Source organism: Motacilla alba, chromosome 1 (assembly GCF_015832195.1).
Source record: "Motacilla alba alba isolate MOTALB_02 chromosome 1, Motacilla_alba_V1.0_pri, whole genome shotgun sequence".
NCBI classification, from domain to species: Eukaryota; Metazoa; Chordata; class Aves; order Passeriformes; family Motacillidae; genus Motacilla; species Motacilla alba.
In genome coordinates, this window is record NC_052016.1 from 27,294,926 (window position 1) to 27,416,821 (window position 121,896).

Sequence of the window (121,896 nt, forward strand, 5' to 3'; positions counted from 1 at the left end):
TGTGTAGAACTGGGTAGCACAAGCCTAGATTTGGAAGCTGGGGCTGATTACGACAGAGCTGACCTTGCAATAGTCAAGCCTCAGCCACAAGTGACATCAAGAGAACAGATGGGCAACTGCTTTCAGGTGAGGCGGGTGCCAACACCAACTGCACTCCACTCATTTGTGAACAGCCCTCGGGAAAGGTTCCTCAGCCCAAGAAGAAACTTCACAAGCCAGGAGTTGGCTGAGCTCCTCCGAGAACTATGTTCTGCATCACTTGAGACTCAGGAAAGTCTGTCCTGCACACAGGCAGGCCAGCTGTGGGTAAGTGTAAAGAGTTCATCCAGCAGGGCAGAGAAGCTCAGTGACATCCTAATAAATCACACAACACTCTGCTCTTTCTTGCTCCTTCACAGCACGCCAACATTGCAAACCAGGTGTTGTAGAACTGCTTGCAGGATATTTCTGGCAGAATGCAACGTGTCTTGTCAAGGATGCTCCTTAGTACAGGAGGCCTATCAGATCCTATATCATTGAGGTATTTTCCTGATACATTCAGGGACTGTCAAGGACTAGAAAGCACAGAAAGTCAAAGAATTTGGTTTCATGGACACTGAGAAAAGGGGAAACAGTCTATTTTAGCAATGCTAATAATCTCATTCTTCCTATTATAGCTATTTTACTTCTCCAATATATTATCAGTGCTACTCTTCACAATTGTGTATCCCACTGGATACCCACAAAAAAATAATTCTTTGCCCTCATAAGTGGCTTTTGTAATGAAAAAAAAGAGACCTGAAAACTGCTTACTTTTACCCACCTCAAACCTTTATGGAAAAGGCAGAGGAAAAGGTCATTGAGCCTTCAGAAAAGCCAAGTAGGTGGCCAGGAAAGTTGATATATACTGGTCCCTAAAGAACTGGATTGCTTTTTCTCTTTATGCACTTCTCAGTCATCATCGTCTAATGTGACTCTTGTCTATTTTGTGCATCAAACCTGCTTATAGTCTAAACATTTTATTTTCTTCATGTTTGTTTTTAAGGCAGATCACAAACTTTTAAAGACAACCAGATATTCTACAAACTCCTTATTCTCATATTCCACTTTTATTTTATGAAAATTTCATCTCAGCTGAAAGCATTCTGGGTATTTTGTATATAATACAAACGTAATGTTATTTTAATAAATGTTTGTACAGTGCTGGTCCTTTAGTTAAATTATGTAAAAAACAGGTGCAGTGGACATGGGCAATAGGAAGATAAGTTTGTTTCAGGAGCCTAATTGCTATGCTGATTACTGTAATAACAACACTGGCAGGCATTTGCTAATGTTCATGAGTAGTATGATTTTTGCAGTGAAGAAATAGTAAAAATGTTGATTCCAGGTATTCTTACTGTAATTTGTCAGGGGTTTTTTATTTATTCCAAATATATGGGCCTTGTTTACTTAGGTCAAAGACAGACAAATTTGCAGATGCCTGAAGAAACCCCAATTAAGAAGGCTTTCTTCTTTGCTACTATTGGTCACAGCTGAATTTTGTGCCAGCTCTGGTTTTTGACCATTTTATATGTGTCCTGCATGTTCTGTTTGAAATACTTTATGACCTAGAGTTTACTTGACCATGTGCAGCTGATTGACTTCAGAAAGACTTCACTGCCAGTTATCCTCACATGCCAGTACTGAGCAATGCAAAACAATTCCTGACAGACGTGAGTATTCAGCTACCACAGCTTCTAGTGCAATCAAGCAAAATTAGTGAAAGACTCTGCTTGACTTCAGCATGCTTTGGCCCAGATTTGCAGAGCCTGGTGTTTAAAGGTATTCAAGGCACCTAAGGGGCCCGCAAACACCTTGTGGATTTCTCAAGAGTCATAAAACATGAGCCAAGTCCCAGCTGATTCACTAAAAATTCCTGTGTCTGTGTTGTAACCAGCAGTATGGATTACATATATGCTTAACCCTTAGCGTTAGATAATACTGAATCATGTTTTAACACAAATGACAATAATCTAAACCCATGCAAGTCTCTTCTGAATTGACACCTTCACCTCAGCAGCACCCAGCCAAACTAACAGAATCAGATTTGCGGAAATGCAAGGCTGGACATTGCATTCAGTGATTGTCTTACAATTCAAGGGCAGTCTCAACAACAGGTGTCCTCTTCACAGACTGTATTTTGAGTGCTGAGCCAAACCAGCCCTCAAAGTTTCCTTGAAACTATATTAACCGTCATCCACTCATTATTAACAACAGATTAAATTATCAGGAGCATTGTGCTCTATTAAACACTATTTTCTACTATTCTTACTAGAAATTGGCTTCCAAAGTGTTTTATGCACCTGTTGTAAAAGGGAAATGATGTCTCAGCTTAACAAAACTCTTTGTTATTATGCACAACCATTATTAATGGATTACACTTTCAATCCACTTTGTCACATAAATAGAAAATCTATGGTTTGATAGGATTAAGCATTTAACAATGTATTATTGTTATTGCTTTTCAAAAACAGTTATTTTCTACAGATTTTTTTTTGTACTAGCAAGTGTTTTAACTTCTTCAAAATAAATATTTATTTTGGTCTTTAAAGCCAGGCAGTTGCTGTTTTTCCAACAGATCAGTGCCTCACTCATGCTCCCATTAACTTCAATAGGAAGAGGGGCATGGCCCAAGAAAATAATCTGTAGAAAAAAAAAAATCTATGTTCTATCAACCTAATAGACATTAAAAGAATTAATTAAAAGTCTCAGAACTGAGGACAGCCAAGATGACATAGCATATAAATATATCTTTAATAATTATCTTAACAATTTCTAATCACATTTAAAATCCTGTAAAGTTATCAAAACACTTAAGCAATTTGAGCTTGAGATGTTTTCTATTTACTCTGAATTCAAAGAGCTCCTTTCATGTGAAAGGTAGAAACAGCTTTGAAGATAAATGACAAAGGAGTGAGGGAAACCCTAAAAAAATCATACTTCTGATTAAAGCATTATGTCCTTAATGTAATCTCTCACATTTCTCATATTCCTTACAGACTTTAGGCAACACATTCAGAGCAAAATAGTCCTCAAATAATTTTTCACAATACTATCTTAAGCATAAATTTTAAAATTACCCTGGATGTTTTGCCTGCCTGAAATGTATAGTTCTATAGCTTGCCTTTTAGTCTCTGCACCATGCCATTGAAAATTATTTACAGTATTCAGAAAGACTTCTTTATCCCTTTTCCCAGTGAGAGCGAACATATACTATTCATTATGTTGATGCAAATGAGGCAGCAGTTAATCATCTATTTTGAAAACAAGGTACTTGGGCATTATTTAATTCCCTAAACCAGCAAACCATGTGTTTGCATTTATACAAATTGATCTTGCTATTGCCATGATGAAAAAAAAAAGGCAAACAGGTACTAAACGCAGAGTGAATTCTGGCCTATAAGCCTTTTCTTATGTTTATTTGCACTCAGAGCATTTTTAGAGTTGGCCTTTTCTGCCTTTTTTTGCCAGCCACAATTTTACTCACTTCAACAAGCTTGCCCATATCAATGCAGGAGAAAGGATTAGGCCCTTAATTTGTGATGAAGCCCAAGTTGTTGCAAAATCAGCACATACTATTAAAAGCTCTAAACATTAAAAAAAAAACCAAAAACAAAGTAGGAATAAAAGCTTGAACTCTGTTAGATGGAACAAAAGCTTGAACTCTGATCTCAGTGCAATTCCATCGAGCATCTTTCTCAAGATTTTGAGGTCTCCGGTTTGACAGCAAGAGAAATTAAATTTCCCTACTAATGATTACCCCTACAACTTCTAAATATGCAAGAAAAAAACAAACAACAAACCAACAAAATTCCAAAACACTGAATGCGAAACACTAATTTGCTTCAACAGGAGAACAAAAAGTTTATTGATCTTAAAAGTAGTATTTTTTTAAATCTGCTTAGTAATACACCCATAAAGAGAAATCTGCTGAGAAAACAAAGGACAACAGAGCTCTGCTGAGCAGTAAGCCTGCTGTAAAGTATTTTTAAAACTGATTGCATGGTGTGCCATACACAATATGAAAGATAATAATAATGTGGACGAACAGAAGGACTTTTTGAAGTGAAAACAATAGTTTAAAGTTCTAAAAGCCAAATATTCCTTACCCCTCTTTACAAAAAACAAGTATGATAGTCAAAAAAGTACACAGGCTGTGTTTTTCTAAACTTACTCTGTATCACTGTAATGTTTAAGTATTTTTAGTTGTTTGACTTAAAGAAAATTGTTTTGAGAACAGCACAACAGACTGGCTTTGTCTTTCATTTTCCGGAGTTTTGGGGAAGTTCCCATCTAAGAATTCAAATCATCACATGGTGAAGCGAGATAGAGCACCTGACACTTCGGATTTCACTACTAGAAAGTCCCACTGGAAAGACCAAACTATGTGCAATATTCATATTTCAGATTTTGGATATCAGGTTTACTTCACATGACTGCGTGGGCTACATGTCGATCATGCAGAACTGTTAGCTGAGAAACTTGCTGGGCGGCTTCAGCGTGCTTATTTCCCTCTCAGTGAAACAGCACTGCTTACTCAGACTGAAACCGGAGGAGAATAGAGCACTGTGCATGAAAGCGCTGCTTCTGGGTTACATTACTTTGATGAGGAATCTTTTTGACCTTTAGGGCAGCCGACTTCCACAAGTGACGAAAGATCCCTCTTCACCCTGCAGTGCATTTCTTCATGCAACGAGTGTTGTGAGCTCCCCTCCTTTTATCCGATCCTCTTATATATCAATTAAATCTGATTAAGCTGATCGTTATTATCTGTGCTTTTTTGATTCCCCCCCCCCTTTTTTTTTTTTGTTGTTTATTTTGGCTCAGAGGAGGTACCATCACGTTTCTATACACTCAACGGAGCGGGCATTGTCATTATTATTTCATTATTTTTTAGCTTTGGATTTGCAGTACTCGTAACCAACACGCATACTGAACACAGCAACAGAAAACAGCCCATGCACCGAGCAGAAGCAAAGCAGGAGTAGGTGAAGGGGGGGATCGGCTTGTCCCGCATGCCCGCCAGCTCCGGCCCCCTCGCCTTCACAACACCCTCCCGGAGGCAGCAGCACACCCCCAGGATGGGGGTCCCGCACATTCCGGGTGACCGGGAAGGCTGCACCGGGCGGGGCAGCGGCGGGGCTGCCCGCGGGGCTCCCCCCGCCTGCGCACCGTGCTCTGGGAGGGGCGGGGGCTCGGGGGCCGGGCCAGCCCCGCCGCTGCCGCCACCCGGCTCCGCCTCTCCCGGCGCAGCGCTCAGTCCTGGAGCGCCGCTCGGCTGCCAGAAGGGAGCTGCCACCTGCTCCGGTGCGGGTGCGGAGTCGTTCCTCGCTGCGCGCCGAGAGGGAGAGCAGCCGCCCCGCCGCCCGCGCCCGGGAAGTTACTGCTGCTCCCGCCGCCGGGGGAGAGCCGCCGCTGCTTCTTCCCGGCCTCGACGAGGGAGAAGTCGCTGCCGCGCTCCGGTGCGAGAGGGAAGAACCCCCGCGGGCGCGCCGCCCCGTTCCGCCGCTGCCTCCCGGTCCCGCCGCGGGCAGGCGGGATGATGGAGCCCCCCGCCGCCGCCGCCTGCGCCTCCTGCCGCCGCCGCCCACTGCCGCCCCTGCTCTGCCTCCTGCTCGCAGCTCTCTGCCTGCCCCCAGGTGAGCGCCCGCCCGCGGGAAGCGGTGGCCACGGCCGCGCGTAACTTGGCGGAGGGGAGGCCGAGGCGCCGGTGGCGGTGCCTGCCCGCCGCTCCGGGGAGCGCCCCGGCACCTACCGCGGACTCCCTGCTCGCCGGGGGTCGCTCCTCACCGGTGGTGCCCGCCGCATCCCGCTGCTCTTCTGGAGGAGAGCGGTCCTCTCCTACCCTCCGAGGGTGCGCCGGCAGATGCCGTCTCTCCTGTGGGAAAGGCAGGAGCTGCCCCAGCGGTGAGAGGGATCGAGACGCGCTGGTCTCATCTTTCCCTGTGGGAAGCGGCGGTGGGGTCCCTCCAGGGCGTTGTCAGCGGTCGCCGGGCAGCGCTGCCCCCGCGGGAGCGACAGCTGAGCCCCGGTGCGGTGCCGCTTTCACTTCCAGGCTGAGCGGCACGTCTGTGCAGCGAGCCGCCTGCAACTTCGGCACTCAGCCGCTTCTCCCCTCCGCGCCTTCAGTGCCGCCCGAGGCCGTGCCGGCAGCCCGGGGGACCGGCGGCCTCCCGCCGCTTTCCGCTGCCGGTGGGAGTCCGGGAAGCGCGGCCGTCACTTGCCGCTCGCAGGCAGCCGGTCGCGGCGGGGACAGCCCCGCTGTCGGTGCCCTCTGCTCGGGCAGCCCGCTGGGGCAGCGCGGGCGCCGCGCCTGGGGGCAGCGCTGCGTGCCTGAGGCTGCTCCGGCGGATCGGGATCGCGGGAGTAACTTCGCTTCCCCTCTCCGCCCGTAAAACACTCCTGAGAGAGGCGCTAGGGAAGTAGGAAGGCGCAGAGAGTGCTAAATATCCTAATTGTTCTGGGAATATTTTGGCTATGAGGTGTTTGTAGGCTTTGTTTTGTAAATATTGAGCGTGAAAGTGAAGTCTGAGGGAAAAGCTGTGAAGTGAGGAGTTCTGCATTCAGCGCGGGGACCGTCTCATTATTCTTGTAGAAAGAGCGTCAGCCTGTGGTAAAATTTTGTATTGCTTTAGAAAATGGCTTTGCCTCTATGTGCCTTTGCAACAACGGACGGTTTGCAGAAGTGTTGGAGCTGCTGGTGGTTTTTCTTTCCTGTCTTCTTCCTGGTTGTTACGTGCTCTCCAGTTAACCATTTACGGCCAGTATGATTTTGGCGAAATGAAAGAGAAGAGCTGACCTTTTTCACTAGGTGTATTTATACTTGTGTTTTACAAGCTCCAACTAGAAAACTGAAAACTAGCTACAACAGTAGCCTGCTGAATCTGTAATTTCAAATAGAATAGTAAAATCTGTAATTTCAAATAGAATAGTAAAAAAGCTCCAGACCGAATCAACAGTAATATTGGAACCGTAAGCTGTGTGTCAGGCGGTGCTGCTTGGCTTTTGCTTTGGCAAATACAGTGTATAATCACTGTCGGACATAATAAATACCAGTCCCGGTGGCAGAGCTTACAAAGAATACTGGTTGCTGTGATGCAGAGAAAGTCTTCAGGAAAGATTGTTCATTTTAGGAAATCTTGAAGGCATGTGGATTATCAGAGGGATAAGCACCTCAGCTTCTAAGAAGCAAGACTTTTCCTCTGTGGAGAGATTTAGCCGAGTAAATACAAAACGATCTTGGTGATTGTGTGTCTGTCTACATTTTCCATTTGAAGAAAATGTGAAACCATAAAATATCTTATCTCAAAGGTTGTGTTGATGGAGCTCTATAAAAAAATGTCACTTGACTACCTGTGATCTTAATAGGCTGTCAGCAAAACCATTTAACTTGTTCTTTCTGCTCTTCATTCCCTCCTTGCCCCGTCAAGGAGAAGCTCAGGCTAACTCTTAGGAAATATGTTTGGGGAGAAACCAGCCTCACCTCAGCTTACAAACTTTCCCTGCAGTACTGAAAATGCATGGAAAGCCCAGTAGTAGATTTAAACCTCTAGTTCTCTGTTTAGTCTGAGGAATATAAAAGATACTTACATACAAAAATACCTATATAAAGGTCTTAATATTGCTGTAGTTTTACTGGTTCTTCCCCTTTGCTATCTCATCTATTTTAGATGATAGGTAGTTTGCTGTCATCTAAACAAATTATGGATGTATTACTCCATCATGGTGCTCAGCTTTTGGGAGTTCCATTTGAGCTTTGGGTATGGAAAGCAATAGATGAGGTATTAAAAGTTTATGTGCCTCAGTTGTAAATATCTCTGGCAATATTTAAGGTGGACTGGTATGATGGAGATCCTTATGAGAAAACTTGGTTCTGTTTCTTCACAGAATAAACTGCCTAGGAAGATACCCATCTTAAAAAGAGAGAGGGGGTCCAAGTACACATTTGGCACTAAGAGACTGACTCTAGGTCGGACTAAGTGAGAAAATGGATTATAATCTCATACGTCTCTAGAGGAATGGCTGTATGTGAAAAGAAAGTAAACTCTGAATCAGGAGCTAATTATGACCTTTCCCCCTCCCACTGCTTTCTGGTGGATTACAACAAGGAAGCTCTTAGTCTCTCCTTTTACTACTTGACTTGTTACATATTGCCAATATTGCCTAAGCCTAGTGAGACTGAAACATGTACTTTTATTCATGGCACTCATTGTGTTCTCACTTCCGACTATGTTTTTTCCCTGGTATATCTGGTGTGACTTTGAGCTAGAGAAACTGGATTTTTATATTAAGATCTGGAGTTCACATGGGTTTTCTGAAACTGCCGTCAGAAAACATCTGCACCACATGTATATGTTTGAGTGTGCCATGTATTTGTGGCCTAACATACAGGTAACCAGACTCATTCCTAAGTGAGTTTTAATTGTTAGATCAATAGCTTTGGGAAGCATTTGATATATTTAAGGTTTTTTTAATTTTCTTTTTTGATGTTAAAGTCTTCCAACATAAACTATTTTTATTGCTCTCTCCCCTCTACCCTTGGGTTTGTAGCACTGAGAAGGCAGAGGGCAACAACGGAAATCACCCAGGTCTGTAAATCCTTGAAATTTCAGCCAGGTGATTTTTATTGAAGAAAATATATGTTGTTATGTTCATGAAATAAATATGTGTCACAAGTCATATTTAATTTTAGGATATTTTATTTTCAGTCTCTAGCCTGTGTAAGAGTAATGCCCTTTCTTACAATACTATCCATTCTCCTTCCTGAAAGTAACTTGGGTTGTTAAAATTATTTACCCTGGGTTTATGTATTATCTTCTTTGTACTAGAATTCATTTGTTGACTTACTTCCAGCAGAAATTTTTGGGGAACAGAATCTCTAAATATTTATGCAAGATGATACATAAAAGGGAAAATGAAATAGGAGAAGTGTTTTACATAATGCAAATTACATCTGTATGATTAGGCTAAAACTGTGTTCTATATTTTCTTGCAAGTATCTTACTTAGCAGTGGGGTTTATAGTCTTAAGAGGTAAGAGTGCTCACTGCAGATTTTCATGGTATCATACCTGATTCCATATGACATCCTTGTAAGCCATTTGAAAACAAGCATTTCTGTAGCAGCAATAGCTTTAATACATTGGCTCATACGTGACACCATCGTGGGCTTTTTTAGATTCCTACCAGAGGACTTTCTGGAGAGTATTTTTTGGTCAAAGTGGTTTTGGACTTCTTGGGTGAAATAAGAGCAGGCTGCTAGTAGGAAACTCATTACAGAGGAGCTCCACCTCTCTGTATGCACTTTAAACCTAGTAACACTGGAGAGACTGAATGGGCTTATAATCTAGGAGCTCTAATTTGTAATTGGATCTCCTTACACTAGATGATCAATATTCAGTCTTACTAACACTAGATTGTCAATATTCAGTCTTCCCTTCTTGTGATCTGTGCTCTATGACCATAACATGATGATCACAAATAAGCTGGCTTGAGGTCTGATCTCCTGTGGTTATTCTGTTGCTGTTTCACACATGGGAGTTTTGTGGTTTTTAATACTGCCATGCTGATTGTTGAAACTGTTTCTACACATCTCTAATAGTATGGTGTCGTATTATGGTCTTGGTTAGTTCTGCCAGCTCTGATAGGAGGCTAGACTTTATATATTGATTTTTACCATATCTAAAACCCCATAATCTTCAGGCTCTCTCTTCAGTGCTACTCAAGGTTCATCTGAGTTGGCTGGTGTGCAGCTTTTTCCTCTGCTAATACAATAATTTTTTATTAAAAAGTGTGTAAACTGCAAGGCCACATTTGTAAGAGAATTGAGGACCTGTTTCTGATTTCTCTCAAGTTCTGTCTTCAAGAAAAATGGTTAGTTATGCTTCCATTCACTGATGCTCAAATGAGAGACTCTTAAAGAACTGTAAATGCTGTAGGGTGATAATTAGAAATTACTTAAGCAGAACGTGCTTTTTCCAGGAAAACCTGAATATTAAAAACTCCCCTTGATATGAAATGGTTGAGTGTTATCTTCCCAGAAGACAAGGTTTTGACCTACATGTTCTTTATCTCGGTATATTTTCTTTAATGGGAACAGGATGAATATTAAAGGAGGCTGTACATTTCTGCCTTTAATACACTAGAAAATGAATCTCGTCATTTAGAGAGGAGATTACAATGCACCTTGTATTCTGACAATCCACTACTAGCAGTGATCAGATCAAGTTTCCGCCTTTTTTTTTTTTTCTTTTCTGGTTTTGCTTCCTTTGTCTTTCCCAGTGTGTTTTATTGAGGATGGCTTGAATCACAATCATTCCAACACCAGTGTATGTTAATCTACTGCTCCACAGTGTTGGCTCTTTTGAGGAATTTTTGCCTAGCTTAAGATCAAATTGCCTTTTTTATCATGGATATAGGTCTCTGGAAAGGCAAATAAATATATGCTTATTAAAACACTGCTGCTTCTTCTGAACTAGTATTTTTATTGTTGATAATAAGTGTGCTTCTTTTGGGAGGTAAAAAATGGGAGAAAGTGATAAAAGAGTGTAGAGAGCAAGACAGAGCACCTGCAGGGTATGATTTTTAGAGGTTATCAGGGGTAACGTTTGGGTAGAAAGCATTCAAAGTGCTTTCAACAGCAATGGAAGCTAAGCCGTTCCCTTGATAAGAATTAAAAAGTGCAGTTGGTGATTTAATAAGTGTTTCAGCAGTCTGTATATCCATGTATTTTGTTTAGGGGGTACTCTGTACAGTTAACCCCTGTTGTGAAGAAAAACTTCAAAAGCTTAAACTGATCGTGTTGTGTTTGGTGCTGTGGTATTACCATCTGTAGTATGCCCTGGCATCGTTAATCGTGGGCATTGGGCACAGCAGTTTGGGACCTGATGGAAAACTCTTAAACAGCAGCCAAGGATAGCAGAAGTCCCGAGGGCTGGAGCCCAGACAGGCAGTGACATTTTGGCATGTGTCATGGGCTCTGTGTGGTGGCTGTCTCCTTCCCTTAGCTGTCTCTTGCATACAGTGTACATGATGGGTCCCAGCTGCCCAAGCTGGAAGGTTTTAGGTTTTTATTAGAACGTCAATTCTGACCACAGTTGGCATCCTTAAAGCTTTCAAGAGATATTGGCAGCTAATTCAATAGAGGGAGCTCCACTACCTTACTGTTAGAAGCAGTGTGTCTCAGCTTTTCCCAGACTTCTGGCTTCAGACAGAAAGTTATATTAAAAGTCTTTGTTTCTTCACAGTGTTTTGTCATGCTAGGCTTTGTTACTGAAAGTATCTAACTTTCATCATAGGCTTCCTGTTGCATGAAGGAGAAGGAAGGACAAATCCAAATCACCTAGTAGGCAAACCCCAAAAGATGACTCAATTAGAGAGAGTTCTCTTTTGCTGCAAGGCTTTGGGTGTTTCAGATGGATACACTACAGGATCAGGTTTTTAAGTGACACTTTCTTGTCTAGGGAAGCAGCTGGTAGGAATCATAGAGAAGCCCAAAAAGAATTAGAATAAATTGAGGATGTTTCCAGGGATCAAATGGGCCAAGACGGGTGTGGCATTAAATAGGCTACAAACAGGATAAGGAAATGATTTTACCAGACTTACTGCTGGGGTGAGAGAAAGGTAGAACTTCCAGTAAAATGTTAGGTAGGGCATTTGTTTTAAAAAGTCTGTTTTTTCAGTAAGTTCTTCCAGGATTTTTTATTTTAAGGAAAAGTGGAATATGTATGTCATTCTGTAAACGTGGTCATTGTAAAAGAAGCCAGCTTAGGCGTAGCTTTTAACCCCTTCCATGTCTCTAACACAGAAAAGCATACATACAGAAAGCATACATACATATAAAGTCCTCTGCAAACTTAGGACTTTATATTTTTCTTGAATACTTTCATTTAAATAGTATTTCTGATCAGATGGTTTTGAAACTAACTATGAAGTACCAAAAAAGAACAGGACTTCTAAAAAAAAATTCTTTGAGTCACCTTCAAGTAAGCTTGTAATGAACTCAGCATTATTCTTCGATCAGATGAACCCTAGACAAATGCCCTTTATCATTTCGCATGCTGCAGAAGTTGCATTTTTTTAATCCATTTTTCTCCAATTTAACTAAAGAAATATCCATAGATATTGGAGAGTAAAATAGATGTAGTTTGTGTACAGCTTGATTTAAGTGTGGCATTTTGTATACAGCTGACTTTTTTCACGGTTTTGTTAGTTTGCCTTTTTCATGTGAATTTTTAATGGAGTAGATTCTGAGTATGTTTGGGGTTTTTTTTGTTTGCTTGTTACTTTTAGAAAATGTAACAATTTGTTTTTTGAGAGTTCACTGTTGAGCTGAGTGAATTTTTCATGCTGACCAGGAAGAACTCCTAAGGCCCCTGTTTTAGAGGGTTGGCACACTTTATCTATGAGGTGGAATGGTAAGTGTTCACTTAATTGTGTGTAACTGGATACCTTACAGAGAATACATGGGTTGAAGTATGCTTAAAAATGGGCAATTCAAGGCAACTATGAGATCTCAAAATTATTTGTGAGATGCTGTTTCTTTTAATTGCAGCTTCTGAATTATTTTTCAGTTGATGAGATAGCTAGAGTATTAATCTATGCATTTTTCCCTTTTGGCATGTAATTTTATTTCGTGAAACATACAAAGCAGCATGTGTTTAGCAAAGTGGATTCTGTGACTCATCCAGATAAAATCATGGTTTGTTGATTTATTCTAGTTGTTCTGGAGAGTAGAGATGAACTCAGTGGCCTTTACCTACAAAACCACACATGGAACCGGGAAAGGACAAATTGAATATTCAGGCAGGATTTGGGAAACTGCAGTGTAGCCCTGTAACTTCAGAAGAGAGAAGAATGCTGAATCAATTTCTTCATTCTTGATACAGCACATCAAATACTTGCATATGGAGAGGATGATAATGCATGTATTATTTTAAAATCCACACAGGGACACCCCAGTATGAGTTTTGCTTTCTAAAACTGGGGAAGGTGGAAATTTCTGACACTTGACAGCAAAGTAGTGCCCTGACAACTGGTGATATAAATCCAGAAAACATTTGCGTCTTACACTTGACAGCTTTAAAGGTTAGCAAGGGGATAATTTTTCCAAATATAATTCATGACTGAGATTTTTGTCAAGTATTTTTAATATTACTCTTCAGTTTTCAAACTGCTGCGCAACTTGCTGCTAATCTTGAACCCTGCCTACACACAGAAGCAATAAGAAAATCAGTGTTATGAGTGTCCCAGCAGCTTCCAGTTTGAGTGAATTATGTTTCTTACTGTTGTTTTTCTGCAAGAACTTAGTAATACAGAGCTTTACGGTTAGTAAAGTAATTCTGGTAATTACAATTAATAATGGAGTCCTGTGATTTGAAACAGTCACCAATGTATGAGTAAATAATGACAGCTGCTTTGCATTGCATGGATTTGTATTTTGCACTTTTTATTCCCTGATATTTTTTGCTTTGTTAAATATTTAAAGCTTTCAGAAAATGGTTTGCTCCAGTAGTTTAGCTCTTGACGTGGTTTCTGTAACAGGACTTTTGGAGAGACGACTGTTCTGTAGTTCTGTTTGACCTGGCACATCACGCTGCTGTATGATGCAACATGTTCTGTTTCAGCTTTGAAGTTTAAGTCCTTTACCTTCAAGATTTAATCCCAGTTAATGTGAGGTGCCCAACAGCAGCAAATTCCAAAGTGTCTATATGAATCTTGGAGTGTGCTTTCTGGAAGTTCACCTGCAGACTTGGTAAGGGTCAGGTTTCTGGTATTTTGTCCAGACTCCCTTTTGTCTGTGAGTCATTTTTTGTCACTTTAGGTACCCTGAGGTGTTAAATTCAAAACTTCTGCGCAGCTTCTGGGGGCACCAGGGGGAGTGGTCTAAAACTTTTGAGATAGTGGGAAATAAGTGGTATATTGCAAAGGTGACTACTGTGGATATAGAGGCAGGTTAACCATTCCTTAGTAGATTCACAGAATATTTTGGCATCTTCTGTGCATCCTAACATAATGTGTTGCCTTCTCTGTAAGAAAGTTCTTTCCTTTTCTCAGAAGAGCTTTAAGCCCTGGGTATCTGCAGCCAGAAGGAAGGCAAACTTTCTGGTCTGTGTGTAAAACTGTTGGTGTATCAGTGGGGCAAAAGAGATGCTTTGTGTATGTCTGAGAGCCAAAGGGATAGGAGCAGGAAAATGAGACTTGTGGCTTTTTTGGAGGTCTTGTGGGAGTGGGAATGTAGCTGGGTATTGGGGCATGCTGACCGTGTTAGGCTCTGCAGAGCCTGCTGGCTGTCATTATCCTGCAAATGGTGCCTTGGAGGGCTGCTGCAGCCCACAGGGCAGCACAGCTCAGTGTAGGGAGCTTGGGAGTTCCTCTTGGACAGTATGCAGCTCAAGAGCCAGCTGGCAAGAACTCCCTGTAGTGGTTGTCACATTTAGGTCTGTGGTAGCTGTTTCATTTCTGCTGTGTAAGAGGGGAAAGATCTCTATTCCTCCCAAGCATGAGAAATTTCCACCTTTTGCTGGGGGCGTGCTTACTCTCTGACCTATTGCAGAGATGTGTCTGCTTACTTTAAAAACACTTTTCTTCTGCTCTGAATGGTGCATGAAGCCCTCTGTGGCTCACTTTTTCATCATTATGTCCATCTGCAAGTACAGCAGTGATAAGGAAAGATGGGCTTCAGCACACACTGTATGCTCACAATCTTTGGCTCTCTTTCCGTTGCATCAGTGGCACAGGGCACAGAGGAATGAATAACACAGTGTGTTTCTGTAGTGAATGCTGAATGGCTGAGTGTGAGCTGCCAGCAGCTTTATCCAGAAAGAAGTGGGTGTTGGGAGGAGCGATGTTTGCCTCCAGTGGAGGAGAGGCAGGTGAATAATTTCTAGCTGGAATGCTCAGTCCAGTTTTTTTAAATGTGGGAGTAGTTTTGAAGACTAACATTGATGGCTCAATCCAAGAGGTTGCTAATTTTTCTGGGCAGAAGAAATGCTTTCAAACTGTTTCTCAAAATTATTTATTCTTATAGTTTTATTTATGGTTGCTCCTGAAGGCCACATATGAGCTTCACACTGGAAGATATGTGTGAGTATGTATGAAAACTTAGCCCTCTTGGTATGGTAGGATAGGATGCCTTGTTTTAGGTGTGGATTCTAATTCACAAAAGTAACATCCATAGCTTGCTTTTACTTTTGTTTCAAAGGATTTCTAGTCTTCCTGTGAGGCCTCATCATCTGTAAACAGCAACAATTTTTCTGGAAGGCTTTTCATCTAAGTGTGAGAGAGAAGAGCACTGAGCATGTGGGGACCTTGACTCCTTTTGAGGAGGCTCTCTTCATGCAATAGAGAATTCATGCTTTTTTTTTTTTTTTTTTGACATAATGTACAGTACAGATTTTCATGTAAAAATTTCATGAAGATACAGAAATCTTCATGCTGTTTTTGGACATACTATACAGTGCAGATTTTTTTTTTCATAACCACAGAAGGAAGTTGGTGATTCATTGACTACAAGTTCTGTGACAGTGTGATAAACTCTACATAAAACTTGAGGGACCTTGTTATTTAAAAATGGAAACTTAAAAGGGACTATTTCAATGAAAACCTTTGTCTTTTTGCTAAAATTGTTCATGATGTTTGAAAGGGGTCTTTAGCTGGCCTTTAAGTCACTTCTAGTTATGTTTTTTGTGTTTTCTTTTCCTTCTTTAGAGTTGAACTATTACTCTGTCCTTAGGGAGGGACAGCTACTACAAAACCAAAAGTTTTATTGGGGCTTAATTCCAGGTGTGAGGTTATGACTGAAATCTTCCATCTGCTAATAAAATGCTAAGCTCTGCACTTTTCCGTTATCTTCCTCAAGAGCAACTTGAAAGTTTAAAAAAAAAAAGTCTTTTTCTTTAATTATGCTTTATTATGCTATAATTAAGAGTTTCTTTAATTCCCTGTGATCAGGGAACACTGAGGACAGGATGTGGATTCAGGGTTGGATGGGGGTTTTTTGGTTTTTTTTTTTGGTTGGTTGTTTTGTTGTGTTGGGGTTTTTTTTTTGTTTTGTTTTTTAAATATAATTTAATGGAAGAGGAAATTTATTAGTATTCTCTGAAAAAAGTTGCACCGTATGCCAGGCTTTTCAAACAGTGATAGTTGTAGAAGCTGTTGTGAACTGGATCTGACAGTGACTTAGGATAACCACTTTCCCCTTGGACATGTCAGCACTCTTGGATTGTTAAGTCAGGGCGGAAGTACTACAGCATGCATTTCGTCTGAAAGGATTTGAATGATCTCTGGTACTTTAGTGGTGAAAAAATTAGTTATGTTTCTTATGGCATTTGCTTGAGCTATATTTCAAACATAATGGATGCTTCATGTCACGGCCTTTGGCTGCTTGGTAATGCTTTAGTTGCTACTGCAAGGCTGGATAATTTTGTACGGTCTGCTTCTGCAATGGATGCACATCATTGGTAATTTTTATTGGCAACAAGCTGTTGGTGAGTCTGGAATGCTTAACCTTGTGCAAATGATATTTGCAGATATAGCAGGTGAATTGCATGTTGAAGAGCTCTCCCGGTGTCAGGGTGGCCGAACTTTGCCATGCAAGGCTTGGAACATGGAGATTGTCTTGTGATCAGATCTGGAATAGCACATGTCCAGGTCAGAAAGCTCAGGGAGGTCACCATTTGCATCTGGATTAGCAATTCCTGTGAGACCCTGTTTCTTCCCTCTGTTGCAGGAGGGACTAGACTGAGTGTTTTGTGACTCTGGAGGGAGCCTGACAGTGTCAGCCTGTACCACCAGCTAATGCTGGAACTGAGGAGCATCCATGTCTGTGATTTAGCCTTGGATTGTACCCTTGTGTGGCTTCAACTATGCCTTCTATGTGCTGTATTTTGTATATTGCCACATGTGATCTCTTCTACTGATGACACATGAGTGGAGGTTTAAAATTTTGTGTAGTGAGTTGGAAGCTAAAGCTGTTCTTTACTGCCATTTTATTTTGAGGGGAGTCTGAAAAAAAGAGGAGTCTTTGAGTCTTCTCAAAATCATAGGAAAGGGAAAAAGATGCAAAGATTACCTAAATTCTTATTCACCAATTTTTATTCTTTTGGCAGCTGAAATATAAGAGGAAAGGTTCGGATTTCTTGTATAAAGAAAGCAAAATAACATAATAGAGGTGTTTTGGATTTAAAAATACCAGTTGAACATCAAAAGATATTTGAGAACATTTCAGGCTGAGAAATAGAAAATACTTTTTTTTGCTAGCGTATTGTTTGCTTAACTTCACTGTGTCATTGACATAGTATGCCTCTATGTTTTGAAGGCTTTCAATGTGAGAACAATTAAAGCTGTAGTACTAGGATTGCAACAGCAGCACTTTGTATCTTTGACAGGATGTATTAATGTGCATACTTAAAAGTTCACTTTTCTGCCACTGTTCTGTAAGCAAATATTTGTGACTGGAGCTTTTACAGACTGTAGAGAGAAGACTGCTGTCAGTAGTGGTGATCGGGCCAAAGATCAGCATCTTTGCAGAGTGGCAGACCCAAATTATAGGCAAAGAACTTACCTCCAGCATGCTCAACCAGGTATATCCCTAAAGCCTGTGTAAAGAAATGTTATGGCAAAATCACATAAAGGTCTGCAGCAGAGACTGGGAAGGATACAATGTCATTTGGGAAGCTGGGACAGAAGGGACAGACAGCATGGGCACAGGAGGAGCTGTAGCTGGCCTGTGTGGGGCTATTGTGTCATGTGGGTGGGTTTTTGGAGGACAGTCGGCTGAGTCTGAGGGGAGCCCAGCTTTTGGTTTTGGCTTGGCACAGTCCCGGCTGCTGCAGAGACAGTGGGAAGGGCTGTTGGTGGTGGAGAGCAGGCCATGCCAGGAGGAAGGAAGCAGAGGGCCCTGGCACAGCCAACGTGTGCTGCCTCTTCCCCTTGCGTGGGTGGGGGAGGAAGCCCTCTGCACAGAAAGGGCAGCTGGATTTGGGCTTGCGAGTGAAACAAGTTGTGATAGGAGAGCAGAAAGCATTCTGGAAAGTGGTGGGGTTGAGGAGAGCCCCTGAGCAGGGTATTTTGAGGGAGAGGAGCAGGGGACAACCCAATTTCAAGATAGGCAGTGCCTGGCCTCCCCTGTCTGTATCTCCACGTGCTCCCCTGGGTTTGACAGTCACAGCCTTTCCTTTCACCTGCCGTAATTCAGCAGGATGTCCCCCTTGGTAAAGATCCTGTTACTGCCACGTCACCCTGTTGTTCTTCTTTTGTCAGCCACACAGTTCAGTGTTATTTCCTGTCTCAGGAACCCGTCTCTGCTTCCCACAGGGACTTGGCAAAGCTGACACACACTGGGCATACGTGGCCTGTGCTCATAGGGCAACCACCTGGACTAACTCACCCTTTCTAGGCAGCCTCCCTTCTCCATCTAGGGGTCAGGATGGATAAACTGAAAAGCTCTTCATACTGACAGTGTTTTTGAGTGGAGGAAAAAACCCTGAATGTTTTCTTCTAGGCATTGTAAGAGATTTGGTGTGTGACATAACGTGCCAGAGAAAGGGTGTCATGTGCTGAGCGTAATTGCTGAGAGACCTAAATGTCTGTGTCTGTCCTGTTGGGCCATCAGATGTTCTGTGGAATCTGTTACATCTGTAACACCTTGCACTGTGGGCATTCGAGATGGTCAAGAAATTTACACTCCTGGAAATAAGCAGCCCGTGTTCTTGCAGTGCATTGTTACCAATTCTGAAGAAATGTAACATTAGTTGTTTAATAAGGGTGTTGTAATAAATACAGATGTATGACCCACTGCTGCTGAAATTGCAAGTCAGCCATTTTTCTGGTCTAAGCCTGTTCATGCTGTATCTGGACTGAGGTGGGGAGAAGTAGCTTGTGGTAGTTGACAGGCTCCGTAAACCTATATAACAGCAGCTTTGCTTAGTCACCAAATACAGAAATTAAGCTAAGACAATAGTTTTGGGCTGTGATCCACCACGTGTTTGAACACCCAGTTTTGAAATTATTTGAGTACTTAAACAGATTCTTAAGGACCTAATTTTTAGAATAGAAATATCAAAGGGGGCTTGGGAGGATACAGTAATCTGAAAGTTGTGGTGTAGAGGCTGTTAGGATGCTGGATACTGTCTGTGAGTCACAGTATCTATCTGCTCCTTGCAGGGCATGTTGAGCTATCATGACTTGCAGAGAAGTAGTTCAGGTAGAGGATTGGTCTAGCTCGGTCTTCCCAAGCCTGCTGTAAGTTCACCTCTTTGACTGACTTTTTAAAGCCTCTGTTTTTAAATTGCACACACATGGTTTTCCCATCTATAAAATAGATTATATAAGAATGGATAAATTTTTTTGTGCCTGTCAGCAGGGAATAGGCAGCTTACTAAGCTTTCTTGAGCATAATTTTAAATGGAGAAAATGCTTCTATATAAACTGAGATTATCTCATCACAATATTTTTATGATAGTTAATTAAAATGTGAGAAAATCCTTTAGAGCAGATTTGTAGTTTTGTGACTTTTATGAGACTCTATATGAGAGATCTATTTTTATAGTTATGCTTTCTTATTAGTTTCGGGATTAAGATATGTTTAAATGCATGGCTATCAAATCCTGTGATGATTACTTGTTTATTTTGCAGTGTAGACTAATTCAGTTATGGTCCCATTCATGTGTTGTTTTTGTCCCACTTTTCAACGAGATATTGTAGTGCTTTATTGTTATTGCTATTTAAAATAAACTCCCAGAGTAGTTTTAATTTCAGCTTGTATTTTTTAAATATTAAGTTTCAGTTAAGCGTATTTTATTAGATAGTTGTGAATAATGATCATTTAGGTTGTTCCAGCTCCTGGACATCCATTTTCATTATGCTGGAAGATTGTAAAATGTGAGTGAAGGAAGGATCACTGTGACTAGCTGTAAGAGACTTAAATACTTAAAAAGTTGTCTAAACATAAATAAAATCCTGTAAAATCTTGGCTCTTGGTGCATACAAATGTGATAGGAAGTAAGACCTATAGAAAATTTACTCAGATAATGTGGGAGTTATTGAAGACCAGCATATGCTCTGTTCCCTTTGCAGTGGACAGGCACGTCAGTGGAAGATTGATCTCTAGGCATAGTGCTTTCTACTTGGACTTGTGCTCAGTCTAAAGAAAGAATGGGCTTAAACAAATATTTTTTTGTCTTTCTTTTACTATGCCTATGATAGCGTGACACCATGATTCTTAATCACAGGCTCATCTGTCGTCTCAAATAACACCTCGGAGTTCTATGCAGAATTTCACAGTCTAGGAACCATTCAGTCAGAAGTGAATGTAATGAGGATTCAAAGTCCTTTGCTTTGACCTGTTTGTGTGAGTGACTGTGGGGAGAGACTTGTACTCTAGGCCAGCAGGTGATTATGCAGAGGAGTAAAGAATGCTGCTCTTTTCTCCCTGTGGGTCATTAAACACAAGCTTTAGGGGTTTTGGGACAGAGACAAAGCACATCAGATAAGTGTTAGGTAGAGTTCTCAGGGCTAACTGTCCAACAGACTTTGCTCAAAAAATATAATGCATGTTTCCCCAATGATTCTACAGCAGCCCAGGTGTGAGCATAGATGTGCTTATGTGAGCATACTGCACTGTCAAAAGCGAAGCAAGGGAGAGGAGGAAGGGAGAATTGTTATGCTGCCAGTAATACACATGCTGATGAGAGCTATGTTTATATTAGCAGACTATTCTGATACAGCTAATTAATCAGAATTTGTCTACCAAACTATGCCTTGGAGATACAGAAACACAGGATTATGAGATTTGCCTGATTTCTGTGACAGATCTTCTTGGGAGACTTGTGGAACGATAACTAATGATTGCTTCTGACTCCTAGATTTCCTCCCAGAAAAGTAGTAACTTAAGATAACCTTGCATCTCATTTTGTCTCAGGTCATTTACCCAGTAATAACATTAAATACACTGAAGTAGTCCACATCATGTTTTTATGGCAATTTGAGTTCAGTCTTTATTCATTGAGGGGAAAGTAGGCAGTGAGACAAACTGTTAAATAAAATACCAACGTTTCACATACAGGCTTTCATACCAGTGCAATTGGTTGCATACTGAAAGGGAGAATCAATTATATAGCTGCTGCTTATCAGAAGTTAGCAAATAGTAAATGCAGTTTTATTTTTATAATCAATTACCTAGCCCTGAAATTTGTTAGCAAAGGTTAGGAGCTGTAATAATTTTCATTGAATGCCTACACATTATCTCATTGTGTTTCTACATGCGGCATTTTAGGGAGATGAGGGAGAAATGTTTATTTCCTGAAGTCTTTTAAACTGGCTTCCAAAAGATGAGGGTCAAGCCCTTCAATTTCCAAGTTCAATTTACATTCATCCCACAACAAAGATGATGGTGTGCACTTTCTCATTAGTCAAACACCTTTTTTTTCACTTGTAAGCATAGGTTACTTTACTTTCAGCTTTGTGAGTTTAAAGAATGCTTGCATCCCTGTGCGGTTAGTTCAGCCACATCATTGTTCAGAATTTACAGGTAAGTGGGAGAGTAACAAAGGATAACTTTCCTTTTTTTCATGATTTTATTTTCCTCCAATGTTCTCAACAAGGATCTGAAATTCTTTGTGTGCAGAACTTGTTTGTTGCTGGCAACAGGCTGTGTGTGCATTATACCATAAAATTTTCAGTCTTTCAGAACAGTGTTTGCTGTTTGTATGCAATCTTTCATGTTCTTATTTTTGAGGTACCTCCTTTGTTCAAATATTCCATAATTGGTGTTTGATTATTGACTCTTCTATGATGGTGTTTCTGGAGGCTCATGCAGGCTTTGATTCTGTTTTTTTGCTGGATGGCAGCATATCCTTTCAGAGTTGCATATCTCTGCTTAACTTACTTCACTGAAATCTTTCAAAGAAATCTTTTGTCCAATATAATCCTTGGGTTTTTTTGTTTAAGTTCCTAGTATCTGAAACTGCAGTTATCAAAAATGAGTGGATCAAGTTGCTCCCCTAGCCAGATTATGCCCAGTAAGATATTTGACTTATTTGTATTTCTTGGTTATTTTGCTCAAGATGAAGTTAATTTTGGTGTAACTGGGTGTGTTGTACCTTTTCTTTGTTTATTTCTCCATGAGTGTGGTAAAATCTTCTGAAATTGCTAAGCGCTACCAGTTGAATTTTTGCTCATTTTTAATTTAAGAAATAACATTCTTGGTCTGTGTTAATTTTATAGTTATTTAACACAAAAATTTGTTATTTCTTGTTCAAGGCTAGCTTATGTAGACCTGTTAGTTTCCGATTCATAATGTATCACAGGCTTCCTCTTTTTTCAAGGAGCATTTAATTGGCATTAGTCAGGCTCTCATTAAATGCATTTTCTGTTTCAGTATTATCTTTTTGTTAATTGACTTAGTGTCCTGACTGCACCTCTGTTTTTAAACGTGGATTTGAATATCTGGCAATGTCCAGTCATTTTAAGTTTGTGGAATTTTCTTGTCTTCTTCCTGGGATATCACTGAGAAGCTCAACTGCCAACTGCAAATTTCAGAAGCAGTGAAAATGAAAGAATTTCTTAGGTACACTTGATATCTTTGTTTAACTCAGAAATCTTTATTTAACTGGAAGCAATGCTAAGAATAGCAACCTCCTCTGGCCTGATTGGCACGATTCTCTGTCAAGCCTTTATCTGTGTTTTGTGGGGCTATTTTTCTGTTCTCCAAGATCATGCATCTTCTCAAGTTGCCTCACATTTTGCACAAATTAGGGAATCCAGATCATAGAGATGGTTTAACCAACTCTTTCATGAGCAGGGGGTTGATTGCAGGGCAGGTGTCTTCTGGCAGTGGTTTTCTGGGGTGCTAAGTGTGCCTGGGGCTGTGCAAGGATCCTGGAATGAGCACAGCACTCTGATGTGGAAGGACGTCGCTGTGGTGATGTGCTAGGAGTTGATTTATGGTGGTGCTGCTCAGTTGCATTGTCAGCAAGGCAGTTTTCCTTCTAGTTTTGTTGCTACCTTGAGGAACATCAGCTCAGAGGTACCTGAGCCATACAAAAGGGGTTGGAGAACTGCAAGACTCTTTCTCAAGTCCTGTGTAGACAGGAAAGGGACGTAAGTGTGAGCTCTGCCCTTTGCAGAAATGAAGGGAGGGTGTTTGAGTGAAACTCTCTTTGTTACCGTCACCAACTCATCCTGGCCAGGTGGGGTTGTCCCTCTAGCAAATGCTGCTGTGGCTACCCCTGAGGCAGTGCTGCTGCAGGGTGCTTGGGGGAGCAGCAGCTTTCTGGGTTGCTTCTGGCCAGGATTGGTCAGTGGAACTCATTCCTGTCATCGTCTAAAATGGCAGAATGAAAGAATTGAAGTAGCCTGACAAGGACTCTGTTACTGCATGAAAGGAGAAATAAGATGGAGATGGAAAAGCTAAGTGAAAGGTAAAGGAAAAGAAAAGGAGAGAGAATGAGGGCTGTTGTGGAATTTTTTTTTTAATTAAAAACCCAACAACAACAAAAACAATACAACCCCGCCCCCAAACAAACAAAAAAAACCCCACCAAAAAAACCCCCTCTTACTAACATGAAATAATAAAGCCCAGGAATGGTTTCTTTGGTTTTTATTTTGCACAGCTTATAAAAATGATATAACTGTACTTCATTTATGTCTATCAATAATTGAGTCTGTAATTAAGGCCTTTATTACCAATAAACCCTTGTGATTCTGTGTGTAGTGAATATTATTAAAGCACATTTTTCATTATAAATTTCTCATGTTGATCATTTATTAAAGTGGTATTTTTTAATTCTAAAATAAGGGCATAAAGCATTTAGTTGGCAATTTTTTTCTTTTTTTTTTTTTTTTTTTTTGAGAACACAGAGTAGAAGAGAGAAGTGCAGCAGAGATGATGATCCAAACCTTGGGCAGGGCTAACTGAATGTGTTTCAAATTCTCTTACTACATTCCAGTTCTTTGTTTTGCTTTATTCCTCAAAACTGTTTGAGTTCAAATGCAAGGAAAATAAGCTGTAGCAGAGCTTATCACAAGCTGGTGCCTGCACATTAACATGTACTTCTACAGATGCCTTTTTTCTTTGTGCTTTGTGTCCAGTTATTGCCCTGTAGAAACATCCTACAAAAGGAATTGATAGTGGTGCGAGTGGATCAGTATATTCTCATATAATGTGACTGATTTCCTTAAAATAAGGAAATGAAGATACTGCTTGATTATTTGATGTTACTGATGGCATTTTAATATTGGAAATAGAAGTTAGATAGTGTTTTGTATTGAAACTTGATGAAGGAGAGCATACTGTGCTGTTCAGCAATGGTTTCTGCACTAGCATGGGCTGTTTGTTTCTCAACATCCTGAATATTTTTCCTCCTGCCAAGTGACTTGTTTCTGAAGCTGCAGCTGCTGTTTTGAAAACTCTTGTCTTTACAGCAGATCTGTACTTCAGAGTTTTTGCTCTTTTCCACAGTTTGAGGAAACTGGTGCCTGACTGGTTTTTTCATTTTCCTCTCCTTTCTTCCTTTTCTCCTGTCCCAGTCCCTGACAGTTTTGGCTGTTTTATTCCTGCTTCAGTACAGCTCTCATATTCCCTTGCCTCATCAGCCAGGGTAATGAAGAAGCACACCAGCTACTCTCAGGATGCAGTTTCCAGCTAATTGTGCGCTCTTGAATTGTCCTCTTAAGAGAATTACTTCCAAGATGGACTATGTGTCCCTTTGTAGCCAGTTTCAATAACACCTTTGGGTGTTGAAGCACTAAGACAGTTGTCCAGTACCTTCTCTGGCTTTAATTCATTTACATGCTGTGAAAGTGGAGCACCCTGATTACACCTCATTACTTGGAAGGTCACTTTAGCAGCTCTTCCAATCAAATTGTTTGTATGAGTAGAACAGAATTTTTTTCCCCCAGATTTTTATTTTACAGCATTTTATTTTATTTTTTTTTTTATTTTAATGCTGAAGTCTCTCATGTCCCTTGGGCAGTTGCTGTAAAATGTCAGGAAGTGAAGAAGAAGAGTGATTTCAGCAAGTAATGTACTATTCTTTCAAAACTCCTTTGATGTCACATTGCAGGGCTTGTTTAGTGTAGCAGTGGTGTCCTTAGTGGATGTTAGCTGATGTGTAGCTTCTGTCAGCTGAAATCAAATCCTCTATCCTGCTGAGGTTTTGCTTGCTTTGTCTTAATTTCTTTTGCTCATCTTAGAAAGCATTAAGATTTTTTCAGCAGTGTGAATTTTCAAGGTGTAATAACTCATACATATGGGTTGGTTAAGTTTCACCATTGCAAATACCCAGATTTCTTTGTTTTTACTATTATAAATAACCAAACAGGGAAGACCCTGATTATTCCTAATGCTGACAGACTAATTCTGTGCTGTTACAAGGTGGCAGTTCTGCCAGAAATCCCTGTGGCCCAGTATCCACTGTGTGTGTATGTAACTTCTTTATTAAAACATTAAACTTGTGAAGTTCTGTCCTGGTGTATTTTAAACACAAAATTACTTTAAAATATACATTTTTGCTCTCTTCTAGTCTGGCATGAAGACTCTTCCCTCTAGGATTTTTAGTGCTTAGAGCAGAAAGCAGAACAGCCTATCTGCTCTAATACATGCAAGAACATGTCTTGGTGGCTGTGAAAGCTTGGTGTGTTTGTGTAAGATTGATTGCTGTACTTCACTTTTGAGTTCCTGTTTTAGTTTTGTCCTTCAGAAGTTTTACTAGGATAGTTTGTAAGTGCCACTATTGTGCCTTAAGTAGGTGTGTTAGATAGTCTTAGGTGCCATGTTCTTTATTGATGTTTGCAAGTTGCACTAAATATTGTTGGGGAGAAAATATAAAGCTAAGCACAGGAGATCTTTATGAGTCATTGTGTGCTTTCAGATGTGTTATGCTTAGCTTAATGCACACTTTAATTCTCTAGAAAGCACCCAAGCGAAAGACACAATGCAACAAACTAAATCACTTTCTCCTCTCCTCTTCAAATTTCATCTGTCACAGCACTGCAATTGTTTCTGCTGCTTTTTTAATGCCAAAAAGGTGGGACCAGATCATGGAGCTATGGGAAAATTGCAAATTATTTTACAGGAAGTTTTGTGATAAAAGGACAGAAGTAAAGAGGAGGAAGTTGATGCAAATAAATGAAGTATGGAGAGCAGGAGAAGATAGCTAAAAAAAGTACATTCTTGAAACCGCTACTTCCATAAATAAAATTTTTTATGATAAAGTATATCTAACTATTCAACAGGAAATCTGGACCATATAAAACTCTTCCATCAGAGTACAATTTATTAAAACTTGTATTTAGTATGGAATTGAGTTTATTTGTATTCAATTTGGAGTTGATGGCGATGGGCTAAATGGAAGGTTGTGCTTACCTGTTTAATCTTTACCCAGGTCTATGGATAGATTTTTAGACAACGTAAAGCTAAACTTAGGCTCATGGTGGATCATCAGATATGATCCATTTCAATTCTGTAATGAGCTCTATCTCTGCTTTTCTGGTTTAGGTATAACCTTTGACCCTGAAATTTAGCCAAACTGTAACATTAGGCTACAGGTCAGCTGAAACCACAAAGTCCTTTAAATTCAGTGTCTGAGTAATGCTGTAAACAGGAGTAAGGTGAGTATGTGTGTGTGATGGGAAGAGGTGTATCTATTTTGGTTGTGATCTGGGTGCCCTTTCTGAAACAAAATGACCTGATACCTGCTTCCAACACAAGATCAAAGCATCTTTTTGGGGATCGTGTGACACATACTAACCTCTGAGCACATGGCAGTGAACAAGTCACAGATTTTTATGAGGGCAAAAATGGATTACTTTAGCTGCTTCATTAGCAAGACTTATTACTGTCAAGACACACAATCCTGGCTCTGATGTCAGTCGCTGGGTTTACAGACAGATTGGATCTGTAGTGCTGAGCCACACATCTGTAAGATGTGGCTTGAGGAGGATGAGAAGTATTCCCTGCAGAAGGCTGGCTTTCACTGAACCAGTATGTTGGGTTTGCAGGGCTAGCTTTTGGTATTGATGGAGCTAAAGGGTGACTTCTGTGAGAAGATGCCAGAAACCTCCCCCATGTCCCATACAGCCATGGAACACATCAGTGATGGTGGCAGTACCTCTGGAATAATGTATTTAAGGAGGGGCCAGAATCTGCACAGTGGAGATTGAGCAGGAGAGAGGAGTGAGAGTGTGTGACAGAAAAAGCTCTGCAGACAGCAAGGGCAGAGAAGGGGAGGGGCAGGAGGTGCTCCAGACACTGGAGCTGAGGTTCCTCTGGCATCCGTGGTGAGACAGCTGTGCCTCTGCAGCCCAAGGAGGTCCATGATGAAGCAGAGATCCACCTGCAGTCTGTGGAGATCCCCATAGCAGAGCAGAGCCCAAAGGAGGCTGGGACGCTGTGGGAAGACCACACTGGAGCAAGTTTGCTGGCAGGACATGTTACCTTGTGGGGGGGTCACACTGGAGCAATCTGTTTCTGAAGGACTGCACCCCATGGAAGGGACCCACCCTGGAGGTGTTTCTGAAGAACCTGTGTAAAGGTCTCACATGCAGATGTTCATGAAGAACTGTCTCCTGTGGGATGGAGCCGGGGAAGAGTGTGCAGAGTCCTTCCCCTAAAGAGGAAGGAGCAGCAGGAACAACATGTGATGAACTGACCATTTCCCATCCCCCTGTGCCACTGTGAGGATAGATAGAGAATTCACGAGTAAAGTTAAGGCCAAAAAGAAGGGAAGGGTAGGGGCAAGGTGTTTTAAGATTTGTTCTTATTTTCTTATTATCCTACTCTGATTTAACTTGCAATACATTAGATTAATTTTCCTCAAATCAAATCTGTTTTACCTGTAGAGACAACTGGTGAGGGATTTCTCCCTGTCCTCATTTCAACCATTGACCCTTCAGTTGTATTTTTCTCTCTCCAGCTGGGTTGGGGAGTGACCTGGTATCCAGGGAAGGTGAGCCTACCACAACCAGCCACCTGTGGGAAGGAACTGCCTGGTCTTGAGCTGTGGGCATCTACCACAAAAACTGGGAGATGTGGGTTGCACTTCTGAGTGGTTGGAGCCCTTGAGTGTGGTATTTACCTGCCAGGGTGGGTCAGTGTGTATTTTGCTGGAAGCTGCTCAGTCCTCTCCATGGAACAAAGTCTTTTGACTTGGGTGTCTGCAAGAGTAATTATTCAAAGATCCTCAACTCTTAATTAGTTCAAATTTGAAAGGTTTATTTGAAAGGTTTTAGCACTTAAAAGCTAAAGTGCTTTTAAGTTGAGAAAAAGGTGTCGTGGTTCAGATGAGCAATCTCTTCTATCCTTTAATCTGCCTGTGGTCATGCCAGGAATACCAGTCTGAGATCATATCTCTGGGTTGGTGTCTGTGGTTACGGTTCTTTCACTCAGAGGAAAAGTCTTCACAAAAAGTGATAAAAATTGTCATATCTATTTCTTAAAGTTGAAAAAAAACACCAGAGCTCCTATTAGTCTATTTTATTTGGCTTGTTTTAATATGTCATATACCTAACCATGAAGTTTAATCTGCATATACCTCACCAGGGTTGTTCTTTCTTCTGTCTAGATTAAAATGTAAATATAAGTACAGGAAAGCATCTATATTAAGAATTCAGTGATTGACTTGTTATAATTTAATTTGTGTCTCAGACTAGGCATTTGTGCTTTAGCTAGTTTGATTTGCATTTGAATGAGTAAATAGAAACTTTGAATTGGATGCTCAATTACAAAATGGTATGCAGGTACATTCTTCCTTACTGTAGCCTCCAGACACATTTAAAACCCCAGGTTTTAGGTTTCTTATTAAAAATTAGGTTTGAATTTAAAAAATATTGTTGGGGTGTGTTAGCTTTTCTCTGTACCAAAATCAAATCTAGAATTACCAGACTTTAATTAGGACTTTGTTTCAGGAGTGTTGGAGATGTCCAGTACTCTTTGCACTGAAGAGTAACAGTTTTGATATGCTGGTGGTCTTGAAAAACAGTAGTATCTGGTAAGAGATGTGATTTATACAGACTTGATGCACTGACAAGCCTAAATCTGCACAATCAAATTAGTTTAAATTTACTCCAGCTGAGCAAAAGAAGTATTTCTGTATATATTTAGAACACGTAGGAGAAGATCTGTAATTTAGAAGTTCGTTTAATACCACTTTTATGGGGAGGAACCTTAGAACTTGGCAAAATGAGCATTAGTGCTAAGAAATTGCAGGTGGGAGATGCAGGCAAATAAGTACTTGCTATTAAACCAGCTTATTAAATGCTGGAAAAGCTGTGGCGTGTCACTCCTAAAACATCACTTCAGAAACATTACTGAAAGAAATGTATTGGAGGATGAAAAACGAAGGACAGGAGAGGGGGAGGAGAAGGCAGAGTGTGAAATATGACCAAAGATGTAGCTGCACATTCCCGGGCTGGTGGTGCATCCCTGGTGCTGAATGGAGAAGCATGAGGATACCAAGCATGTCTGGTGCTCCTGGAGCCTTCTAAGGCTTCCACCTCAAGTGCTGGGCGTACAGCTTGTTGTTATAGGCCAGTAACTTCATCAGGGACAAATTGATACTTTAAGCAAGAAAATGGTACAAACACAAGGAGAACAGGGGGTATGCACAGGATAAGAGGAAATCTTTGGGAGATCTATATTAAATGTATAAGGGGTTAGGCAGCTAGAAGCTTATTATAGGGGAATTTGTTTAAAAATTCAGCAGACTGGAAAATTGAGGTAGGCTCAGAGGACTCTGGCACTTCCAGTTCAGGTGTTAACTGCTAATTTCAGGCTGAAGGGCATGGCATATTGGGGTGAAGAAAGTGTTTTATGCCCACACTGGAATTTCGTTTGGGAAGATCTATAGTGATGTTACAAAGACAGAGGTGCACATTTAAGACTGGGAGGGGCATTTTGGATCACTGAGTCCATGACCCACGTGCTTGCAGATGATAATATAAATTCCATTTATGAATTGACTGACTTCCTTTAAAATTGTTTTCTGTCATTTCTTCCCTTCTGAATGGAAGAAGCAAAGTTCAGCTTGTCAGAATGCAGTAATAATGTGTGTGGCACTATTTGAACTGTAGCTCAAACACTTCTATCTCCAGTATGTTTAGATAATAAAGTAGTCTCTCTTAGTCTTCCCTCATGTGATAGACTCTTTCTTCTTGCAAGTAAACAATCTTTTTACTTGTTCAAGTTAAATCAGGTCATGAAATACTTTTAACAGCCATGAGCTGTTGAGTTGAGGTTTCACTGTTGTTGTGGTACAGTGACATTAATACTTTGTCCCTCAGGTATAATTTAGGTTTTTGTTTCTGTTGAGCTGTCAGACCATAGTTGCTGTGTCATTATCTCTCATACCTGGGCTGGTGTACTTGAGCAGCACTCATGAGATATTCAGGAGAGCTTGGATTTTTATAACTTTCATCCCAATTTTATTATTCTAATCCAAAGGCAATCCCAGATCTTCCCATGCAGTGTTCTCCTTTGTTCTGATGGTAGCATCGTAGCATCTCTCCGCTCTGCTCAGCCTGCCAGTGTTCATCTTTGTCAAAATTTGTTTTGCAAATGAGCACAGTGAAAGAGGGAGCAGAGCTGTTGACTTGGTTATGAGCTGTAATGTGTCATTGTCTTGACTAAAGCTGTGATAATTGACACAGTGTTTTCTCCATCTCTTAATTTTAGAAGGTTAGTTTATTCATCTAGTACCAGATTCTAAGTACAGATATGGTGGGGTTTTTGGAACAAAAACATTATATTAGTGGAGAAAATTACTGAACTGTCAAAATGTAGTGAATAAAGCAAGATAGATGCGGATAGAAAACTTGATGGATATTTGTTAAGGCACATTAAAGTACTGGACTTTCATTCTAAAGACTTAATCATATCTGTTTGTACATGACTTTTCTTGTAGCTGTGCAGAACTGAACTAGTTCAGATGATGCTGTTTATATTCTATTCATCATCAGAATTTTCTTTTTCTGTTAGTTTGCATGCATGCAAGAACATATCCATCATCTACAGCTGATTGAAAGGAACAATCCAAACAAGGATGCCTTGGATCTTAGAATCAATACCTGACAAGTTAGGACACAGTTTATCTCACTGTCCTTGAGGTTGCAGAGTCCAAGGTGACCCACATGCCTAATTGTTTTTTTGTTTGGCTTTTTTCCCTGTTACCTCCTGTTCATTAAAAATTAAAGAATTCACATAGATGGAGGTACAAAGTTTGGGGATGTTTTTTGAGACATAGAACATAAAGGAACTTTGAAGGTAAATATGTAACCACTTTTTATTGCATTTCAAAAGTAGGCCATAATTTAATTGCTCTGACTGTATAATTAAAAGTAATTTTTTATGTTTTAAATTATGTAGTGGGAGACAAAAGAGGTAGATGAGAAAGAAAGGTATGTGAGAATGGTGAAAAATACTACATGAAAAGTCAGTATGATGTGGTTTCCTATATTCTCTTATCAATGTCAGATCTCCTGATTTCAGGCATAGATCACAGCATTTTTGTAGGACAGGTAGACAGAATCTAAGAAGTCAGGAAAGTTTGATTCCTTCTGAGTTGAGTGAAGAAACCAAAACTGGTATTTCCAGTGTGTCAGTAACTGTTTTGGGAAAAGACTTGCACTTCTTTTCTCACACAAAACCAGCTTTCCCCACCACACACTTCACAAATAAATTGTTGCCTTTGCTGGTGAGTAACTAGACCCTAAGGGAGCAGAGCAGTGAAGTAATAATGAGAGAGAAGGTGGCTGCATGACTGGCAAGAAGGAGGCTGGACTGGGGGATGCCCAGTACCTAAGAGGCTGCCTACTCTCTTTTTTGTGGTTGTTGTTGTGGGTTTTATTTGGTTTTTTTTCCCCACAAATGTAAGGATACAAGTATTGCAGTATCTGCTTATCTTTTAAGGAGGGGCAATATTTGAGACAGAGAAAGACAGAAAAAGACACTGGAAGAATATAGATTCCCAACCAGCATCTTGTGAGTAGAATGATCCTGAGTGGTTTTGCTCTGATATTCTGTATATTCACCAGTTACTTTGTCCTCGGCATTACTGAAAGCAAGCAGTCATTTTTCAGAGTGCCAGGAAAGCGATGCCCTGCTATTTCTCACTTAGCTGTAGGAAAGGTTGCTCATTTAATGCACATGTGAACCAAAACAAAGAGATAGTTCAAAACAGCCAGGGTCCACTCCCTTGTAATTAGGAAATCAGAATGAATGGTTTTCTGTTTCTTAACATGCATCATCTCTTGCCACTGCCTACACAGTGTAAATGCAGCGATGAAATGAAAATGAAAGAGGGAAAAAAATATCCTGTCCACTAATAGATTTTAATAAGGAATATGCATAATTCTTTGAAATTCTTTGAAAAGCTGGACTTTGCTTCCAAAAATGGCATTGTAATGAGACTCATGCTAGATTCAGGTTTGCCTGCCTGTAACTTCAGGCAAAATATTTGTTATCATATATTATTTCTACTAACTGTTAGCTGACTCTGGCTGTTTTAGACATAATAAATTACAGAGGAAGTTATTTCTTTTGGATTTACAACAAAAAATTCAAAATACAAACCCTCCAGAAATAAACAACCCAAATAACTAACCTTAGCCCAAGCAATGCTGTAACAAGGTGGCTGGCTGTAAGGCTTCCTGCTCTGGAGCTTAATGTTTGACTTTGGAGTTAGCAATCAAAACTCTTGTTTTTTTCATAAGCTATAGCAATGTGGAAGATAAAAAAGATGAGTAGAAAGTCTTGCTTTTGTATTCATCTCTCCCCAGCAGAAGGAAATTGGTGGCAAGATGATAAAATACAAAGCAGCCAAAGATGATTGGTCCTGCTGAAATCTCATCCTCCCTGCTTATGAAAGGTAGTTTCCTGCAACAGAAGACAGTGACACCTTATGCATGTAGTATTTCTCCTAAAGCAGAGGACATGTGGTCCTGAAGTGAAAAACTGGTTTACTGTAGCTTGTTTATTCAATTTAGTGGATTTTGCTGGCTTGGTATGGTTTTCTGGTTTTTACATAGTAAAGACAAATCCAAAGATAAATCTGAAAAAAATGTAAAAATATTTTTTAAATTGATATATTAACTTTCCTGGAAAGTGGCAAATATCACTCTTCATGTGTAAAAATTATACAGCAGGGTGGATGTTTTTTTGTTTTTCTCACTAACAGTTTAAGAAAAGTATCAGACTAGGCTATGAAGAAAAAAATCCTAAATCTCTATATTTTACATTCAGACATTAGGCTATAATATGAGCTGTATGAATGTTCAGTTTTTGGAGCTAGCTGATAAATTTAGTTGCAATATATTTTCTAACACTGCAGTAAATATTCAAGTGATAATGAAAAGGCAGGATATATAGTGAAATCACATCTGACTTTAAAGCAAGTGTAGTGTTAATGTGCCAAACTTCCAAAACTATGTTAAGATCCTAAAATCATAGAATTGTTTGGGTTGGAAAGGACCTTATAAGTGATCTAGTCCCAACTCCTTTTCCATGGGCAGCACATCTTCCACTAGACCAGGTTGCTCAGGGCCCCATCCAGCCTGGCTAGTCACTTCCAGGGATGGGACATCCACAACTTCTCCAAGAAGCCTGTGCCAAGGCCTCACCACCATCATAGTAAAGAACTCAACTCTCCTCTCTTTCAGTTTGCAGTCATTCCCCTTTGTCCTGTCACTGCATGTCTTTGTGAAAGTTCCCTCTCAGCTCTTTTGAAGAGTACTCTGAGGCTGCTGTAAGGTCTTCCCAGAGCCTGCTCTCCTCCAAGCTGAACTGGCCCAGCTCTCTCAGCCTGTCTTGGTAGGAGAGCTGCTCCAGCCTTCTGATCACAGGGATTAAAATGATCTCTGAAATGGAGCTTAAAACATGAAGGGCTAAAACTGGACATCTTTTGTGTTTAATATGATTGCAAGAATTTTTTGAGAAGTCTTACTCGAATACTGAGATTGTTAATTGTGTTGTTACAGTTGTGTGGGCAGAGACTGTTACAAGTATAAAGAGCTGTCTTACTGCCTCTTTCCTACTCCCACCTTGTGTGGAAGAAACATGGAAGGAAAGGACAGAGATACAGTGATCAAACTGGCAGAGACCATATGTAACAATAATGGGTTAGACATTAGCCTCCTAAAAGGAATATATCTGTGTGGTATCTGTGTGGATGAGGACTTTTGGACTTCAGCTGTCTAACCCAGAAACTCAAAAAAATCAGACTCTTCAATGAAAATAAAAACTAATATACTACAAATGAGACATAAAATGTGAGCAAATACAAAATAAGTGACTTCACAAAGCAGATAAAGAGGCTCAGCTCAGAATTAGTGTGGTTGCTGTTTGCAGCAATGAGGTTTTTTGAGGAGTTGGAGATGTGTCTCTAAATCCCATAGATAAGGAGGAAGATAAGGAGGAAGATCTGTACAGCCATTCCATGTATATTCAGAAGTGTTCACTGCAGGGCAAGTGGAGCTTACATGTGTCAACTCCTAGGAAGTGTCTCAGCCCCCAGAAGAAATCATTTTCATATCGAAGAAGCATTGTCAACAAGAAAGACTGAGGGGGTCATGGCTTTCTGTGATTTTCTGGTCTCACAGCTGGGCTTGCTACTGTGATGTGCTGACACTGCTGCAGTCAGCCAAAGAAGCTGAACCAAAGAGTTGAGGGAGAAATAAAAAGTGCATGCTTGTACCTGTATTCTGGTTGGTGGTATTTATAATGAGCCTGTAAAAAAATTGGTGAGTATTGTTTTGGGTTTGTTTGGGATTTGTTTTATTTTGTTGTGGTTTTTTTGGTGATGGTTGTTTTCTTTAGTTTTGTTTGTCTTGTTGTTTTCTTTTGTGCGTGTGTTTTGGTTTTGGTTTTTCTTCTTTTATTTAGTAAACTTTGTTGGGGGAGTCTTGACTCCTAGAACTGGCTTCTGTGGGAAGAATTATTAAAGCATGAAGCAGTTACTGCCTGGCTGTAGCTCCTCTTTGAAACCTTCTGTTTGTGCCAACACACATCCTGTTCTTGTTGCTGAAATGTGGATTATGGCTGTGGTGTGCAACATGCTTGCATGAATATGGTATGAGATTTCTGCTCGAACATGAGCACTTTGCCTTTTTTTTTTTTTTTTTTTAAGTTGCTTTTCTCTGTGAAGAGAAAAGGGTGATCACTTACTCACTACATTGACGATAAATTATGGAGGCTTTATTGCCCCTGGATGAGCCCAAGGACCCTGTCTGTTCCCATAAAGAAATGTGTTTTCACCTAAAAAATGAACATTTAATTGTAGCCAGTGTTAGATTAGCAGATTGCTGTGGTTTTCTGATCAATTAGTTCAGTGTCAGTGAATTTTTTTGGCTTTTCTTTATACACAAAGAGCTTTTGGAAGTCTAGCCCACAGTTGTTGCAGAAGAAATGCCTGTTAATTTCTTCTGTTCTCTTCTCAGTGGTTATGTAAAAGTTAATTTTTGGATGCTGTTACAAACCAATGAAGGGAAGATGTTTCTTTCTCTGGCATCTGAAAGTTGCGAAAAAACCTTGTCACAAAATCAGAAACCCCATTAAAATCTTTTTGCAGACTTCAAAATCAGGAATTTTTTAGATTGTTTTTGAAGTTCCAAAGAGGTAATCTTCAGATCAATAGGTTGGATTTTTTTCACACAGTTAAGTAGCAGAAGAAATACATTGTATAAAGGCGATGTCAGGATCAAGAGCATTAGACTTTTTTATTGGAAGTGTGAAGTTTTAATAGCCCTTTTAAAAGCTATTGTGAAGCACTGTTCATATTCTACAAAGGTTAAGTTTTATAGCTTGCTAAAAATGGTGTATGCTTAGGTTATAAATGCATTTTGAATTCTCTAGTACCATCCTAGTGTGGTAAAATTGGAATTGATCTTTTTTGATCAATGACCAAAATAGTGAAATGTATTTCTTTTTCTCAGTAAACAGTTTCTCCTCTTTTATTACAAAAGGAGAATATATATATATATATTTATTTTTTTAAAATTTTTTTAATGGAGGAAATGGCCACTGCTGTGTGGCTATGTCAAGTATACTGTGTGCTATGAATGAAAGCACTTTGAGCCTTAAAAATCAGTCAGTGAAAAATAATGAGGGAGGAGAAGGTTGCAGACATCCACTGGTAGCCTTCTGGCAGATTCATGGTGTGATCCCTCAGCATCTGTATCAGAATGGACAGGGATTGCAGTGGCCACTTCTGTCTGGTGAATGACTTTAAAATTATCAAGGCATGAAAAAATTAACATATCATCTAGCTAACAAGGAGATACTTGTGTATCTGCAGTTTCTTGAGTGTTTTCAGTCTGAGGATGTCACATCTTTGTGTGCTCTTGCAGGGGGATTCACCTAAGCGTGAACTTACAACATTGGACAAAGAAAAGGAATTCTGAGTTGTCACCTAAGCTTTTTATTTAAGTTATGAACATAAGGGGTTGATTTGTTTTTTTAAGTACACACCAGTGAAACATCAGTCTGATTGTAGTTACTTTTGCCATTATTTCCAGTATTTTTATTAGTACGTATATGCACAAGATAAACAAGTGAAATTGAGACTGACAATATTAAAAGAGCCTGTTGGCTTTCTTGGACAGAATGTGCTGAAAGCCACAACAATTGTGTTGTATTGCTTTGATATTTTGTGTTTTAATTGGGCGTTTTTGTTTGGTTTTGGGGTTTTTTGGGTTTTTTTGTTTGTTTGTTTTGTTAGTTTTTCTTTCAAAAAAGGAGAGAGAGGTAATGCAAATAGTGGTTCTGACAACCCTGAAGAGCATTTGTGACCTAACATGCTTTGTCCCTATTCTTCTAGTGTATCCAAGTAACTATAAGTTGCTCCACTTCTCTAAGGCTGTGTAGCAATATGGGGTTTAGAATGCAAACAGTTATGAGTGATTAAAAATAAAATCTCATCTATGTGCACAATGCTTAATTTGATTAGGGAAATTTTTCTTGGAAATGTTCCCCTCAGAATGTCTTCAGTCTTCATTTAGTAGTCATCGTTGTTGCCTGCCTTGCAGCATGTATAGCTGATGGTGACTGCAGAACTCATTAGCCCTTCTGAAGGGCAGAATAGCAGTAAATAACAAGGATTTTTTGTTTTTTATCTCTGAACATGAGTGTGTCTAAAATCTGGCAAATTTTGTGATAGAGACCAGGAGATAAACACTTTTCTCTTACTTTGAAGTGGCGTTTCTGGCACAAAAACCTGGCAGCTTTTGTGTCCTCTGTTGACTCAAATCAGGAGGGCTGAGGCAAAATATGCCTAGTGGGGGATGTCACTTGTAACACAGAAATAGGGAAGCAAACTCTCAAATACTGTTACTGGGCTTCCAACGCAATAAAATGCCACTCTTTTCCCCCTCTAAATTTTCTATCCTAAGCAGTTTTTCAAATTAATTTTGTGAGCTGTAAATAAATTTAGGATCCTGCCACATGTTGAGAACCCTCCACAAAAACAAAAACAGAAGCAAAACCACCATTTAAACAGGGTCTGACTTTCTGAAAAGGAGCTCTGAATTTTTGCTGTAGCTACAAATGGCTGTGAGTTACCATCTGTTTGAATTGGTTGTGTGTTTCTAACAATAGATCTTTTCTCCTTTCGTGGTAACCATAGTGAAGTGCCATTCAACTTCACTTGACTTCACAAGAAGCCTGGCATAGAACTTTAAATGGCTAAGCCATTTGTTTAATATAATCTTAAGACTGGAGCAAAACTAAAATTCCTAGTTAGCAGTATGTTTTGTGATGCAGAACTTGCTCAAGAAATTCTTGTCAGCTTCTAAATGATTTGAGTGCATGCAAATTAGCATGATGAAACTTTAAATATATATTCGTATTACTACTTTGAACAGAGTCTGAGTTCTTTTCTATGTAATATCAGAAATGAGAATTATTGCATAATGGGCTATTCCAAGCACTAGGGGGGAGCTTTCCTAGTTTGGAATTTTCACATGTTTCTGTTTAGTCACTATAATTTTGTGTGATAGCAGTTGACTAATCACAAGTATACAAAAGTGTGTGGTTTGTTAAGAAAGACAGGTAAGAAGACTCGAGATTTTTTCCCCATATTATTCAAATTAAAGTAGGCCTGAGAATTCCTACTGTTTGATAAGGCTGGGAAACTGTTTTTGTGATTCCCTTGTTAAAAAGTGTACCGTAATTAGGAAGCTACCAAGAAAAGCACTCAAGCAAGATGACATTAAACTGGAAGCATTAAACAGGTAAAGGCAGTAATATATGAGCTGACTGTGGGAACATGCTAGCAATTTTATATCATTCTAAAAATGTGGGGTCACAGATGAAATTTTGGGTTGCTTAGCTCTTTTGATACTTAGGAGTTTTGTGTCTCAGCCCAGAGAAGACTTTGTATTTCCTTTTTTTTTTTTTTGCTTTTTTTAATTATGATGTAAAAAACCCATAAAAATGTTATGTACTAAAAAGTGTAGTACAGTTATTATCAAGTATCTAAAAATTGGGGGGAAAGGTCTCTTAAGCCTGTAAATCTGCTCCATATTAATTTATGCCAAGTCTAGAAGTTTGATAAGCCAGATTTATGGGAATACACAAAGGATAAAGTGGTCCTGCTAAGATGTTCACTGCTGCACTGACAAAGCAGCAATTTAAATTGCAAAGAAATTGTGCAGGTTTAGTTTATGGTTTATTACAAAAAAAAAATAGTTCAATGTGTTTACAGTTCCCATTTTTTTTCTTTATTAACTCTTCCCATCCCATGTCTGAACTAACCAGAGCTGGAGCTATTTCTTGTTCACATAAAACTCAAAGACCCAGATGGATCATGCTTTTATGAGTAAAAATCTGTAAGATCATCATCTTTTTTTTTTTCTGCAAATGGGATTAAAGCATTAATGTGAAGACATGGAGAAGGAAGGGGGGAAGGCTTCTAATGTTTTTTAGTCTCAAAGACTAAATATTTGAGCTCTGTTATGCAGCATTTCCTCATCTTTTTTATTCGCCTCCTTTTGCTAGGGATGTCGTGTTTCCTACTGTGATCCTGCTTTTCCCACCTGATCCCCATTAGGGCTATTGCTGTAATCTGCAGTCCCCCTACCTCCCTTCTGTGTCCACATCCATACACATCCATATAGCCAAGGAAAAGGGCAGGGGGTAGAGCATGGAATGTACATCCACCAGCCAAACATCCTGGGAGCGAAGCCTGGCCGGTGGAGCTGTGCCTGAACTGTGCCTGTGCTTTGCTGAGCATGTGTGAAGCTGCCCAAGGGTGTGTGGGAATGGGGAGCCTCTGGCCCTGTCCTGCTTTGCTCACTGGGGCAGACATTTGAATACAAAGAAATGAGCTTGTGTGTTTGCAGTGGTGACATTTGGCTTTTTTGTTGGGTATTTTTTGGCTTTTACAAACCCATCAGTATACAGTCCTGTGAACATAAGAAAGGAAAAGGAAAAAAGACAAAGTTGAAATTTCTAAAGGTGCAAGCAACAGTTTGCTCACAAATGTGCCTCTTATTTAGGGCACTTAGGAGGTTTGCAAAAGTTTCCTTGATCAACAGAAGTTTCTCACTCACTAATACTTGGTTCAAAATTGAAAATGAAATAAATTATATTGGCAGCAGGAGGATTTTTGTCATGATTTCAGTCCTCTGTTGCAGAAGATGCCATGTTGTTTGGATTTTTCTGCACTTCTTGTTTATTTACAAGTTATTTTACAAATCGCAAATGCCTTCTAGCTTGTTGTGAGAGTCTAGCACCAGCATTAGAAGAATGGGAGTGGAACAAAAAAGCTGAAGAAGCTCGATGATTTTCTGTTTTCCCTGACAGTAGCCCCACTGCTTGGACAGAAGACAGCTGAAACAGTGCACTTAAATGCTGTGTTTTTTAGCATTGTGTTAAGTGCTTTTGCACAAGAGTAATTGTCCTGATATGGAGTCCAGATGGTTACTTTCTGAGGCATACGTCCTATAAACCTGTGATTAGAGCACTTGAGCACTTGCAGAGGTGTGAGGTAGCGATCACACAGTGAGTATAACTCTGAAGTTAATTTTGTGTTCAAAGGGTATTTTAACTAAATTAATAGCAAGGTGTATAATTAGATCATTTGTTGCAGGAGGAAGGTTATGGGGCTAGTTCTAGGTTACAGTATACTGAATTCAATAATTTTACTAATCAGGCCATTTTTGGTTAATGAAAAACAAAAATCTTTTGCTCACCAGTATCTTTTTCCTTAATAACTCTCTTGTCTTTATGATACATAATTTACCAAAAACACCCACAGATATGCTCTTTTGAAATTTCAGCATGGAAATGTCAAAACTTAAATACTTTAGCATGAACAGCCTTCCACAAAATTCTTCCTTCTGATGCATGTAAATGTCATCGTGAATGTTTCTCAGATATAATATTTGGGCTTTTCCATTGGAGGCTGTTAAGAAGATGCTCTTTGTTGGAGAACAGTGACAACTTCATTGCTGTTTCTCGAGTGAGGATTGTGAGGAGCCTGTGTGTACTGTTAAGATTACTGAGATTACTTATGCGGTGTGCCTTGTGTTGATTCTTAAATCTCATTGCCATCTTCTTAATACAAACCTCTAAGCAGGGGATTATTTTACCTACTTTTTTTTTTCTGATTATGTGCTGCAGGGATAATAAACTTTTCAGATATTAAATGTAGAGCAGCTTAACACTCAGTGCACATCTCTCTCCCATGCATCATAAAATGAGCACCAAATTTGTTTCTTGTTAAGGGCTTGTCCAGGCAGGTTTGCTGGGGGAACTTGTGTAAGGTCAGGATAAACAAGTCAGTTCAAGAGCTCAGGGTCATTCTCTACCCCAGAATAGAAAAAAATATATGGAGATTTGCAGTTGTCTATATCAAATGAACTCATTGAATTGTTTCACTGTATGTTTTTTTGGAAGTGCAATGCCCTCTAGGAAACAAGCCCTTTAAAAGTGCTTTGAAAATACTGAGTGTCGCTATACATATGAAATAGAAATGAGCCCTATCTGACACATTTTCTAGGGTTGTACTGACAGAGGAAAGAGCTCTTCTCTTAACTAAGTCTCCTGACTGCAGGTGTTCCCTTCAGCAGTACCTGGGTGTAATCTGCTGAAGCTCTGAGCTCTTACCCGAGTGTTTTGGGATGTTATTGATTTGGCATGTGTTCTAGGAGAACTTCTATCAGCTGGAGGGCATAGTGATAGAGGTTTTCTAAAGACCTTTGGTTGTTTGAATAGTTGGAATGTTTGCCTCCAGTTACTTTTCATTTTGGAAATACTCCATGACAAAGTATGTGTAAAGCTATGTGAGGAAATTTTGTTGCAACACAGTGTCACGGAAAAGGTGGAAGAAGGTGGTAGAGAGCTTTATTAGTCACAGAAATCTGGAAGATAATTAACAATGAACTGGAATAAAAATTGCTATATGATTAAAGGAAGAAGTAAGTGTGTTTGCTTACTATGGAATTAGCTTATCTTTCTGTGTCAAAATTAGGGAAACCAGTTAAACTTGCAATACAGTAGAGACTAAGTACCAGTATATGAGAGAAAATAAGGAAAACCCCCCATATAATCTCTGAATCTGTACTTTTAGCAAACATACAGTGAGATCTATTTTTTAATGCCGAGGATTGATATATTTCTGTTTTAAGAGTGATGGCCACTCAAGAGATTTCACAAGCAGCTGTTGACTTCCTGTTGGTTTATTTGGTGCATGGTAACAGTTACTGAAGGTCCAATGCCTGCTTTAGCATATTGCTTGTATGTGTCACACATGTAGAACAGGTGCTTCAGATTCAGGTTTGGTCTAAAACTTCAGGAGGGGACACATGCTGTCATTTAACATTTGGAAGCCCAGGGTGCTGAAGAGATCTGTGTTTACATGGGTTAAACAGTGGGTTTAAGAGCTCCTTGTTGGAGAAATGTTGTTGGTACATGAAGTTAATTTTTACAGGGGTGGTAAATATGTGAATGAAGCTCAATATTCTTAAGACTTTTCTCTCTGTTCTTTTTTGCTGGGTGGAAATTGTTTCTGAAGGAAAAAATATTGTACATTTAAAGATTCTTATGAAAATTAGCCTTTCAAAAGACAACTCTCAAATGTTATGTAATTAAACGCTTTTGGAAACAAGGACAGACAGATTTTGAATGTATAATTTACACTTATGTCACAGAATCCATAATTCAGGAGATAAGGGATGGGTCGGTTTGTTCTTGATTGGTTGTAATTGCAACCAGATTTCAAAAAAAACAAAAAAAGGTTAAAGAGAAATTCTAATGGTAATTTTAACATGGAAAAAATAGATGGTACTAGTATGAAAATTGTGACTTCTAACAATGTAAATTGACTGAATCTTAATATTACAATTTTAGTGATGGCATCAATCAGCTTTTGACCTTCTCTTTTATTTCATGTTGATCAACCCTTTCTGAGGCTATTATATTTTCATCTTCCCTGAACAGCTTCAAAGAGTAGTTGTCTAAGGATGGAGGAAGATGAGTGTGCCAGAGCTGTCAGATCTCATGCACACCAACTTGATGGAAAAAGGGAATTTCATGATTGGCTGTGGATCTTGTTGCAAGCAGTCAAATGTTTGTAATTGGAGGACACAGGATTTAGCTGACACAATGGGCTTGAGCCTCTTGTCTTACACCAGTCTTGTGATAGGAAGTTTTTAAAACCAGTGTTGTCTAGTTGGGAAATGGGGCTACTTAGTTACAGAAGGAAAGTTTGATCTGTCCCTCATAGCTTGGAAGTAATTTAATGGCAGATTTGGTTGTGGTCATACTGGGTAGGTATAAGGGGCTTATAACAAAAGTGTAGTACAGGACAAGAATTAAGAGTCAGGACTGTATTAAGAGCAGGCTAACAAAGGGCTCTGCCTGTTAAAGGGGCTAATAAAACTTTGCATGTCACAGTGAGAGTTCTGAGGGAAGTACCAGGGAATAACTTGCTCAGTACTTGTTGCCTTTTGTGAGGCACTGTTTTTCCTTTCATTTTTATTCTTGTTTTTCTTGTTCTTCAGAGGAGGAGAGAGGTGGATGGTGAACACAAAAGATGCAGAGTCTGTTTGTTGGCTTCTTGGTATGAATCAGACAGAATTGGCATATCTGAGAGGAGACCTAATGACATTTCTGCAGGGGACAAAGTTGTTTTCGTTGACTTGGGGGTAAAAGAGTAATTCCAGAGTTTCCTTCTTTCAGAACCCTTCCTGCAGCTTTTCCTTCAAAAAACCTTCCTAACAGTGAATAAACTTGTCCCAATGCTTGCAAGGAAATGTTTTGTTTTGTGTTATATATATGGATAACACAGGAACTATGGAGTGAGGACACGCTTTAGTATTCATCTCTTGATATGGAGAAAGGAGTTACATGATAGATTAAGAAGAGGCCATGAAAATAGTCTTATGAGACGAAAAAGTATTGCAGTCTGGGACTGGAAATTCATACATAGAAGAAAAGATCTCTGAAATGAGAAATTTGCCATTAGATCTGAATGTGAATAAGAGAGAGCTGTTGATCATCTCTAGGTGTAAATCTTGTCCTCCAATAGGGCTGTAGTATTTAGAGTAGCTTGCTTGATTTTTCTTAATTATGGATAGCAGCTGTTTGCAGTGCTGAATTTCGCCCTTGGAGACGTGCATAGCAACCAGTAGCCCTCAGAAATACATGATAAATGATTGTGGTGTGGTTTCCCATATGATGACCATGCATGAATAAGGATTTATAATCATATAAATCCTTTCTTTTCCTTGTTTCACTTCCAGGGAAAACAGCCCTAATGGCCAGATGGGAAAATATAGTAAGTGATCCTGATCACCCTCCCCAGTGTTTATTCAGCTTGAAGATTGCTGTATGGCAGGCAACTAGTTAAAAGTAAAACTATAAATAATTGTTTTAATCAGTGTATAATATAACTTTGTATTTGTTTATTGCCTTGGGTACTTGATTAGGCAGCTCTAACATACTATTAATCAGTAACCTTCAGTGTTAACTTCTCAGAGCTCTTTTAATTAATCAGTTGTGTTGCAGAGGCTCTGCTGGTTTGGAAAGCCAGGAACTGTGCCATGTAAACACTTTTGTTAATGTCAAGTGAAGGTTGAGAAATGCTTTTTTTTTTTTTTTAGCTTAATTAAACTAATCAGGTTTTGGGGTCTAGGTACAAGTTCTAAAGGCAATTGTAAACAGTGGGCAAGAAACATGGAAACAGTGTCATGTAAATGCTGTGAAGGTTTTGTGCCTTAACCATTATTGTAAGTTTTTTCAAGTGTACTGATAATTACATGTTTATGTACCAATACAGCTATGTGTAGCTAGTGCGTAAAGCTAGTAGTTGTGTGTTTAATTCAGAAGGACAATGGGAGGACTGATTTTTTGCCTTTTCTAAATACCTGGACATCAAGTAAGCATGGAGGGGTTTCATCTTGGCACTGCAGATAATAACATAAATGCAGGTACTGATGCATTTTGGATATTGGATTGTATCATAGACTCAAAATGGTTTGGGTTGGAAGGGACCTTAAAGATCATCTCATTCCAACCCCATGCTGTGGGCAGGGAGACCTTCTAAGAGAGATGCTGCCCAAAGAATCATCCATTGAATGCTTCCAGGGATGGAAGGAGGTTTTGAAGTTTTCCTACAGGTGTTCAGGAGAGCACGAAGAGGCAGGTGCTAGTTCTGGGAATTTACAAAGAAGCTGTTTGTCAAAGTTAAGCATTGGCTCACCTACAGCATTATTCAGTCCTTCAAAATAACATAAATGTAACAAACACTGATTTTAACAGTGGCAAGTCTTGGTTATTTGTAACAGTTATGTGAACTTGAAAGGAAAATCGTACATGTCAGTCTTAATACTTTGAATTTAGTTACATTTATGAAGATTTTATGAATGATGTACCAGTGGAAAAGGTGTTTATACATGTTTGTGTTTTTATGAGAACACCAAAAGAAAGAGCAGGATGAGGACTGTAAGAAAAGCCTGTCTTGCTAGCAGCAGACACAGTTTGAGTAGTCTGAGACGCTACTACTCCCAGGACAACATTCGTGATAGTAACATTGTAGAACATATGGTTTATGTCCGGACCAGAAGGCTCGTCCTCTGCTGAGACCTCAACATAGATGAATAGTCAGAACATAGTGTCTTTTACTGGCAACAGGACGATGACAACAAGGTTGCAGAGTATCATCTATGTGATTTTTTTCTTTCTGTGATCTCATGAAGGAAAAACAAACGTATTTCAAACAAACAAGTAGAAATGGCCAGCAAACAGCAACCTGTCCCAAGATTTATGAAGGCTGAAGTAAGCAACACTTGGAAGCAAAGGACAGTGCCATAATAAGTGTTACCTCAATCATTTACGTGAGAATGATAATACAGGATGTTTCATTGGAATCAGTGTTGGACACAAGGTATGTTGGCCAGACTGCTTGGACACAATGTGGGATTGCAAGAGTGTGGGTCAATGAAATCTTTGAAAAAATAATTTGAAGGTTGAATGAACTTGGAGGTCTACTAAATAAATATCACATCCCCTTTCCACAGACCTCTCTTACAAAAATTTTCTGATTATATTTGTCAAGGGCAGTCTCTCCCAGAAAGCACAACTCAGGACTTGCTACTGTTCATCTTGACCTTGTTGGTTAGAATATAGTGGTTAACACGTATTGCCAAGTCAACATGCTCATCTGCAGGCAGAAGAAGGTCTCTGTATTGTATTGCATTGTATTGCCTATCTCATACCTCCCTTCTGCCTTCTCAAAATCCTGAATCCTTGAGGTCATATCCACAATAACCATGACCCACATCCAAGGAGAATCAGCCAGATGAATTAATTTATCTGAAGGGGAAGAAATTAAATTAAGTATGGGCTTCCTTATAGTCCTTATCTCTGTTAAATGAGAAAATCGTAAGTACTGAAGAACCTTGAGGCTGGTGGCTGTGTATCAACTCCAAGGCCAAAGTAATTAGGGCTCAGCTGATGGATGGACACGTACACAACTCACCATGTTTACATAAGCTCTGTTTCAACAGGACACCAGGCTCCATATATGACAGTGTTTATTGTAGATGAGCAAAACCTATTGTGGCTTTCATCCAGCAGGGTGATAGATGGGGATTCTTCACAGAAAGAGAATGAGAAATAACTGCCAGTACCGACAAAAATGCCAGACCGTGAACTGAAACAGTGAATAGGTGGTATTGCAAAATCAATGCAACTCCCCTACAGGATAATATAGAGGGGTCATCTGTCTTTGTCCTAGCAGACAGTCATCTACATCAGATACAGCTGAATATGTTAAATGGAAGCCTCATCCAAAAAAAAGGAGCAAAGATGACACTGCTAAAAAAGACTGATGCTACTTCTACTGCCTGACAGTTAGGTTGGGCTGCTTGGTCTCTGTCACACAAAAAAATGCTGTCTAGACGTGGGGGTGGGGGGAAGCCTTTTGCTAATAGTAAAAGTAGTTATAGAGTACTTTAACTGTGAAAGAAAGGCTAAAGAAGACTCTCGTTCAAAAGTGCTGTTTATTAAAAAGAAGAATTGGGCAATTTTTTTATTTGTTCTTTGAAGTTTAGCATGACCTACAAAACTACCATGTATCCAAATTCAGGCAGAGGATCCCCTCTGCCAATATTTGTGTCCTCAACTGTATATTTTTCTAATACTGGCTGAAATGCTGCAAAATAGACATTTTTATTCATTGCACGCATCTGGTTGCTTTAGATAAACTAAGTAAAAAGACTGATGAGAGTATTTTTCAGCTCAAGCTTTATTTTCCTGTGCTTTGCCATAAGCTTCAATACAGAACTATTTCTTAGCCTGGAAGTTCATATTACAATAATCTTTCTAATAGTTTGAATAATCTCCAGACATTGAAAGGCTTATTACTGCCATAAGGCTGGGTACAGTGACCAATGGTATCAAATACAACTCTGTATCTGAATTCTTACTGTCCCAAGTTTATGACAGAGCAAAGTAGGCGAACCAAATCATTTGAGTACTAAGAGACTTCAAAGTCTAGAGGCAGTTTAAATGCATTTTTTCACAAAATTCACCATTTATACCAGACTTAATACCTTAAAATTATAAAATTGATATTGAAATAGACTTAGAATTACTTTTTTTTTGTTAACACTTACACTAATGGGACACCTAGGGGTAATATTTTCCTGATTTGTAGCTCATGAACAAATAGAAAATGGTGATGTAATCAATGACTGAATCAACCATGAAATGATAGAGCTCAAAATTGTGAGAAGATTTCAAGTTAGCTGGCAAGTTCTTCATGCTCATCTTTTCCTTCCCTCCCTTGAGCATTCTGCCTCTTAGCAAAAAAAGTAGGTAGATCAGAACTGAGCTTCATTTTGAGGGGGCAGTACTGGGGAGGTGGGAGCAGCAGCAGGCTGCAAAGGAGGGATTCAGAATTGTTGCCATGGCACACATTAATTGTGTTAGGAAAGCCAAAGCTCACCTGAAGCTGAAAGTGGAAAGGGATGTTGAGGACCCCAAGGCAATTTTCTGCCACTAGATGGGCAGTAAAAGAATAAACAAGGAAAATGCTGGCCTGCTGCTGAACAGGACAGATTGAGTAACAGTGCACACGGATTAGAACTCCTCAGGCAGCCCAAGTCTGCAGAACCTTCTTTCCCTGAGTTTTCACTGGGATCTCCCAGAGGTCTCAACAGATGAACAGCCCCAGACTGCAACAGATGCTGTCTGGGGCCACATTAACAGGAGAAGAACACCAGGTCAAGTAAAGCAGCTACTCCCTTGAACTGGTATTCCTGGACCACATTGGGAATACTGCTCCTGATTTGGGGCCTGTAGATAAAAGAGAGATGTGAGCAAACTGGAGCAGTTGTGGTGAGGAGTCTGCCATAGAGGAGGGGCTTTATGATTCTATGATCTGCCCCTATAAAGCCTTGAGGAGTCTCAGGCAATCTTATGGCTGACTCTGGTTTGAGCAGAGGAGCTGGCCTAGAGACCTCTTGGGATCCTATTTAACTTGAATTACTCTGTGATGATTCTGTGAAACAGGTCACTCTTTGGATTATTGTCTTTCGTTTGCTTCCCTTCTTCAGTCATAGTCTTGATACTTGATATGCCTGAAGATTGCTTGAAATATGTCGGAAGAGAAAAAAAAGATCTTTTGATACCCTGGTTAGGGGGCTTGTCCAACAATGAATTGTGTTTGAAAACTAGGTATTAGTAGTGAAATGTGATATGCTCATAGTTGGTCTGAACTGTGAGGTTCTCTTCCTAATGGTAGCTTGTTAGCAATAGTCAATCCTAGCACAATTCATTGGTTTCCTTATTTATTTGGGAAATGTAGTGTTCCCCTCTGACTTTTCTCTCCTCCCATACTTTACTACAGAGGCCTTTGTCACAGCATACATATCTTGTTGACACAAAATAGCAGGAATCTAATACCATGTACTTGGTAGGCTGTGTATCATAAGTATTAGATACCAGACACACTGGTGCCAAACTAACAAAACAATTTATCAGATAACGTCAGGGGTTTTCCTGCCTTTGCTTGACCACTTTGAAGTGATGTAACAGGCTTTGCTGACTTCGTGTCATCAGGGAATACACAATACCATGTCTGGCTTTTGTAACCAAACCTCCCAGGGTCTCTGTGCAGACATGTAATGTGACTCTTGAATTCTCAAATACAGACAAGTTCACTTTCATAAAAAGGCAGTTTTGTATAAATGACACATGCAGAGCTCTAAAACTTCTCATTCAGCATTCCCCCATCCCATTTGCTAAGAATCATTTCTCAATTGTGCATTTTTCAGAGGAGTGACTTAAGCCAGGTCGCTTCACTAGTTTAAAGCAGACAAAGTGAACAACTCATGCATGCTGTGTATACTTTGGTAAGACAGTTGTGTTTTGTCAGGAGAATGCTCTAAATTGTTGATCTTTGCTCAGTGTGGCCTCTATTTTATATGTGAAAGTGTAGTTGCGATGTTGCTCCTAGCCAGCAATGTGTTCTTTGAATCTCACTCCAAGAACATTTTATGAAAATATCAATATAAGGAGAATCATAAAGGTCTTTTGATAAATTGCAGGGATTTTTACAAACTTTTACTTTCACTGATAAATAGATCATCTAAGTATTTTTGTCGAAACAAACAATTATGTTGGCAGGTATTGTGTGCTTTGGCCTTCTAAGGAGAAAAAAAAAAGTGTGCTGAAGTGCCTGTTTCCTTGCCTTTTTTTTTTTTTTCCTCTGGGTTCATGACCAGAGACTTCTGTTCTTGCACTTTATGTCTCGGGGCAGCAATTATTTAGAGGGCATAGTTTAAAAGTCTTTCTGCTAGAAAGCTTTACAAATTTTATTTACAAATCTGTAGTTTTTCGGTTGTTCAACTTCCACTCCTGAAACCTTTGTTATTTTATGATCTTCCTGAGAAGCTGATGACAATTACAATTAGGAATATAATCACTAAAGACAATAGTACTCAGCATTCTCTAAATATGCCATTATTTTTTACCTAATTATTCAGGGGTATTTGAGGAAATTCTGTATTTCAGTTGCTTAATCTCACTCTTATCTGAATTCAACATCAAAACAAGGTACCAAGTGTCTTGTTTCATTGCTAAACATCTGCTCGAGCTGGGTCATGATGATTTTGAGCAACTAGAGCAAGATTTCCTGAGAACTCTGCAGTGTACATTGGAAAACTAATTTGGCACCATAAATGGATTTATTGCCACATGGCCATGTATTGTCCAGAGTCTTCCACCAGCTTTGCTTTCAGAGATCTGTAGTTTATCATTAATACGTAAGCTGTGCTCTCAAGTTCCTGGCCTTTGATCTAGGCAATATGTGATTATTTAACTTAGGTCCTAAGTATTCTGGGATGTCATTTTTTCATTCTGAAATGAAGTTTCACACACTCTGGGCTGACTAATTAGGCCCCTTTAGAAAGCAATGACTAAATTACTCTATATAAAACAGAATGTGAAGTTAAAGAACCTGATAACTGCTGAAACTAATGCAGAGTGTTCAGGTCCCATTCACCTTAAAAATGTCAGTCTGTGAAGTAACTTCCTTAGCACTTAGCTTTTGCTGATTACTTAGTCACCATCTGCATTCCTCTTCCAGCTGCTTTGGAAATGGGAAGTGCTGGGGGTGTCTGGGCTGCCAAGAGCTGCTCTCTCCTCTTGGTGCAGACCCTGGCACTCACATGGTCCTTCAGCTGCACCTCCCTTCCTGCTTGCTCATCCCACTGATGTCAGGTCAGTGACCCAACTTATCTGTCAGGCTGGAGACCCTGCACATAACCACCTTAAAATGAGGGCTGATATGACTTTTAAATGTTCCATGTTTGGTTGCCAAGTTCATTACTCTGCTGTATATGAACACCAGGCTCCCTAAGCTCAAATCTGCATTAAACAGTTGATTTTTCTCTTTTTATTTTGTTCAGCTTTTGTGCTTGAAAAACAGAAATCGTAATACTGCTTTTTCTATGTAGCTTATGTAGATGTAGCAAAAATGTCTGTTAACTGGTTAATTTAAAAAAATTTCTTCGTTATTTCAAAATAAAATCATATTAAGTATATATCAAATACAAGAGGGTGCTTACTTTTGCAAATTTTTATATTGACTTCAGCTTTTTTACAATACACTGGTGTATGTTTTGCTATTAACTTCAAATGGCAAAAGATTGAAAAGGCAATTTTTCCCCCTTTGTCAGCTACTTCATTTTCTCCAGCATTGTTGAAACATGTTATGTTGTCTGCTGGATTTATAAAGCAGGATGTAATTAATTAAGATGAATCTCTCCAGAGCCAGTTTCTAGATCAGGTGAAACCTCTGGCCTTGTCCTCTGCTTTCAATGTGTGTATGTGCTTTTGGTGGGTGGAACAGAGACCATCCACAGAAAACTTAGTGGCTTTCATTTTGTTCAGAGTGTCTAGTTTGTTGCTTGGGGAGGGCAGAGTGCAGGAGGAAGAGGGCAGGTGGCCAGATGAGTTGTTTGGTTTTTTCTTGCCTTTCCCACTCTAATCTTGGAAACTTTATGTTGAAGTATGACCTGGGATCCTCTGAAGAGAAGATATAGCAGGCAAATCAGTATGCTATTAAGGGCTGGAAAACGAGACAGGAAACACAGGACTCCCTCTGAAGTGTTTGATGCTTCTGTGACCTATTGCTTTTTCTTTATCTCCTCCCCAGCAGAGCTGGGAGGGTGAATACTTCCTACCAGAATCAGGCAGGATTAGTTATGCTTTTGAAGTTCACCAGCAGGACACCTTCAGGGCTTTCTGACAGCTGCTCTTGGAGCATTGATCATTCAGATTGTCCTGCATGAGAAAAGTAATCCCTGCTGGTGAGCCAGTAAGTATGCACTCTTAATTTGGTTTTTTTTGGAATCTCTGAGGGAGCAACTAGTACACTTAAAAGTGCCCCCAAATTATTAAGTTGCTCCATAAAGTTAGATGACTTTTAGCCCAGAGTTTTTATGACATGAGAAGACAGCTGTGTTCCAAATCTCTGTAGAGTACTGTCTCTTTCCTCCTCTGATTTCCTTTAGCATTTCCCATGGTACTGGAATTGAAGGGCAGGGAATGGCAGAGGTAGCCCCTGGTGTGTTGGCTCTCATTTTATGTTCAAAAGCATGTTATCTTGAGTTTGAAATAAAATGTTTAATTTCAATGACCATAAAGAATTGTCTTTAAACAGTTATCTATACAACAAAAAATAAAAGCCTATTCAAACGCTCTGTATCCCAGTCTGTCAGCATTTGTGACCATCTTCTGTTCTGTACTCAAGAGATTTGCCCAAAAGCATAGAAGAAAAAGCCAGATCGCCTTTGTGCATCTAACCCTTCTGGAAGACACTGCTCTTATTGCTGCACCTCATCTCCTGAAGTTAGAGTCTGAATATGGCAGTGGAAGCAATCCAGGGTAAAGTCATACCACTAAACCTTTACAGTCTGTTGTCATGTACCTTACAAAGGCAGCTTTCATACTAACTGCAGAAGGGATGTAAAACATAGCTTGTAACAAGGATTTGTTTGCTCTTGGCTTACACACAATTCTCAGAAAACGACTGCAAAGATTTAGGGGAGAATGAAATAAAAGTCTAGAGGTAGTACATGTCCAGAGAACTTTAATACAGTATGTTGATATAATCTGCACCAACTCTGCTCTTATCCAACCTTGATTCTTGCACGGTAGTACAGACCATACTATAAAGAATCCTACTTAATTGTTATTTCTTTTGCTGTAAGAAGAAGATGCAAACATAGGTCAGGATGTGTTAAATCCATTTTCATGTTATCAATATTATTCTTTACCATTAGAATTAGCAACACGTGGTACCACATAAGTTATCCATGGTTGTAGAGAGAACACAACAATAATTTCCATTTGTTCATTTTGTGATCTCACAAAGACAAAGATTGGCAGTATTTATCCTTCCCTGTGAAGGGCCACATAGTGGTTAATAAAGTCTGTATTTACCAATAACAGTGACAGCAGTAAGTCAGTCTGTGCAGATACATGAGAAAATGAAATCCCTGTACATGTCCTCCAGATCAGTAGATACCAGCCAATTTCCCTGTTCAGTGGAGCGGATAGGTATCCATCCAAATATCTAATACCGATATCCTGAGGAGGCAGAATAGCTGGATAGTCAAAACTGCAGGTCCTTTCCCCCATCATCTCTCCCCCAAGTGCAAAGGATTCAAGTAATACTGATTCACTGGCAAAGCAAATGTGCTCAGGTGTGTTAGCACAGTCTGCAGCAAAGGATGTATTACAATCAACGATGGTGTGTTTAAACTTTGAAACTAGAAGTTTCTTGGCTGTGTCTCAAAGGAAGTTCCTTCAGCCCTTCATTACTGTGGGAGATAAGCTCATCCTAAGTGATTTTGACCAAAGACTTCCTTGAAGAAATGCCAGGAAACTTTAAAAATTATGGGTATCGGAAAGTGAGTTTAGATCATCAAGAGAAGATCATGATGAAATCATAAAGAGCCAACAGCTCTGTAAAAGATAAGGAATAGCAGATTAAAATGCTTAAGGGACAGCATGGGGAGGATCGTTGAGCTGCTAGGGATGGTAGCTAGAAATAAATAGATAAATATTTATCTATGTTGTGGCTAATCTCAACAAAATATTGCTAGATAAATTTTGTCTGAAAACAAATGAGAAAAATTTTGGATTCTTCCCTTGAAACAGAAACTCTGTGTCCTTCCTGTGAATTATTGTGTCTTTCTACCTCTTTTTTCCTTGTGTTGGAGAATACAAAGTAGAAGAAAGGTCTTTTTTTTTGTTAATCCTATCTTTCTCACAGGAACAGACTTGAAAAATCAGCTCACAGTTTCAATTGTTGCAGTCTTACAACTATAAACAGGTTTTTTTTTGTCATATACATTTATTTACTTATTTTACTGGTCAAAAAAGTTTGCTAAAGAATCAGTTTGCTAGTTGCTAACAAGAAAACTTCAAATCCTAGTTATTATTAGTTGAAGCTATTAAATTAACTTGAATAAGGAGCATAAACCATTGCATGTTTTTTTTTAATCTTGGTGATTTATGGTAATGGTGATATCATTTAAAAATTCTGTAGGTTTTTAATTGAGAAATCTAGGGTATCTTTATATGTAGTTTGCTCAATATCAACATCTCTATGAAATAAAGTTTCATACATTGATGTCATTGTTACATCCTCTAAACATTTTGAATGTTTTATTACCAGAGACTAGATTAAATGCCTATGCAGTGTTCTCTCTGTATGCAGTGTCTGGGAAATATCTTCCAATCTTTGGGGAAAGAAATCCATCACTTATTGAGGTCTGTGAAAAGTAATGCTCTCAACACTGATCTATTACATAATTTTGCAAATATTGTTTTTTTCTCTGGTTCTCTAACTTTAAAAATATTGGTAATGCTTGGAGCAAGTTAATGTCAGCATTTTTACTAGAGAACCTTTAATTTTTGTCCGCAAAAATTGTAAAATACTGAAACTGCTTATTCAGCATTTCGTCTTGCAAACCAATGACTGTGAAATCATGTGTACTAGTGTGATAGAAATGAGGATGCTTTTATTTTTTTTTTTTTGCAACCATATAAAAAAAATCTTGATAGATATCTGAACAGTCCTTGAAGCTCTATTATGCTATATAGTTATTTTGTGTGTTGGAACTTCCTCAGGTATCCAGAGTCACTTAAGCGACTTAAGTCCCACCTAAGGGAGGAGATCTGCCCGTGTAGACCTGCAGCAGTGGCCAGCATGAATTTTACTGGGTATCCCTGCTCTCTGGGGAGGACTACTGGTAGCATTGGGTTTGTAGATGTTCCTCTCCAAGGCAGAGCTGGAAGAGTTGCAGGCTTATGCACAGAATATCTGACTGTCAGCTTCTGTGGATAACTTCCTTAAAAATACTGTTGGCTGTTTGGATTTTTTTTTCCCAAATATTTTGAGTACAGTAACCACAGGAGTTTATCTGACCACTTGGGCAGGTGTACATCTGAGTCAGCTGTCTAAACAGCATCTGCTCACGGTCAAGAGGGCATGATTCACTGTGAGGATGACTATTCTTTGTTAGTTCCCTAGAAATGCCTTTTTCCCTCATCTGAGCAGAAAAGTGATGCTGAAGTGGCATAAAAACCCACACTGAATGTAATTACAGTTAAGGGAAATCAATTTTACCTGAGTTTACTGCTTTATTAATTTTACTTAGAGTCAAGAGAATGGCTGTAGATGGTTCTGTTGCGGGTAACAAAAATACAGAGATAAATATCCTGAGTTTATGAGTTAAGGACTGTGTTTTTGTAACAAATGCTTGGTAAGCTTTACATCAGCATACAAAAAAATTAGTCATATTTTTGAAAAGCAAACTTAGCCCTGATAATACTTACCTCTAAAAGGAGAGAAGTGGAAGTTACTGAGGAGCTGAAATGGAAATTTTACAGCATGAATAAATAAGCCAGGAATGTTAGTGATAGTGTATTCAGCTGCATTTTTTGTATAGGTTTTCTGCTTCAGGTACTGGTAGAAGCAAACTTTTACTCTGCTCAAGGACTGTTCATTAATCAAAATTAATTTGTATGCTAAAAAATAAAGAGGATTTTGACATTACTAAGACTATGGGCAACAACATTCAGAAAGCCCTACTTACTAAACCACAGTTTGGAGAGATATACAAAAGATACTGGTCTTGATAATTTTCTAAGAAAACAAAGACTTTTTTAATGGCTTATAGTACCAAAGTCTCTTTACAGATTAGGAAGTTTAAGGTCAACAAAGTATTTTGTGATTTAATAGAGCTAGAAGAAATTAGGATTCTTAATTTTTTCAATGTTCTTTGAGTTTATTTTTTTTAATGTCATGTAAAACAATTTTGATTTGCCATGTTAATTTTGCCAGTGTTTGGTATTGAATCACTTTCAATTCAGTTAAAAATTAATCAGTTTAGTTTTTTTCTATCTAACCTCTTGTTTTCAGTGGTTTTTGCATCCTCACCTGTTTTTGTTGGGTTTTTTTTGTTTTGTTTTGTTTTGTTTTTTTCTCAGTGTTATGCTTCTTTCAGTGACACTTTGAGAGGAACCTTGACTAACAAGAACAGCAAATTTCGGAACTGTCTAGAGCGACATTACTTAAATAGTACATCAGCAATTTTTTTCCTCATAATCCTTTTGGTGATGTGTTTCCCTTGATTTGTTGCAGTTTTTGTTGCAAGAAATGTTACTTCTGAACATTTCCCAATACACTTGTAATGGTACAGATCATGTCCTGTCTGCATATGTTCTAGGGAATGATTTATTTGATGATCAGCTGTTAAGTTCTTGACTTTATTTTTTGATGGAGAGGCTATTACTTTTGTTTCCCAGCATCAGATGCAGGATAGTTAATCACAGCCTCAAGAGATGAAGTCCCCTCTCAGCAGGTGCTGATATATTTGGAGACTGGTGGTCCAGGTATATCTAACAATACTGGTGTAATTCTTCCTCACAAGTAGGTGGTGATCCTGGTTTCCCACAAAAAAAATCTTTGATAAAATCCATAGAGGTGGCTACTGAAAGGGCAAATAACACCTATTTTAGCAATCAGGTGCAGAGTTCAGGGCAGGGAGGAAGCCTTCTTTCACAACTCGAAGTCACATTCCTTTCTCTTCTTTTTTTTTTTTTCTTGAAACAGTCCTTTTAATAAAACTCACATTCAGAGGATCTTTCTTCCCTGTGGTCTTAATCTGATATTGAGTTTCTTAATGGAACCACCCTTTGAGCCTTCCAGTCCTGGTTGATTGTAATTCTTCATCCAAATGCCTCTCCTGTAGTTATCTGTTCTGCAAAGAGAGTAAGAGTTTCAGATCTTTCCTTATTCTGCAGGAGACAAATTTTCCTTCTTTTTCCACCTGTTATTTTTTTCAGTGTCCCAGGATTCAGCTGAAAACTTAATTTGCCCTTCAGTTAATCAAGGCTCTGTTCTGCTTTCTTTCTCATCAATATCCAGCACATCTTAGCTGATTAGGACATTGTTAAAGCAGATTAACCTTAGCTGTACATCAAGGACCTAAAATGTTTGCTGTGGTTCTCAAGGGAGTCTTACAAGTTTAAAAGAACAACCTGTCTGCTTCCATTAATGGCAAGATGCTTCTTGAACAAACTTTGGGTTGACAAAGCCTTAATTAAATTGCTTAAATTCTCAGGTGTGGATCTGATCCAGCAGTCACTGAAGCTGATTGATATCAGCAAGATTTAGACAGACCCAAGTCCAGCACAAACAAGGTATTCTAGTACTGTCACACAATAATTACAAAACAGCTAACCAGTTTCTTTCTGTCTCTAGCTGGAAAACAATAGTGTGGCTTGGGTTCTTACACAAGATGGCAACTGGAGTACAAGCTCTCTAGGATGCTTTGGTAAAGTCTCTGGAACTGCATTTTTATTGTTTGTTATCTCCATGTTATTACAAAGCTCTAGAGGATATTCGGTGATTTTGGAGCCACTTTTTAATCTTGCATTTGCTTTCTGTCTCAAAAGTGTATTAGAAGTGACCATTCCTTAAAGGGAAAACTTAATATATGCAAATCAGTCAAAATGAAAGGTGTCAGCTAAAGTCAACACCTATCTGGTATTTGAGTGTTCTTCTTACCCTTGTTACCTAATTTGAAGAGGATTAGATAAAAATGTAGTATTTCATTGTAAATAGTTAAGAATTGGCTTGACATGGCCATGCATAACCTGATCTGGACTCTCCTTTAAACAGCAGGTTGCACTGTATGATTTCCAAACCCCCTTCAATTCAGACTTTGCTATGAGCCTGTGATTCTGCACGATGTTCAGGGGCACGGTGGGTACACACCTACCCAGAGCTGGCCATTCCTGAGGATGTATCTTTGGCTGACTTTCTGCTTGTGCTGATCTGTATTCCCACGTCCTCTACAAACGCCATATAAGCTATAAGTGATGAACACTAGAAAACTGGGAATTCTGCTTCTGTACTTGGCAAGAGCAAGTGTTTTAGAGCACAGTGCTGTTTGCATTTTAGGCCTGCAGGTAAGGAGTAGAAAACCAGAAGAGGACTGGGAGCATTAATGGAGTTCCTGGAGACGTGCCAGGGTATCCCACCAAGCAGAGTAAATATGTCATTTATTGCTTTCTTCCTTTGAAAAACTGTTTACTGGTTCTTTAAATGTGACATGGAAGATTTCACATTTGTTTAACTGCAAAAAAACCCAAAACATATTTACACAGTTCACCTTTATAACACTCAGTATTTAGAGTGCCATGAGATTATGTGGGAAGAACTGGTGTTAGTGAAAAAGCACCTGGGTTGGGTCTGTGATGAGTCCCCTGTGCAGTTTTCCCCCCATAATGTCCTGTCATGTGTTTCTTCCAGATGGAGATGAGTGCAAGTCAGGTTAGTTTCTAGCTGGGGAAATGTGGGCTGAGTTACATCCTGAACTTGTATTTTATATACACAAAGAGGGAACACTTGGTGCTCTATGCTTCTCTGCAACTGGGCAGGCAAGAAGAGGGAGGGAAATGTGGGGATTGCAGCTATCAACAACTTGTGCTGTGGATCCTGTTATAGTTGGGGATTTGCCTGATGACACCTTGAATTTTAGATACCTTATTACAAATCCTTGTTCCTTTGATTCAAAAAATTACATTTCTAAAGGGATAGAAGGATTTTGGTTGCTTTCCTCTTAGGATATATTCAGAGATGTCTTCAAATAATAAGAAAAAAATTTTTCTTTGACAACTTACAGCTCTGAATTTGCTGAGTTGGAGTAGATTTGGAATATTAGGTGTTTGATTTGTCAGGTTGTTTTTTTTTTTTTAATCTCCAAATATATAATTGTAGTTCTGATATGATGAACAGAGCGTTTTATAAATTTGTACAAAATTGCGGAATTTCACTTACCCATAATAACAGAATTTTGGGGGATCTCATACTGTGTAGAGATAATAATCTTAAGAAGCAGTTCAATTGGTTGTGCTTAGCCTTGGGATGCCAAGCTGCATATCTTCTCAGGGTGTGACTAAGGGGCAATTCAGGAAATCAGATTTCTCCATTATATGTCACCTTGTTCACCCAAAAAGCAATCCTGACTCTCTAAATTTATGTTAATATCTATGCTGTTCTGCTCATACAGAAATATCTCTGATTAACTTTTTGAGAGGGACCCTGATTTATAAATTTTCTATAATAATTTTTAACTGAAGCAAAATATCTATTGCTTATCAAAGCATATTATTCATAGTTTCTGCTCCTTTTATTTCTTCTTCCCTATTAAAAATAATACAGTTACTGTCCAGGAGCAGCTTTATCAGCTATACAATTTTCAGATGAAAAACATGAGGTTATGTGGTAACTGGTGAGCGTTCAGACCTGTGGAGCAAACAGTACATCTCTTGCTTATGGCTGATCATCCTGCACCAGCAGATGCAGACTCTGCTTCCTTTCTCATGCTTCATTTTCCATCAGCCCTTGGTAGCAGCATCCATGGGGATTTGCTAACAGGAGAACTTACAGGGAAATGTCATTTTTGTAAGCCAGACCTGGAAAAGCATGAAATAGCTGTTTCTCTTAGTGTCTGTTTTATCTGGACTCCTCCAGTGCTGGCCTTTATTGTGTTCTCAGAGCTTGTGGCTGTGAGCCCAGGACTTAACAGGTTTTGAGATCTCTTGAATCTGTGAAATGTGCTGTCCCTAGGAAGACAGCTGTCCTTGCCTCTTAGGCCCTCTCATCTCCTGCCTTTTCACCATTTAAAATAGGCCAACCAAGGTACCACAGCAATGGCATATTTACAATTGAATTCCTGGGTTAATCTTACTGGAGAAGTTGATTTCAGTCTCTGGCCCTTTGTTAGAGATGGGTCTGCTCCTTTCTGCAATTTCAGGCTGGGATTTGAGAAAATTATCTCAAAGAGTGAGGTTTCCAGGTTTCTGTGTGCAGCTGAGACTGCTGGTGAGCAGCAGGTGTGACCTGTTCCGCAGTGGCATTCCCAGCTCCACGGTCCAGCTTCTCACCTCCAAAGCGCATCAGTGATCACCGGATCCTACTTCCTGTGGCTTCTTTGATGGCAGGGAAGTGGGGAGGAAAAGTGGAAGAATAAATGTTTTGCCTTTCATTTTGTGCCTCTGCCTTCCTTGTTTTGCAAGGGTTTGTGGCAGTCTGCCTCCAGAGATGTGCAGCACCTGGTACAGTGCAGGCTGAGTCTTCAGGTTGCTTCATACCATGGTAATAGAAGCCCTCACAATGCCAACATTTGAAATGCAGAGAGAAATTGTGGTATCTGAGCACTGTGGAAGATTGCAAATCTGTAATACCAGATAAAAATATGCTAACATCTCTAAAATCAAGTAGATTAGATGTGTGTTTTAATACTTTCTGCACTGACTGCTTTTTTCTGTCACATACTTTTTGAACAGAAAATAGAAAGTGAAAAGGAGTAATTCTGGTATTTGCACACAGTGATTTTGAGTATATTGGAATAGCAAGTTCTTAGAAAGACTGATCCTTTTGCTGTACTGGAAAAGATACAGTCTTGCTTTCTCTTCTCAATTTTCTGACAGGCAGCAGAGCCAAATTAAATTGTGTTTAGAACATGAGGTTAATACCCAAGAGACCTGGAGTTGCATTTGTAGTACAATGTATTATGGGTTTAATTTTCTAAGTAGCCGTGCCTCCAAGTGACACTTAAAAGCAGCAGTTTAAAGCTGCTTCTTCCCATATTATGTTTCATAAAAAACAAGCTGAAAGCAAAATCTGTTTTGTTTTTCCAAAACAGAAAACGGTGATTTTGTTTTCAAAGTCGGGTGCCATGATAAAAATGATAACAATTTTTTTATTAATGCAATTAAACCTGGAGGTTAGAATCTCAGAAGCACTTTATAAGTTGGTATTTCAACTTACAATACATATCGAATGTCTTAAATAATCATTTTAAAAATTATTACTGTGTTCAGTTTATTTATTCCCCAGATATATAAGGCTGGTGTGTCATAAAACCCACAAAAGGCTCACAAAGGTGCTGCTATCAGACTCCTTTCAGATTTTTCTGTGGAAATTGGTGTATTTTTATACTAACTGTGCATTGAGAGGGGTTATTTTGCAATGTCCGTAGAATCTGGATTAAATAGCAGCTTTTGTGGTTACTTCAGAGGCAGCTGCTCTTGGAGTACCCATCCCTAGAGTGGAAATGCAGGTCAGCCAAGGGAGCACATGTGCTGTAATCCAGTAACAAAGTGTTAGGTAAAACTCGATGTGCCTCGGTGGGCTTCCTGAGCTGTTCTGCCTTAAACCTGATTGTGTAGGCCTGTTTGGGCAAAAGTCAGCAAAATCACTTAGATCTCTTTGAGTTTGTTGTGAAACAAAGAATTCATTAGCCTGAAAGGGACTCAACAGAGAGAGTCCTGTGGGTTGCATGGATAAGACTGAAGGCAGGAGATATACCTTTGGGCAAAATTGTGGTGTTTTTGTCAAGGTTTCTTTTGTTCCCAAAGGATGTGGGCATTAACAGGTTGTTTACTGTGTAAGTTTGAAACCCAGCCTGTTTTAGAGATCGTTTTGATCTTCAAGGATGTTACAGGACAAGTTCAGCCTGCTTCATGATCTGTAGGTAAAGCCAAGATTCATTAACAAGCTATCTATGTGTCCTTTATACATCAGAGGAAAGCGTCAGATAAGAACGGCCCATCCAACTTCCATCTGCATGCTTGGGCACCTGGGTTAGATATGAATGTGCTTAAATCAAGAAAGGAAACAGCCACAGGAAGGCAGTTATTGCTTTGAATTGCCACCCTATTTAGGCTTTATGGTGCCTTGGATACTGAAACTCTAACGATATAGAAAATACAGTAATTGTTTTGCATTAATGAAATACAAGTATTTGCCTTTAAATCAGAACAGCTTGTCATTATTTGTTATGTACCTTCAGCATTTAACCTACCAGAGTTTAAAATGACATATTTAATGAAAACCTGAATTGCTTATCAGTAGTCAGGTGTTGGATCATTTAACTATACTCACTAATTTATTTTTTTTTTTACACAATGAAATATTTTCTCATCACGAAATACTATAGAGCTGGTTAAAGGTTTGAAAGTAATTTGACTGATGCACAAAGTTTAATTTTTGGTGGCAGAGAAGAATACAAGCATCCTTGTTCTTTATTCAGAGCTTTAGCCAAGAAGACCTTTCTTTCTCTAATACTCATAGGTTGGTCATGGCTTTCTATTGATACTTTACTTGTTATTCTAGATATAGAACATATAATGTTCCTAGCAGTAAATTATTTAAATTAAGGTATTTGGTCTACATAAAGTCTTGCACCCTGCTTTACATGAAAGCTGACTGGTGTGTTGAAGAGAATAAATTTAGATGAAGCATGAAAGATAATGCTGTGTTGGTTGACTAGCATGAGCTAGGGAGAGAAGCAAGGACATGGAGATTTGAAATAATCAGCTTTCAGTGTTTTTTTTTTTTCTGGTGGCCATAACAAAATTTTCCACTGTGATTTAAAAAATATACATGATGACATTAAAAATGTAGAGCCAGGTCGTATTTGCTCTAATATGAACCTGGAATAACTTTTAAATTTCAGTGATCTATGCAGCAGCAGCTGAAATCAGAACCCAAGCCACAGCTATTGCATTTTATCTTCTCTTCATGCACTTAAAGGGAGCTTGAAGGCTGAAATCTCCAGAAACTGTAATGACTTCACTAACTTGGCTTGGTGGTTCTTTTTCTTAATTTGATGTTTCAGTAATGTATTAGTGTGAGATTGAAAAGATTTTGTGAAATCTGTCTATATTTAATAGTGTGAATGAACATAGGCATGAACAGATGTGTAGATACATGCATACCGTACATGTAACCCACTTACATTTCAGGTTTCTGGAAAGAGTAAAATCTCTATCTAATTTCTTTTTTCAGTTAAGTGCATATAACAGTTTCTTAATATTTGAAAAGTCCCATCTTTATCTGCTAATTTGAATATTTGAAATTATTTTATTTGTCCTTCATTGATATATACAGGAATATGGAGATGAAAAAATAATGCAGAGATCGAATCCAAATTGATGAAATATTTAACATCTTTGTAGGCTTCTGCTTTGCTATATATAGGGTTCTGCAGAACTGTGTAAAATTCTCAGTAAATTAAAATTTCCACTTGCCAGACTGGTTGCATTAGAAGAGCTGAACTGGATCCCTTCTCTTGCTTTAGACTGGGGGCGGGGAGAGGAAAAGTCATAACCTGGTCACAAATGTTGTTTTTCAACAGTAGCAAAAGCAAGTTACAGAATACACCTAGGTGCTGTTAGGTTTCCAGCCCATAAGCACTGAAATGTGCCAAAATTTCAAGTTTGAAAGTTTTTTTGTTTTTTTGTTGTTTGGGGGGTTTTGTTTGTTTGTTTGTGTTTTTTAACAGGAAGGTGATTGTCTAAAATTTTGTAACCATGAAAGAAAGTCTCTGTTTGATGTATTTAAATTATTCAAAATCTAGGAATATATCATATATATCTGTAAACTGTTGAACATATTATTTGCAATGTACCTTTAAAATGAGATGTGTTAGCTCCAGCTCTTATCAGATATAAACTTTAAAATTATTGCTCAAAAAGTTGATAGCTAGAACGTCAATTTCTCAAAAAGATCGTACATGCACTTATTTTTTAACTCCAATTGTAAATCTTATAATCATAAATATTTTTATTTAGCTATCCAAGTGTTCATGTTTGGCCTGAAATGCCCAGTTGTAATGCTAATAATCTCTAGTTGAACTTGCTTTTGGGTTTGGTTTTGGTTTTTTTTACTAGGAATAGTCAGTGTTTTAACAAAATGTCACACTTTTACAACTTATTTCATGTGAATTTTTTTTAAACCAGAAAAACAGGTTGTTAATGGAAATAATTTTATACTCTTGTTGTAAAGCTATCTTTACAGCTATCTATTCTGCTATCACAGAAGAATGTAAACTCTGTTTAAGATGGCATGTCCTGTGTAAACAATGAAAATAAGGAATGCTGCATTCTGTGTTCAGTGGAAGACAAACCACAAGTTAAGGTGATGGACTGTAATTCTAAGGAAATAATTATTTTGAAGACTGGGGTTTTTTCTTAATGTAAAATACTATTGCATAAAGTGTAGACATTTTAAAATACCCAACAATTTATCTAGGATCAAAAAGCCATAGGACTGAAGACACCTGCTTAAATGTGTTCTTCACAAAAATTACAATGTGAAGTTAGGTAGAAAAGAAAACTGCCTCAATGTTATCCTGAATGTATGGCTCCTTTGAATAGAGCAGAGCCAAAAGACTGCTTGTTCACTGCTCTTATGATTCACTTCTCTCCAGTGGCTGTTTCCACAAGACAAGTATAGGATTGTTTCTTTGATAGATGAATAGAAGAAATACAGAAGAGGCAAGAAAGCAGGTGTGTCAGCACATAGCCAGTGTCCTTCTGAAAACAGCCAAGTCCGAGGTTTAACCTATCATTGGGTTTTATGCTTTGATTAATCTGCGCAGTGAAATCTGGTGAGAAGTACAGAGTAAGGAGTTTTTTAGTAATTATTCCTAAGTGTGTGTTTCTGTTATGATAAGTGACTAAGCATAGTAATTCTGGCTGTGATGGAAAACAGGGAAAAGTCTGTCCTTGATTTCCATCTGACTGCAGCAGCTGGCATAGGTGTATCCAGCTAGGTGTGCCAAAACCAGCTGGGATAGCTATTATTTTACTAAATAGATGCTCTCTGTCTTTGGGGGGGGTGGGGAGGGGGGTTGGGGGGGGCAGGGGGGAGTCTTTGATTACCAAAAAGTTTGATTTTTTTTCTCTTTAATATATAAATTTAACAAGGTTAGTGATTTTTGAAAAATATACACATGAATTCAAAGATGTATTCATTGTCTGTAAGACAGTGCAGCTTTCCTCTGGTTAGAGGGGCTTGTACAGGCTGAGGTTTATAAGCAGTGTAGGTGTACATTCTGATACTATTTTTTGAGTGATAAATTTATGTTTAAGATGAGATAGATGATAGAGTACCTCATGAGGCATCTGTTGTTTCACTTGAACCAATGAAACTGGTTGAAGTGCCCTGAAATATCATTTGAACCAGTTTCATTGTCCAGCTCTAATAGTGTGATTTATGGAAGCTCTCTAAGCATAGGAAGTATGGGGTTTTGTTTTACAGAATTTTGAAGGCCCTGAGTATTACTTTCCCTTGAAACCTGTAAATTTAAAAGGTGCAGGTGTGAAAGACTTGAGAGGAGAAAGTTAAGTGCTGACATTGAGAGAGCCTTTGTGTCCCCTCTCTCCCTCCCCTCTGCTGGAAAGGGAGGTCAAGGTTGAGCAATCCACACCAAATTGTATAAACTTGGTTTATAACATTGGAGAGTGAGGTGACATTAACAAATATAGCTTTCAAAAGCATGTCTGGTCTATGGTGTAAACTGCACTAGGTAATCCTGCCGGGATAGAGGGGAGAGAAGACAGCATGCAAAAGATGCTTAGAGGCTAATATGCTGGCACTCTTGTTAGTTAATGCAGCTGATTTTATTTCCACCCCTTTCACTCTTAACTGGCATCATGTCCTTGCTTTTGCAGAGTGTTTCTTTTGGCACAGTTAGGTGCTGTTATGTGAAGGGTGTAACTATTTAAGATGTTGTAACCTTCTCTGTTGCATGTATTTGTAGTGGTCAGTTCTCCAAGACTGTGGTACCCAACAAATCCACCTGCTGCTGTGTTCTGCTTTTAACTTCTTGGAGCTGCAGGTAGGTAACTTCAATTACCAAGAGTGCACAGGTTATGTAGCTTGGGCCTTGGAATATTACCTCCAAAGCAAGTGAACAAAACTAAGTAGCTGAAGCTCCTAATCATAAAGCAGAGGAAATTCCACATTGCTGTTTAAGCTGTACTTTATTTATATGACATGTACGCCAAATGCCAGCAGTCTGGAGTTTTTGTTAAATCTTCATCATTTGTCCACGGTAGCTTGGTTTTGTCTGTTTTTCTTCTGAATGTTCCTTCTGGATTGACTGTTCTTATCACTTGTGTGCTCTCAAGTGGTGTTTAAAAAGTCCTTCTTTGTCATGTTAAAGAAAATGAAAAGTAGAATCACTGCATCTGCCTCGGCTAGCAGATTGACATTTTGTGCTGCAGGTTCCCATAGTTTGTAAGGAAAAGTACTTTAACTGTTCAAATTCAAATGTAAATCTTTTCTTACTCAAGAACATTGTCAGTAAGAGTGGAAAAATTACCCTCAGAGATTTCTGAGGTAGAATATGAGCAAATCAAACATACTTAATCTTTTTTGGAAGGGACTGTAAGTTTTGTTTAGGTCTGCTTTGGCTCAGAATGTTTCAAATTGGGCTCCATCCCCATCTTTCTTTCAGAGCTTTTCAGAGCTAAGGAGAGAAGGGGAAGGTGCTTAAGACATTGACAGGGAAATAGACAGCTCTGAGTCCACAGCTTTGAGTGCCTGCTGGGGGCAGGACTAAAGAATAAAGTATCACCATTTTTTCATGGCTCATTTTTAGCAGAGCCCCCAGCACCCTAGTGGAGATTTAAATGCTCATAAAGATTAGGAGTTGTTTTTTTCATCTGTAGCTTTTCCCTAACAAAAACAGTCAGAATTGTATTGACAATTAAAATGAGATACTGCTCAGCTACAAGCTCTCTGTGCTTTTGTCTTATATTTATTAGCCGATGTAACTCTGTGTTTGGTTTGCTGGGTTTTATATGGAGAGGTATGTCTTGGTGTGCACTGGTACCAAATGAGTGTTTTTTAACAACTTTTCTCTCTGTCAAGCCTCTAAATGGCAAAAAAGGAAACAATATTGAATGAAACACCAACGCTGTACACTGGTAGCATTTAGGTGTACTATTAATAATGTGTCTCTCAGTCCACTCTCCTGAAACATCCCTTAGTTCATTTTAATGCCTCTCTTCATTCTTATTAATACACTTTGCTGTTCTCTATTCTGCTGCCACATTGTATTACATGTACCCACACATGAAATCCGTTCTGCTCTTCTGTCACCCCCGGCTCTTTTCCAGCACAAGGATTGTCCCTACATGTCCTCTTCCTTTTTTGCTGACACTTGCTTCAGAATTTTTTCCCTCATAAATCATGAAGCTTTTTTTTTCTTTTCCTAGGGTAGCATTTAATTGAGATTTCTATCTCATATTGAAAGTACTCTGAACAGTTCATCATTGTGATCTCAGCACCATTTCGTCATATTTTTTGTATTAACACAGTTGCAAAAATATCTTGATAGCTTTTAATTTTTTTTTAAGAGAATGTTGCACAATGTCAGGTTTTATACTTTTAATAGGTGTACCTAAATTACATAATGTCTTATCTTCTATTGGGCTCTAATGTTCTTTCACAGAAATTGGTTAAGTTGGTGGTGTCTCAAATTGGAGTTGCTTTACCCAGACAGTTTTAGAAGATACCTAAGCAAAAATCTTTACATTTATCAAGACCTAGATTTATTACAATCTCTAAAATAATTTATAGTGTTTTTCATAAGCTTTAAAATGTGAATGAATTTAAAAAGCTATGCTTTTTAACTGTTAAAAAAATAGTCAGTTCAAGCTGTGAAGTCACAAGTCATTAATGTTGAGTGAGAATAAAGATTTTAAGCCATTTTAACACAAAGTGTGTTCTTTTCACAATTCCCCACATTATCTTAACAAAATGAATGATCTTTCATTAGGAAAAAAGTAAAAAGTACAAGATTAAAGTTGATGAACTAAATCAAGGTGTCCTGCTTGGTTGATTTAAATCTGTGATTAAAATCAGTGATTTGATTTAAATCAATCCACTATTCTTTCAGCCAGTCTGAAATGAACAGTTCTTCATTTCCTGCCTAATTAGAATTGCTCTGTAAGATTAGTTAGGACTGTGCTTTGATACAGAAAATGTGCTGCATCCTCTGAATTGCCTGAATTTTGGTTTTGAGGGATGAAGACTTTTTTTCCTCTTGTTTTCCTGCTTTTCAAATAATAGTTTTAATGAAGTGAGACTACTAGAACAGTGTACCTCTATCCCTTAATGGCTGGAGGTAGAAAAACTGGTCTACAACTACAGCTCACCTTGTTTTCAGCTGATTACTTGTTCAGATAGCAGGGAATGGGTTGCTTGCTTGCATCCTCCTGCCATCTCTCCATTATTCTGGGATTTGTGTTCCCAGGTGCCTGCTTCTGCAGAGCCTTGTCTGTTCAGTCTAGTGCAGGTCACCCTCAGTCACAGAAATGACTGAATATAAAGGTGTGGAGATGTAACTAAGGAAATGAGGGACACTAGACCTAATGACGGCTATCTTTCCCATGACTTCATGCCCATCACTTTGTCCACAAACAAAGTTGGTGGAAGGTCCTGTGGAAACTTGTCACCTCTGTGCAAACTTCTCCGAAGCATGGATGCTCTGGCAACCTGTCAGTTTAAGCTTAATTTGCAGTCTTTTTCTCACCTGACCACAATCTTTTATTTATTTATTAATTTATTTTCCTCTCTTCCCTGTCTTCCTGACACTTTTGATGTGAAGTACTTACTATGTTTCTGTGAAACGTGAGTGGATATTGTCAGCTTCTTAACTCGTTGTCTTGCTGTGGGGATACCTGTGAGCAACAGTCAAACAAGCTTCATTTTCCTTTGCTGTAAAGAAAAGCCTGTGACACAGCTGTAGGGGAAGGTTTATTGTACTAAAACCTGTAGTCCAGGGTTCTTTAGGCCCACAGAAGCAACCTATGATAAACTACTTTGTACTCTGAAGTGTAACTAAACAGCAATTTCTATTTGTAGCTATTGAATCTATCCTGAAAAATAAAGTGATTTCATCCTGGTGTGAAATCCAAGACAAAACCAGACTATTATACCACATGGCCTGTAATCATATCTGATTAAAAAAAAGCCCTTAGTTGCTGATTTAATTACATTAGTTGTTCTGGAAGACAAGTCATAGGAAGGATGGTCTTTTGTAGCACAGCCTTGGAAAACCAGCTCAGAGTATTCCTCCTGTCAAATCCTGACTGCCTGCTCTTTGCCAGTCATGAGAACTTTGTGCTGCACCTTTCCCTATAGAAGAAAATAGGTTTCAATAAAGCCCTTTGATTTTCTTTCTTAGCATGCACAGTTGTTTAGGAAAAAGATTACCATATACTCTGGGTCTTTGGTGTGCCCTAATATGTTGAGATACAGGAGGAGGCATGGAGACAACTATGAAATATTACTTTATTAGTGATATGCAGAGAAGATTGGAAAAAATACTACTGCCAGTTCTGAAAACTGAAGAATTTACCTTTATGGTGAAAATGAAAAATATGTAAAAGCTTGCTTGTACTTCAAACTAGAAAATAATGCTTTATTAACTAGAATGTAATTTAAAACATGTTATGGGAATTTACATTTTTCTAAAGAAGGAGCTGCCAAATCAAATCAGTTTTGAATTCAGGAAAACTCTTGTTGAGGGATTCAGACAAGCCATATGGTACTCTCTTGCAAACATCAAGGCAAGGGAAAGTATCGTGTGGGCTTTTATCACATTTTAGTCATTTTAAAAAGAAAACATGTTTAATATTTTTATGCGTACAATTTATATTGCAATTTAATGAGACAGAAATTACGTGTACCCAAGATAAATCTAGATAATGAAAACCTACTCAGATACATTCAGCTTGATTTAAGGTGCTTTGTTTTGATTTTAGAACACTTAATATATTGAAGTTTAGGGGTTCTTTTTTAATGGCTCTGATGGATATTTATCTTATGTTGGACTGATTTCGATACTGTAGCAGCCAGTTTCAGGTGTTTATATGGACTGTCTAGAGAGGAAACCTAATTGTTGCAGCAGCTGCTGGTGCACAGAAGGCAGGTTCAGGTGTGAAGCTTCTCCTAGGGACTTTCTGGTATTTCACCCTCAAAGCAAAGGCGTGATGGTTACTAAACAGTACTTCAGGATAATGCTAGGGGTTTAAAATGAAACACAACTCTGCAGCCTGGTGGTCTGTCACCCAATTTAAAACTGCTTTGTGCCAACTGTTTGTCACTGCTTCTTCCCATCCCAGCTCTGCCACAGCTGGCAGCTCTCCACACCGTGTGTCTGAGGACATTTTCTGTGCTGTTCTAAAACAAGGGTAAAAGCAGCTATGTCCAGCAAAAAGTGCTTTGAGATTTGCTGGTGAGTACAGGGATCTGTAAATGGAGAGTTTAGGTTTTCTTATTGACTATTTGTAACAGGTGCTTTTAAAGTACCTGAGCCCTGTTTCTAAAGGTGCAGGTTCACAGCCCTCTGGTGCAAAAGCTGTGGGTTCCTGCTCAAAGGTTCCCATGCTGCTTTCCAGAAGGGGGAATGACTGGGGACCAACCGGTGAGCAGGGGCTGCACTGCAGCCCTGCTCCGTGGGGTCTGATACTCCCAACACCTGTATTGCGTCTCAAAACCCAGCCTTTCACTCTTCTTTGCTCCATCCCTGGAAGTGTTCAAAGCCAGGGCTTGGAGCAATCTGGTCTGGGGGAAGGTGACCCTACCTGTGATATGGGGGCTGGAACTAGAAGATCTTGAAGGTCCCTTCCATCCCAAACTATTCTGTGGTTCTATGGCTTGGTTTAGACGTGAGCATCTGTTTTTCAGTGTGAATTTGCATATCAAATGCATTTATGAAAAAGAAAAACATATTTAAAAAGTTAAACTGATCAGCCTGAAAAGCTGATTTGTACCTGTGAGAAGCTAAAGGCAGCTGCTCTTTTGCTGGAGGGGGACATGGGTTGATCTAGGGTTTTGTTTCTGTATGTGGTGGGGCTGGGTTGGCATAGGTTGTTTGTTTGTTTGTTTTTGTGACCTAATTAAGACCAACCTGATATACCATCAATTCCCACCATGCACATACAACCCATACCACATGTGCCATGGCATCCCTCCCTTTGGTCAGACAAGCTGACACTGACATTTCTGCAAAGATCCTCATCTATTACAAAAGGCAACTTCTAATGAGTAAAACTTCACAAAGTCACTTTTATCTTCACTGTGAAACACTTGTTTCCTATTAATTTAGGGAAAAAAGGCTTGTTGTCAGTATCAGGGCATTAAAAACATACATCATTCTGTGAGCTGTTCAGACGTGGTCAAAGCTCACATAAATAATTCTCCAGCCTTGGTAGTTTAGGAAGGGCACCAGATGGTGCTCCAGAAAGAGGAGGGGAAAAAAAGGATTCCAGAACTATTAATTAGTTTTCAGGCTGTCTTTAGAATTATTATGTATAGGAGCATTTTTAAAAATATTTATGCTAATTAGTGTATGTTTTTACAGAAGCTGAAGATGATTAGAGATGTTCTGCATCCTCACAGAATTTTTTTTCTTTGAGGGTCAGATTCTTTGACCCACTGAGCCATCCTACCACCCCTCCGGATGGTCAGAGATGGCTTGGAGTATCTGTAAGATTGTTTTTGCCTTTCAGGAATGTTTTCTGCCAGGTACCCAGCATGGTCTTATTCCTCTTGATACAGAGTGGTGGTTTGAGAGGGCTGTAGGTAATGGGTGCTCTAGTAGTCCCCTCAGGCATGATGGCTTTATCTCCACAGCACAGCAGAACAGCTTGCAACTGACTGACTCAGGGATGCTTTCAACTGAGCAAGAGCGGAAGCAGTCCCCTGTACACCCCGTGTGAATGCTGTTCCTCTGCAGGAAACACATCAGTGCTCTTAGGAGAGAAGGGAAGTACCTCTCACTTCACAGTATTGCAGCATAAAGGGGCACACAAAGGCTCTGCTCTTCAGGACAGGATCTGCTTCAGCCAAGAGTTGCAGTAGCTTGTGTGCTTTGCCCACATATGGCCTACGTAGCAAGCACCTTGTCTACAATGGCTGCAAAATGGTCATTCTCTGAGTACATAATTAGTGTCAAAAAATGGACACTAACTGGCACTGTACAGGTAAAAGCTCCTGCCACAAATCAAAATAACTCAGGAGACCCGTGCTCTATGTTTCTGCTCAGGGGCAAGTGGTGATATGGACAACAACAGCAGTACCTAGACAGGGAAATTGGTAATTATGGCCCACATGTGTAGGTCAAAATAAGATGTTCAAATGTACTTGTAAGTGCAGTTGGGCATTAAGGCAGTTTACAGGAGCATGATGAACTGTAGCAGCTGTCATGTTGACTAAAACACGGCTGCCTTCTCTGCAGAGTTTCTGACAGGTATATAGAGAAAGCAGTGACTTGCACACCAAGATTGCTGTTTACAGAGAATTTCACTGACAACATAAATGTAGCCACTCTACACTGGAAGCCGTGCATCTGAGGTGGGCTACTCTGCAGCAATTGTTGTGTACTTGGCCATTCAGATCAAAATCTGAAATTACAAGCACCAGAGCCTGTGCAGTTGCTATCATTTTTGATACTGCTGTTCAGTGTACAGGTGTGTGCAGAAAACACATTCCCTAAAGCTAGCATAGTGTATTACCCAGGCAGTCAAAATTTCTCTCTTCCTGCAAACCACGTCGCGGATTTTATTGGTGGCATAGGCACAAACCTGGAGTTGGAGGGTTCCATTGAGCTGGGTTTATGCTCTGGAAGTAGTAGCGACTCCATGGGGGTCCTAAAGTAGTCTACACAAGGTTGGTCTGGGCTGGATCCCTGAGAAATCATTTGATTGTGTCTCTGTATTATCTTACAGTGGGGTCCTGGACTTTCAGGATGCTACCACAAGATTTATTATAGTGGGGGGGAAACCTAGTCAATACAACAGTTTTCTAGTAGCTATGCTGATGTCTCATGCCTTCATCCTCATGCTGTTGCACTACTTGTTCTTGAAGATAAATATGTGCATAAATATTTGAAAGATTAAACTTATTTGTGGCTTCTGTTTTCACACACTGAAAGTAACTCCCTTTTTGGGTCAACATACAGGCTTTTCAATGTATCCTGCTGCTTTTAAACTTTTCAGTAGCACTGTATTTGCAGAAGGCAATAACTAGGTATTACAATTCTAGGAAGTAGCTCCGATATTAATTTAAAGCATTATTAGGAATCATGCTTTTCATTTGCTAACCTTTAATGGTTTTCTCCAGATGGCAGCTGAGATTTACAGCAAGTTGTTCAATAACTGGACAGTACCTATATCTTCCAGTGTTATACTGGAAATTCACTGTAAGCTGTGACTGCATCCACCAGATTTGAGCTGCTGTTTTGTGCTACTCTCCAGCATTGTTTTCTATGTGCAGAATTATATTAAGCAATGGTTTGGGGTTTTTTTTTGTTGTTGTTTTTTTTTTTTGTAGAAAAAATAAACAATTCATGCAAAGCAGAAAAGTGATAGCACATCAGATGCTAGTTTGTATATGCACATAGAAATGTAAATTCATATGAGGTGGAAGCAGAACATGATACTTGGCAGCATTTCCTACCCTCAGCAATATCCGCAAATGGACATGATGGGCACTGAAGTCGCACCAGCCTCAGGTATCTCCATATCCATGTGTCTACATTTCTCCATTGTCTGTGTAAACTTTGTTTTTATATATTTGTTTTTAAATATTGCTTGCAATTTTTGCTCCTGGCACACCTGTGACTTTTCAGCATACTGGTTAAGAAAGGCAGGCAAAGACAAACTTTCAAAGTTAAGGTGGTGTTGATTTCTCCCACTAGTGAAAGTGCACATCTGCTTCAGCTCATCCTCCTAAGGCAGGAGGCTGTTGCCAATACCAAGGCTGGCTACAGGCATCCATGAAATTTAAAAAACTGTCTGTGAGGAGCCCATTAAATCTAAAGAGAGCAACAGAGGAGCTCTCAGTCACTTAGTTTAGCATAAACCATAAGGATTTATGGCATTATACTTTCAATGAGCTTTTCCCCTTCCACACCTCTGTTGTTGTGCTATCAGTGAAATGATAGCTCTCGTTTCCAGGTAACAAAGACTTGTGGATGATTTGGCAAGGCTACATTCATCTCATCGTTGTTGCTATGTCCTCTCCCTTATCAGTAGGGAAAGCAGCTGGAAAAAAAGAGCAGCCAAAAGCCTGTTGTCAGCTGCGGGTAGTCTGTCCAGCAAGTTCTCTTGAAAGCATGCACAGATTTTTTCACCCACTCAGTGTCATGGAAGGATAAATCTGTCCTTCATCTGTGCCCTCTGAAGTTGTACTTCTGTAAGGCTTTGGCCTTTGTTTGTTTGTTTGTTTGGGTGTTTTGTTTTGAGGTGGTTAGTGCATGGTTTTTACCACAAGTAAACGGAGCTCACTCACTGAAAAAATTATTCTGTACACATTACACACATTACAGTCACAGGTTGTTGTTTTCTCTGTCATGAAGTCTAGCTGATTTCTTTGGGAATAACTGCTAAAGCCAGTGAGCAGCGCTCTGGTAAGTGTGACTGCAGTAAGGCAAGTGTGGCAGGACATTGTTTGTTAATTAGCTGTGGACCGTACAGCTTTGATGAAGGGCAAGGAGGAAAAACACTTTCTTGTGATACACAGTATTGGATGTGCAATTTTGGATGCCCATCTTGGCAGAGTGTCAGTGCCTTGTGCCCCTCTGCGAGTCCTCTATCAAATTTACATTCACCAAATATTTTATTTCTTACTTATTGAAGTGTATGGGAGTGCAGTTGAATCTTTTGCAAGTGTTTCAGAGCACTGATAAAGAGAAACAAGAAATGATGGCTTCTCCCCATGGCATCTTCTCTGCTTGCTGGAGACACCATTTGTTGCAGAGGTGAATATAAAGCAGATAGTGAGCCTGTGGCAGAGGCTGGGGATACCTTAGGATGGTTTTGCATGAGTAAAGAAAGGCCCAAGTGCACCCACAGTGCAGATAATTGAGAGAGTATATTTGCAGATCTGGAACAGTCAATAGGAGAGATCTGGCCTTTTCCTGTGTTTTAGGATTCCTTGGCAGAGTAGATCATGATTTGAAGTAGAGGGGCAGCAGGCACGATTAAAAAAATTTACATTGCTGGAACCTGTCAGGCACTAATTTTCAGCTTGGAAAGATCTTAGATGGGTGGAAGGTAAGTGCCTGTTCCTTCTGCCTGTGGGCAGAAAGGACACAGCTCACTGGAGGAAAGTGGTTAGAAGAGGAAGAAAGTTGTTTGCTGTTGAGCTTTCTTTGCATAGGAGGACTCTGGTGGCATTAATTTAACTACATCCCTTTTTCTAATTTTTTGTGTTATTTGTCTTCTCTTTCCCCTAATTCCTATTTTTTTGTCCACTGCATTTATTTACTTTTAAATAGAGTGGTCAGTGATATTTTTCTTCCCTCATACTTTGCAATATTATTTGCTTTATGGTATTTTGATTTAGTTCCTGAGACTTGTTGAAGCTTAAATAAGTATACAAAATATATACATGTTTTGGAAAGTTCATATTTTGTAAAATATCAGTTGCTACTAAGCTTCACTAGCAAGAAGTTCAGTATACTCTATCCTGTCAATAGTAAATTATGAAAAAAATAAGAGAGACAAGGTCTTTTTTTTTTTTTAGTATGCTGTCTATTGACCTTTTTAATAGGAAAAAAGGGATTCATGGAAGAATATAATGGTGATTTTTAGGCAATTGTTTTTAAGCTGCAGGTTTTATTGTACTTAGTAGAAACTTCTAAGTCCCTTCAAGTTATTGGATACACATCAGCATTGCTGACTAGCATAATGAGAAAATAAAAACCAATTTGAGTAGTTTTAACAAACAGAGAAGTGCTTTAGAAGTGCAAGTGAGAAGCACATCAGAAGTATGCTTCAGGAGCAGCCAGGGGCTAACCTCAGAAACAGTGAGAAGTTTCACCAAGCCACAAAGGCTTTGTTGATCCCATTTTGCCTAATTAGGTGTACCCTTTAAAGTAAAAATTCTTTGCAGTATTGACTCAGAAACTGTTCTCTGAGTCACATTTGCTTCTCATCTCTTGGCAGATAGCTAGTATCATCAGACTTTAGTAAGCTATAACTCACTTCCCTGGCAGATGTGCCTGACCACTCATAAAAAAATCACACCATATGTCGGTAACTATTTTAATAAACTATTCTCAAATTTTTAGTGTATTAAAAAAAAAATTGATCATAGTTCGTTTAGTCATGACTTAAGCAGAAGTATTTGTAAGAAGATACATTAGTGATTTCATCTCTTCCTCTGAATTATGAGAACTATCCTAAGCAAAGTTTTGTAAAAAATTGCTCAAAGTAAATCATTAACTGTGGTCTTGCAGTTGCAGCATTGGCTGTGGGAAAAGAACTTTCTTCCTACTGTATGGTGCTCATAAAAGTCATAGCTGGGTTTTCTGATGCTGACCCCAATTTGCCAGTGTTGGGCTTCTGATGTCACTTCACCTGGATCTTGTGGAAATGTTGCCTTTTTTAGCATATGCAAGCATTTCTTAGTCGGTAGTTGTGTGTTCCTTAAGTCTAATTTGTAAATATTTGCTTGGAATTACACTGCATTTTTTTTTCTATTTACAGCAACATTGCTATATATGTAACTTCTTTTAAATCTGTAAGATTTACTCAAAGGACTTGAGAATTAAATCCGCAAATATGACTGATTTGGGATTAGCACTGAATCCAGAAACAGCGTTAGATAATTCTGAGCCAAAATCTAGGGCTTCTATAAAATAGTGTGATTAGAAGGCCACTGAATTCACAGGTGATGTTTTGGAGTGGTGGTTTGGGAAAAGAAGCTTAGGTCTTCTTCTTTGGAAGGAGAATCTTGCTGTAACAAAGCCCCTGTGCTACAAAGGCATTGGTGTCATTCATGGGTTTTCCTTGCTGCTCTTTAGCAGACTTTGGAGCCTTCCTGGTTTAAAAGGAAGAGGATTAAAAAGTGGAGCTTTTCTGGTCCCATTTGAGAGCTGTTGGACTTAGCAGTTTCCTTTGTCTTCATGGAGCTGGGCTTCGGAGCGAGGGTGAGGTGGTACGGTAGGAAGGTTGATGTGCTGACACAAGTAGTTCATTTTGCAGTAGCATTTTGCATCAGTTATTGAGCTTTGAACTGTTCATTTAGTCTCCAGCTTTGCAGAGGGTAATGCTAGGAACAGCTCTTTTGTGTCATTTGAAAGCTGTGCTGACTTGAAAGCAGTATCTGTTTTACTTTAAATGACAGTGATAATGCATTTTATGATGGCCATTGAAGTTTTAAAGGTGTATGACTATGTACAAATTTCTGTTGCACACCCATCAAAAATTCTAGAAGCTTTTGGTGATTATGATCTGAAAAATGTCATGGTTATTGCTTTATATGTAATATTTGAAGTTACTAAGCTGACAAAAGATTATTACTCATCATTATTTAGATGCAATCTAGGTGTTTGGGTACATTCAAAATGAAAAGCTTTTTCTCTGTTCGCTCTCCAGTGTAGTGCTTTAGCAGTGATGATGACAGATGATGTTCAGGGAAATGAAATAAATAGGACAGGAGATCTTTCTCCTTTTTAATGCCTTTATTTAAAAGAAATTGGCTCGGGTGAGGAGAACCGACGGGTCACGCACACGCCGCCGCTGCTCCCAGGAGTGGCACGGAGGAGGAGGAAGATGGCAGCTTTGTCCACTGGTATGCAGGCAGAGCTGGGGACTCTGTTTTTCACAGGAGCATTAGGAGATCCTAGTTTTACACTCCAACATTCGAGGTCCTCTTTCTAGCTGACATCCTTAGGTTAGGGTGAGGGGTAAAAAGGATCTTAACAAGCACTGGATTCAGTTGCTCACCTTTAGACATCACTTAGATCCCTTAATTCCGTGTTGGCTCGTTGTTTTAGGGGTTTTTTGCAGGATTTGGTATGGTGTTTACACCTTTGCATGCTGGTTCCTCACATTTGCATGTCAGCTCTGATTTCACCTTTTCAGTCCCAGGTGTCATCTCCGAGGAAGCGGTGGGGCGGGGAGGGGATACTCGATGGGAGAGGGATTTTTAACCATTAACAGGTAATTCAAGAAAAACTATTAATAGCAGGTGATTACAACATGAAATTATTAAAAACAAATAGTTAAAATTCTAACTTAGCAGCAATTGGTTTAACCTGTTGACTATGCAACCTTTTTAAAAAAAAATGGACACCTTTTTCTACTCATAAAAGGTAATGCTCAGTGTCAGCCTCACTAGGGTAAAGCTTGCAGTGTTGATCATCCCTGTAAACTATGCACTGTAGTATCCACCTCATAACCATTTGCTCTTGGAAGGACATAACTTTCTAAAACCTCTGTGTTGCAGAGAAATTTCCCTCAATCTTTCCAAAAGCTTCTGCTAAAGTAGTTTCAAATCAGGCTGCATGAAAATCATACAAAAAAGGAGCGTAGAGATGGAAAGCTGTTTTCTGGTGCAGGAAGTGGGAAAAAAACTGACCAAAATACTGAAACAGCTGGATATTTTGAGATCTTGGAACAGAAGTAGCTCTCAGTAAAATAAAAAATAGTTGAAATAGTTGAAATAGTCTGGTTTGTGAATAGGCACACAGTACTCAGAGATCTATATGGTCACCATGTAGGACTTTTAAAATTGTGGTTAAAGTGCTCCATGAGATTTTGGAGCGAAACTCTTGGAGGCTCAGCCGAGAGCTCTCACTTAAGGTTACATGGAAAGCCAAACTATATGCATGTGTAGGAAAACTGTCCATCCCTGCCATTCAAGACTGGCTGAACTATAGAGGAAAGAACAAGCGAGAAGCATGCAATGACCTCAGTCCTCTTGAAGAAATGTGCTGAGGATTTCTTCATTGATTTAGGTGGTAGAGCCCGTGTTTCCTTAGTCAGATGGGACGAGTTATCTCAGCTAGTTTCTAATTATAGCTAATTTCTTTGCACTGATAAGGAAAACATTTGTTTTATATGGTATTAGGAAGGCGTAATTGTTAGTATTCATAAGAAAGATGATTTCTGAAGAGCTGATGTGTTTTCTTCAGGATTTTTTCCTCATTCATGGAGAAAAACTGTGTTTTAAACACACTTAATGCTAGTGTAGGGTAATGATAGCTGAATTCTGCTGGCATTTAATGCCTACTCTCTGGTGTTTTCAGTATCTCTTTAGCTTTAAGAAGCTTGCCTGTTTCATGGTGTGTACTGTCCAATGCCTTAATGTTGTTGGGTGCCAAGCCCCATTTCTCTAGCCTGCTCAAGTACTTGCCAAAATCAGTGTTAAGTACATAAGTGTTCCTGTATGTGTGGGTTTGGCTGCTTGTGTCACTGGTGGTGTTTATCTGACAAGGAGGTGTTTATCTGACAAGCTTGTCAAAAGCAGCTCAACATCTTCCAGAGTCACAACCAGGTTTTCAGCTGGATCTTCTCCCTTTCCTTCCCTCTTCCCCTTCCCCCCTCCCAAAAAAAAAAAAAAAAACCAAACCACCAAACCAAACCAAAACCAGTCCCAAATGTGCAAGTTAACTTTGCAGCTTCAAAGAGCTCAAGTTAGCAGTCAGTATTCTGAAGGGTAATTGCTGTCTGTTCCATCAGTGCTTATAACTTGAAAAAGGATTTTTTTTCCTTTGGTGTTAAAATTGCCTGGTGTCTTATATTATTCAGGGTTAAAACTAATTGAAGGAATACTGTGATAAAGTATAAGAAACCCATCAGCAAGTTCTGTTATGTTGCTTTAAAAGTGTTTGGTGCATTAAATACTGATGTATATGTTTGTGTACAATTAGTTTTCCTCGTGGATACTTTTGATGATTCTTTGTAACTAATGGTCCTTTTGGCAAGCTAGTTGCTCTTGTGTGGGTTTATTTCACTATTTGAACAGGTAGAGATAAGAAACAATATACTGTTTATATAACCTGTATCAGATAACATATCAAAAAACACATGCACCTTTGTTTTTAATCATAGTTGTACCATGAAGATAATCACTATTTGAATTTTCTTGGAAGTGTTTGCCCTAGATCCCTATTTTCGTGCCCAGCATACAAATGATTATACCCACCTAGCTGAAATAAGGGATGTCTTACGTGTGAGTTTTGATAACATGAGCTTTTTTTTTTTTTTTTTGCTTGCTTTAACCAGTATTTTGACACCCTAAAGTGTATCTTGTGTTTTCTGTGCTATGTCAGAAAATTAATGAGCACTGTGTGAGCTGTGCATAGGACTGCTTGTTGTGGCTCATGTGAAGAGACTTGTTCTCAGCAGAGCAGGCTGGATCACAAGGATGAGCTTGTTGAGAAAATGGCAGCTGGGTGGTGTTTGGCTCCCTGGCTGTTGTGGCTCAGCAAAAAAAAAAAAAAAAAAAAAAAAAATTATAGGTTTTGTTGTGTTTTTCAACTGATTTTATCAGGCACAGGTGCTGAAATAAAAGGCGCATGACCTGTTTGCTGCATATGGTCTTCTTCCACTATTGTGAAAGTCTTGAAAGCCTACTTAATAACTTACTGAAAAAGTGACTTTGCCAGGCAATGAAAAGAGAGGGAGAAAGAGTAGTTAAAAGATGAGCCCTACCTGAGGAGTCCATGCAGCATGGAAAGCAGTTCTGGAGAGAAGATCATTTGGTAGACACAGAGCTGAATGGGAGCCAGTGATTTACCCTTGCACCAAGATGGGTAATGAGATTCTGAGCTGCATTAGGGAAGTACTGCCAGCAGGCTGTGGGAGGTGGTCCTTCCCCTCTGCTTAGTGCTAGTGAGGCCCCACCTGGAGCAGTATGTTCCTTTCTGAGCCCTGTAGTATGAGAGACATGGGCATTCTGGAGAGAGTCCGGGGAAGGGCCACTGGATCACCTCCCCTATAGGATAAAGCTGAGAGAGCTGAGACTGCTCAGCCTGGAGAGGGGAAGGCTCATGGGAGTCTCACCAGTGTGTACAAATACCTGAAGAGAAGGGTATAAAGAACACGTAGACAGGGTCTTCTCAGTGATGCCCAGTAACAAGACAAGATGGAGTGGCAACAATCTGAAGCACAGGCTGTTACTCTGAACATCAGGAAACACTTTTTTCCTGTGAGGGTGATAGAGCACCGGCACAGGCTGCCTAGGGAAGCTGTGGTGTCCTCTTCCTTGGAGATGGGCAAAAGCCATCTGGAGGGAGTCCTGGACAGCTGTAGGTCAGGGCTGTAGATTGCCCTGCATGAGCAGGGTGGTTGGACCAGTTGTCTCCAGACGTCTCTTCCAACCTCAACCAGTCTGTGATTTTGTAAACTCTCTTAATTTTTTTTCTCCAAATAATGCTTTTAATTAAAAGAAAAATACTTTCCAATGTCAAAACCTGCTTTAAGGCATTATCAAGTATCAACAGTTGGGACAGTAAACACCTGCTGTCAAGTTTGTCACATCCAAAGCAGGAGAGTTTTTTTCTAATACATTTTTGTATTGTACCAACACCCAGTTTTCATTCATATACCGCTTTATCTTTAAAAAAACAAAAAAATTACTTTTAATAAAAGTATGTTCAATGAGGAGTGATTAAGCTGGTGAAGGGTGTAGAGAATGCATCCTGTGATGAGTGGCTGAGGGAGCTGAGCTGTTTAGTCTGGAAACTAGGAGGCTTATCATTCTCTACAGCTACCTAAAAATAGATTGTAGTGAGATGGGAGTTGAGAAATGGCCTTAGGCTGCAGCAGGGGACATTTAGATTGGCTGTTAGGAAAAATGTCTTTACCAAGAGGACTGTCATGCCCTGCAACAGGCTACCCAGGAAAGTGGTTGAGTCATCATCCCTGGAGGTCTTTAAAAGACTAAGGGACATAGTTGAGTGGTGGGCCTGGCAGCATTAGTTTTACAGTTGGACTCAATGATCTAAAAGGTCTTTTCCAACCTAAGTGGTTCTGTGATTCTAAAAGGTGCCATCCCAATCTTAAGAACATGTAATGGTATTGTGAAACACTGATGTTTCCTAAGAAAAAAAAATTAGGTCAGTACCAGCCATTTATGCTGGCAGCTAAGTGGGTGCCCAGTAGGACCTATGTGTATGCCTATATAGCTGAAATCCTTTTAGGAAGTGGAGGGCAGAAAGAAAAATAGCAAGTAACTTAATAAAATATTTATTTCATGAAGCAAAGCTTTATAACCTCCCAGATTATATTTAGTACAGGCTAGTCTGAGCTACCTGGAGAAAAGATGGGAGGGCTAATGCCTCAAGAAAAGATTTGGAGTGTTAATCCTAATGTAGACTTTCCAAAGTAGTTAACTACAATTTCTGAGATAGGTGCTAAATAGACATAATAGCTCTTGAGTTTGGACACTACCATTGCAGAGGCTGCTAATTGACCTCGCCTGCTTCATGCTGCTGATTGCTGCAAAGAACCATAGCAGTCAACGTGTCCTGCTGTTCTCTAGTAATGAGACATTGCTCCTTGGGTCCAGAAAGTGTAATAAAAAGCACTATTACTGAACCTGCCCGGGCAGAAGCATCAGAAGTAAAAAATTAAGTTCAAAGGAAAATACAGGACATCTTTATAATTGTAGAACATAATTGAAATCAGTGAATGCCAAGGTACTGAGGGAGGTTCAGCTCCCCAGACTTCCCCAGCTCTGCGAGGGGAAGTAAGCCCTGCTGTGTATGCCAGTGCAGAGGAGTCCTGGGCAGTACCTGTGCTAGTCAGTTTTCAGATACAGGCTCGTAGTCTCACGTGGAGCATTACATCTAGAGGGTGTTTGAACAGCTCTTGTTCTGTTTTACACTTGTCCCAGAAATTCTACTCCTAAGCACTTAGAAGATGTGTTTGTGGCAAGAAGTTGTTTTAGTATTGCGAACAGAAGGTAGAGGTAGAAAACATGGCTGTTTTGTTATTTCCTTGGAGAAACATCAGCATTCCTAATCTCTTTTTTTCTTTTAACTCACCTTCTATACATTCCTCCTATATGATCCTCTTGATTTAAAAATAGTAATTGGTCTAAAGTATGACCTGCCTCATACTTTTGGTGACGATCTAAAATAATAACAGCACCTTCTCTGCATTTAAGCTTCTGTTCAAGATTTTTGTTTTGTCCCTTGAAGATGTGGGTACTGTTCAGTTCTTGACTTGTGAAACACAGGCAGAGAGGAGGACAAAGAAGGATGCAGATAGCACTGCCATAGGGACATGGAAAGTACTCCAATTAAAAGCATCAATAGCTATGTCATCTCAATTTACCAGTGTCCTGCTGGGATCTTTCTCTAAGCCATCATACCTCATGACACTGCTGTGTGGAAAGGTCTCATCTGGCTCAGAGTTTCTTCAGCACTGGATCAAAGAGAGGGAAATGAAGTAAATCTCAGCCTTCTCAAGCCTCTTATGTAAGTAAAGAAATGGAAGGAAAGTGATATAAGTGTAGTTCAAGCCTAGCAGGTAGGGCTGCTCTCAGTGTACGTGAGGCAAGATCCTGCCTCTGAATTAGTGCTGTTATTCACAGCAGTAGCTCAGTTTTAGAAGAAAGCATCTGAAAATCACGTAGGGAGGCTGGCTGAGCTCCTAATTAGCTACAGAAAGGTGCACCAGAAATAGAGGGAGGCAGGACATGGTGTCCGGTGACGTAGTGTTATTCCCTGCAGTCGCCTTTGTGCCCTCCTGCAGAGTTAATGAGAAATGAGGGCCCTGACATTGACCCTGCTCCGTGTTAGGGCATGAAGCAATTTGTTATGTATTTGTAGATCCTGCTTTCATTTTCTTTTTCTTAGAATGAGCTGGAAATTATGTAAAGAGGCCTGACAATATGATGGTTGATGGTAAGCACTGTTACATTATTAAGCAATCATTTTCTTCTCTTCTTCATCCCACCATTTTACAAATATGTCTAATAGCAGCAGAGAGAGGAATTTCCAATTCTGTTGAAGTGGTTTTTGTTTTTTTCTTAAATGCCTAGGTTGGTGGGGTCATTTTGTGGAGATTACTCCAGTTACTGTGGTGAAAGTTTGCAGTTATTCAATTAATTTGCACTCCTTCCATGTGCTAGATCTGTTGCTACAGAAGTGGGATGAGAATATTTTGTGGGAGGACTTTTTTCATTCTTGCGAGGACTGTTTCTCTGTATTCAAAGTAAAACCTATGTCTTTCTGGTTCTGTGTTAACAAATTCATAGAAAAATGTGTGATTTTAGTATAGGCAGAATTTATGTCAAGTCATGAATTTGTCCACTTTAAAAAATATCTTTCAGCTGAAAAAGTTCTAAAATCAGAAGTCAGTCTTTCCCCTTATGAGGCCATTCACCAATTACCTACTCTGAATGCTGTAGTTTCTCCAGAAACATTTTCATTTACCCTCAGGAGGCTGTTTGTTGAGTCTTCAGTAGTGTATACTTGGTATGTTAGCAATTCTGCAGGAGATAAATGGGTGTCTAGAAGAGAGCAGCATTTCAGATCCTAGGGGGTCACTTTGTTTTCCTCTAATGACAGGGAGTATTTCCCCTAATACTAAAGAGTATCTCATATTAAAGGAGCAGTAGTTGGTTATCCATGTGATGCCAAATGCTATTACAGATTTCAAATTACTAAATGACACTTAGCTAGAATTTGAACAGATACTAACCAGTTTATTAATTGAATATATATTTGCAAGTCTGTTGTAATTTTGCTCCCATGGGAGAGAAGCAGAAAAGGACAAAAAGGATAGCTTTTTCTAGCTCTAGCAAAAAAATGAAAATTAGGATTGCCCCCCTCCTGGTGATCTGAATGAAGATGAGTGCAAGAAAGGACCAAGGGAACAATTTCTTCTAGCTTTGAATTTTAGTTCCATTTATAGCTTGATATTGTAAAACATTACTTCTGTTTCCATGAAATTGAAGTTATCTGATCTTTTTGATTTTTTTTTTTTTTTAAAGATTGCTCTTATTCAGCACCACCTAGTGGAATGACCATTATTGGCATTTAGGAAGCAGCTGGTCTCCATGAACCATATAGAATATTAGACCATCCAGTCCCTACAGTGTGAATAATGCATCTAAAGCATATTTGTGAGTAATTAAGTAACAGAATCAGAAAGATTACTAGTGCTTTTATTGAAAGGGAGGTGAGTGAAGAAAAGGAAGTTTAATATAAGTGTGGGTAGTGGTTCTTATCTCCTGTGCTCCTTTAGTCCATTAAGCTCCAGCCTGCTTTTTTGCCTTAATGATGTGGTGCCATCCAGATTGTAGTTTCTCTAAGGAAAGATTTTGCAATACTGTTTCTTTGTGCAATATCATACAGCAAAGCCCCGCAGCCTCATTTGTCACTGATGCATGTGATAAATACAAGCTGATGTTAACAGTGAACTCTGAAGTCCTCACCCAAGAAAAATGCTCTGGGGTCTTTCTAGTTTAAATTGCAGGCAAGGAATTCAGTGTTTGACTCTTTCAAAAGACATGATTTTCTTTAAAACAAAAAACAATCCCTTGGAAAAACCTCCCTATTGAGTGCATCTATGCACTTAATAGAATTGTCGGGTCATCCATGCAGCAGCCTTAGGACTTGGAAAAAGCAAAGGAGTCTGTGGCTCAGGTCTTTGGGAGAACATGTTTCTTTTTCTAGCTATAGAAAGGAAGGGCTGAATCTCCCGAAAAATTAATGTTTCTAGAAGGAATTGATGATTTTCCTAAGAAAACACCTGGTTGCATCACCAGCATCTTACTTTACTCTCTTAAATACATTTCATTGCCAGGAAGCCCTTGAGCTATAGTTGCAAATGAAGAGACAGCAAAGGGGGAGATCTTGAATCTCTGGGCAAAGAATCTGACAGAAGTTGTGGTTATGTGGCTGAGAGTAGGCAGCCAGCACACTCTCTGGGCAAGCACTAGAAGCAAAATCTGTCTCCAGTGCAAGGAGCAGAAAGCAAGAGGCAGCTAAGGAAAGGAGGAGCAAAGTTGCATTGTAGCAAATGCACCAAGTTGTAACATTTTCCTCTTTAAGCTTCCTTGCATTTCAGCACTTCATCACTTTAGGGTCTGTTGTTTTTGTTCAATTCACGTGTTTCGGACAATGAAAATAAGTGGGTCGGGTTTATTCTGTAAATTTATATGCATTAGCACATAAGAGTGTGCTGAGGTTTCAAAAAAAGCTGTTCTTAAATAATTCATCGAAGCATTTAACTTCATTTTTCCAAAATGTAAATGTGCAGACTAGTTTTTCTTGGTTTTTTCAGGTTTTTTTCCCAGGTTTTAGGAAATAATATCATCATTCCCTATTCTGTCATCATTTCTTATGTTTTAAATGTTATGCAGCAGTCAGAGTATCATTTCTTTGCTGGCTTCCTCACAATATTGTGTTGCAATGCAACCTCTCCAGGCTGTTTTTTCAGATGAAGAAAATAAAGGTTTAGGGATTTTCCCTTTGTACATTTAAAGTTTGAGACAATCCTGATTGTAGTGTAGATATTCATCTGATTGAGCATGTGCAGTCCTGTTTGGAAATCCGCTTGGCTCCCATTGACTCTGGCAGGAAGCATGGGTCCAAAAGGGTCATAACATTCACTTAACTGTTTTGTTGTAGGTTTGAGGATAAATCCTACATGCTGGAAAATAACCATTTGCAAAGGAGCTGCTGTTACAAATAGGCATCAACCAAATATTAGCTAGCATATGGGAATTCAAGAAAACACTTAAAATTGTTTCTCTCTTCTGTTTCTCCTCTAGCTCTGGGATTGTACACAGTAAATGCAATATATGGAGACACTATTACTATGCCTTGTCCTCTAGAAGTACCAGATGGACTTATGTTTGGAAAATGGAAATACGTAAGTATATCTTACCTTTATATTTATTAGAGCTGTTATAAGATGATGTGTATTTTTTGTGTGTGTGTGAGAGAGATTTTAAGATTCCAAACAATAGGATTTCTGCCTCATATATGAAGCCATTTATTCCTGTGTTTGTAAGGATTGCAGGATTCCAAGCTGTATAATTTCTGCCAAGTGTAGATTAGAGGTTTGAGGAATTAATCTCATTGTTCAAGAGAAATAATTATTCAGGAGTTCTCTGCCAACCTGTATTAGAGATCTGACATGTTATCCCATGGTGTCTCGCTCACTTGACAGAGCCATCCCTGCACATTTGAACACTTTTGAAGTCAGCTGCCTGGAGCAGAGCGTGCTCCATCCCTGGGAAAAAGCACTTTCCCTGTCTTTGGTTGATCTGACAGTCGCTGGGATCTGTTTCAGGCTTTGTTTTCCTCAATGCACAGTGGAGAAGAGAGCAGAGCTGACCTTGGGATCACTGCTGGTGGTTTCACTCTGCCATTTCTGACAGGGAACGGAGGCAAAAACATGGGTGTTCTTTAGGTGTGCTGGTCAGCCTGAAGTGGGAACACCATAGGATGAGCTTCTCCTGTATATGATCACTATCCCAGGTCACAAGGAGGACCAGCATATCAAAGTAAAGGAAACCTGGAAGAATATCTGGATAAAAATGCTGGGATACCAAACCCCTTTTGCTTTTCAAACTGTATTGAGACAAACGGTTTTCCTGCCTCTGTGAAGTTCATCTAAATTTCCTCTTCTCAAATCAAATTACCTGCAATAATAAGTGGATTTAAAATTACATATTTCTCTCTCTTTTTGCAAATGGCATCCATCAGCCTATTTTTTACAGGAGAATTATCTGCCAGTGTTGGGGGTTGTCCTATTCTCCCCTAGCTCCTTCCTTTTTATCTTCAGGTTTGCAGCTTTTGTAGCCCACATCCACTCAATAATTGTTTTCCTGCAAACGCTTTTCAGGAAATGAAGTCAAAAGTTTGGGGAGAATGTTTCCCCAAAAAGGGACAGTAAAACTCTTTCACACGAGCATTCAGAAGATGGAGTGCCTACATTTTTCAGTATGCTGACTTTTATGGGAAAGACACAAGTCCATCTCTCTGAAGATGCAAGAATATTCTGAAAAATCATTATCTCTTTTCATTGCATCTGGATTGTCTGTGTGGACAAGTAACAAGCAGCAAGTGGAGATGTTGCAGTTTCTTCTAAATGGAAAGGGACTCGAAACCTAACATACAAAGAAGCCTGTCTAAGTTGCTGTTGTATGAAATTGTTGACAGCCTACACAACCAAGGGAAAGTAGTACCTTTTCTCCCAGAGCAGCTCACAGCATGGCAACAGAGAGGGTTGGATTAGGTTTTTTCAACAGGTGATTATTTCACTGGAAGAAGGATGAACTCTGTTTTCTTCTGTACTGCCTTGTGAGGAGCAATTTGGGTTCTTGGTGAGAACCTGGAGGCACTGGGAGACTTGCACCATGGCAGCTGTTGCTCACTTCAATGTCTACCTGTGTGTGCTTGCAGCTGGGTGGGCTACTGGAGTTAGGAGCTCATTTGCACTTAACAGCCAACTTCTTGTCAAGACAGTGTTTTCTGTGTGACAAACATTAGACAAATCCAAGAGTTAAAAGTAGGAAAGGGAGAAAGACTGTAAGGGAATTTAAACTTCACTAGCAGCTGATGCCTCTTGCTCCCTACCCAGCTCTGACACTACTCATCTTGTCATAGCATCATCGTTTTTCGTGGGCTTTGTGGACTCCGCAGTCCAGCTGAGGTGTTGTGCTGGGAACACTACTAATATCAGTGCTGCAAGGATATAAGGGATATAAGGGATAAAAGAGAATTAAAACCTTCTCCAGCACCTGGCACAATACTGAACATAAAGATAGAATCAGTGTTTCATCTCTCTTTAAATAAAGGCAGACACTGTCTGTCCTTGCTCTGTGCATGGGTTTGTGTAAGGAGGAAGGAATCAAATGCTGTAGAACTGCACCTGTAACTTTGTCCCTCATAAAAATTATATTTTTTTAATATGAGGGATTTGTGCAAGGCTGTCAACTTTGTATTCCTTCAAGGATGGCAACTGCATAGGGAGGATGTCTAGAAAACAATACTTTGCAATTAGCAATATTTGATTGTATGTATATTCCTATCTACAAGCTCTTGGGTCCTTTAAAGACAAAGGGGAAAAAAAAAGCTAAGAACTAATTTAGAATAAAATAGACAGTTATGCCTGACTAAATCCTGCATTTGAAATGAAGTCCAAGTATCCCAAATAAACAATGGGAATATGTGAAACAATAATGAAAAAAAGGAAATTTGAGCTGTTGAGACTAGCTCACACATGCTTCTATTTCAGATACTTTTTCATACAGACAAGTTTTTGGCAAGTGCTGCCAAAAACACCAGCTTTTATCAGAGAAAGCCCTTTGCTATGCTGAGATTGAGCCAAAGGTTGAAATAATTTCTGCTGATGATATTCTCAATGTGTACCATGGCAATCTTAAACTAGCACTTATTACATTGAATTTCTTCTGTGTACAGCAGAAATCAATCAGGAAAAAAGCCATCTGATAGTTTGCAGGTTTTTTTTTTAATTGCAAATCTTCAGGAACTGTTAAATGAGTGTTTATGCAAAATAGAGGTGTTTATCTTTTTATTATAGGAAATGCCAAATGGATCTCCAGTATTTATTGCCTTCAGATCATCAACAAAAAAAAATGTACAGTATGATGATGTACCAGACTACAAAGACAGGTTGAGTCTCTCAGAAAACTATACATTATCCATCAAGAATGCAAGAATCAGTGACGAAAAGAGATTTGTATGTATGCTAGTTACAGAAGATGATGTTTCCGAAGAGCCAACGATAGTCAAAGTTTTCAGTAAGTAAATCTGGTTGTTACTACCATTAACATTCATCAGCATCTGAATCATAAATTACAGAAACTTTTGTTTAAGGCAGGATTAAAGCCAAGAAAGTAAGTTTGGCTCAGTAAATTACTAAGACTAGCAAATTTCTGCGGCTTTCAAAAATGTAATCTACTGGTGGCATTTATGTAACAGGACTGCCTGCACTTGCAGTTTATTCATGATAAGTGCTGCCTCAAAGAGAATTTTAGGCTTTGATAATGACTCACTTATGTGATGTCATTTGGCCTTGGAAATGAAAAATGTAAAATTAGCATTGATTATTTTCCATTTGTTCTCAGAGCAAATTTTTCAGCAGGAGGGAAATATTAACTGTGTGCGGTCTGTAGGATTATTTCAGGGGGGGAGGTTTGGAGTGGCTCTGAGCAGCTACTGTGCAACAGCACACACTGTGAGGGAGAGAGCAAGAGGCTGGAAAGTGATCCACCAGCCCCAAATGCTTGTCCCTGCAGGATGGTAGGAAGGAGAAGTACCAGTCTGCCATTCTCTCCTAGAGCACAGCAGGGTCCATTAGTGTTTGCTGTCACCACAGCTCGATGGCAAGGCTGGTCTGCAGTGCAGACCCCAGCGCTGTGAGGCACAGCCCAGCTCAGAGCTCACAAAGGAGCAGGGACAAGCCTGGTTCCTTCCTGGTGCTGATTCAGAGCAGGAGTGTAATCCATCAAACCCTGAGTCAGCCTGGGGGAGTATCTACTGTTAGAGACACAGGGCTGTGACTGCAGTGTCTTATCTTCCTTAGCTTCATGTTTTTATATGGCTTTTGACCTTTGTTTCCCTTCAGGCACAGATTTATACAGTCAGAGTAAGTCTGTTGTGGGAACATGCTGACTGCAGGTATGGGCAGTTTCAAAGAGATCACACTGTGCTTGAAAAACACAAATTCACATTTTGGAAGGGCAGCCTTTTGCTTCTCTCAGGTAGAAGGTGCCAGGGAGTCCTCAAGGATATCTATGCTGTCAGTTACAAAAATGAATTTAAAGCAAGATTAGGAGCCAATAGTAATTCCCTTGTTTCACTTTGACTGCAAGAACAATTGAATTAATGACAATAGGAGGAGTTAGCTCAGAGTACGCATGGTAAACACAGTGCTTCAAAGGAAATTATAAAGAATTATCATGTTTACTTATTGCACAGTAGTAAATATGTAGATGAGGCAGTGGTATATGGTAAAATGAAAAACTAACTGCTTGAATTACTGTGTACTCCTCTAAGCATTAACACAATGCTAACTCAGCCATGGAGCACAGCTTGTCTGGTTTATTCTGTGCATTAATTCTAATAGAGAAAGCTTCTATTTACTAAGGAAGATAAGAAGGGAGGATGCCACACTTGTAATATGGCCAACTTAGCACTGCAAGAAAGATTATCTTTGTGTTTTTTCACTTTGCATTCACAACCTTATTTACGGTTCTCTTAACTTTTCTTTGCATTTAATTTTCTTGAGTCTGGTTTTTAAGTTCTCATTTTTAGTTGCTCACTTGCTCGCTTTAATTGCAGAAGAATTAAGAGTAGCTGGCAAGCTTCATTTATTTAATGGGGGGAGTTCCTAACTCATGGAGCCACAGGTACAGAGCTGCTGCAGTGTGACCCTCATAAACCAGAATCTCATGCACCTGAAACTCAGCTGCATCCCAGAAGCCTCCACTGATTCTGGGTTTTGCTGGAGCTTATTCTGTCCTCAGCTGTGCTACCTGATTATCTCAGGACTGAGGAGCTAAAATGGCTCACTGCGCAGGTACCACCTGCTAGTCTCTCTCACTGACTACTCAAACAAGCACTACCAGCTTTCCAGATGGATCCTGTCAGCAACTTTTTTTGTGGAATTAAACGGCCAGTTTCCAAAGCAGGGCAGCCCAGCAGTCGGGAGCTGCTGTCCTGCTGCACTGGCACTTGGCTTTTGTAGGCAGCGAACTCTTTTTTTCCCTCTATTATAAAGCCTATATAGAGTTGCAAAGTACTCTGGCAAGCTCTTAAGCTGAGAGATAAGCAGTGTGCTGAAGTTGCAAACCCACCAAAGTGGGGTTTGCTGCCAAGTTTAAATTTTTTTTCTCGCTTCAGACGCTGAGCTGGTAAATGCCAAGTGAGTGTTTTACAGTGAATTACCTTGGTGCACGTGCAGTGGCTGTGGGGATCTGGCAGCAGGCGTTTCCTCTCGGAGGCTGCTCACAGAGAGCAGGTGGCAGCCTCTCAACTGGAACACCTGCTCAGTCACAGGGCACTCAAAATGGGGAGAGCCCCACTCAGCAGCTGCAGAGCAAGGGGGCCTCCCTTCCCCTCACAGGATCACTGCAGGGCAGGCTGTCTAACACACCAAAAACAGGGTCTTCTCTAACCTGTCCTGGGGGAGATGAGAGACAAAAGGAAGCAAGGCTGAGGTGGGGGAAGGTGTTGTGGCTTGATCAGCTGGTGACTGGGACGGACAGGCAACTACCCCTGTTTATGGAACCCAAAAATCTGACCCAGAAGGCCTGTTAATGGTTTTGTAAAACCATATTTTCTTGAATTGTCATGAAAATAATTTTTCCTTGATAGGTTCATCTATGGAAAAGGTCCACCCTTTTCCTTTAAAGCTAACAAAAGAGAAATAAACATGCGTATATCTCCTAAAAATAAAAATCTTTATTAGTCCTTTGAAGAACATATGACTGTCTTAGTGTATAGCTTTGACTGTGTCTTTTGTTTGGTTTTGTTTTTTGCCATGGGCAAAGTTATTTGAAAAATGTCAAATGAATATCTTCTTTTATTCACTTTCATTTCCCTTTTGACCTGATTTTGTTCCATCCTGGGGTGGTCATTCAAGTGGAGAGTATTTGTTCATTTGCACGTAAACACGTGCACAAATGAAATGGATTATTGGGAAAACACACAGGCTTGCTTCCTCTGTGACAACAGGACCAGGGCATCTGCACATCAGTAACTTCAGCAGTGTGTGTAGAGACTTTGGCAAGACAGTGGTGAAATTCACTTAGGGCTGGGATTACCAACATACATGCAGTATTTTATAGGAAGCTTGATTTGGGGAAAGGGTTCTGTGAGCTGACATGGTTAAGAATGTTTCCGTCTGTAAAAGTATGCTTGTTTAAGCAGTACAGATAGGGTGTGGAGACTTCCCTTGACTGTATAGACATTGATTTATTTTTTTCTCTTCACTCTTCCCCTCTTCTTTTAAAATTGTGGGGGAAACTGTCTCTTTTGGAGATAAAAATTTGCATTCTGGGCTTCAGGCCAAACTGTTTTAACAGACAAGTTATATAGTCCCCAGAAAGTAGTCTTTTATGATGGAAACACTGATAGATCCTCCACTTTGGCAAGCTAAGAGATCCATCTACCATAATAAAAGTAAGTAAGAAGATTAACTGGCACTGGGAAAAAAGTTTATATTTTTTAAGAGAGTCATAACTAACACAGAATCAGTTAAAATAATTGCACTTTTCTCTATCATCTGAATTTCTTAAATATAATAATCCCAGTTAGGAAAAATAAGCATTAGAAGAATTATTAGGTTGAATTTGTTCCTTTATAATATTGACAACTCAGCTACAGCAATATCTGCAGGAAAGCTGCTTTTTTGTTGCTACAGTTTCTGTACTACTGGCTCCTTCTTCAGCATGTGTATCCTATAAATCAGTAGATCAGATCAGGTTCTCTCCTCCTGGGTGGTGAACTAGTCTGTCTGGCTAAAAGACATATTGTCAGAGTACATGGAATTCATTAGGGAAGGTGTGAAACATTTAAAGTGAGAGTTTGCTCTTGGTTTTTTTGCTAATATTGCAATAGAAATACCTCACCCTTTCTTCTTTTAATGAGGAAATGTAGGTAAGACTGTATAAGGCTAGATTATTCTGTTTCATTTCAAAAGTCCACATATTTTTAGTATTTTTTGTTTTTCAAACAGTTGTTTGTGCTCCCTTCACCAGTACTTTTATCCTATTTATGTTTTAGAACAACCCTCTCAACCAGAAATCTTACATCAAGCAAACCTCTTAGAAACAGAGAAGCTACAAATGGTAAGAGCAGCATTCTCCCTCACAGTTATGTTCCCAACAGCTGCCTGAAGTCCCTTTACAGTCCAGAGAGAGGCGGTGGCTCAGAGGGATGACAGAACACCTGCCTGTGAGTCTATAGCTGAGCACAGAGCAGTTGCCTTGCCACTACTCTATTTACTCCTGCCTGATCTGCGAACAAGGGCCACCCTGATCTTAGACCCACCACCCTCTTCCAAATTGTACCTCGCTGATTCGATATGCCTTATTTAAGAAAAGTGGTTGAGGTTAAGTGTTTGAGATTCCTAGAACTTTTGACCCAAAACGGCGTAAGTAAAACCAGAACTATGTTAAAGCCTAGTGGAGAAAGGAATTGGCTAATTCCTGTCTGTTTTGCAGCTCGGGGAGTGCGTTTCAAGGGACAGTTATCCCGAGGGCAATGTCACGTGGTACAAAAATGGGAGAGTTCTGCAGCCCGTGGATGATGGTATGTTCTGGTAATGGCCAATGTCCCTGGATCCACACGTGGGTATATGCATGAAGTGTTTATAAGCATTGCTCTGCCTTATTCTAATGTACTCTTTTGAGAAAAACTGCTCATATGGAAAGATACAGCTGGAAGGAGATGTTCGCGCCTTTCAGAGTACCCAAGCTACACCACATCTTACTCTTTTAGTTCCAGCTTTAAATATACATCATGGGGAGGAGAATTGCCTTTATTAATGATATCCCAAAGCTATTTTTGAGCCTATGTAACTAACAGAAACCTGCGTCTAATTTCCAACTTCTTATAAGGTATTAACTGTCTCAGTTTCACACCTGTCCAATACTGTGTTTTGGACCACACAGACCATCATCTTATACAACTAATTATTTTCCAGGATATGTAAGAACAACTATTTTTTTCCTTCTTTTTAACTTTGACAGACCAATAAAGCTATAGTATTTTTCCTTCCTTATAAATTGGAGAATAATTAAAAAATAAATTTGATCCTAATTTTTTGGCCATCATTTTTGAGGCTTTCTTTCTGTCTTACAAATTAGGTTGATTTGTATTAAAAACCTCACCAGTTTGCAACTATTTTTTTTGTTTGGATTTGATTTAAAATATTAGGTAGGTTAGGAGTATGTTGTTGTTAAAATGTTCCTGGTATACTTCAGTGGCAGTACTAGAGGAAAAGTGTACAATCTCTTGGGTAATATGTTTCGTGTATGTTTGTAGCCTGATCTCAAATGCAGAACAAGCAACTACCTACAGGAAAAAGGTTTGAAATTCTGAGTGTATGACACTGAAACATTATTTCCTTTTCAGTTGTGGTCATAAATTTGCAAAAGATTGTGGACAGAACAACCGGACTCTTCACCATGACATCGTCTCTTCAGTACATGCCAACAAAGGAAGATGTAAATGCCAAGTTCTCTTGCATTGTGACTTACTATGGACCATCTGGCCAGAAGACAATGCAGTCTGAACCAGTTGTCTTCGATGTTCACTGTAAGTTATCAAAAAGCATATTTTTCTTTGTACTCAGTACAAAGCCTACCTCCAGGACAGGGGAAAGCAAAATCAGAAACAGTTTTCAAAATTAGAGAGTGCTTTGCTATTGAAATGGTTTCTTCAAAACTGATTTGCATCAAGATGGTCAGAATACATTGCCAAGGTAATTTTATTATCTTCAGATTTGCCTGAGATTTCATTTTTTCCTAGCAATGGAATAATGAATATCAAGATTTCATTAAAAAAAGAAAAGTGATAGCCATAAAAGGCTACAGTGAAATAGGCCTTTGAGAATTTTAAGAGAATATAGTGATTGATAAAAGTGATTCTGAGCCCCCTGAAATATGCAGTAAATACTCAATACAGTTTTTAGTAAACTCAAATATTTTTCATCTTTTCAGAGTCAGCACCAACCAGTTAATGCTGGCTATCTACCTTTCACAAAATGCTTCTCTACAGTTGTAAGATGCTGTGTTTTACATTTAAAATGTATCATTTGAATATTGGAAGACTTCTAAGTAAAGAATTTGTGCAAATAATTGCTTCTAACTGGACTGAATTCTAAAGCAGCTTCCTTACTGTGTTACTGATGGATGTGGAAATCATAATGTTCCTTTGAATAAACAAAACAGGCTGTTGGCAAGGAAAGATGAGAGGAGGTGGCAGCACTTAGAGACCAGGGGAAGAGACATTTCAAAGTTGTGTAAAATGACACTTCTGAAGGACTGTAGAAGGCAGCAGGTCACAGCAGGATGTAGAGGAGCAGGAGACAGACAATATGTCCAGTCGAGTATTACCTCTCTGCTCACTTCTAGTACCTTATCTTACAAAAGATGACCCCTTGTTTTGGGAATGATAGGGTCTAAGTATACAGTCCAGTATCTATGTCTCAGTAATGTGTTGTATGACAACTGTGTAGTCCAGCTGCAAACAAAGAAAATAAGGCACTCGATTTCTCCAAGTAGTGTGGGTGCACCACTGCCTTGAAAACAAAAGCCGTGGGCTGGAAGTGCCATGTGTGTTCTGCCTAGACAATAGTTGCTTTTCCTCTACAGGTAAAATTTGTTGAGCCGCAGGGTAGGGGATCTGTTTTCACCTTGATCAAATAAAACTCAACCTTGGAGCAGCTGATGTTTGGTTTCATCTGAAGTCAGAGTTGTCTTTTTACCATCTCTTTCTCCGGAGCGATAACCAGCACAACTAAAGGAGATGAAAATCTCTGGGAATCCTCTGGGACAGCTGTTACCCATGGGTATACCATAGGCATTTCAAGCCTGCCGACACCTATCCCATCAATTTAAAGCTAGAGACATTTCTTATATTTTTGGTTTTGCTTTATAAATCTGGGTACCAAATCTCATTGTGTTTTTTTCTGTCATTTGTGGAGCCCCATGACCACTCGTGCTGTGCATGGCAGATGTTCCCAGGAAAGAAATTTAAGGACCAGAAAGCATTTGGTGCTATTACTTGCCAAGAGATGCTGTGCTGTCCTCATTTCCCCTCTGCTTTCATGCATTAGGGCCACTTCACCTGTTGAGGGTAAGGCTGTTCCAGATTTCTGTGGTGTGTGTAGTACATGGACTTGCAAGTAAGAACTAGCCAATATGAAAGGAAAAAAAGGCTGTGTGGCTCAGGGATGGTCACTGACCACAGGTAGTGTGCCCTCTGTATAAAGATTTAATGTTTGATCAACTAGCTCTTCTAGTCCTCATCTAGTAATACACCATTTAATTAATTCCAGCAGTGTATTGCTAATTAGCAAATACTGGGAGGCAGGCACATTCTTCAGTACTGAAGAGGCCTTAGGTATGAATTTTGGCTTTAGAGTGTGGAGTTACCCAGTTTTCTTTCTGAGTATTTTCATCTGCTGTAACTTCAGTCCCTTACTCTGCATAAATGCATCTCCAAATGAATTTGTGAAATTCTTGATTAATAGATGTCCAAGCTTCAAGAGATGCATTTCATGACTGCTGTTAGTTGATGATAATGACCTGTCTGATTTGGTTTTGCTTTTTTAGTTTAGTTCAGTGTTCATAATTAGTTTCTCAATAATTGTGATTTTTTAATGAGTCAAATATAATGCAGATTTTAAAAATGGCAGACTCAACTCTTAAGAAATGGAAGTCTTTCAGCCTTTTTTATTTTAGATTGACTGTCAAAACTGATATTTTGCATCCGTAAAGCAATAGAACCAAATCATAAAGACCTGCTGCTCATTCCTTGCAACTTGTCCATATCTCCTAAAGAAATGGGGAGAGCATGATTAAAATTATGCTTTCAGAAATTTTTTTAAAGATATATCTATTCAGTCAGGATCTAAGAAATGTTTTATTGTTTGTTTTGTTTTTTGTTTTATCTTTTGCATTGAGTTAGTGCAGTCTTCAGTACTCAAGTGTTTAATAGCTAGTTCACATCCTGGAAGGAGCCAGCCACTGTAACCTAGTATGAGAAGAAGAGTGAATTAGCTCTTGCTGTGTTGGATGTTACTTGGATTAGGATAATTTAGCTCAGCTAGCAGCAGTTACATGCTTGCTTTTGCAGCTGCAAGCAAGGAAGCTGCTGAAAGCAAGGAGTACTGGGAGAGGAGTATTGGAGCTGGACACTTAGATATTATCTCAGATATTTAATTATTTAGGCTCCAGTTATGTAGGGTTCTACTCAGCATAAATCAGTGTAAAAAGATAATGTTTGTCAGGCAGGCTTCCCAGTCATGCCCTGCTGTTGGGTGTCTGTCTTGTTATGGATAAACTGCTTTACATAACAGATTAGAGTCAAGGACACTTCCCACTCAGGCTGCTTCCAGCATTAGTGTTTTCCTTGAAATGGCACAGTGGCTGGGGCATCTCTGGGATAGCAGCATTCATTTACTAAATGGCTGCCTTTTGGTGCTGGCTCCTGGAATTTTGTTGTTGTACAAAGCAGAATTTCAGATTTGCAAAAGCACCAAGTAAGATGGGCCAAGTCAGGCATGTGTGCCACTGGGAGGCAAGATGTGCCTTCAGCAGGCTGCTCCTGTTTCTTAGTGAAAGCAGGAGAGTACATTATTCATACCAAGCACCACCCTGCATGGCACTGGACACCATCTTCCTGTTCTCAGGATGCATGTCCCTCAGAAGAATGACCTCTTCATTTTAGACAACAGTTAAAGTGGGCTTTACTTCTGTATTTTTGGTTTTTTTTCTAGTTTAGCAAATTAAATTAAAATTTGCTCTTGGTTGGTTACTGTAGATAGAAGGGTAGGATATTTCTAGAGAAAAGAGTGGTCGTCTGCAAGAATGTAACTTTTGTTTAACTGTGTCCATTTTTAATCCAGTTCTGTTTATCTCTGTGGGGAAAAAACTGTTCTAAATTAAAGTCTTTCTTTTTATTAATTCCTCACATTTCAGTCTCAAGACAAAGCCTAAGCAATTCCAGGATATATCTAGACATTCTTTATGATAACTTTACCTTGACATAAACTTGACAGAAGGAAAGACATGTTGCAACACCCCCTGAAACTGAGTATTTTGGCCCAGCAGCTACCAAGAGGGGCATACGTGGCACTCCTGGTCAGCTATCTCATTGCATCTCTTGTATTCCATAGCAGCAGTGACACTGGACTTTCTTTTTCCAAGCAGGCAAAGTTGTGCTTCAGCTCTGAAGGTGCTGAGGTAGAAGCTTGTTTGGTCATGTGTGGTGCTTCCATGGGAAGGGAGCGAGGCTCTGAAGGAGGGAGGCTGTGGCAGGTTGGAATCCAGCACCCATCCTGCCCTGGGGAGGGATGATGGACTGAGCTGTGTTAGGGCTCTCAGTGCCTGAGAGGCCACAGTGGAGTGCAGAGAATTTCTCCTGTACTGAGAAATCCCAGTGCAGGAGACAGACAAGAGGAACATCTGAAGGGTCGAGAGGTCTGTAGAGCACACACTTCACCTAAACACACAAAATCACCTGTCAGCCAGGGCTTTCTCTGCTGGGGAGACTTTTTTAGTGTCTCATAAGGTGCGCTGCGTTGTATTTTAATGCAAGACTGGCATCTTTGATGCAATTTTATTTATCCTTTGACATTAAAATAGTGAGAGTTATCTGCCCATATTATTTTAATTTTGTTCATTTTACTTTGTTTTCTAAAAATTATGTTTAGGCCTCTACTTAGAAATAACAGCATGCTAAAAATACTCTGCTTTAAAAAATTATGAAAGTAAAATGTAAGTTATAGTTCAACTTCAGTGAACATGACAGAAGTATGTTACATTTACTATTCTGTTGACTATGCTAAGGGTCCTGTTATGTTCACCAGATTTATCATTCTGAAAGCCTGTAAGTGATCAGCATTTAGAATAGGCTGAACATAGTTTCATAGTTCATATTTATTTCTTTTTAATGCCAGAAGGCTATTATCTAGTACTAATGCATGGCGTTGAGAGCTTCAGTTGTTTTTCTGATTGCTGCGGTCCTTTAAATAAGGAATTTCACAGAGGACAAGTTAATCCCTCATAATGAAATCACACCATGAAATGGTTCATACTAATCAGGATTTCTTTTGCTTTAAAGCACATGACATACTTGTAATCATTGCTGTTTCAGTTACAGGTATTTTGGAGAATAAAAATGAACTTTATGTCATAAGAGTTCTTTGCACTTAATTGGTAAGAATATAGAAAGTGTGATTAACTTCAAGTTCTTTTATAAAAGAAGATCTACACATGCAAATATTTTCAGCTGCAGGATGATAAAATTGCATTTTCTTGGGCAATGAATATCGTATGCATAGTGTTGCTGTATGATTACGCTGAAGCTGTTAAACATGTACATTATTTCCATAGACCCAACAGAGAAGGTGACTATTCAAGTGCTGCCACAAAGTAGTACCATTAAAGAGGGCGATAACATCACTCTGAAGTGCTCAGGAAATGGCAACCCTCCTCCACAGGAGTTCCTGTTTTACATTCCAGTAAGTCCTGCCTTGCTGTCACTGCCTAGTGAAATATTCTGTATCATTCCTTCCTGCAGACATTGCTACATGTCAGTGTCTACGTGGTTTTGTAACAAATGAAGAAAGGAATTCAATGTGACTAACACTGAAGATAGACATTGACCATTATATCACACTCTGAGAACCCCTCACCTCAGCTGGCAAAGTATTTTTGAAAAAAACTCTCCTTCCCCCCAGCCCACCCAAATTTTTCAGGAGTTAAGATCTACTGAAAATTACAAGGCTTTATTTCCCATCATCAGGTATTTTAATAAACAGTTTTGATTACAGCAGTTTAGCATCTTGAAGAAAACCATCTCATCTGTTGTCATAACACGAATCCAGCAGTGAAAGTATAGCAAATTAATTCAGCTATTTTTTGGACTTTCACAGATTAATCTTTGTGCAATTTCTTTTCTTCAGTTAATTGTTTGGTGTCATAACAACACAAAAAATAATGTGTGTGACAGCACAGAAGAACAAATCTGTAAAATGCTTAAGACAGAGACTGAGAAAAATAAAAGCTTTGTTACCATTAATCTTCTTAGCACTGGTGAAATCCACAGACAGATGTGGCTTTATATTCTAAGACTCCTGGTCCTTGTTCCCATGTCCTGCTTTCCACTCCTGTTTTATATGCCTTATTTGTTCCTGCTGCACCTCTGAGCAGAGCTGCTCTTGCGAGAAGCCAAAAGAAGTGGTATCCTTTCAGATATTTCAAACCCAGCATGTCACCCTCTGAACATAATCATCACTACTCTGGACTCCTGGCATGTTTGAATTGCTGGAGAGAGCAAGGGGAGCTAGGAGCTGAAGTCCTTATCTCAGAACAGCCATTTAGATTCAATGAGTCATCCTAGAAAGTCACTAAATGCCAGTGAAAAAGTGTCTGGTATCTCTCCTTGCTTCTCTATCACAGTGAGTGAGCTAAACACCCGAGTTTGTCTTATCTGTGGGCTCCCTGCTGCCTGATACTGGTCTTTTCTCTCAAGGAGAAATGCAGTGGGTGATCTCTTTGAAAGGCTCACAGGTATTATAAATCTCTTTCTGGATTCAGAGATAGGAATTAGGGTATCATTCTATGCTTGTTTCAAAGCTGATCTAAGTCAGTAATCAGGGGGAAACTGGGGAACTGGACAACCATAAAGCAGCATTTGCTGGCTAATTCAAAACACCAGTGTGCTTGTGCTGTTCAAAATGCAATGCAGTACAATTCAGTTAGTGATTTGTCCTTAAGCTGAATATATCAGAACCAGATTTAGAAACACAATTTGTTTTGTTGTTTTGATTTCTGCAATACTTGTTAGTAGACTGTTTTTTTTGGCTAAACTTTTAAATTTTGCATTGTAACATCCTCTTAACATGAGTTAGTCATTAAATTAAAAGAGTAAGCTCTTGATTGTAGTTGTTTTTAAAAATAGTGTTATCATGCAGGAAGTAAATGTTACTTTAACTAATAAGCAATTACATTTCAATGATGCCGTGTCTATATGTGCTTTGGAGTATTTCACCATCCTTATAATTAAAAAAAAAATCCTCAACAAAAATCAATGGGTTTAGCAGGCCTATGTACAGTAAATGTCTTGTTTTCCACCTGCAGGGAGAAACAGAAGGTATAAGAAACTCAGATACTTACGTAATGACAGATGTGAGACGAAATGCAACAGGAGAATACAAGTGCTCTCTGACTGACAAAAGCATGATGGACTCGACCACCATCACTGTGCACTGTAAGTCATTGCATTTTGCACTCCTAGGTAGGATACAAACTGATCTTGGACCTCCTGGGACGGTTTCTCTGCTTTGTGTATGCAGCTTACTGCAGTTACCTAACCGGTGAAGTGTTGGTTTGAAGGTGTATCCCGTCATTTCTATTTATTCTAATGTATTTCTGTTTGAAAATCTTGACTTTCTCAATTCATTGGCTAGATAGTTTCACTTCACATAACTTTGGATAGTATATGGTTCTATTACACTGTCACATACGGTGAGAATTTTGTTATTTTATCTTTTGCTCATGTGAACATATATAGGGCAAATTACTTTCTTCCAGTTGTGCCCTAGAATGTACACAAACATGGAAGCTAATCCACAGGAATCACTGAAGGTCATTTTTCATAGATAAGTTCCCATTCCCTCAATGAGGTTAATGTGTAAGGAACCTAGAAAAGAAACTTAGGAAGTCATTATGTTCACATAGGAAAAGTTGGGTTTTTTTACTTTTTCCAGGATCATGAGAGCTACAGAGCTCAGTAAATTTTCTTTAGCTGGATACTGTTTAGTCACACTATCAGCAACACTTCAAAAGCAGCCATTGAACTGGTTGAACTATTGAAGCAATAGTTGCTTTTAATCTCTTTATGCAGAAGTTAAGAGCAGGAACTTTTTCAAACTCTACTATACTATCACAGGCTATTAAATAAAACTCACACCAGGGGTAGAAGTTCTCCCCTAAAACCATTGAGTGTCTGTAGTCTTCACAGTATCATCAGTAGTCGACAGGTTCAGGGGGATCTGAAGCATAATGAAGTTTAAAGGCTTCCACTGTAGTTATATTTTATATTAAAACAAACTTCATGTTTCTATACTTGGTTTTGAATGTTTTTTTCTTGGAAGTGGTAAAATGCATAATATATTGGTGATTACTGATTAATTACACTACACATGATTAATTACACTATTATATGTAATGAATATTTTGCCTTCAATAAGATAATCCATTGTTACCCTGCCCGCCTGTTCTGTTTGCCAAGAGTTGGGCATGTAAACCTGAAAAGGGCTCTGTGCTCCTGCCTCTTCACTGCTGGATAGCAAAGGTACCTTTGCTCTGGTATAACCGACCCTTTGATTTTTCTCCAAGTGTATTGCATGTCTACTTTTACTTTCATAAATAATTACTCTAAAAATGGCTTCCTCAGCTCCAAGTTATTTTAAACAAGCCAGTTTTCCTATGTCTTCTATTTTGTCTGCACATTCAAAGAGCTTTGCTATCTCAGAGAAACATGTAATTTCTAGACATGAATCTTCCCAGTGCTGGCAGCTAATGCAGAACTCAGAACTGCACTCCAGTACCCTATTATTTCACTTTACTTAGGGTTCATTTTGTTTTTTTACAAAACACCTCTATCTGCAATTAAGCCTTTTTCTTTTAAAATGAGGTGCAGTGGCCTGGAATAGTTCAGTAATTCCTGAATGTCCAGGCCATGCACCATCCTTAAGGTACTTCATTGTCTTATCTGATGCTAGTCTAAAGCATTCCTGCAGCATGTGGTTTGTCCTTCAGATACTACTTTTTCTCTCTCTTTTGCTTTATTGCTCACCTTTTATATGGATGCATATTCCTCTGTGGTGGCACACTAAAAAAACCTTGATTAGGAGTCAGGGCTTTTCATTTCTTCACATCTAATCTCAGCATTTAAGATTTCTTTTTTTTTTTTTAACTCAACCACAAGCACAACAAAAATCAGGCAACATACTAATATAAATTAAAATTAATTTAATTAATAATTTTAATATTTAAATAAATTTAAAATTAATTTAAATTTTAGAAACTACTTATAGTAATTTGTTAAATTTCAACTGTAATGTCTTTTCCCAAACCAATTTTATTAAGCATTATAATGGCACTGATTTCTTTTGGTGTCCTAGGTAGGGAAAGCTTCCTGCTAGTATCGAAAAACATTATTATGCCATAATCCTCAAATATTTTTTTGTAGAGAATACCAAGCTCCATTTTTCCAAGTTGGCTGTAAATTATGAGACTTACAGAAATCTGAAAACTGGCATTAAAGCATCAGAGTTACTCATAATGCTTAGGGAAATTATTTTTGAAGGAAATTGAGGGAGGGTTGAAAGATTCCCTGCCTTATCCATGGAACATAAAGGACAAAGTGTACAACCTGAGCTCTTGCCCTTCAGAGCAGGATCTGTGCAGCTCGGTCCCAGTTTAAAGTCCAGCAGAACTGAAGAGGCAGCAACACAACGGGACTGATATTGTGGATTTGCGGTTTTTCATACGAGGTTGTAAATTTTCTGCCAGCTCTGTTCCTTCAGTGAATTTGCCCAGGGTCAGATGAGCAAAACTAGCAGGCAGGGGACCAGGGTAAAAGCTGTTTACGGCCACTTACAGAGGTGCAGAAGCACACCCTGAGTGAGGCAAGGAAAGCACCCAGCAGTAAAGGACAGGTATATCTTCCCTCAGGTATAAAGAAGCAACTCTTTTAACCCACAGTGCCCTTTCATTATCTGTTGCTGTGGGGATTTGAGCAGTTTGGTCTAGTTGTGTTCCTGGCCATGGAAGAGGAGTTGGAAGCAGAGGATCTTTTAGGTCTCTTCCAGCCCAAGCATTCAATGATTCTGTAATTGTTTCTGCACATAAAACCTAGTGTGGAGTAATAAGGTCTGTGGAACTTCCTCTTTGTGATGCTTTCCTTGCTGCTAAACTGTGTTATGCAAACCATCCAGTAAACTAAGGTCTTAGGAGTATAGCATTTTTATTTCTCTATAGATATTTTTATGGCCTTGTCTTGACTTGTCTCATCTCTCAGTAAAGCCATTGAAAATACAGGGGAAATCACCTTTTGAATGTTGCATGGAAAAATCTATTCTCAAGATACTAGGAGAAGTTTCCAGTTGTCTGCTAGTTTATTTATGGAGTTCAGACAACAAACAAGTGCCTGCATAGTTTTCCCAAATGCAGCACAGTATTCCATCAGAGGAATAATCCTCTCTGGAGTTTACAGATGGGAGTCTGCCCTAGATGTGACACAGCTTCCAAACTGAAATGTGTGCTCCAGTCTTGCCCACATTAATTCCATACCTCCCTCACATGATATGGTGATACGTGCAGAATGCACTGTTTGTCTCTTCCCTGCCCTACTTGGTATGCAAAGAGAGCACTGAAATCAATGCATGACTTCAAATGAGACCACATTAAGAGCTAGCATATATTGAAATTGGTGCCTGATGAGGAGCTTGTTTCTGAAGAACATTTCAAAGCCAAACGTGAAATGTACAGAAAATTTTCACAGAAAAGTTTTTCTTTCAATGAAGACAAAACTTTGGTTTTGATAGTCTTCTATATGCAAGAAAAGTTTTCTCCTCATACTTCTGTACCAAAGTGAGATTATTTACTAAGTAGAGAGGTAAAGGTAACTACATCACATTACTTTGTGGACCTTACAGATAAACTGGCAGAAAATTAAGCTAAATCAAATTGTTCACATAGAGCTTCTAGAGGGGATCCTATGTTAAACAGTAGCTTAATTTTGTCTTGCCTTATATGTCATACTAATACTGCTCTGAATTATGTAGCTTATCTGATACCCTCTACATTTTCCTGAACTGCTATAGCAACCAAGACTGGTGTGGGAGGGATTGTAGTCCCAGTTGCACCACACAGAGGGGCCAGCAGGGCACAGTCAGACTATCCTGGAGGAACACTGGGCTGAAGGATTGCTCTGGGCTCAGTGTCAGTCTTGCCTGAGATGAAGGCAAAAACTTCCACGAATTTTTGCTTCCTATGGCAAATATGAGAGGGATGCCTTCTGAATGGCCTTTGGTGATCTCTTAGGTTTGAGGTGCTATCTTGCTTCAAAGAACAAAAGGTTTAAGTACGTGTAGGGAAAAAGAAATAATAGCTTTTTCTTCAACAACTCCTCTGCCCTGATAGAATATGTTTAAGAAGAAACACATCCCATACACTATCCAAATCTATATACTGCTCACTGGGGGAGTCTTGGTTTTTTTTGGGGTTTTTTTTGTTTTTTTTTTTTTCTTCTGGAAGACACAAGAGGGAGGATAGGAAATCCTCATAGGAATACAGAAACAAGATGCCGTTTTATCTCATCAAGATTTTTGACTCATTCACAGATGAAAGTGCAGTTCTTGTGACCTCTCAGAAAAGACATTGGGCTTGTAACACAGATAATAATGCTGCAGACCTGTTGTACAGACTGAACCCTAGTTGTTCCCTCAAGTTCTATCTTTAATTACAATGGTGTTCCCAGGGCAACTACTGAATGAAGCCAGTAGTGAAGTTCACTGTTTTGTTAAGGAAAACTCACTTTCCTCCACTGTTATTTTTGTCTCAAGCTTTTTGTAAGCTCTGCTTAAAAGCCAAAAGGAGGCTTTGCAGCCCTTTTCCAGCAAGTACTATATTTGACATGAAGTATGTGTGCTTTTGACCGCATGTGTTTGTGTGTGTGTGCACTCATCTGTGATTGTCATTCAATCAGGCAGCTTGGCTTACAAGCAAGGTACTGTCAGAAGGGAAGCAAAATAAAGATTGGCAAACTCTGCTTTTCTTTCACCGTAGAATTAATTTTTTTTTTAATGACCAGCCCACCAAATCCTTAAACTAAGAAAAATCCAGAGCAGTGTTTCCTGATGTTTCTGTTACTGGCTCTCACCCTGCCTTGTGTCAACACAGCTGTCGCTGACTGCAATTTCCCTTGAGCTTAAATATGTCAGGCAGAGCTTGGACTCTTTTTTGAGGTACACAAAAGTGGCATTTTAAGTTACAAATGAGAACAAATAAAGGGCTTCATGTGCAGTTCTCCAGCCCTGTAATTTAGACTTCTCACCCCTTCAGTAGTCAGTATCATGTCTCATACCCCCTCTTTGACCTTATTCATCCCCTTCAGATTCTGAGGGTAAAAATCCTCTAGTTTTATCACACAAAAGAAAGGCACCCCTTGACTCTTGCTGTTCTCTCCACAATTACTATTTAGGATGACCTGTCCCCACCTGAACTAGTCCTCCCCTGAAGATGCATTTCTACCTGGCCCATAGTAGGCTACCCTCACATGCAGCATTCTGTGCATCCCTTTCCGAGATGCAGATACTGTTATGTGAAATACTTCTTCAGCTTCTTGTGCCTACTCTGTCATTCTTTCAGCAGACCAAGGTGAAAAAAATGTATCCATTTGTCTAGTGATTAGTGAGGTTTTGCTTTTCCTTTTAGCCTATAATTACAGCAAAAATATGAATGCTCTGCAATGCCTGTTTTAGAACAATTCTCTCATCTCCCTTCCTTGTAAAATTGACTTGAATTTTATTGAAGAAATGAAATCTTGAATTTAATGAGTGCAATTAGTCACATTTTCTTTTCTTGATAAGCCTCTGAAATGGGCCAGGCTTTCTGAGATTAACTTTTTACAAATGTTCTTTCTATCCCAGATCTGGATTTGCAGCTTACTCCTAGTGGAGAAGTCACAAAACAGATTGGAGAGGCCCTGCCTGTGTCATGCACAATTTCTTCTAGTAGAAATGCAACTGTGTTTTGGATAAAGGTCAGTAATTAATCTATTTCACACTCCATCTGGGTGTTCACCTCTTCATATTACTGATGCTGCTTCAATGTTTTAGAGGGGAAGAAGGAAGGAAGTTGTTCATTGGGCTTTTTAAAGAATATTGTTAAAATGGGTCTTACGCATGTGGTTAAAATGAGATCTACTCACACTGATGACTGAAAATCAGTTACAGTAATTATCAGCTCAGCTTCCAAATGGAGAGAATTAAGGCGTATTGTAACACAAATACAACTTCTGTGAAATGGTCTATACAAGACCCTTTGAGAATAAGGTTCTTCTAAGAACAAAAGCCCATTTGGAGGAATTTTGGTGCAATTTGTCACTGGTGTGCTTGGTCTTCGTTCTGGTAAACATAATAAAAGGGCAAAGGTTGAAAGGATGGATTGTGAAAAATATTGTATTGAAGAAGGTGGCTTTATACAATACCTGTAGTGCTGGAAACTTACAGTAATGATGCTTAATGGTTGTTTATGAGCATATGTTGATCTCATAAGCCCGGCCTAAAGGAGAGTTACTTGTGTCTCAAACGTTTTATCACTCATGGTCTTGGCCAACCTACTAGAAAAGCTCAGAGCTAATAACTGATCCCATCTGTGCTCTTGATTTAAAAGCAAAATTGTTCAAGAAGAGAGGAGATGGCTTCTATAAATCTCCATCACTTTCCACTTTTTATGCTGTATATTTAAATGTACTTATTAATGGGGAAACCGAATAAAAAAGTGAGCCTCTGATTTTCCAAAGCATGTGAAAACTTCTGTTGATAGTAGTCATTAAGGGGTTAATGTATTGTGAGTCCATCTCCATCATTTCTAACTCCTGACTTTATCAGGACAATACCAGAATGCAAACAAGTCCATCATTTTCAAGTCTTCAGTATCAAGATGCTGGAAACTATGTCTGTGAAACTACTCTGCAGGAGGTCGAAGGACTGAGGAAAAGACAGACACTTAAACTTATTGTGGAAGGTGAGAAAGCAGATAGCTAGAATTATTAATTGTTCTTTCAAAATAAAATGGTTAACTGTAATATTGCTCTTGTAGGAAAACCCCAAATCAAAATGACCAAGAAAACCAACACAAATAAAATGTCTAAGACAATTATCTGCCATGTGGAAGGTTTCCCCAAACCAGCAGTGCAGTGGACAGTTACGGGCAGCGGAAGCATCCTAAATAAAGCAAGTATCTTTCTTATTACTTTATTCACCAAAAACTAGTGTATAGGAAGTGCAAATTAAAATCAGAGAACATTTTTGAGGTAGTGAGATTGAAGAAAAGTCTTTTTCGTTTATCTAGGAGAAGGTTAAGTGGTAGCTGTAGCTACCATGTACTTACATGGATGATTTTTTTATGATAAAGCCTTTTTGAATAGAACAGGTAAAGGCAAAGGAGATCCACTGGCTATAAGCTGAAGCTGGAAGGAAAAAGAAAAGGTTACAAATGAAATATGCATTTTTTAAATTAAGGTACCTTAGTCGTTTTATCTGGGTAATGTGCTGATTTTGCCATTGCATAAAGGATTTGCAAATAATGATAGAATTGTAGAACTTACATTAGAAAGCAAATGGGTACTTCATGTAGGCATTAACTGAGTGAAATGTAATGAAATTCGGCATGTGTGAATCAGAAGTTACGTTCATTATAGTTCCTTATGTGCTTTGCAGCTTTTATCCTAATATTTATAGTTGTTTTTGTATGGTTATACTTCTTTCTCACTGGAAACAGAATGATTATGCATTCATCCTGAGGAATAAATAAGAAGAACTCATATATAGCAGGGAAAATAATCTGGAAAATATTCAAACTGAAGAAAATATTCAACTGAATCCAAATTTATGTGGCTTACCAAATCCCATGAAAAGCATTGCCAGATTTTGCCTTTGCAGGAAAAATAAATGAGACCTCTCTACAGTCAGTGGCTGGAAGGACAGTGTACAGTGTTCCTGTAGATTCCATTGCATTTCATTAGGTTTTACTTTGAGCCTACAGAAATTATGTGTGGCTACACATAAATGGACAAAATTGGTCCGTTTTCTTGCAGGTATAGGACAGGAATTGTCTTGAAGCTATATAAATGATTGCAAATAATTTTCTCTAGGTGTTGCATTAATCCAAGAATGATGTACAGCAAATTTAAGGAACAACACATCAATATTACAGTACACATACTATAGGTGCTACTAGACACACGTAGATTGGCAAAATAATGCTTAGTGTGGAAATAGCTTCGAAAACTGGAAACTGGAAAACTTGGAACAATTCTTCCCTTATAATGACATAAATGACATAAATTCTTCCCTTATAATTCCCATAAATGACATAAATGAGAAACAACAAGATGGAAAAAATTATACCTTAGAAGTTTGAAATTTTAAGCATTTTTTCACTTGGAATATTTTTTAAATACTTGAATTAAAAGCAAATACAGGATGTTGTTAATTTTTCAGAAAAAAACTTTTTTATTATTGGTCTTACAGTGCACGTTATACTATCTATAACTGGATATTTTGGCCAACTTTTTCTTTCAAATATTCACATTATCATTTCATAAAACAATGTAGTATTTCTATTGCTATTGTTTGGAAAGCTGAAATATTAGTTGAGAGTTATTTCCCTCTGAACATTTTCACTGTGCAATACAAGTGATGTGTGTATTGTTCTTTGTGTTTTTAAATGATACTAATCTTCATTTTTCACCTTTTCAGACAGAGGAGACAAAATATGTTAATGGGAAATTTTCCAGTAAAATTGTAATTGCTCCTGAGGAAAATGTAACTTTAACTTGCATTGCAGAAAATGAGCTAGAAAGGACTGTGACCTCCATGAACGTCTCTGCTAGTGAGTGTCCTCTAAAGATAATTTCCTTAAAGTTACAGTTTCTCATAAAGTACTCATACATCACACTCAAATGAAGAGTAGGACTGCATAGTAATGTTAATACTAAGATATTTAACCTTTTTGTCTTAAGTCAAGCAATTGTAAATCCCTCTGGATCAGTAGTACATAAAATTTATTGATAACTTTTTACAGTAAGTCACTCAGTCTTCATGACTTTCTTGGCTAGCTACAAAAGTAAACACTAGTACAAAATATACAACATAATAGTAGAAAATACTGCAAAGTAATACTTCATTTACAAGACAGAGATATTTATTTATTACAAAATTAACAACGTCTCTTAGTCCCTAAATTACAGTTTATTGGTATGACTTGACTCACAATAGTAATCAGCCATATTGGGCTTTAATCATATATCATGATGAAAGGTAGTGAGAAGCTATGGAAAGGTAGGAGAGAAATTCTTGGACAGAAATATTTCTGTCTTCATTATTACAGGTTTAGAGTAAGATTCTTCTAATCTATACAGTATAGTTACAAAGGAAAGTCTTCTATTTAAAGATTGGATTAAATATCTTGTTTGGAAAACATTGTTCCAGTTTCTGTCATTGCTGTAAATAGGTAATTAAAGGTGATTTTTAGGTCTGTGTTGTCTTTAATTCAATTTTAACTTTTTTTTTTCCAGTAAGTATTCCAGAATATGATGAGCCAGAGGATAGAGGTGGTATGTATGGTTTCCTCTCTCTTTTTTTATTCCTTTTTTTTTTTTTTGCTTTCTAATTCCTTTTTCTGTTTCTGGTGGAAATTCTTTAGAAATGTTGCAGTGCTTTTCTTTATCATAGGTCATCTCATTAACTTTTCTTCTTTCCTGCAGATGACAATAGTGAAAAGGTTAATGACCAGGCAAAGCTAATAGTGGGAATTGTGGTTGGTCTTCTGCTGGTTGCTCTGATTGCAGGTGTTGTCTACTGGCTCTATGTGAAGAAATCAAAGTAAGAATTTTTTGAAAACTTTATACTAAGCTGGAAAAAGAGCAATGATAAGAAGAGATATATGTTTACTTGTTTGCTTTCCTCTACAGCATTTCAGTTTTCTGAAGTGGGGAAAAGCTGTTACAGTAGGTGCACTTGATAGCAAAAGGAAACTTGGTACCTCTGATTGGCTTGTCCTAATGCTTAATGGGACTCATCTCCTGGAGGTGGGGTTCTAAGATTTTCATAAATCATAGTCGTAATGAGGTCCTGTTTCCTGACAGCCGAGTCTGTGCTGACTCTTGCATTTCATATAGTACTTAATTGTGGAAGTTGATGTGTGGAAGTCTGTGTGGCTGTACTGGTGCTAGAAACTGCTTCATTTAGAAATTGGCTACCTTGTTTCCTTTAAAAATGGAATGACTTACAGAATAAGACTCAACCATCTTAGGAAGAAGAGAGATCCTGAATTGTTTTGTTCATGCATACTTCAAGGTTTCTGAAATAAAATTAGTAAAAATAGAGCTTCTGTTGCTGAAAAATCTAGGAGCTCTCATCCCAGTCCAGGTCTTAGACATCATAGGCATAGAACAGCATTTTCCATTTTCAACTTTCTTCCTTGTCATAGAAGCTCACTTCAGAAAATAAATGGGAAGCTGCCAAGAAGTGACCATGTTGCTCCATCCTTTTGAAGCTGGCTGTTACTGTGGGCCCCATTTGGTCTTACCCCATACCTTTATCTCCAGGGAGAAGTGAGGGCAGTCAGAAGCAGCCTTGCTTTCTGACAGCTCTCACAGCTGCTTCTGAGCAGGGGAGGTTAAGTGGCTGTGTATAACCTGCTCCAATCAGTACAGGTATAAAAGCAGTCTTAAAGTTCAATTGGTTTTAGTATGATCTTCCATTAAAATTGAATCAAATGAAATCTAAAATATACCAGTGGGACTTTACTATGAGTAAATGTGTTTTCACTGATGTCAAAGTACAACAAGGAATTCTCCATCTGCTAAGAAATGCTCTTTTTTTTGAATAATACATAAAGACTTTGGCTCAACCATAACTGATCAAGTTTTGAAGTTTTCCTAAATAGAATTGTTATAAATTACCCTTGCACAGAACCGCAGTCAGATACTATAGAGGGCTTTTTTGGTTTTTTTCCCAAAGCTTATGATTTTTTTGGTAAGTAACAATATAGTGCTCTTCTTCCCACACTTTGCTACTGTTGCAATAATGTCTAAGATAACTTTGTCATTGCTTTTCCAATGTGTGAATGTGGAGTCATGAAACTGTGGTTGGGTTTCTTTGGATGAGGTGGTTTGAGTATAACAAGGGCAGAGAAGGTAAAATATCTCTTCTTGCACCATTAAAGGGGAGAGCTGACAGGAATAGTAGAATATAGCATATGAATTTATGAATTACAAAATTTTTTTCTGCTTCAAAGATAGGATATGGCATAATCTAAATGGACACCACTTCTTTTCCTCATGCTCAGCTTCTCTTGCTAAAGCTTAGAGGAAAAATTAGAGCTAGAATTGATTTGACAGGTTCACTGGAAACAAAAATGCCTTTATAGTTAAACAATAGTCTCTGTATTTGACACATGGTTGCTGGCTTCCAAACCCCTTAATTGATGTATCATCATTGACAATCTCTTGTTCTCTGTATATTTTTAATTGATCTGTTGTTATCCTCCCTGCTTTCTGCACACCATATTTGCAGGAGCAAGCAGAATGTCAGTACCTATTCTGACAAAGTTTTCATTATGAATCGTAGCCTAGCAATCATAGTAGACCTTGCAAAAAGCAACACACATGTCTGGACACAACCCCCTGTCTCCATCCAGGCCAGCAGGTTGCAGTTATTTTTTGAACCCACCCTTGACCAGTAACTCACCCAATCTCTATCCCCAAAGTGACGCCAAAGGAAAGTCTGAGAAGGCAGCAGCACAGAACTTTCCAAGTCTGCCGAGGCAAGAAAAACATTACTTTTTTTGTTATTGGTGTTGTGGTTTGTATAATCTTCTATTGTCTTGTCATCCACACTAAGTAGGAATTATACTTGTAGCCTTGGAATATAGTCACAATAAATCACTTGTACAGTTACTCACTGCCTAGCTTTACTTGATGGAAAAGCTGATTATTGCCACATATTCTTTTCGGTGTGAATATTATCCCATAAATCAGAGACTCATCTGTATTCCACATCCTGCATCCAGCCTCCTCTTGAATAAAGAGTTGAGGTTACCGACCCCAGCATGCCTTGTTTCTCCTTCATCTGAGCAGAAGGCCAAACAGTTGTTCTCTGCAGATTTCTCCTTTTTTCCAAAAAGGATGCTGTAAACTAATCTGTACTGAACAGAATATAACTCAGCACTTTAAAATCTTTGTAAAATTTTTGTGTCAAGCATCAGTTGAGAGATTACACGACACCCATGTTAGGTAAATGCTTCGTATATGAAATTTTCACCTTGCCAGAAAAAGCTGAGGGTACAACAGAAATGAAAGATTTGGAAAGGAAATAGTGCACTCAGCACCCTGTCCCCAGCTCTTTAGTCATGGAAGTTGGTATGTAGTTGGATCTTGGCCCCGTTTTTATCCCTGTAGTTGGGAGGTGCCCAAATCTCAAGTCATATGAGGCTAGATGAAGGTTAAAGTGGTTCAACATCTGATGGACATCACGTCAGCTGGGCCAGCTGAATCACAGCAGCAGTCTTAAAGTTGTTCACACTCAGAGCACATCAAACTCTTGAAATGTTTCTTAGGTCACAGTAGTGACAATGGTTATTGGCATCTCTGAAAGTGAGCACTTGAAGCATAACAGTTCTGCTTTTCCGATACTTTATAGCAAATGAGCGTGAGTCAGATGCGGTGGGCCAAAGATATGAGAAACTCACTATGTTTTCAACAAGACTGAGCATTTGTATTGGTTTTCACTCAGTTCCCTTTCAGAGAAAAGACATAGTTACCAAACATCTCTGAAAGTGTCAGCTCATAACACAAATCTAATATAAAAGTAACACAAATTAAAAACTGTCACACATTTCTTGATGACTGGAATATCTGGATTATGTTTCTAATATCTCTGTGGTTTTTCCTACTGATGGACATTTAAAAATAATTGGAGGAAGTGGTAGGCAAGATTGGAGTAAATAAGGAGGTTGCAGCTAGTCCAGATTGGGATGTATAAAACCATTTGCTCCTAGAAAATAATCTGCAACAGTGCAGTTGAGTGTAGCTTTAAGAAAATGCATGGCTCTTGCTTCAGCACCCAGAACTACACAGATGTGTATCATTTTACCTGTCATTATCACAAGGCTGGCTAACAAGGACAAACAGCACTGCATACTTTCTTCCTTAAATAGTGTTGAGGGCAAGGCTTAGACTTGTGAGATTAAAAGACATCAGAAATTAAAACCTTAACAACAATTTTTGAGTCACCTAGATGTAGTCTGTATTTACACTGCAGCAGGCAAAACAATTATCATGGAAAATGGTCATTTTACAAACAATGCTGTGAACAGTATCTGAATAAGATCCATGAAAATAGTGGCCTCACAGCACACACACTCCAAAGAATGCTGAAAATCTCACTTTGGTACTACTTACAGAGAGATTTTGATTAGGATTCCCTGAGGATAATTATTTTCCTGAAGAGCAAGCATAGATAAATATTAAATACGAGTCATAATTTCTGCAAGAGCTCAGGATGATCCATGATTTACAAATTAATTTAAAGGGAAAAAAAAAGAAAAGTGAGTAAACTCATATTTATACAACCAGCTTCTCACTCTTCAGAACAACACTGTCAAAGGTGTGGGCTTATTTTGTGGAGCTGCAGACAGTGACAGTGTGAGAGTGCTCCAGGTCTGGGTAAAGTGCGCTGTCTTCCCTTTTGGGTAAATCCTTGGGAATATTTCTATATGTTCAGACTCCATTGCCCAGCTACTCAAATATTGTGAGGAAGTCGATCTTGAGTTGCAGATGGAGCAAGCTGGCAGGAGTTAATGCACAGAAAACATGCATTAAAAGGAACAACTGTTGTTGAATGTTAAGCTGGAAAAGGACCACTTGTCCTGTGCCTGGAGTCACCTCAGGAAGTGATGGAACCCCTGTTCTGAGACGTTTCTGTTACAAACCCAAGCATATCTGTCTAGCCCTGGGGACTGGTGCCATGCCAGGGGTGGCTGCTCCTTTGCTGTTGGCAGAACACTGCCTGGGGACCACACTTGTGAGCTAAATAACTCCTGGGTCTCTTAATGACACTACTTGGATAGCACTAAAAAAAGCTGCAGCATTGTTTGTGCTGAGGTGGTGATTCTGCCTAGATAATGGCATTTGGGGAACAAAAAAACAGGTCAGCAGGATCACCGAACCATCATAAAAAAAGAGCTGCATTTCAGTCTCGGGCATTGAGAATCAAAATCCATCTGATTGTCAGACATGAAAAACTGCTGCTGCTCTCATTTCAAGCAAGTGGTTTGTAACATCCTCCAAAAGAGTTCTGGAGTGCTTGCCTCTTTGAAAGTTAGTGTTGCCCTTTAAGTCTCCCATTTTTGCCCAATGTGGCTTTAGGAAAATAAAGGTGACATTTAATTTGACTGTATATAGAACTAAAATTGATTAAGTTAAAAATATTCAATGACTAACAATCAGGAGATTCTGAATGTGATCAGGTTTTGATTTTTAAGGTAATCTAAGACGAGACAGTTCTCTCTGCTGTTAAGTGTCAGGTCATATGAGATTCAGTCTGATTTGGGTACTGTAAAACTGGTGATAAGAAGCCAAAACAAAAGGATCTCAGTGAGCCATGCCAGTAGTCTATTCCCTCTCCAAGAGCAGACATTAGCAGTTATATGAGGACAGATGTGCATGGTACTGCTTTCTCACATCCAACTCACTTCAGCTCAGGTAATTGCCTGAGTCCAGATTCTTTCGGCTGTTCATCTCTTCCCCTATTGTCTCCAATTTCGTGAGACTTATTTATGGAAATGACTCATTAGCCACATGACAAGCCAAATTATGTGCTCAACCTAAACCAAACATGTTTTAAATGACAAACTTTTTTTAATTTTCAAGGGATTTTTTTGAGGGGTTGTTTCTATTTTGTTAGGATTAAAGAGATTTGTGAAAGGTTATTAAGCTCACAGAAGGTCAGTCCCTACCAAAGCATTGAATTTTCTTCTTCATTGCATTTCATCTTCCCTTTTATTCATGTCATGTGTTTCAGGTTTTTAATACCAGAAAAAATAGATTGTTACTGCACAATAGAAATTTACCACTGCAGAACAAGTTACTTTGTAATACCATCTCAGCACTTTTAAAATTAAATTTGCCTGTAATGAAGAGGAGCTCAGATCTTTGCAGTAAATGGGTTTTCAGCATGATACCTTCCTATCAGTCACACAGATATAACAGAGGCACCCTAAACCAACAGCAAAAGATAATGCAGCTTTAAAATATTAAAACTTGTGGCCCCTCAGGAAATGACCTTCTCTAAAACTGAAAAGATTTCAGAGTGGTCCCTTTCAGTGCAGCCTGTGGGATTTGGGATCCAGAGTCCCATCCTCCCAAGGCACTCAAGCTGGAGAGCAGCATTTCAGTAGCACTCCCAGAGGTGGGGAGGGGTTAGGTGCATTTGCACCGCCCCAGGAGCTCTTCAGAGACAAGAACTAAGCTTCCCTGCCTCAGCAGCATTGCTCCAGGGTCCTTAGCCTAGGGCATGTCTGGCGTGCAGCTGCTCTCCCGGCCTTTGCTCAGATGGAGGATGTGCACAGGAGCGCTCCTCTAGCAATAATCCCGCCCACTGGTCCGGTCTGGTCCGTGCACTCCTGCATGGTGTCAGCGTGATATGTCACACTCCCCAGCCTGTGTCTTCATTGTACTTTGCGAGTCAGCGTCGCTCCGGGTCTGTACCCTGAAGCAAGGGTGAGCATATGCATCAGTCTCTCACAGCAGACCGTACTTTTCTGTAGAGGAAACAAATTATCTGTCGAGAAAATGCGGATACGATAATCTGCTTTGACACAAGGGATTTACTTTGTCTCACTCAAACATATTTGCCCATTTACATTTTAAAAATTGGGGCCTTCAAAATGTTATCACAGCACTGCAGGAATCTTTCACCTTGGCAGACAGTGAGGCTTCTCACAGATTAAATGAATGGCATAGTGGTTTTATTGTGCTAAGCTAAACTAAGCACTTAACTCATTAATTCATCACCGCTACTTGCATTAAGGAAGACCTGCTATTTTAAATGAGGCATACCTCTTTCCCCCACCCCCCCAAACATTTACACAATCTCATCTTGACCCAGAGCTTGTCAGTCATAGCTAACACAGACCTACAAGCCAGAGTGAGATGTTTGTTCAGTGGTGCCAGAATTTTCATGAATTTCTCCACATTTAAAGAGCTTCCGTTTGGCAGGGGCTCTGAAATAATTACTACAAATACACAAAAGATTGCAGTGTTGATCAAGATATTTTAGCCACACTTGTAATGCTTTTAGTATGCCTTAAAGCAGATTCATGTTTATTGAAACAAGCTGCACAGTTACTTTGTCACGAAACATGGATCTCCACAACTGGTTTGACCTTACTAAATGTATGCTACCTCCGAGTAATTCTGAATTCCTCAAGAGGTAGATCAACACACAGAGCCCTGCTGCAATACTTCCTGTGGTACTCACAGTAGTGGGAGAGCTGGTGTCACTGGCCTATTTACAGACATATGCAAACCTGTTGCTCTGCTCAGAACAGAACTGTCAGAATTTTCTGTTCACTGTGAGGGGAGGAGGCAGTGTCATTAATATGAGTATGGAACAAAATGCTGTAGACATGCAAAAAATGACCTTCCTTTACATTGTAGGACAGCATCAAAACATGTAGACAAAGATCTTGGAAATATAGAAGAAAACAAAAAACTAGAGGAAAACAATCATAAATCTGAAACTTAAGAGAAAAATGTGTCAGTCATCATTCCAGGTAAGTGCTTCATATTACAGCATTAAAATATTTTTGTTCACCATTTCTCTCTGGTGATCAAAGCTCTAGCTTGGTCTGGTGCTCACCTTCCAGAGGTGAGGCAGTGGGGTCATTTTGTGGTGTAGTTTTAGGACAGATAGACTCAAGCTTTTGGCCAGTTAAGAATTCAGAGATGCATATACAAATATAAAAAGAAGTCTGACATTTAGATGGAACTTGATACTTGGCTTTATTTTAATGCATATGCTTAAGGAAATTAAAATACAAATGTGTATACTGTACCACTGTGTGTGTGTATGTATGTGTTTATATGAAGAGTATGTTTAGATAGAGTTCAGAAGGTTTCAAGTTATGACTTGAAATATTTACTGGAACTTCTTCCCTCACTGAAAGCAACAGTTTCCAAGTCCTTGGTCACTTTTTCCATCATTATTGTAAAGTCATGAAACTTCCTTCCCTTAGAACAAAACAATTCTCTTAGTCTAGATTTCACACCTGAACTATGATCAGTTTTATCCTGGAAAGAGACACTGTGTATTGCACTAGTAACAGGTTTGAAAGTTTCCCCCGCTGGGATTTGCGTGAAGTAAACTGTTTACAAATGGTCTGGCAGATGCCGAAGTTCTGTGGGGAATTTCAGGAGCACTGAAGAGCACCAAGAGCACCACCCTGTGCTCACATATATATACACCACTGCTGCACCTCTCCTTCTAGTACCCAAAGGAGGCCGTTAGACCATTTTTCTGGCCAGTTTTGGTCATTTAAAATTAACATTAAAATTAATTAAATTGTGTGTTAACACAAGAGTCTGGAAACCAGCTAACCATAGAGGTTTGATGAGTTAGTCATCAAATAGTCCTAAAAATGAGAGTATTACATATTCTGGGGTGCTTGCATTGTAAGCTCCTCCACAGGAAAGCTGATTTTCAGTGATCTTAAGTAAATAGCACTGAATACCTTCTTGAGGTAGCAGGAGTTTAAAGCATATGGAATTACGTGGAATGATGATATTTCATATTTCTATAACAAGGTTTCTTCTTTAAATGAATGCAACTGCCAATAATTTCTATATGTCAGTATTGTGTGAAATTTTCTAATACAAACCACAAGTTTTGCATTAAATATTTAGAATGTTATGGATTATATAGAGCAATTACATAGTATATAAAGAGATGCAGCATCGCTTGTAGGCACTTTACCAGCAATATCACTGTTTTACTAGTTTGGAAAAGGGAATTTAGAATACTGAAATTATGTCCTAGAAAGGACGTAAAGATGGAAAACAAGTCAGTTTGGATTTTGAAAAAGTTGCAGCATCTGTTTGCCTTTGGTGCAGTCTTCTACTCTGTATTCCTTCAGATCAGTAGATCTGCATAACTGAAATGAACATAAATCCATTACTTACCAGATAAACTTACAGAATTTACTGAGAACAATACTGAAACAGTGATTCTTGTCATAAAAGAAAGTGTTTACATCACTGAGCTGCAGAAGAAAGTACTTTTCATGTAGCTGTTTATTTACAGCATAGGTACTAAGTAGTTATGATGGTTAATATATTTTAAAATATTTAACTGGCTTTATCTTTCATATTTTCAGAGAATACATATAGACCAATTGAAGCATGAACGTGGATTGTATTTAAACATATACAAAGAAGTGACAGCTATTCATGGTTCAAGTATTAAGCAGATCATACTACCAGGTTTTCAAAGGATTTTAGACACAATTATCTCAAGCTAAAACAAACTAATTTTGGCAACAGCCATGATAATAGGTCACCATGTTGTGTTCTGTTTGAAATATTTTTTGTAAATGTCTGCACTGAAGATTTTTGTTGTTTGCCTTTATGTAAATTTTTTACGTAGCTATTTTTATACACTGTAAGGCTTTGTTCTGGGAGTTGCTGTTAATCTGATGTATAGTGTAATGGTTTTATTTCAATTGTTTTTATGACACCTTTGAGCAGGTACATATCTGATTCTGGTTGTAATCGGTGAAGCCTCTGCTTTGTAGCAAGTACCTAGAGTGTAAGATTGTCTTAAAGGAAAATGTCAAACTCCCTTTTCATTCTTTGAAATCATGGTAAAGCAGAAGGGTGACAGCTGTGACAAGAATAAACTAAGCTGTTAATGAAAGTAAACATTTAAAAAACCATGCAAAGCTAAACAAGCTAGAAGGGGAATAAAGAGTTTCCCTGAAGAAATCTGGGTATTGAGTAAGGAACACTATGAAAAATTCCTAGCCTACATACAGCTGATGGCTAAAAAATCCTTTTCTTCTAGAGCAAGACATGCATTTTATTGATGGTTGTCAGTCGTCTTTCATGTTAGCATTAGGATAAGGAACTGGAATTCTGGATTAATTTTGATTCCTTTATGTTATTCGCTGCCTTAAAGTACTGTACCTTCTTTTCAGAGAGATACCAGTCAGAATTGGAAACTTTTTTAAAAAGTAGTCATATCAAAGCTGCATTTTTTCCCACGAAAATAGAATATATATATATATTTTTTGTGTGTTTTTGTTAACTATGCTACAGATATTGAATGCACCTTGAGATAATTTTAGTGTTTTTAACTGGTACCTAATTTATCAAACAGTACATATAATTGTAACAATGAAATGTCTATGTATCTTTAGTTACATTCAAGTTTGTAACGTTATAAACATGTTTTTTGCTTGAGGGAACTTTAGAATGGTACTTGATAAGAAAAGGTTTTAGAGTGAATAGCCAATAGAAAGTTGTACTTAAGGGAGATAAGTTGCATCTTATCTGGAAAGTTAGTTTCCAGAGGAAGGTAACAGGCTGCTTTGATGGAGAGGAGCAGTAGAAGTAAGCAGAACATCAGGTTTCCATTTACAAATATCCAGGGAAAAAGTAAGTTTTTATAGACTGGTAGGCAAAAATAAATAAATAAATAAATAAATAAAAGAAAAAGATGGACGTTAGGAAATGTATTTTGCCACTTTTGCATTATTTAGGGGGCAGAAAACACTGTTACTTGTAAATTTGTAAAATGTTAAATGTCTGGGCAGTAGTGACTGATGTCTTAATAAAAGCTTCCTGTAGTGCATTGGCATGGATTAAATACATAAGATGTCCTATAAACTCTATGCTGTGTAAAATATTAGAGGGAAATCCTGTTATATGCCTCTAAACTTTAATTTGTTACTGTTTTATTTGGCAAAAAGAAAAAGAAATTATAATCTTGGTCAATATATAAACCAAAGTAAAATGGGGGAAAAACCAAAGTAATTTGTTTTGCATGGCTAAGCCATTCTGTTATCTCTGTAAATATTGTGATTTTTTTTTTCTTTTTAGAATTTTGTTAAAAAAATTCTAAAATTTTTAAACACCTGTTTTTCGAAAATAAAATGTGAACACACAAAAAAAGTTACTTTATATATAAATATATCTCTTTCTTTTGGTGCAAGAACACTGCCAAGTGATACACGTTTTGTAAAAGTAAAAACAAATTCAGTGGGCATGACTCAGAACAGGAAACGTGCCAGAGTCCTGTGAAGGAGTATGCATCCACTGCCTCTCTTTGTTTATATCACTACAAATAATTCTTAAATACAGAGAGGAATCTTCCAAAGATAGTGAAAACTTCAAAGGGAAAGCATAGGGAAGGGCTGAAAATTTTCATACCACTGTCAGGGGAATATAGGGCAAACAAGAAGAAAAAAAAGTCCTTCAACTTTCACAGCTACAGAAAAAGGAATATAAACAGCTCCTCGCCTTTTGGGATTCTGCTTGATCTCCTATGCACTTTAAATCATCAGTCCGAGGAGCTGGGTTTTTCACTGCTCCGAGTTCACTATAGGCAAGTTTCAAGAACCAAGAGTGCAAAAGAATTAATGTTTCTATCCATGCCTAAACAACAATAAAACTGAAGTATGTCTTCACTGGCTTGTGTGAAATCTCAGTTTACAAGTGCATACGTGAGCCCAAGGGAAGGCGCAGATCCGGAGCTCAAGCTGCTGCTGCTGCCTGTGATCCTGCAAATACACCCCTGTGGAGTCTGGCTCCCAGGAAAGGTCATGGGGTGATGGGTGTGGGTTTGTGGGGCTTCTGCTGGCCCACAGCACCTGGGGACCACAAGCACTTTCTCAGAACAAGGTGGTGTACAAAACCTTGCCAAAGCTCATCATGCAGGTCTCTGCTTCTGACCTGGATAAATAATTACCCTAGCAGTGAATTGGGGGGGGGGGGGGGGGGGGGGGAGGGGGCTGTTTAAATCTGAGCAAGGACACCACAGAGTTCAACCTCAGTTTACTACACAGAGGAAGAAAAACAAATCCCTGTTCACAAATGGTTTAAAAGCATGGCAGGAGGCAGAAGAGGAGAACCCATCCTCTTGCTTTACAGTCAGGAAATATTGTAATTAGTGGTGTCTG

General features: G+C 39.1%; 1 protein-coding gene across 5 annotated transcripts; it reads left to right on the forward strand.

Annotated features, from left to right (window-relative positions):
• The first annotated feature begins 5,241 nt into the window (after positions 1–5,241).
• Positions 5,242–121,404, forward strand: ALCAM (activated leukocyte cell adhesion molecule). Of its 5 annotated transcripts, XM_038127785.1 has the most exons (17): positions 5,242–5,657; positions 85,924–86,024; positions 88,704–88,923; positions 92,912–92,976; positions 93,352–93,439; positions 94,265–94,447; positions 99,253–99,380; positions 101,002–101,131; positions 106,581–106,693; positions 107,544–107,679; positions 107,755–107,888; positions 109,416–109,548; positions 110,234–110,272; positions 110,423–110,540; positions 112,429–112,485; positions 117,380–117,495; positions 119,095–121,404. In XM_038127785.1, the coding sequence occupies exons 1-16, from the start codon at positions 5,558–5,560 to the stop codon at positions 117,465–117,467; spliced, it is 1,833 nt and encodes a 610-aa protein (XP_037983713.1). In that variant the 5' UTR covers positions 5,242–5,557; the 3' UTR covers positions 117,468–117,495; positions 119,095–121,404. The 5 variants fall into 5 exon arrangements, with proteins under 5 accessions (XP_037983713.1, XP_037983694.1, XP_037983681.1 ...); XM_038127753.1 differs by lacking the exon at positions 112,429–112,485 and having other exon boundaries at positions 5,249–5,657; XM_038127766.1 differs by lacking the exons at positions 117,380–117,495; positions 119,095–121,404 and having other exon boundaries at positions 5,242–5,925; positions 112,429–117,373.
• The last annotated feature ends 492 nt before the right edge of the window (positions 121,405–121,896 follow it).

Excerpts from the sequence above, each read along its gene's own strand:
- ALCAM (XM_038127785.1), top strand. The coding sequence starts at position 5,558 with ATGATGGAGCCCCCCGCCGCCGCCGCCTGCGCCTCCTGCCGCCGCCGC. Across the intron at positions 93,440-94,264 it reads TCTGCAGCCCGTGGATGATG|TTGTGGTCATAAATTTGCAA; the intron begins GTATGTTCTGGT and ends TTTCCTTTTCAG. Across the intron at positions 107,889-109,415 it reads GCGGAAGCATCCTAAATAAA|ACAGAGGAGACAAAATATGT; the intron begins GCAAGTATCTTT and ends TCACCTTTTCAG.